This window comes from Netta rufina (genome assembly GCF_964035555.1).
Source record: "Netta rufina genome assembly, chromosome: 4".
NCBI classification, from domain to species: domain Eukaryota; kingdom Metazoa; phylum Chordata; class Aves; order Anseriformes; family Anatidae; genus Netta; species Netta rufina.
The window spans coordinates 57,948,809-58,092,987 of record NC_140127.1 but is presented as its reverse complement, the minus strand read 5'-3'; the positions used below and the strand labels follow the sequence as shown (position 1 = coordinate 58,092,987).

At 41.6% G+C, this 144,179-nt stretch overlaps 2 protein-coding genes across 3 annotated transcripts in view; one reads left to right on the top strand and one right to left on the bottom strand.

Annotated features, from left to right (window-relative positions):
• Window positions 1–67,876: 67,876 nt before the first annotated feature.
• Window positions 67,877–125,973, top strand: RBPJ (recombination signal binding protein for immunoglobulin kappa J region). 2 transcript variants are annotated; one of them, XM_084285496.1, is made up of 11 exons: window positions 67,877–67,924; window positions 97,813–97,851; window positions 101,281–101,376; window positions 110,831–110,996; window positions 112,098–112,272; window positions 113,768–113,905; window positions 114,118–114,230; window positions 116,652–116,792; window positions 120,266–120,421; window positions 121,101–121,204; window positions 121,312–125,973. In XM_084285496.1, the coding sequence occupies exons 1-11, from the start codon at window positions 67,905–67,907 to the stop codon at window positions 121,625–121,627; spliced, it is 1,464 nt and encodes a 487-aa protein (XP_084141622.1). In that variant the 5' UTR covers window positions 67,877–67,904; the 3' UTR covers window positions 121,628–125,973. The 2 variants fall into 2 exon arrangements, with proteins under 2 accessions (XP_084141622.1, XP_084141621.1); XM_084285495.1 differs by lacking the exon at window positions 67,877–67,924 and adding an exon at window positions 91,379–91,500.
• A 15,659-nt stretch (window positions 125,974–141,632) lies between these two features.
• Window positions 141,633–144,179, bottom strand: part of CCKAR (cholecystokinin A receptor) — a gene marked incomplete at both ends in the record, with an annotated part of 6,178 nt that continues 3,631 nt past the window's right edge. The window contains 2 exons of the mRNA XM_084286666.1: window positions 141,633–142,156; window positions 142,817–142,944. Coding sequence (XP_084142792.1) covers window positions 141,633–142,156; window positions 142,817–142,944 — 652 coding nt within the window. The remainder of the gene's footprint in view (window positions 142,157–142,816; window positions 142,945–144,179) is intronic.

Below are 144,179 nucleotides of genomic sequence, written 5' to 3'. Positions count from 1 at the left end.
GTGCCTTCTCCAGTTCATAAACCTGAAACCTAATCAAATACCAAATTTTAATGCTTCTGCCAGAAGAAGGTGACTGCTACAGTCTGGCTTTTTTTTTTTTTTTTTTTTTTTTCTTTCCTGGATAGCTGGAGATGCTTTACAAATGCTGATGTCTCCTGAGTGTAGCCAGACAAAATCATCATCTGGCCAGACAGTAAACAAAACCATTTGTTAAAGGTGAGCACACAACCTAAGCATCAGCTTGGTCTTTTGACTCTAAACAAAGTATACGTGCCTATTTGAATGAAATTCTCTCTGCAAACTGGAGTAAGTTTAAAAATCAGCAGAGTACTTTTAAATGGAAAAATCTGTTTCTCAGGAGCATGTAAGGCAGAACCACTGAAAGTGGCTCTTAAAAAGATTGCACGTGATGGTGGCCAGACTAGCTGCAGGACTCGGTGATGGTCACCCCCTGTTCCTGCAGCTGGGTGGTGGCTGTAACACTGCTGGGTGAAATCAAGGAGAATTGCAAGCACTCAGTATCTGATCAGTCAGTCCCTGACTGGCATAACTCACTCCACAGAGAGGTTGACTTCTGTAAATGGGTAAAAGGATCCCAAAGTGAAGGTTAGTTTCTGACAGATAAGTAGGAATTGAAGGTTACCTGTTCCTTAACAGCCATTAATGCAATGATGATGTGATGGGGAAAACTTTGGTCTGATTTTTTTGCCATGCCCATAGCAATATTCTTTCTTTGTGCAGCGTTTTCCACCCAAGCAAGAATGCTGCTGTAGAAAAAATGATACAGTTGATGAATTATTTTGTTTTAGCTTTCCAGTCAGAAAAGTGAAAGGATATGCATTTGTCATACTTAAATGATGTCACTTTGGGAAAGGAATAATGTTTTTGGACTACAAGATAATTAACGTCTGCTGGCCCTGAGGGTTTGATTAAACTATCAAATACCAAGTGACATCCTTGCCACGTGACACTTCTTTGGAAACCATAAGCACCAGAACAGCATTTCAGTGTATACTTTGGCTAACGTGGAACCACCGCTCCTCCCCAGGGTTGAATTTGTCATGAGTCCTTGGCGGTGAGGAATCTTTGGTCTCTTGAAAAAGGTTCCTTCCTTTTTTTGGAGAGAAATAAGAAGACACAAGCAAGGGACTAATAAATTTTAGGTAGAATTCCTGAAGCAAGGAACTTAAATGGATATGAAAAAATGGTAGTGCTGAAACCTTTTACAATCATCACAAAGAGAGAAACTATTATTTTTTCTGTAGGTGTTTAAAATGCATTAACTAATGCTGCCACCAATGAAGTTCATTAAGTTGAAGGAAAGGCACTGGTAAAGAACAAGGAATACCCATCAGAGACCAAAGGCTTAGGAGATAATAAAGAAAGACAAAAAGAAGGGAGCAAAAGGGGAAAGGAGATACAGGTGATGAAAGAAGCGACACAAATGTGGGAGAAAAGCAGACAAGGTAATTATTAGAAAATTAATTGGGAGATTATTCCAACACACTGGAAATCTGTCAGTCCCACATGTGAGTGTGACCTACTCTGTCAGATAACACTACTTCAGCTTCCACTACTTCACTTCAAAAAGGTCAAATCTGTCCTCATCCTCATTTGTCTTCTGCCACTGTGTCCAAGTTCTTGCAAGTGCTGTGGTTATCAATAAAAACCCGGGCACGCCAGCTTTGACAGGCCAGTGAATACAGCAGGTGAAAATATAGAAAGCTGTTTAAGTATCAGAATGTTGTTGCTGCAATTTCATCATGGGGCTTAAATTGGAATGAATTTTCATTTAAAGATAAAGGGGGAATGCTTATTTTTATATTCAAACTTTTCCCCTCCTGTAAGAGAGAGTACCACAAAATTGTATGATGTCCAGCTTTCTCTAGATACAAAGATGAGCTTTTTTTCCTGCTCTGTAACTGCATGGCTATTAAAGACACCACAGTCATGATGCTTTGTTACTCCCTAAGTGTCCCAATTGGAAGGAAGTTTGTGGAGTAAATGAAACAATAGCCATGAAAATAGTAAAGGAAGGAACATCCCCTAAACTCTACTGAACTTGTTACATTCCACAGAAGGGCGAAGAGAGGGAGAAAAACATAAAAAAAAAAAAAATCAAATTGAAATATTTTGCTGGATTTTGTTTTAAAACTTTCTGTGAAAAGATTCAATCATTTTTTTTTTCAATCCTCAAACTTGTTTTAGATGAAGTTCAGTTTTTTGGATCCAGGACTTGTTCTGGCAGTAATGTTTGGTTGGTGATAGAAAACTTCTGGCTTGGATTCCTCAGACTGCTCCATTCACCTGTGTTAGCCAAAATGCCAGAGAAACAATTCGGGCATGCAGGGCAGTTTCCCTAGAAGAAGTGTTTAAAATGTTGCCCCATCATTCAGAAACCAAAGATCATAATTTATTTCCTTCTTTTTCACATACTGCACCATAATTTGTCTCCAATTTCAGTGGCCTTGAATGAAAATCATTTTGCTGGCATGATGTGGAAAACAGAAAATATGAAATAAAAGGTGTTCAGTCAAAAGCCAGTTAACTGACTGAGTTTATTACAGGATTGTCCCTAATAAGCTCAACCTTCATTTAAATGTTTTATTAAATAATTATATAATTTGACATCTCTTGGTTTGTTTGTTCTAAAGATTTGTGTGTTTCTTAGTTTGCTAGCCTAGAGCAGGGGATTGGAAAATACCAAGCAACCTATCATGCTTTGAGGAAGGAAGTGATTTTTTTTTTTTTTCTGGAGTAAATTTCTATGCTTGATAGAAGATCTCTATATATTATTTCCCCAAGTGAACTTACTTGTGTTGAAAAAGAAACATATAAACTCTTATGGTTTGGGCTAGAGAAATGAACTCACACTGTTAGCACAAAGAACAGCAGTGAACAAGAGCCATCTTTCTTCAGCTCTCCCTGTATTTTATGCCCCTGCGCCAGTCACTTTGCCACCATACTGCATATTTCTCTAGAAACCTTTCATAGTTCTTGGAACAGCTCCCCGATGCAGCAATTTATGGCAGCTCCTGGATGACTTCAGGAAAGAGAATAAAGTTCAAAGTTCCACCATTTTCTGGAGGTAAGAGGAGTATAATAATACTTCCTGAGATTTTATTTTTTTTTCACTAAACAAAAGCTAAAACACAAGACCAGTGTTGACAGAAGAAGTTCCTCTTAAAGCTCCTGCAAGAAGGCTGTGATTGACAGAAGTTTGTTTTTGCTTGGAGTGGAGACTCAGCAGCAGTAGGAGGAAGTGATGACACTGCTTTGGTGGCAGTGATGCGCTGTGACATTCAAAGAACAAGGAGACACTTGTGGCACTTGTGGGAAGAGAAAACAAAAGCTCGCATGAAGAAGCATGGCTTTTTACTTTCTCTTATGACTGATGCCAGATAGGGCTGAATTGTTATGGGGATTTGAAGGAGGAACTTGGATGTAAGACATCAAAGAGAGCAGGGAGGTGTTTATGTACTGGCATGGTAAGCTAGCCCTATTATTGCTGAGCCAGAACGAGTTATCAGGGCACTTCATAAGGAAAAGAGAGCGATCATTTGTTTTTTGGAGACTGATTGCTGTTCACCACTAAGGAGCAAAGGGGATGGCTATTTCCACCTTTGGGTATCTCGTCACAAGGAGAAATGTGTTGACACACAAAGCTTTGCAGAAGTCTCTGTGATCATCTCCAGGCAGCATGTCTGAGATCAATGAATCATTTAAAACTATTATAATTCTTCAAGTGTGAAGGGATTTTATGGAGTACTGATATTTCACTTTTGTACTTTCCCTGTAAAATGTCTGCTTACCTTAGTAAAACTAAGTGTAAGATGTTGTCAATATATTTAAGAGCTCTGAACTTCACCGAGTCAACCAGTTACTTGTTCTACACATACGACAGATCCGAGGTGTATATATGCGTTTGCTTTTGCACTGTTGAAAACATTCCCAGACTTCACAAACAGAAAGAATCACCTGGTCAATAATAGTCTCAGTGGAGAGCAGACAGTGGGACCTGATGCTGCACAGCCTAGTTGCTATTAACTGTTACTGCTGGCAACGGTGTTTGTGGGATTTATAGGTGAATGGCCTACCCATAGCTTTGGGAATTCATTCTTCTCATGCTTTATTAATAAACTGTCTTGCTTTTGCTGAAAGAATTTATAGCAGCATGGATTGTTATTGTTGGTACACTGAAGAGCATGCAGACATTTGAAAAGGACCTGCATCTTTTGCATCTTTTATTAAGTGCCAGAGAAGAGCTGGGGTAGAAGTAAGGCTACAGAGCATACCACATGTGGCTTTTTTTTATTTATTATTATTTTTTGAGGCTTCTTGTGCCCTTTGCCGGAACATTTCCTGCTCAACACTTGAAAGGAAATATTCAGGTCTAAATGGATCTTGTCTCTGAGCAGACTTGGCAATTCCTTTGCTAAATGTTAAGCCATTTTTAGAATATAAAAATAAAGGGGTAGATAGCAGAGTGCTATTAAAACACTATTTGTTTCTTTCCATATACCTTTAAATGTGTGAACCCGAGGATAGAGATATTCACAAAATTCATAGCTTATTTCATTCTGATTGGAAAGGCAAATTACTGAGTCAGTGTTCTCCTGATTTTTTCCTTAGCTGTTGATTATTACTTGATCGTGTTGCTTTTGGAAGCTTTTATTCTTTATTTTACTCTCACAATCTGGAAGTAGCTCTCAGTTTCCAATCTGGTTTCAGACTGCCTTGTTTCTGCTAACTGGTACCTTGCTTTGATTTGTTCCTCAGACTGATGTGTTATGTCGAAGTTCCCCTTGCGTGGCATCTCACCACTGCCCTGGTGTGCCCATATTGTTGGATCAACCACCACAATGGAATATAAGAAATGGTAGAATCGTATTAAGGAAGGACTGAAGGACCTATTCTTTGCTTGATGAAATACTAAATAATATGCTCCAGAAAGAATTTCAGCTGCTTTTTTAAAGATCTGGGGTTCTAGTCAGCCTTGTTCTTCCAGGACTAGGATCATAAGATATCATAAGACCAGATTTTCTGGGTGATTCGAAGTGGTTCATGTCGGTACTTCATTTCTAATCAGTTCGGTTTAGTCTGTCTTACTTTATTGGTGTGTTGCAACAAAGTATGCTGAGTGTTCATCACAGAGCAACCAGAGACCTGGGACGGGGGGTCAGGAAGAACAGATGTGGCTTTATAGATGCAGGTTAGAAGTTCATTCAAGTGGGAGGGGAAATAGCTATGTCTGTCTCAATGGGACGCAGCAAAATAGGAACAGGGAAGCGAGTTATACATGTCTGCAGAATGCCTTGCAACTATAGGATGCCGCTTTATCTGAAGAGTGGCTTTTCTGCTCTTCTGAATTTCCAGAAGGCACAGAAAGCATTAATCTGAAACATGAAACCAGGCCCAAGGTCCTAAGCCACACTAAAATAGCAGCGTTGTTTCATTTTCCAGCTGAGTAATTACTCCTCGGAGCCAGCGAGAAGGAGGGGCTTGGAATGCCACTTGGAAATGACTTCCCCCACACACCTCCACAATTTTTTAAAGAGTTTCCACGCAATGAAGTCAGTGTTTAATTCCAAGGAGCACACAAATGGGGATTAGCGTACAGGATGCAAGAGGAGCATCTCTCCAGAATTGCTGGGGGACTGTTTTGAAGAAAATAGAAGGGAAAGGGGAGATGCCAGTTTAGATTTCACAGTCAGAAATATGGGCACACATACAAGGTCCACTCCAGCTGTTCTGTATTACCAGAATGGCACAAAAATGTCCCATTCAGTCTGGCCCAGATACACAATCTGATAGTCTTGCATTTTTATTCTTAAAATGGTCCATCTTAAAGAGGACAGGGTACTATCCAATACTAGGAGACTTTAAATTTCATGCTATCCACCACAAAACAGAGCAGTATTTAGGACTCTCAGCTTAGTAACCTACATTCATAAACTTGTGCTTCAAATTCTGTTCTGAACCATCTTCTTCCCACAAGAGTTAAAAAAAATAGCCTTCCCTTTCCTTCAACTTTTCCATTTTTTATCTTCCTCTTTTGGTTCCTGTCATTCTGGCTGCCTGGATTTGTGTTTTTCTTCCTTCCTCTTCAATATTGAACTTACCTACTATTTATTGTTACAGAGTTTATTACTATTACCTCTTTATGGGATTGGTATCACTGTCCATCACTACGCTGTGCAAACACTTTCTCAAAAACTGCCCTAAATGCCTATTATATTTCATGTTGTTTCTGGTACATTGCCCATACTCATTCACACAGTGTGGGTAGAGTTCTTTGCAGGGCAGGAAGATATTTGGGGTTTATTGGAGACAAGGGCCATGATGTGGTGGAAGGCTTTGCTGCATTGGGATTGTGTTGTCCCAGAGGATAAAGCAGCTGCAGAGGCTTGTTGATCAGAATTCATTTTCATTTCTACAGTTTAGCCCATTGAATGCTTGAGAAATTAGGAGCAGATTTTCAAACCAGCTTCCAAAGCTTCTGGAAGGCCATATTCATACAGAAGTCTGAGTCAATGGGAAGAGGACAGAGGAAGTCTGTTATAACCTAAAGGTTGTTTAGCTGTAGAAAATGGGGCTGCCTAAGATGGGATCTGACCAAGGGGTGGGTTGATTGTCACTAAGGAGTGAAGAACAAGCTTTCCAGCAGAGCAGAGGAGGGAAGTGATACTCTCTGGCCATCCACACCTAGCAGGCCATCAGTCAATGCCCTGATGTGCAACATGACAGTGATAGCTCAACTCTGAAGGTTTCTGCTATATTTTCAGGCAGGTAAAACCTTTTCCCAATTCTGATGAACACTGACTCAGTCTTGCCGAAGTTCAGTTTGAACCTTGCTTTATCTAAGCAAGACTTCCTGTAAGTGTTCTGCCTTTTCAATAATAGTAATAGCGCTGTAGCTGTTCACACCAAGCGTCTCTTGCAGTGTTATCAGCAACACCTCTGCCACCCTGGAGTATCCACCAGTGAACCTGAGTAGATATTAGAGAAGATGAAGGATTTATGTGACCCTCCAGGTGAAGGCTTGGACAGAAGATGCAGCCATATATCATCCTGCGTTCTGCTTCAAAGATGATATTGCAGGTACCACAGTGCAGGGTCACCTCTTTCTGTATGCAGCATTTCATGGCTTATTACATCCCTGCATATGGCTGTATGTGGAAGGATCAGGGTTTTCTGTGTGTTAGTGGTAGGCTGAGTGGTGATGAGACAGTCTCTATTACATGTCCTGATGCGAACCCTGACTGCGAGGCCTCCAGAAAGCTGGCAGCTGTATGCTGTTGGCACTTTCTGGTTACTGCTTTTTTTTAATAGTTTTGCCCAGGAATGAAATGGTGATTGCAGAGATCTTCAGGGGATAGTGTTTCCTTCCTTAGGAGTGGAAAAGCTGCTTATTTTCCAAGGAGCTTGGTGGGTGAATCTCTCTAACTGAAGTATTGGTTATTTCCACCTTTGGCAGGCAAACTTGTTCTTCACCATTACCAATACTGAAAGCCATAAAACTGTTTTGTAATTTATGGCTCTATTTTTTCCCCACTTTTTGTGAGCTTTGCCATACATATACGGGATGGAATCATCCAGAAGTGACAAAACAGGTAGTAATATCTGTTGAAAGGTGGAACCTCTTTTCTTGTGCACTTGATGTCACCAGTACCATATAGTGATGATTCTTCACAGATTCTGGGGTAATTTCTGTCTGCTTGATTTATTGGTCTAGAGCCATCTCTGACCCATGATGGACTTCCTATCAGAGTGGGCAGTTTGGCATTTACATGTTGCTGACAACTGCCATCAGGTAGTCGGGCTGCTGGTTAAGGCACTAATGAATGAGTATTTCTGTTCTTATAAGGTGAGCAAACATTCCAGAGAGGACTCTCTTTTTAGAAGTAGACCTGTTTGGTGAGAAAGCTTCGAAGCACTGAGACAGCAGTGGTGAAAGGAGGAACTTGGGCTTGATAATGTCCTGATCAAACCAGAAAAGTGGTATGTTGATTTCAATCCATCGGCCACCCCTAAGCATTCTACCCTCTGCATAAGATCTGTAGGGCACGTACCTTGGTCAGTGCCTTCTCTGTTTGACCACTTTCAGTGCAAATCTTACAGGTATTTTTTTTTCCTATGGGACTCCTGTCGTTAGAAGGTTCTGGTGCCAAGTGGCTATGTACATGCAATCCTGCCATCCTCTGTTTTCTAGTTGTTCATTCTGTGATTTGTTCTCACAGAGAGAGTTCTGTTGACTCAAGAAACACAAGAAATTGTGTCCTAGACAAGGCTGGCTAGTCCTTACTCAACACTCAACCTGCCAACATATCTAAGACAACTGTTAGTGTAATAATAATGAATTCATCCTTGCGCTTCATATGCTACAACTTAGCTTTAGGGTGAGGCGGGGCAGGGTGTGTGTGTGCTTTTTGTGTGTTTGTATATGTTTTTTTTTGTTGTTGTTTTTGTTTTTTGGTGTGTGTGTGTTTTGCTTTTTTTATGAGAGCTGTGACTCTAGCTCCAGAATGTCTGAAACTCACTTCTGTTTCTTGTCATTCATAATCAATTCCAGTTTTATCAAATATTTTACAGACTTGTAGCTACACATTTTCTCTTGCATCAGCCAATGGGACTAAAAGATAAATATGCATAATAGGGCCAGAACATCAAGACATGTGTGACACTTTGTTATGCCTGAGAATATTGCAATTTACAGCATCTGAAAGTCCTTGTTCTTTTCTCTTATTGTATCCTCAGCTACTGTTCTATTCAAGTTTAGCCAAAACCATGTTGTTCTTGTTATAGTTCCCACTAACAAAGTACATAGCTTTTCATTTTCTTTCTTGTCCTCATTAATGATAATACAAAATTACAAAGCAAATACAATGAAGAACCTTTAGCCAACTGTCAAGTTCCACAGAAGAATATATGCTTCACGAGCCCCACGTAGACAGCTTATCTAACGCTCAACCAGTTCTTTTATGACCCGTTTTAATCTGCTTGATAAGGTAGTAATGAGAGGCATTTCCCAAATGATGTGAGAAAAATAATGTTTCATGCACCAAGAATCTCCAAGCACTTGTTACTCAATACCCACAGGTAGATGAGTGTGGCCATGCATCTGCCCCTAAAATATGTGTATCTCAGAAAGGAGTCAAATGGTATTCTGGGTCAGCGAAGGGTTGTGAAGACTCCATAGGTGGTCTTTTTTGAATCTTCCAAAAGAAATTCAAGACAAAGTAATTCTTAAGTGTACATCCTCTCTTCCTTTTCCTTCTTCCACCATCTCCTTGTGTGTGTAAGCACGGAATGCTGATAGCACAGCTGCCAGAGATGTTACTGAAGGAATGCCCAGTCCAAACTAGTTTGCTTACCTCCAATGTAGGCTTGTAGGTGTGGGAAAAAAATATGAAAGGAAAATGCCTTCCTGGCTATTCCACTTGACTTTCATTGTGTTTTGGAATGTTTACGTATGGGCATTTTAAATACATAATTATTGTGAGCAATGGAGTCAGAGAGTTGTTCCTGCTTACAGCATAAATCTCTTTGTCACTACTGTGCATATTATCTTCTAAAACTTGACTTAATCTGTGGCTTGGATTTGTGGGAGCTGCTTTTTTTGGCTTTGTTATGTAACTATGCTTACAACTGTGCCAAATCGCCTGCTTGCTTCAATAGGATGATAATTTGTGAGAGCAGGAGGGAGGAGAGAGAAAGGCTGAAGTGCCACGTCTGCTTGGCTTTGCAAATATGGCACCTTATACCCACAAAGCATTTGCAAATGTAAAGGTATCGGTGTAGGTGGAGGTTTTATAGAACACTTTAGAAATTATTTCGTTTCAAAGACTCAGAAATCTTGTGGGATTAAAATCTTCATCAGCATACTGATGTTTAATAAGTTACCAGCTGTCAGCTGAGATGTGGTAAATCCAGTGTGAATGCTTTTAGCCCACGGAAAATGTCAGGCAATTCGACATAGTTTTGCCTGCAGGGAAAGATGGTTAAACTAAGCCATACTACCACGTGCTTGGCCAAATTAAAAGTGTACAGCCAGGTATTTCCTGGGCCTCGGATTATTTATGACAGTTTGACCCATGACTGTGAGTCCTTCTGAACCTTCATGTGCATCCAAATGATCCTCAGAAACTGAAATCTTGAGGGATGTCTAAATATAGCCAATTTTTAATTTAATTCAACTGCTTTGGCACCAGAAAACCTTTTAGAATTTGCTCTGGCCAGGATGCATGGAAAGATTGTTTCTCTATGTAACATTGATTATTTTATGGATTTCCATGCTGTGCTCACTTTGATATAGCAAGCACACAGGAGGTACTCCCTTCCTCACCCCCCCAGTCTTTCCAGTGATCTTCTGGAGAAAGGTTTTAGAGAATAACTCAAGAAAGAGGATCCATGTGCTTGCTTTTTGCTACCTACCATTGACTTCTCTCAAAAACTTGCAGGGGGGATTCCTGAGTTACAAGTGTACAACTCATCCTACACAGTGCATTACTAAGTACAGTAGTGTCTTGCAGAAAGTAAGGTTTGAATATCACTCCTGTGGCTTGAATATATTATAGTGTGAGTTGAACAGGAATTACCATTTAATCACGTATCAACTAACACTTCCCTTTGAAAATTCAACTTCTACTTGATTGCTGTATTTTTAAGGCTAGAAGGGACATTGTGATCACCTATGCTTGTCCTTCCACATGACAGTTTGCAAAATTTTGCACTTCTCAGTTGAAACAAACCTAGGACCCAAGCAAACTCAACACTAAAAGCTTCTAAAAGACTATTTTTAAGAGGAGTCAGTAGGAAACCTCAGGCTGCAACACACTCTAACTTTAGAGGAAAGTAAATTTGATTTAGATCTGAACTTTGTGCCCTGGCCTTGACTCAATTGTTTCCAAGTAAAATTAGTATCTGGCAAAAATACCCCAAACCCCTTGCTTATTGGGTAATATAGTTCATTAGTCATTTAAAGAAGTGTAAAAAGATATACTTGGGAGGCTGCGTTGCTTTGGAAGGATGCAGAGCACCTCAAAGACTCAACAGCCCCTGCCACGGTAAGAAGCGGAGCAGTATTATTTTGAAAAAGCTACTGATTACAAAAAGTTCTGATCAAAACCAAGATACAAATAATCCTGACCTAGTCGATCTTTGCTCAGGCAATGACCCACTTGGAAAAAAAAAAAAAAGTTTGGATTTAACTTCTATTTTTTATTTAATGACTAAGTGTGGACACTAAAGAAGGGAATTGCCTGTTTTTACTAGCTGATTCCCTTTCCTTCCTCCTTGGCTCATGTGTCTCTCTGGTGAGTAATGGGGAGGTTGCTTCTCTGGAACACAAGGGGAAAGTTTCAGTAAATTGCAAAAGCATGTTTGTTACTTGGAAGTCTTTTGGCACATTTTTGAGTAAAGTTCATGGAAACCTTAAAACTATTCTGTAGAGAGACTTAGAGGCTACATTATCAAAAAATAAGCACCTACGCACAGGGACCTGCTTAGGGAGAGTTCATTGCAAGACCAAGACTCTAAGCTGTTGTGCAGTCAAACAGGTGTGCATAAAATACACGGCTGCATCTGCAGATGAGGCAGTTCCCTAACATGGAAACACACAGCTCTTGAATTTGCATGGATATCTCTATAATTTATAAGGGCGAATTAAGTACCCAGTTTTATCTGGGAATTAAATTCTTTCCTTTCTTCTTTCCCTGACCCTTATGCTTCCCTTGTGCATGAGCTGTAAGTTCTCCCTGCAGAGCAATTTAACACTTCCAAAAGGCTTTGCTCTCAGAGACAGCACAATGTGAAGCAAGATTAGGAACACAGTCATGTTGGAGACTGGTATGTTCATACAGAACTCTGATCTCAATAGGACTTCTAGATCCTGCCACCAACAACTTGTATTTTATTTTCTTATTTCATTATAAACATTAGAACTTAGGGATTTGTAGGGAAAACAAACAAATCTGCAAGATGGCAAAGGGGATTTTGAAAGGGAGCACAGGAGAAGATGGATGTTCTCTGGCAGGGTTTGAAATCTAGAAGAATATGCTCACACTAGTCTTTTGGCTGCCTGGATGACATCTGCAGCTGCTCATGTGCTGTTTTATATGTCTGCTTGCTGACTTTAGTAGTCATATTAAAAAAAAAAAAAGAAGGATTTTTCATTCCTTAAAATAATCTTTAAAAATGCCCTTCTGAAAGGTGCTAAATAGGCATGCTGAGACACCTGAGAGATATACATAGTTAAGAAAGCTTTTTTGTGTTTCACTACTGTCTTTCCAACTCAGTCTGAAGAAAATAAATCTAATAGGAAAAGGAAGCTTCGTTTTCCATAGTCCTTTCGGTCTTGGCTTCCCCAACAAGGAAGTCATATTAACATCTTCTCTGATGATGGTGTATGTGATGCAAATGGACCTGTGCTGAGAATGGAACTGGAACAGCACCTTAATTTCATACAACTCATAAAAATAGACATGGGTTATCACTGGCAAAGTTTTAACTGGAAAAGTAGTTCATATGTCAGTACCATTTTCCCAAACTCCTCATAGTTCTTTGAACTTGCTCATTTTTACCTGTCCTGTACACATCTTAGAGAAGTTTGCAGTGTATCCAACCAGCATGTGTCTGCAAATTTACAGTTGACTTAGAAATATCTTGCAAGTATGGCTGTTGTCAGCAGTTTGCTCTACCTGCCTTTGTCCTTTCCTTGCACACTCACATAACCTGCAACATTCTGGGAAGATTTGGAGGTGTGATTTAAATGTCCTTGTTGGGAGTGAATAGGAACAAAAACCACAATCCAGCAAAACAATAAATTACATTAGCAAATGAGAGCCAGAGTGAGAGCTCACATAAGCAATCTATCTGCCTAACATGTGAAACATCAATTTGCTAGAAATGCCCCATACGTGCTGACTATAACTGCCTAACCCTAAAAACATTCATACACATGATTTTAAACAACGATTCATAAGAGTAACAACTCTGACACTGGGTGTTGCCTGAGAATTAATGACCGTCCACGATTAATGGCCCTCAACTGCGTTTGAGCCATCAGCTCCTCCCAGCTAGTCATTAATCCCTACAAGCAGTTCACAAACTCCTGTTGTCCATTTGGTATCGGACAAGCTGAAAATACATTGTCTTCAAACAGTGAAAAGCTTGCAGTAATATAAACATTCAGTAACTCTACTTGCTGCAGGCTTGTGCTGGGGAAATCTTGACGCTGAGTTTGGTCCTACATTATGTCTTTTACATACCTTTTGATTCCCACAATTAATCACTGCACAGCACCATAGGGAAGGAGGCCTTCCATATGCTGCAGTAATGAGAAGCCTCTAAGAAATGTGACTAATAGAGGAAATGTGCAGCTTAAGCTGTGAATTAATAATTTATGTGAATTGCAAGCAGGACTTTGCATATGGTGCATGTATGATTACAGCTGAAGCTGTACATGCAAATAAAAGGCTCTGCAAAGAGTTGCACAGCTTGGGATCCAAATCCATTCAAGACCAGGTAATAACTCTTATGACATGGAAAATGAAGGGCTTGCTCTTGCACAATATATAGTTAATCTGGGGCTGTGACTTTGGTTTTAGAGTGTTATTCTGATCTGAAGAGAGACACCTGCAAAAAATTGCATTCTGATTTCATGAAATCTTCTTCCCAGCTCTGTACTCAGAATCGTACTTGATAAGACAACCTAATCATACCTTGGAGACACAGATCCTGAGCTGAAAGACAGTAATGATGTAGGGTGTGGCAAGACTGGCAATGAAGGTGGGAGTGGGATGGAAGGAGTCAGACAAACACTTCCTTGCTTTAGGACAAGAATGAGTTAAAAGACAGGATTTCCATGTAATGGAAAATATTGTCACTTCACAAATTGCTCTCCTTCAGAATGAAAACAGTCTGAAACTTCCCATGGAATGGAAATTCTGTTGAAATATTCTGTAAAAAATGTGTCACGGTACAAACAGAAGAGCTTCCAATCCATAAAATAAGAGTTTCTGCCTTCACTAGCACACAGCTGTCTATATATAAAATAAAATATGAGAATCAGATAATATAATATTGGAGGCATTGTAAGTCATTACACATCCTGTGAGACAGTACTGCAACACAACTGCATGAGATGTCAGTACTTTTTAAATGAGATGTCAATATTTTTTTAAATTCCCCCAAATAAATGTCTTTTCACAACAGATTTCATTTTAAGATGCTCGTAGGCTGTCTGTTTTTGGTTTCAGGACAAGTTGAAATCTTGTCAAAATCAAGTTATTTTGGCTTTATTTATTTATTTTGTTTAAAGTAAAAAAAAAGAAAAACAACAACAATAAAAACTTTAAAAATCTCTTTAAGACCAGTGCTTTGAAAAGATAAATCCATGTCAGTCTAGCTTGGAGTTGCAGTGCTAGTACCTCATCTGCAGCAGGGCACCCATGCTACTGAGCAGAGTGCTGTGTGTCTGTTTTGAATTGGCTCCCGTTGTGGTGTCCATCATGGTGGTGTCTGCAAGTCTGAGAATGTAAAGCTACTTGCTCTGTGGCCAACCTCTAACTACTAATAAGGGTTAGAGAGAAAGTTTCCTTGGAGGCGGTTCATCCCCTAATTGCTTGCACAGATTTTCTAAGGCTTTTCTCAGATGAAGCTGGCATTAAGTTCTCTCAAAAACAAAGGTTTAGACTACAAGGACAGCAGCAGCTCCTCTGCTTCCACAGCAGTGTCTGTCGATGCCCTGGGGGCACACATTCACGAGCTGGGGGGCACTGGCCAGGGACAGAGCTGTCTGTGGAGGTGTGCTTTAGGAGGGGCTGGCTGCTGGCGAAGGCAAAGCAGAGCATTAGCAGCAGCAGCAGCAAATGTGTGGAGGCAGCAGAAAGGCTCTGCAGCCTGCCCAGGCTGTCAGAGGTCCTGCACCTGGGCTTGCCACCATGCTCCTGGGCCTCGGTGGGCCTGAGGGCAGGACAGGTGGGCTTGGGGCCTCTCCCAAGGGCAGGGTGGGGAGCGAGGGCTCTTCCCTCACTCTCCGTCCTTCCTCTGCTCTTTGCCCTCCCTTCCTATGGCAGAAATAGCCTGACCTCTCCTCCCCAGGGAGGAAAATGCAGTTTTGCCTGCTCTGTTGAGAATCCGTGCCCCTTCCTACGCAGTAATCCGTAATGCCCCTTCCTAAATAATGAGGCTCTGGGAACATGAGTTTCTGAACAGAGGTAGATACGGGCCTAGTACCTGTGAGAGGGAAAATTATTTCAGTGTGAGATTTAACAGCAACCACACCTGTCTGGATTTGGGGAATGGACGGGATATGGCCCAGTATATTGGTTGGCCTGGAGAATGGGCAATGGGCTCCTGTGTTCCAGAGGCCAACTACACCAACAAGGCACAAGCAGAGCAGATCTTTGGGACAGCTAAACAAAAGCCCTGGGCGTGCTAGGTGGCAAGCCTGCTTTAGACTTGTTTCTAATCTTTTACCACACCTATGGTCTGGGGATTTTTTCTTTCTGTGTCACCGGGCTGTTTAGAGTTGGACCTTCTGATCTCGTAGATTCTAGATAAGAAACAATCAAACAAACGAGGCTCCTAACTTTACTCTGGGTTTTGCTACTGTCTTTCATCCCAGAGGGTCAAGGCTTTTCACAAACATTACAAAGAAGTCCTGCAAAGTTGTCATTTCCTGTTTCACAAATGAAGAAACTGAAGGACATGAACATTTGAAGACAAGCCCAAGATAGCAGAGTGGGCATAAGTGTGAGAATACAGAAATTTAGCTCTGGGGTTAGAGTCCTAACCAATGGGCCATAGCGAAATGCTGTAACCACTTCAAGCTGTGATATTAATTAATTGATGTTTGCATATCAGAAATGTTACCATCGTGATACACACTGGGACTAGTATTAGTATTGTAATAGTAACAGTAGCATTATACTTAATTAATAAAAAGGCAGAGCTGTTGAAGTCTGAATGGCAGCCTTTGTACACATTTTGGTAATAGGGTGGTGGCAGTGGTTCAGAGTTGGCAATGTCAGGCCAAGAAAGTGACAAGGAGCTTTCACAAAGATGAGCGCCTGAACTGGCAATGAGAGTACATAAGATAAACAAGAAGAAATCCCTTCGCAGTGAGGGAATGTAATGATTCCCATAAGATCTTTTTAAATACTCACTGAGAGCATAGTTAAATGAAGTATCTGGCAGCAACAATCAGCATGAAGTCATCCACTGTTTATTAACAACAGTGCTAATTAATCTAAAGTCAGATGAATCTAAACAACAACAACAACAACAAAAAACTTGCAATCAATCTTCTGAAGTATTTTGGAGCATCTGGTAGGCTCTCGCTCCTGCAGTATTATCAGTCAGTCTGATCACCAGGCCACAAGTAGTTGTGAGCTCCCCAGCAAGACCAATGTTCTCTATAACAACACATCGATGCTTACAAGGTGACATGTTCGACATGTGATCAATAAATCAAGGCAAATGTGGAACAGGTGCAAAAAGGGTGAAATGGGCTCTTTAAGTCACTGTGTATGGGAAGGAGAGTGGAGGAGGTGTTGGTGGACTGGGATCGCGGCATGAGCCGGGGGCACGACGCCATCCTGACGTAGGCTGTCCATATGACTGAGTCAGAAGTAACTAGAAGCACTAGCGCTGGAAGCTATTTTATTCAGGTTCAACTGGCCTATGCATGGCTCTGCAATAAGGAAGCTGTCTCCATGGCTGGAGAATTTCAGCCTGCAGACTGATTCCCAGTAGAGAAAGGCAGCTCTTAGCTAGGTATTGTAAAAGTGGTGGGGTGGAAAAACTTGGACCTGAAACTACCCAACACTGATGTAGTGTCCATACACATTCCTGGCAGGCCAGTTTTAACCTTCAGTTTTATAAACCTTAAGTGAATGAGATTTTACATTTTTCCCGGGAGCTTATCACAGTCTCTCACATCTCTAACTGAAACCTTTGCTTAGTAGCTTAGAGCCAAATGTACAAATACGGAGGAGCCACTTTGGAGATCTGAGATTTGAAGGTGCAGCAGGCACACAGCACAGGATGCCCACACAGGCGGGCAAATCTGGGACCTTCCTCTGCTGCTGCATGAAATGCTGGTGCTTCGTATGAAAACAAAGTCAATTTGCCAAATTAGTTTCCTAAAATCTTTGAAAGTTCAGAAAAACTGACTTTATCACAGTGAAGTTCACTCAGCCCTGAAATAAGCTCGCTTTGCCTATACAAAAGATCTGAGTGTGTGGAGCTGGAAGGCAAGAGACAGTGTTGTATGTTATACAAAGTTATGACAGATTCTTAGACAAGACTGGTATTGGCCAATGCTTCTTTCTTGGAAAGTAAGGAATAAATACAGTCCTTCATCAACTTGGCCCATTGCAAGAAGAGATTTATTGTAAAATCTCTACTGGCAGGAGTCCAGCAAAGGGCCATGAAGATGATCAAGGGACTGGAACATATGTGGAAAAGCTGAGAGTGCTGGGGCTGTTCAGCATGGAGAAGAGAGGGTGCAGAGGAGATCTTCCCAATGCATATAAGTAGCTGAAGGGAGGGTGCAAAGAAGATGGAGCCAGGCTCTTTTCAGTGGTGCGCAGTATCAGGACAAGAGGCAATGAGTACATGTACACAGACACAGGAGGTTCCTCTGAACATCAGGAAACATTTTCTCACTGTGAGAGTGACTGCGCATGGATTGCCCAGAGAGGCTGTGGAGTTTCTCTCTTTGGAGATTTTCAAAAGCCACCTGGATGTGGTCCTGGATGACGTGTTCTGGGTGAGAGGGGATTGGACCAGATAGCCTCCAGAGGTTCCCTCCCAGTCTCAATTCTTCTGTAATTCTCTGAAAATATTTTTTGTTTGTTTGATGTGCTGTCTTATACTTGTTTATTCAGGCCTTCATTTACCTTAGTAATTGATCGTGCATACGATAAAAACCTCAAATCCCATTGTCATACAATGACACATGCCTTTATATCGCCCTTCAGTTTAAATCAAAACAAAAACAGTGCTCCAAAGGTATTTCAGTAAGCACACTAAGAAGGCTGTTCCAGCAGGGGACATGGGTAGGCAATGTGCTTCTATTGTAAGGAGCAGTGCACAAAATGTTACTACAGCTCTGTGACAAGCAGATGCTTGTCCAGATGGAGGGGAAAAGGAGAAAAAAAAAAAAAAAAAGAAAAGAAAGAAGCTATGCAAGCAGAAAAGACATCTCTTGTGCGGTTATTCAGAACTGAATCAGTCTCTGCTACATGTGGGACTGTAGCCCTGGGGAAACTGTAGAGAGGGGCTAGCATGAAGTGACATAAGGACTTTTTGGCCTGTTTTGAGATGGATCACTTTGAGGATCTCCTTTGTTTTCATTCTGTCATTTTACTGTCACCTAAAGCATTTTGTCAAGTCCAAAGAGTAGCCGTGATTGTTGTAGTTCCATGTCTACTTCCCCTCCCTTTAAATAACTGGTTAGAAGGAGACCTTTAGCAAAGTTACTGCTTCTAGTTGCGTGGCTTTCTCTGTTGCTTCTTTGGCACTGAAAAATCTCTCAGCCTGCCTAAGTGAAATACTTTTATCATGTAGAAAGTGGAAACTCATTTTACCAGAATACTATGTTATTCCTGACAGTGACATGTCTAGACCCATGATGCATAAGCCTACACATTTCTTTTTACTATGAACGAGAATAAGTCTTTTCCCTTTTTTTCTGTATTTTCATTTTCTACAGAATCTACATTTTCTGTCACTGTACATCACTAGAGATGTTACTTCATCAGTTAGACAATATTCTACATAGAGTATTGGATTTGGAAGCTCCTTCTTACTTAGAACAGAGAGGAGCATGAAAATTAAGGACACTGGTGTCACTGATGTATTTTTCCTTCTGTATGCATGCTTCTTTTAAATACGTTGTATAGAAAGCTTACTGCCCTGAAAACCAACAAAAATGGTCCAGAGTCTATTTTTTCAGTGCTATTTTAAACATGTGGTTATGGCTGTCAGAGACACAGTTTCACCATGCACACCCTTCTCCTTTTCCCAGCTTCCTCAAACTGTTCCTCAGTGCTTGAGCAGATTCACTCCACGTGGAGCAATTGTGCAATCTTGCATCATCCTTCACTCTTCGCCTCCATATTTCTCTTACCCTCCATGAAGAGTTGCTCCAATATATTCAAGACCCAACCAGAGACTTGTTTTATAATCATATGCCCTTCAGTAGGCATTGCTATGATCTATTTGCATGTTTTCTACGTATCAAATTAACTCCAGTTTCATTTCTAACATGTATGAATTTCACATTGGAAAAATGTTCAACAATGCTTTTACCACTGGCAAAAATTGTTGCAGGAAACAAAAATTTGTTGTATTCTTTCATCCCATGATTTATAATTAAGCATAAAATAAAAACTAAAAAAAATCCCATTGAAGTGTTGACATAGGTCTGCAGAATTGTAGGCTGAAGTTAGGAATAAATTATGGGTATGAATACAGAGACCTTTCACTGTTAATTTTAATTCATACTAACATTTGTCTACGTGCCATTTTATATTGTTTGTGTCACAACTGTACCTGCTCATTAATACATTTGTTTTAATACACATTCCTGTGGCACAAGGAAATAACTCTATTTAATGGATGAGGAGTTGAGAAACAGAGATTAAGCAATTTATACAAAGTCACACAGGAAACGTGTGGCTAAACCTACATCTCCTAAATGCCAGTGCGGTGGTGCAATTACAGCAGTAGCTCTCTGCCAGAAAAATGAGTTGTGCTAAAGTCCTATATTTGATATTGTAAAAAAAAACTCAAGATGATTATTAATTTTAAACATTCAGAATGATGGAATGCATAGCCCTATATCTAGTAATTATTAATCCAAGTTTATTTAAGTACTTCCAGTCACATTACTACAAATTGCTGCTGCTCAGAGTGCAGGGCTTTGGAGCAAGGTCTACAACTGTTGACATACCATTATGGCAAGAAGTGAACAAATACTATTTATTTTACTTTTCCCCTACTATATGTAATAAAGATATTTCCCTCCTACTAAAGTAAAGTGCAGTCCTATAGGAAACTGCTTAATTAAGAAGTTTAATAAGACAGCCTCTCCTAACTCTAGTCACCAGCTATGGTTAATGTATGCTTTGCAGCTACCCACTTACATGCAGAGTTGAGATTACCTTACCCACAATATCTCCTATTTCTGTAACACTGTTGAATGTTTCAGAAATATGCTGGTAGAACACAGAAGGTGAATGCTGTTAAAAGTTTATTTTTATTCCTTATTTATTCTTTAGGGACAGAATGTGTTGATAAATTTAGCTGTGAATATGTATAGCTGCTCACACAACTTCTCGGATGTAGTGTTTTTCTTTAATACTATGTAAAAGTGTTCATGTAATAAGGACACGGGCTTCTGTGCAATTCTTGTGGGTCCCTTGACTCATGTCCTCTCTGTGGCAACTGGAAGACCATGAGGCACAAGTGCACTGAGTTCACCACATGGCAGTCTCTCTTATGGTTCCTCCAAAACTTCTTGTTCAAGTATTGGTTTCAGCTGTTCCCTTGCTATTTTGCTTATTTGCCCCACCCAAGACCCAGGAGATTGTAGGAGACCCCCCCATCAGTTTCCCCTCTCACAGGCTCAGGAGGAGATACCTGATGGGGATCCCAGGAACAGGAGCCCAGGCTCACTCTCTCATCTGTCATGTCTTTCAGCAGATGCTGCACAGCATCTACCAGCTCCTTGGACCCTTAGAAGGGTTTTCTTTGTGGTGTCTCCTTCCATATTCAAATAGTGTTCTTCATTTCTAACCTGTGACCATGAACTTTATTTTTTTTCTCTCATTTGTTGCCCCCCATCACCCTTTTCTCCCCAGTTTCTGTTTCTTTTGCTCACACACTTTGCCAGGAGACTGTGGGAGAAGGGTGTTCAGCTTTCTTAGAGGCTGGCTAAGGCTCATAACTTCTGGAGGAAAATCCACTAGGAAGAGTGACCAACTCCAGGCGCTCTGGGAAGAGTATTAGAACAGGGCATGCGACCAGCAGTATTTCCCAGATTGCTTTCATGTCTGCCCACTGATGTGTAGCCTTTCTGAGATAGGTTTGGTCCATGTTCCCCTTTGAATTGGATGAATTTACTTTATACTGCTTTCAGGTAAAGACCATTTTGAAGATATTTAGTGGGATATGGATTTGGGTATGGGTAACCTGATTCTGGACAAAAGCATCAGAAAATCTCCTGGAGGGAACCTTTCTAATAAGGAAATGATCACAACAATTTTTCAGAAGTTCTGGCTGTGTTAATAATCACTCAGCTGATATTCTGCATAGTCGGGTGATGGTCCACAAAAATTAGGTTTGAGGTACTTGCACAAACATCCTGGATTAGCTTTCATGCCCAAGGTGAATATTCATACACTTTTTAAAACTTCATTAGTCACTCCAAATAATTTCACATCTAGGAAAAAACACTGAGGAACTCAGCAGTGAGGCATGCAGCACGAGTGACAGTAAGTGGACAGTTTCTTCCTCTGATTCATTAGCTATTTGCTTACAGGATTCTTACCGTGGATACCTGAATATATAGGAAAAAGGGATCAGTGAAAAAAAAAAAAAAAAGAATAAGTGCATAGAAACTTGGGAGGCTTCAAAAGTAAGGCTACAAGTGAAGAGACCTTGTAAGAGAGGTAGTCTGGAAGTATGTGGAACAAATACCAAATGAGCAAGTAATAGTCAGTGCCTGAAGGTTTAACAGCATAATTGCATGGATGTCCAGTGCACTGGACAAGGATGGGGAAAGAGTTTTGGTCCCAGAGCAACTTTTTCGTGCTGTGTCGTTGCTCAGAGGCAGTGCTGGGGGAGTCCCTGAGCCTTCCAAGCTCTGACAGAGAGCTGACTAATAAAGTGTTTGCTACACTAGCACAAGGGAAACGAAACTAGAACTTGCAAACTATCAGATTTGCATTGGAAGCTTTGGTAATAAGAAAAAAAGTGAACAATATCTCCCCGCCGCAACCTATATACTTAAGGAGGTTCTAGAAAAACATGTTGGTAAGATATGATTCAACACTGGGTAATCTGTGAGGGTGTTCCTATCAGTTGTTGATAATTAGCATCAGAAATATGTTCTTATCAGCTATCCAGAAATCCCATCTTCTCTTCCTCCTCATTTGGGTGTGTGTTCATGAGGTTTGACTAACCTTGGTAAATAATGCAAGGTAAAATCATAGTGCTTGATTTCATGACAAGAGGAGGGGAAAAGTTGTGGTTTAGCTTAGTCAGTTTGAAATAAAGTATTACCACAGCTGAAACAGTTTTCAGATGAGGTAAGTAGCCAAGCAAAGGCTGATTAGCTCTTTGTGTGGAGCAAAGTTCTTTCGTCTCCGATCAGCCTACCTCTGCTTGTACAGCAATGTTCGTCTTTCTGTTGTCATGTTGACAGTCCAGAATTTTTCTTCTGAGCAGCCCCATGATATCTTTTGCCTGCAAGATTTCTCCTAAGTACCTAATTTCTTATGATGCTTGGGTACTTCTTCATTTCTTAGACATCTCTGTTGACTCAAAGAGAAGAGAGGTTGAAGCTTGAGTTGCCTTGATGAGAGAGGACCTGACTCTGGAGTAAAACACTTCAGCTGGATTCTGTTAGTGGCCTTGTATAGGTACATACAGATGCTGAAAGAGGAGTGAATTTCTGCTAACATCACAGGGTAGATTTCAGAGCTTCTTCTCCAGTGCAAGTCACTATATTAATGGCAGGGGGCTGGAGACCTGGGCACTGTCTCTCCGAAAAGTTCTTCTCTTGATAGTCACCTAAGGCGTAAGATAGATAGAAAACAATCCCATAGAAATGATCCTGTAGACTAAGTATGAATACTATTAGTACTATTAAAGTGGTTGGATCCATATGAAATCCCTGACTTTTCCACTAAAAATGGAAATTAGGTCAAAGCACAACCCTAGCGATTACTGAAGGACTTACAGTCTGTCTTCTCAGAGTGGCTGGGTCAAACAGATTTTATATTTCATAACAGCAGCAGGACAGGACCTAATCTGGATCTGACCCATAACATTTTTAAATGTTTGCTCTAGAAGTACTGCAAGCAAGGCTGATTAACAGGGCCTATTAGTGGATGAATGTACAAAATGATAAGTGAAGCTGAATTGTATTTACATTTTCCGCTCTAAAAAGTGAGAAAGAAAAAAAAAATAGGGTGGTGGTTGTGGAAAACAATTCAGTATTTATAGAAATTAGCCTTGTGAACAAAAGATGCAGCTATTATTTCAATTGGTGCTATTATTATTGCGGGGGTACATTATTATATTCCTCATTTCCAAATTACTTAGCTTATTCAAACAAATATTTCCAAAATATATCAATTAGATTTGCTCAGTGCATCAATCAGCAGCATTCGAGATGTGCTGACTTCAGTTTTTGTGGTGTCTTCTTTGCAGTATTTTTGCTCTTATAAAAATTGTTTCTGTGGTCCTTTCAGATTTCCAAAGTCGGCTGCATCCAAATTTTTTCTAGCAGTGGACATTTTGGGTAGTTAGGGATAACTATTTCCAAAACCACATTTAATTTATTTATTACCTCATCCCAGAACTTATTTTACCCTAGGGCACAACCAAAACATATGTAACTAATTATCTGGAGAATGTCCACAGCTCCAGTAAGATCCTTCCCCCCCCCCCCCTTTTTTTTTTTAATTCTGCTATTTTTCATTCTTCTTGGTGTCCGTTATGTCCTACAGAAAAAATTCTGTTGGATAAATTCAGCTTTGAGTTCATTTATGTTTCAGAATATTCTGTTTCATCTTCTGCTGTTCAGATAATAACCTAGATCTTGAACCACAAACTTTCTGTCAAGCAACTCAGGGATATGAAAAAAAAAAAAAAAGTCACAAAATGAAGACACCAAGAAGACACCAAGGCCCAGACTTAGACCGTTTAAATTCCATTTGAGTCTCCATGCCTGGTGATTCCTCTTGGCTACAGGCAGCTAAAGGTGCAGGGCCAGCTGGGAGGAAACATTAGGCAAGAAGAAAAAAGTGGAATTTAGCCAATATAAATCACATCTTGGGTCTCTGATTTTGATTAAAAAACAAACCACAAAACCTCTGAATTCTCCAGGAAAGAAAGCTGTCTTGTGAGCCTGAAGTTTGTTTAAATGCAAGTATTTTCACTGTCCTCCTTCCAAAAGAGGGAAAGAATAAATACAAAATACTTATTGAACTTCAGTGAAATCACAGGAGGAAAAAAGCCAGACCGTTCTGATCAGAAATCGTTTTGTTTGAATTTGTGATATTCGGGCAATGAAGTGAGTCCTGATTCTAGGACTGTGGTAAGAAATTTATTTATTTTTAAATAACATAATAAATTTTGCAGAGGCATTCAAGCAGATGGATGCTAACTTTCTCAGATACACAGATTTTCTGTTCTTCATTGCCCTAGAACAGACTCCTCTACCTTGCTCATGGGAGTCAGGAGGGTTGCACATTTAAAGTATGCTGGCCCCACTTCAATGCAGAATAAAGAACCAAACCTGTTCAGTCTAAAAATTAGAAGCAGCTTAATTCTCATGAAGAGGAGTTCCAGATATGCTAATTTATCTTATCAAGGCAGGCTGGTAAATTAGCCTGAAGCGGCCCTCACCAGCCTAAAACTCAGATGTGCATACTGTAGAGAAAGTACTAAGCACTTGCAGGTCTCATTTACATTCCTGAAGACCCGGGAGCTCAACACATTTCATATTCAGGCTCTTGACTAAAGGTAAAATTCTAGCATCAGAGAAATCAATGGTAAAGCTCTCCTGAACTTCAGTAGGGCAAGATTAGGCCTGATTAGGCTAATAAAGGACAGGACAAATATTTCTTCAACACAGGAGCAGTTTCACTCCAGCATTCAGCGTACCTGACAACAGAATATGATTCTACACCTGAAACCTATAAACCTATGTAGATCCTGGTAGCATTGCCACATGGGAGCAAGTTCTCATTGGAAGTGTTTGTTTTTAATGAGGGAATTTAATATCTGCCACTCTACATTTATAAACTCCCCTCATAATTTTTCCATGAGTATGAAAAGGAATAATTTACATTCCTGTTTTTATTTCTTATTTTATTTTGTTTTATTTTGATTAGTCAAATGGCAACATGATGTTTGGTTCCATAAAAGATTTGTGAGTTGGTATGCCCCCAGAAATATTAATCTCCCAGGCACACATTAAAAGCAGGTTTAATGGAAGACATAGAATAAGGATCTGCTCCAGATTTTTAGCCAACTTTCAGGCTCTGTTTCCTATGCTTTGTTACTGTGTTTGTTGGACTTTTTGGGGACAACTGTCTTTGGGAATGTGAACTACACTTGAGAAATTTTATACAGAAACTTAGCCCGCATGCTTTTCCTCTGTGTGTGCGTGTCATTTGTTTTACTTGTTGTCCACTGAAGCTAATGAGCCTATCCACAAGAGTAAACATAAGATAATAAAAATTTCCCCGTTCAGACCCTATTCACTTCTCAAGATGTGTGACCAAATGTCGGACATTCCATTCAGAAGTCCAGATGAGCTCATCTAAGATAACTCACTGTGTTTCCATCTGTTTCAGATTTGAAGAAAACTATTTGGTTGGAAGAAGAAAAATACATTTTGTATCATTTTAATGCTGAACAGATTTAGTGACATACTTGCTTATTTAATCTACAGTATTGGAGAGTCTAATGAACTGAGTAAGATACATATCTTGGCTCCAGTTCTGTTCTAAGATACACCAGAGAAGCTCCATTTGACTTAAATGGAATAGCATCTTTGTTAGAGTGCAAAATGTATTTTGGTGAAAAAAGCGTAAAAGAATGGTATGAGCATAAACATCTCAAACCATTGGAAATTACTTAACAGTTCATCTGTGTCTACATCTTGTGTGTGTGTTTTTTTAGAGGAACAATACTATTTTAGTCAATAAAATAGTCTGTTTTTCTCAAGCGAGGAGCTAAAGCCTGTAACTCCCACTCACAATAGCTGGAGAAATAATAGGTACGTGAATCTTCTCAGCTCCGATGGGAGAGTGGAATCCAGCATTGTGCTGCAGATCACACGCTGCCGTTGTGTGTGCCAGACAGGTTACCTTTGACATAACACAGCCCGGGCCTGTGGGATGCCAAGCACCTCTTACGGAGTTCACGGCCATCTGCTACATTTCAGGAAAATGGGTTTTCTCAGGATGGTCCCAATATGCTTTATTTCTGTTGTACTGAAAGTACAGAGGGATAATTGACATAAAAAATAGGTCTCCCCATAGCCCAACTCTTCTAGAGAAATGTGCAGCTTCTGGTGACCTTGACTGGATAAACTACCAGGTTTCTCACTCCTTTCCCAGTTCATCCCCATCCTTTACTCCTGTCACATGTGACTGGGAGGCCTCCCAGAGAACAGTATTGAGGATCAAATCCAGCTAAAGCTATCCTGTGGTTTGTCTGCAGGGGAAAGGACCATATAGACAAGGCACAAAGGTGGGAAAGAGAAGCGTTAACTTCACCAGGGGTAAGATCCGAATTTTTAGTGGCAATCCCATTTTACCTGGTTTAAAGTAGTTCCAAGTGCACTTGAGGGCACGTTTTCAGCTGTCAGAAGTGGTCAGGCTACTTTGCCAGTTCAGCAACAATAAGACCTCATTTTATCATCTCTGGCTCAAGGTCTGTCTATAGCTCGGTTGTTTGAATTTATTTATTTTTTTTTCCATGCTAAGTGATGCATATGAGACCCTGCAAGTAATACTGCAGAAAAATACAAGAGTTCAGAAAAAAAATGGTAGTCTAATTTTCATTTATGTGTTCCTTTTATCATACAGTTCTGGTTTCTTAAATCTTGTGCTTCCAAGTAGTTTTCCTCCAGTTTTGTCTACAAAGTTGTGGGATAAAAGACTTGGTTCTTAAGCGCTGAGACTGGAGTGCTGTCTTCAGTGAGACTGATGAGAGACAAAAATTTGAGGGCTGCTTCTTCTCAAAAAAATTACACAATGTTGAATTGTGCACAGAACATTATTTGGGCACTCTAAAACATCGGGAGTCTTTTGACAAATCTTTTTGTCAGAAAGGGTCATTTTATTGTAGCAATCAAACCTTGAAGCGTCAGTTCACCAAAACTTGACAAAATAACTTCTCAAGATGAAGAATGGAAGGAAAGAGGGATCAAGCTAAGAGAAGAGCCTTGGCTTTCTCCCAGGTGTGGGAAACCAACTTTCAAGCCCACTGCGATTACTGGAAGCTCTGTACAGCCTGTCTCAACATTTCCTTGGGAAGGAGAGAAAGATTTTCTTTTCTTTCTTTCTAAAGAAAGAAAAACAGAGCTGAAAGCCTTATCAGCCACTCTGAGACCTGGCAATTTTACACTAGTGTTGGGCTGTCAAAGCCAGTGCTCATTTATCTTTCTGGTTGCCGGCTTGCAGCAGTGTTGCAAAAGAAAGTCTAGGACAGCACTAACTAAACAAATGGCAGAAATAGAGAAAGATAAACTAAACTGGAGAAAGAAGAAAAGATACAAGAGAGGCTGAGAACAGGAACCTGAGCCTCACATGCTGGATATCAATCTGAAGTCAACAGAAGCTGGTAGAAATGGGGTTATCTTTTGTATCCTTCCCATTGACTGTCTACCCATGTCATCTATTAGGATTAGGAGAACTAAAGTGTCATAAAGGATCCTCAAGTACCAGCAGTCTCACACAGCGCTTCATTCAGCAAGCCTGTTTTCTCTGAACATCTTTAGTCTTCTTGTCTATAAACTTTATTGACTTTATGTAGTCTTCTAGATAACAGGCAGAGGGAACATTTGCTATCTGGACAGCGATGTGTCTTTGCAGTACATCTTGTATTGTATTAGTTGTGTCGGTCCAGTGACTAGCCATAATTAGTTTCCTTTTAAAAAAATAAGTTATTATTATTTTACAAAGATTTCTTCATCATCTTTTACAAAATCTGATATTGTGTACCATCAGAGAGGGGCACTGAATGTTGATATGCCAGCAATCTTAGGGCTTCTGGTATAGTGGATGGCAAGTTTCTAAAGGTGTATTCTCTCACAGATGTGCCTTGCAAATTAGCTTGAGATCATCTGATAGATATCACTGTGGAAGTGTTACTCTGCTGTGTGCCTGTCTCCATAAAGATTCATAATAATCAGAAGTAATTTAAGGATATATTCCCACAACAGTCTCAGCACAATCAGTTATAAGATCCTCTCCAGTGTTCAAAGAAGTGATCGTGAGGTAGCACTGGGTTCAGCCTGGGCACTGGGAACCTCCTGGGACCTTTGCTAAAAGTCTGCAACTGGCTCCTCAGCCTTCATTTGCTGCCTGGCTAAAAGCATGGGTGCACCAAATCTTGTAGCAATCACTTCTTCCTACTGCCATTTACAAATGGAATAAGAAGCAAGAACATTATGCAAAGAACACTGCAGGGAACACTAAGCAAAAATTGTTCTTTGGTTAGAAAAATGTCATCATCAGATTTCCTCTTTTTGCTTCTGTAAATTGCAACGCTAGCAGAAGGAAGAATGGAGAAGGAGGAAAGCAGGCTTACGGCCAAATTTTCATTAGCCATTACGTGGTAGGCAGAACATAGACTAGAAAGTCTTTTGTTCAGAAGTGATACTTGTCAGAGTTGACTCAAGGTCTTCAAAATTTAATGCTGTGTTTTATTACACTCACCCACTTACACTCTGAAATGGAAATAGCCACCCTCTAATGTGTATGACCTCTTCATGGTGCAAAGGATCACCCTGTGGCAAATGGCACTTCATTATGAAAGGCAGAAAACCAGTGTTTTGTAAGCCACACTTTTTTTTTTTTTAATATAAATTCATCTGGTATTCCTTGTAGTTGATGGAAAAACTACCATAAACAGTGTTCTAAAGAAAGACAAAATAAGGAGATGGATGGAAAAGCCAGTAGTCTTTCACATTTAGTTTTACATACTAGAACTTTGAGTGTTTGTGGTCCTGTGACTCTGAGTCATGTCTGTGTTCTCCGAAATATGTTGGCTTCCCTTCTAGCTCCACTTCTCTGCAACATCCTCTGGTGCAGTTACTCATCTGAAATCACATTTCAAAAATTGTCTCCTCTTTTACTGAGTGCTGCCATGTGTACCATGATGAGTGTGGCTGCAGTGCCATGAGGGGGGCCCTGTGGCTGGAGCTGGATTGTCTGTGGGGCAGCAGGCTGGTCGGGGCAGGGTGCAGGGTGAGGAGGTGCTGTGCACCATGCTGAAGAGGGCTGGTGAGCCCAAGGCTCCCCTACGCACGCAGCTCTATTTGAAAGAGGAATTAGTGTCTACCTTTTAGAGACTGCCGCGTCTTTTTATGCAACTGGCTGGGATGTCTATTTGGTAGCACTAAGAAGAAACAAAAAATCATCTTGCGTGCCTTCAGATTGCTTTTTCTGGGTATCTAATGCAGAACTCTGTTAAAAGAAATTCTAAAAATAAGAACCAACTTTTAATACAGAAAGTCTTGCACCCACAAGAGGATGACTTAAAATAGGAGCTCCACCTAACAGAGGAAGAGTGCTCTATGATTTTGTTACCTTATGCAGTCAGAAGAAGGCATGAAAAAGTGATTAAAGAAAAACAATGAGCCAATTCTCTAAAGCCAAAAGCAGTTCGAGGCATAGTTAATTAGGAACAGAAATTTAACATGAGAATTGTTAATTTAAATCGGGAACTATTCAAGGATCTACTGCTGCTTTTTCCATGCACAGCATAAAGGAAAAGTAAATGGAAACAAGACTAAGTTCCAAGTCAATGTGTAGAGGTGATGAAGGGAAGTGAAAAGAATAGATGGACTGTCACTGCAAGGTACCTTCCTGCCCGTGTATCTCACTGGCTCGATCGCTCACTGCCATAATTCAGCCAGGTGAACTTGTGCCTGCATCGTTTTGCCACCCACTTCTTGTTTTAACCCAATACTGGCACAAGCCAGGGGAACGGCAAACTGGTGCAGTGAGGAAAGGACCCTTGTTTGAGGGGAGAGATCTCTTAAATTAGGTTAACTGCTGATCTTCCCCCACAGTCCCCCCCATTCAGTTTAACCTAACTGAACTAACTATGGTTCAGATAACTCGATAGTAAGAGGCTGCTCATTCACGTACAGATGAGGTAGGTGTTAGCAAGTGAGAAGTGAGAGGTTGTCACCCTGGGTGATAGAAAAAGAAACAGGCCACTAAGAACTGGTGACAAAAGCGGAGTCAGGAAGTAGTGGGGCAGGAGGAAGAACAGGTCAAAAGACCTTTTAGGTGCACCATTTTGGTAAACATTTGACAAGTGCTGAAAAAATGGGAAATTTCCAGAGTGTGATGGGATAGCTAGTGTCATCCACAATGTCAAAAGCTTAAAGCAGGTGACCCAAGGGAGTTTGCTGTTCATTTGAAATAGATTTGAGATGAATTCTTGATAAAGATAATTCAAATTTCCATCAATTAAAAATGTAAGGATAAAGTTATATTTACTTCTAGTTGATGTAGTTTTGTAGTTTCCTTTTAAAAAATGAATTTTCTACTGTGGGTTTTCTTGCAGGATTACATGTGTGCTAGATTGTTGTGTTACAATGTGCTTTCCAATCTGATATCTGTACTGAGGGTAGAATAAGTTTGCAAACAGAGCTAAAAAAATGACACCTGAATGGTTTGGAAGTCTTCTCAACAATTTAAGTATCTTGAGGACTCTCATGAAACACAGAATGAAATGAAGTTGTTTCCCACAGTTAATTTGGATTTTTCAAAGACTCATTACTCAACAGTTTTCCAGAGTTGTCTTTTAGAAACCATACCTCAATAAAATTGATTTTATTTGAACGTTTATGTAAAGACTTGGGAATACTAGGGAAGGGAATGTGGCCAAAGGCTGTCCTGCCTAGGGCTCTCCTCTGGTAGGACTCAGACACAGGAATTTGTCTCATCTGAAACTACCAAGCCCAGCAGACAGAGAAGGAGACCTTGGAGTTTGTTGTCCAAGGAAAACTTAAACCAAGTCAGAACATAAGGCTGAGGGGTTGTTAACTAGCAATTTGTTGATCAGACTCTTGACAGTGAAGTCATATTCAGTGCCACATCAGTAGTCATGAATGCAGACAGTGGCCAGAACTGACTGGTATTATACATGAAGAATTATTTTTCCAGTAGGAAGATGTACATCTTTTGGAAAAAGAAATAATCGTTCTTTAGATTTTCTTCTTAAAAGTGAAAAATGTGTTCTTCCTTTCTGTTCTTTCACCAGTGAAGGTGAAATGGAAGGAGAACACAGGAAAAGAAAACAAACCAGGAAAACGGAACCCAAAAACTAAGGCAGAAGGGACATTATTTTGACATGTTTTCTAAGAAAATATTAACATTTTTTTCCCTGGCTTCAGTGAGTGCACGAAACAGACTTGCTATATTCTGGTGCTTTCTACACCATTCAGATGGCAGCCAAGCGGATGTATGGGTGGGGTGCTTTTTTTTTTTTTTTTTTGCTTGTGGCTTTTTGACAGGATTGTTCGGTCTTCATCTTCTTACTTCCATTAGAACTTAACATAAAGCAAACCTTAGTACTTCCGAGCATTTCCTTAGTAACTAACACTTAGAATAGAAAAATCTCAACATTGGCCTCACTGCTTGCTCTCTGCCCTTCAAAACTCCCCATGATATGGAGGATGCTAAGAAAAGGAAGTGGGATGTGCAGGCACAGTCCAAGTGAGGGATTAGCTCTGTAAAGACCTGAATCCAGGAAAGAGGCTGAGTCAAAGGAAGGTCCAGCAGAGAAGCTGTCTGTCAGCTGCTGCTGTATCCGTGCTGTTGCGAGCACAACTTTTGCTCTTGTCACAACAAAGCTCTAATAACAGTACTATCTAACTTCCACTTTTTGTGTTTTCTTTGGAGAGAAATACTGCCAAAAGGAAATTCTTTTGCCTATGGCCAACTAGTGTTGTTCAAAATTCCTGTGTTGGAAGGGGGTTGCTAAAATCCCATTGGAATCTCCCTTGTGCGATGTTTCTGCACAAACACGGCATGGCACTATGTTAAATCACCACAGCTGAATGATATCTGCTATCCTTGACATAAAGAAAATACATTGATCGTATGGCTCGAATCACAACGGATACAAAAAACTAATAGAGGATATATCTTCTTTAATTGGGAAATCTTTCTGTCCCAGGTACTCAAAAAGTGAAGCTAATTGATGTAAGCGTTTTACATCTGGGCAGACTTAAAAATGCATCAGCACAGAATATTCTGAAGTTGCAGCTTCCTAGGGGAAATTCAATAATTTTTTAGGGCCAAACACCGAAGCCAATAGGATTTTCTTCTGTAGAATCAGAATAAAACAAAACAGCCCCCAACTCTCCCCTTGACTATTGACGACAGGCACCAGAGCTCTGCAAAGGAAAACAGAAAAGGAACACTAATGAATTTTGAAGTGATGTTGCCAAGTTACAATACTGTCTTAATTTAAGTCTCTTCTAAGAATTTTTCCAAGGTATTCACAGGAAATAAATAGCTTATGAAAACAGCAATATAATTTCAGTGGAACCATTGACATACCCAAGAGCCCGAGTCAAAGCTTTTTCATGTAAGCGAAAGACTCCACGGCCATCGGCAGAACAACACGCAGTTTAGCAGTTTGGGGCCAGTTTGGCAAACAGATGTGGGTACAGTTGCTTTTTGTGTCCCTTTATGTGAAGAGGGCTGCCCCATTATAGCCGCTGGGTCCCAGTTCTTTGGGTGTACAATGAGAGCAGTGATAACCTCCTCATGCCTTGCATGTAAAGGGGAAAATGTTAGAAGACAGAAAAGCACGTGGGTGTTTCTTGTAAAGGATACTAGGCCTGCCTACCACCTCGGGACTGCATTTCTGACAATTGTTTGTGAATTATGTCAAGTGGCCATGTGATTTCATAATTTTATCCATAGTCCTGCTTTTATCCTCTCTTCCTCCTCTCAGTCGCATCCATGTCTGGACAGTGCAGCAGTCCAGAGGAGTGGCATGGAAGGGGAGAGACAGTTATCTAGCTGATGCTGGAGCTGTGTGAGTAACAGAAGACTTCAAAAGCAGCAGAAAGCTGGCTGGGTCAGAGGCTTTTCCCTTTTCTGCTGCTGCCATAGCAGAATGTGTGATGGGAGGCACCCTATGTCAGGATCTACCCCGAAACTTAAATGATTCTCCCTTGACCACTGAAGTTTCTATCAGTAGTTCACACTGGCAAAGCCCCCTAAGTGCTCATACAAGATGGAAGGATGCTGTTGAGTCACCTGTTCAATTAGAAGTTAGGATAGGCATAATAACTGTTTTTGTATATAAACAAAGAAATACACTGTCCTGCTAGGCAAGGAGAAAAAAATCTTTCTGAGATTGTCAAAAGTGCAGGCAAAACTCCTCTCTGTATTCCCTCTCCCCTTTTGTGGGTAGGATGTCTCACACATGGTATATGTTCCACATGACTCATTTTCCTTCTCTTACTAAGATCACTTTTAAAGCAAAATTTGAGCACTAAAAGCAAATCTCTGGCATTTTGTATTTAGTAAAAGTAAGTGACTTCTCTAAAATCTGTCTGAATTCCTCTGCAGTGGGTTTGTGAGGGTTATATCACAGATCTGACAGTCATAGTGAAAGAGGAATATAACCTGCTCCATATTCGAACCAGGAAGTCTGCTCTTTTACATAGAGTTAGTGAATTTCAGATGAAAGATCTGAAAAACTTCCCTTTTCCACTTCAAGCTAAAAACAACACAGCCCAACCAAGAACCCTCTCTACTTGGGAGTTACAGAGGGATGGGGATAAAGCCGTAAGACCGTCAGTCCCGGGGCTCAGGAGGTCGAAGCACTGCATGAACATCACATGCTGACACTGTACACTGGGCAAAATGAATGTCTTGCAAGTGCTTATTGTACTATTTAAATGTACTCTTAAACCTTCTGCGCTGTTACTCTGTCTTACTTTGTATTGTCTTTTTTTTTTTTTTGTATTGCTTTTATTCATTGTATTAGCTCTTTTTTTTTTGTATTCCTTTTCCAGAAAGGAGGACTTAATGGAAAACCTGAATTATTAATTAAATTATCTGTGCCTGGTGCTATAAAGAGGCATAACTATGTCAGTTTTCATGCAAGGCTGAAAACTGACATGGTTACATTTTGCCTGCCCTTCATGCCTAGCTTTGAAAGACCTCATATTGGAATATGAGACTTCTGAATCCGTATTTCAAGCTATTTTCTCCCTGAGAGCCATACGGCTAGTTTTAAGCCTTTGAGTGAAGTCTGAATGTCTCTCTGGACATACTTAAATTGTAGGGCATGTACGTGCTGTGGTTGTCTGATTTAAGCACCTGGCTGAGGTGTGTGCTGGCTCCTCCCTGCCCATGAGTCCATCCCCAGAGCTGGTAGGGAGGGAGCAGGCATCTGAATCTCACTGAACTGGGACCTGGGATGTGGCTGCACGGGCTGATGGAGCTTTTGCACAGCTGGGGGACGGAAGTATCATACTTGCTGGCTTTTGATAAGGGTCTCAAAGATTGCTGATAAGCTCATTGATTACTCTCTGCCTCCTAGCAGGAGGGCAGAGCTAAGTGGTGGAGTCAGCACACACAACATCAACGTGAGGAGACAAGCCAGTGAGATGGCCAAGAGCTGCTGCACTGGGCTGTTGCTTCAACAGCTTCTAGAATACCACAGGTCTTGTTTTTTGCCATTCAAGAGTGATCTAAATAAAAAATGGAGAGTACCCAATGATGATCCACAACAATGGTTAAAGAACAGGAGCATGTACAGAGGCAGAATGAAAGAGCTCAAGCTATGAATTAGAGGGACGATAAATTTGGGGAAGAGTCTGCAAGTCATGCTCTTTGAAGAAGAGAAAAAATGTTGATGAGAAATGGCTTTCCAATCTAATGAAAAAAATGTACAACACCGAGTAAATGAGACCAGTGGCCTCCCTTGAAAGCCTAACAGAAAATAAAGTCTTTCCCCACAAAGTCCAGCAGCTCCACTTGGTCCAACTGAGATGGTAGAGGAGGGAGCTGTTGTAATGGCTGTGTCATTGACAGGCTGCCTGGGAGTTGTCAAGAGCTTCTCAAGAAGTGTGGATTGATTTTGGTATTACTGGTAAAGCAGCCTTTTTAACATACATTAAGATTGAGCAAAGAGGGGCAAAAGAAATGAAGACCAAAAAGGGAAACAAATCTCTTTTTGGCCCTTGGAGAAAGAACTTTTTAAAAGTTTGGGGGGATTCAAATGATTGAATATGACAACCTAGGGTTGTAGGCAGAGACACTGAAATTCCATTATACGGCTTGCTCCCACAGATGTCTAACAAATTCTGGTAATAAGGAAATTATTTCTGCTCTCATCGTAATTCAGAATCAGCATTTGAGGTAAAAGAGGATTAGAGCGCTTCAGATCTCTATCCAAACTTACTGTAAAATGCTAAGTATTTTCTGTCACATACTACTTCAAACTGATGACAGATCCTGCCATCAGAAGTAGAATTGATCAGAACTCAGCCATCAGGCTGCAATGTCCCAATGACTGTAGAAGTGCTGGGCTTACAAAAGTGGCAGAATTCTTTCTTGTAAAGGAAAGGAAAAAGGCCACCTAACTTTTAGAAGATTTTTTTCTCCTTTTCTGGAAATTATTAGATTTGGTGATGAAAAACTTATACTGAACTGAGTCTAAACTGGAAAGGTTTTCTGGAATAATGAAGGAATGGAGAATGGAAAAAGCCATCACAACATCTTCAAAGAAACTCTACTGTGGGCACTAGTTAGCCTGTGAGCAGCCCTGTTCATAAATCATTGTACACTTCTTGTGTTAATGGAGGGTAAAGCAGGCTTTCAAACTTATGTTCTCCATATCAAGGAAAACTAAACAAAACCAATTGCAGAATCTTTATTGCCATCTCTCTCTTTGTCTAAACTGACATACACTATCAAATTGTTTCATACTCTAGAGCTACCTGTGTAACTTTATTGAATAGAATAATTGCAATGTACAGCTGGAATATTTTTTGTAAAGTAGTTTTGAACTCTTTAAGGAAAAAGTTGCTCAATTAAAATTACAAAGGCAGCTACCCATACAGTACACAAATTCTTTCTGAAAGGAGATGAATACCATCCTCTGGGTCAAACAACAAGAATTCCTGTTGTAAAGTGGCCTTCCTCATCAGGGCACAACAAAAAAAGTGGAAGAGGCTCTTGTGAGGCAGAGGAACAAAGTAACCCAAATGCAAAAAGGGATAAGTAATTTCAGAATGAATTGGGTGAAGGAGTTTATTTATTTATTTTTAATAGGAAATACTAATGTTATTCACCAAGACTATTGGTAAGATGTTATGTGAAAACTTGTTCAGTCATTTTCAAGAATTCAGACTTAAACATGGGTTATCCAGCAGGCTCCTGGATGACATGTGAAAACCTCTTCCAGAGCAGGCATGAAGGAGCTTGTCTTGTTTATCACAGCAAAAGAAAGGCTGGGATGTTGTGAGATTGCTTTCTGGAAACACATCACAGGGCTAAGCACCATGAAAGGAGAAAGATGGGTGAACTAGAACGTATACAGGAGATGGAAGAGATTGAATGGATGGATGGATGGATGGATGGATGGATGGATGGATGGATGGATGGATGGATGGATAGATAGATAGATAGATAGATAGATAGATAGATAGATAGATAAAGTAGAGGGCCACTATCAAGTTTACACTGATCATTAGGGAGTCATTTAAAATCACCAGAGGTGGTTTTCATGAGGAAGACCTGGGGGAAGGAGAAAAGGATGAGAGATTATGTTAATGCCAATGCCAATATAATTGGTACCTTTGCAGGACTATTTTGTCTGGCTCTGGAGTTCAGCCAGCTCAACCTTCAGCCAGCATGCTGAAAAACAGAGAATACCAAGAGAGGAACCATCAACATCAGCTCAGAGGACAGACATTTTAATTCAAAGTGACTCTTTCCTGTAGCAGCCGTATCATGGGCTGAAATGGTTGGAAGCTGAAATGAGAGAAATTCAAATCAAAACAAGATGAAAATTTTAATTCTGAAGGTAATTGTAGCAATTTGTCAGTTTGAGTTTCCTCTCAATGGAAACTTTGAAATCAAAATGGCACATTTTCCCTCAAAGATATATTTTTGTTCATTCATAGCACTGGCCTTGAATCAGGAACTGATTCATGGAAACCACGTGGCTTGTATTTTGCTGTGTGTCAGCTAGGTTATTCCCATAGTGCCTAAAATCTTGTTGCTATCATTCTACTTATTTACTTCCAAGCTCCTTTTAAATAGCATAGTGTAATTTAAGAATGGTGTAAATCAGACTTAATGGAAATGAGAATGGTGTCCTATGGTTTAGTACTTCTGTGAAACAAAAATACGTTGTTTTATGATATGTCTTTAATCTTTCTTCTTTAATTGTTTTACTTCACACATGGTGATAGCTCACAATAATAGACTATATTTTTGTGCAGCTTCCTTTGCTGAGGAGGCCAGCCTCTAGGTTAACTTCTGGAAGTAACTTTGGAAACTAATTTTCAGGCAGTGCTCCAAGAAAAAGAGGCACATGTTAAGGAACTGACATAACTTTTTAACACCACAACCAGCATATTTCTTCAGGCAAACACAGCCAAAACAAGTTGCCAAAACCAATATTGATCTAGTCCTTCATCCAATCAACAAATGCCATTGTTTATAAGATATAACTTTTCTTAGTAAAAGTTCAAAGCTAAACGCCAAGGATTTTAAAAACTATTAAAATGAGAGGATTTAGGTTTCCAGAAACTCTGGCTTGTTTTCAGCCTCAGCGGGTATTCTAAGCCATTAGAAAACCATCCAAAAAAACTCCTTTATTTTTACATAGAACTTAATGGTGAAATGACAGCAAAGGGAACGTGGGTGCAGGCACACAGGTACGTGTGTATGATATATGTGTACATAAAAAAGTACTTTACAAATCTTGTATCCAAAAATGGCACTTCAGACTTTCTGAATCACTGAAATTCAGTTTGAAACTAGGAAAAGGGAATTATGCAGTATGATCAAATGAAATTTGCAGGATCTCTTGTGTGTTGATAAAACGTCTGCTCTTCTAATCCAGCAAAATAAAAACTGTGTTGTGTTCAAAATTCCATGAGCTTGGGTTTTATAATCATAAATCCATTGTATCACTGCATAGGCATGAGATTTGGTTAACCTTTTCCTTCTTCTGTAACAGAATCAGTCAAATGTTCCTGAATTTTCCATGGTAGTAATGCCATGCAAGCCCAGAAGAAGCAATGCAAATGTTTATCTCCCCTAGATAGAGATTCTCACAATTCCAGTCAAGGATGAGTCTGGGCTTTGTTTAGGAAAGGCACTATAGGAGCTTTAAATAACATGTATTCAGGTAGGCTGTATGGCAAAAAGCCAAGTTTTCAACTTATCTTCAGAAACCTCAATAAATGGAAGCTTTACTTTTAAAAGGGTTGAGCAGTAATCTCAAGTTCCAATTAGCATCATCAGGGTGTTCTTGAAATATTAGAATTGCTTCTAGCTTTGGCAGGACATTTAGGTAATGATGAAGCCTCCTGTTTACACATTGAATGGTAACATTGGGTTTATTTTCATAGCCTTTAAATTCCTGGAGCCAGAGTGTGGCTATCTGATGGTCAAAAGGCTTATATGGTACTCTGAGGCTCCTTTTTCCTGAGATTTAGGATTTTTGCTTTCCTAGCTTGAGGTTAAAGTGGTTGGACACAATTATGAATTTCGATGTTAGCTCCTAAGATAACTCCCTACATGCCTATTTGCTAAGAATCCTGGTTATTTATTGCACTGAGCAGTGTTAATAGTTCCTTCTCCTCACTTTTACTAGCTCAGTAGCCCACAACAGCCTCCCAAGAGTAGTAGCACATCTTCTTTGTGCCTCTGCATGCACAGGACTTAAAGCTCCTGCCCTGTGACACAACAGACAGCAGTGGTTTGGATTCTCCCCTACTGAGTGTGTTACATGGTAGTCCTGGATACAACAGGAGACTGTGCCATTTTTTTTTTTGTTGATGTCTTCTTAAAACTCAGGGGTATTTTTCCGTAAACAGGGATGCCTCCAATTATGGCAAGACAAGTGCAAATTGTTTTAGGTTAACTTAGCTTTTAGAAGTCTTCTCCCTCAAAAATGTGACAGATTATGGAGTCCAGTATCTGATCAGGCTGAATATCAGAAAAGGTTCTGCACCCAGAGGGTGGTCGGGCACTGGGACAGGCTCCCCAGGGCAGTGGTCACAGCATGAGCCTGCCAGAGTTCAAGAAACATTTGTACAATGCCCTCAGAAACACGGTCTGATTTTTGGGTGGTCCTTTGGGGACCCAGGAGGTAGAGTCAATGATCCTTGTTGTTCCCTTCCACATCAGGATATTCTATGGGTCAGTGATTCTATGATCATGAGAATGTAAAATGAAAAACCTAGCATATGGCAGGGTGGGAACTTGGTACAAAAATAGGTATTATTTTGCGGCAGTTCATGGGATTCTTGACTGGACTGGTTGCTGGGGGAGGGTGGGGTGGGGGGACACACAACCTGGTCTTCTGCTAGGGTGAACTATGCCACCATTTAGATGGAGTCGTTTGTGTTGTGGTGAGCTCTCCTCGGAATTTGACATCACCTGGCCTGGGTTTTCCCTACCTGTTCTCATTTGATTCAGGATTTTTTAAAGGGCTCTTGCATAACTGCTTCACTGTGATGAACAATGACTTGAAGATTACATAGGGTTTGGTTATTTGGCATTTTAGGACCAACTGCATCTCTACAGCAAGACCTGAAAAACACACCCTCTTCAGTCTTTGAAAATCTTCCTGAATCTTACTCAAAAGTAGGTGTTCATTTTTTTCTCCTCTCAGATACAAAAAGCCATTCTGGAGTGGACATTCAATGACATATTTTGTTTTCAGGGAGATGTTTAAAAATATTTGAAATCTATTGCCAGTAAATATTCATAATATTCCCTGTGGAAAATCTTGTTCCCAGAAATTGCCATAGGTGACATGGAAGTTCAGGAATGATAAATGTTTCTTTTTGCTGACGATTTCACATTTTCTTCTCGCTGCTGACATTTAGACAAAGTTTTCTGCTGACATTAGAAAAAAAGTTATTTTCCCTGTCCAGACGTTCCTGGCCAAAGCATCACTTTTGTGCTTGCTTTTACATTCTTAAGTTCCCAGTTGTCCTAAACGAATTCTTTTTTATTGATCTAATGATTACTAGGTTCAAATTCTCCCTGATTATTCTTTCATTTTATGCCTTATTTCTGTAGCTGCAGTAAGAAAGCTCAGCTGTTTCATTTGAACGCTTTCAGTAATCTTCCCTTGTGTCGAGCCACACAACAACTTTCACTTGACTTTAGGTTAGTTAATGACAGGTGGCTACACAGGTTCAAACAGAATTTTTCCCATCTGGTTTGCAATCCGAATTAGTGATACTTTCATTCACACACATTCTTGAAAGTGCACCTACACCGTGTGTTTGCACCTTTGTTTATGTGTTGTTTTACAGGAATATGGTTGTGATTTCTTCAGCGATCTTACATTAACAGGCTCCTCTGCTTCTCTGATCCCATCTAGCCTTGTCTGTTCTCTTGAGTTATGGTCCTGGTTTCTCTCTTAACGTCACACATAATTTTCCTTAGCTCTGTACACAGTCAACTCAGGTCAAAACTTAATGCCAATATTGCAGTGGCCACAAATTAATATCTTTTGAAATGCCCTTTCTTTTTAGAACTAACATGCAGTGCAAGCTTGATTAGTTCCAGACATGGAGATTTTTAAATGCTGCTAATTCAAAACTTTTGAATTTACTTTTGTAACACTCAGACAATTAAAAGCAGGCTGGAAAACAATGAAGAAATCTGGGACTTGTTATGACACCATTGTTGTTATAATGGTTCCGGTTGTTTGTATTTTAAAGTGAGAAAATTGAAAGTGATTCTGAACAAAACCAATGCTTGTGAATGCTAGGCTTTAAAACTTAATTTCAATGCCTTTTTCTACCATGAAAAAAAAATCCTAAAGAAAAAAAAAAAAAGGCAAAAATAAGTTCTTGAGTATCATTATCTGGCTGCCCGTCAATAAGTATGCAAGAAGGGCACAAGTCTGCAATAACACAGGAAAGGGAAAGCCAGACACACAGGCCAAATCCTAGCAGATCTGAAAAATTAAACCAGTCTTGTTGCAAAAGCCAAAACACTGGGGAGAGGCAATGAAAACGACCTGCAGAGAAGCCTACTGCACCTTTGTAAGTGGGAAAGATTTGTTCCATCTATCGGTGCCAAGGGAGAGGGAAGAGATGACAGACAGGGTTTTGCAAGAAATGTTTGTGCAGGGCCTTTCGATGCTCTTCTTGTTGTGTATTACTTAAAATGATAGGAACCTGTATATGACTGTTGACAGAAGCTAACCTCTTATGGTGGTAAGAGCAAGAAAAATACTTTGCTTGGGGCTAGGACCTTTATTCCTTAAAGAAAAGCCCCCACACAGACACCTGCTGGTTAGTGATCTGCGGGGTTTGGGATCCTTGGATCAGCACCTGTAACACAGCACTTTGCCCGTGGTGCCAGGTCCCCATTTCCATGCTTCCACTTTTAGAAATTCAGTTGCAGCGTGTAGCAGAGGACTAACTTTGCAGTAAGAGGAACACATTATATTTCCTGTCCTGTTGCTACAAACACTCCCTAATAGCCCTTAGGCTATGATAGAAGGTATAGAAGGTGTAATACGTAAAGAGAGCACACTTGCTAAGAAAATTAAATATTAAAGATGCAGGGAAAATAACAGTCTCCTAATTTTTAGCCACACAGTCTCACAGTGCCACATACCATTCTGTTATAACACACTCTTCTGTTCTACCTTAACACATGCAAAAGAAATCATATTCTACTCCATCTTGTTTGTAGCCTTGAAACTTCAAATATCTGCAGGGTTCAAGACCCTGTTCATGTTGGAGGCTTAGTTGGAGGCAAACTAGAGCTGAAAGCATATACAGGATGTTGTGGGTATATTACAGAAAGAGACTCTTTTCACCACTCACAAAATTCCTTTTAATATAAAAATAATGAGAACTTCTAGCTGAAAAGTAGTCATCCAGACACTTCCTCATTTTGCTTTTCTGTTCATGCCACTCCCAGCGGTGCCCATAAGAATGAAGCAGTGAAAATTAGAGCTGGCTCAGCTTCATGGAAGTACAAAACTTGATGCACTGCATTTCAGTTATAAACTTGACACCTTGCATTAGGTGACAGAGAGGACTACATAAATAACAGGAAGTTTCCTGGTAAAGCAAGAAGCTGTTTTTATTTATTTATTTTTCAGAATCACCACACGGAGCTATGGTAGTTACAGAGCAGTGATGCTTTGCTCTTTTTCTTCTACTCATCTGACCCAGCACAACGGCCACACGGGCTTCCTGGTTTCAAAACACTAGTACCCAAGAATCTAAGCTTCTAAAAATACATCTATTTTAGTTGCAGAAGGCAGATAAAAGGATGCAGTAATGTGTACTACATGTTCAGGCAAATGGCAGCGTTGGAGCCTTCTAAAACTGCACTTAGGCACATCCTTAAGTGACAGCGTAATCCCAAAGTCAGACAGGTACCACTGGGAATGTGCTTTCCTTCTCAACACAATTCTATATTGTTCAGCTGCAGGAGCACAGGAAGTTTAAGAATTAGGAGGCCATGGACTTTTCCTTATGCATCAGCAGTAACTTTTTTTCACAAGCAATTAGGCACTTGTCTGACAGCCTTAAAAGGAGATATTTTACAAAACAACCTGCAAAGAAGAGCATTAAAAATTACAGCTCCTGCCTTCCCAAAGTTATTGATGATTCTAAGCTGGGCAGAGACATTACCAGAGTTGCAGAGAGAGCAAAAATGACTTCTGTGAATTTCCACATCTCGTTTCACCACTGTCCAGTGTCTTTGTTCAGCTTAAAGAAAATGGGGGGAAAAAGTGGAACCTGGCTACAATCCCTTCATGGGATGAACCTTCTCAAATTTTAGTATAAAGAAGATGGATTGTGTTAGCAGAGCTCTATCATTTCATCTCCTAGGGTAACCCTGTGCAATCTGCTCCATTCTGGGAGAGTCTCTCCATTTGAAACTATTATATTTTTATTGGAATTTAAACATGAACATGTAGACTGGAAGTGGCCATACCCCAGAATATCTGAAGTGATGAAATTTTGGCATTTTGAAATTGGTTTATGTGCAAATTAGAGTGTGGGGGGAAAGTCTGTGAAATTTCCTGCTAAGCAGGCAAAGTGGAAAAAAAAAAATTGGAAATCCAAGTATACAAATTTCCAAACTGAAAGGTGCTCTGCAAGGATCAGAGCAGCACTTTTGAGAAAGTCACTGCCAGTCGGGGGTAAGCGGTAGTTCAGTCAACAGGAATCACACCAGCATCTGCCATGGCTTCTAGACTCCAGGCAGACTTGGGGAGCCCGGTGAGCCAGCTGGACGGGGAGCTGGAAACCCTGGGACCCTCGGCCCACGTCAGCCTGAATCAGCAGTGATCCTCTGCAGCCTCTTCCGTGGCAGGACGCCTGGCAAGCAGGCAGGTTTTGGCTTCAGCTGGTGTTGCAAGCTGACTGCTGTAGAGATGGAGGCCAAAATGAAGTCAAAGCCAGGGCTTCCAAGGCTTCCTTGCTTCTGGCTTTAGTAGGATCCCAAAAAACCCCCAGCCCCAGGACCGCTCATGTAGGAGGGCTGCTCTGGAGCTGTGGGCTCTCGGACAGAAACCTTACAGCAACGTGTCTGCAGTCCATTGGGACCGGGAGGGAGTACTTCAGGTTTGACAAATGTGTAGAAAAAAAATATTTATTTGTTTATTTGGAAATAAATACTAACTGACTAGCTGACCTCTGAACCAATGTTTCCATCCTGGCTGCAGGGATGTGAAGTATAAGAAGAAAGTAGAAATGACTCAGACAGAACAAAGATTGTATCAAAATTTCACAGAGTTGGTAAACTCCATAATATCCTAAGAGACATTTGTTTTCATGCCATCGATCCAATTTCTTTTAACTCTACAAAATAATTTTTTTCTTTTCGTCTTGATTATCTCACTGAGGCCAAGACTGGGATTTTCTTTCTAAGAACTGGGTCAGAGCTAACTATGCATCCTGTGTCACCTGGAAGTGAACTAGTGGAAGGACAAGAGAGTAAGAACTTGCCAGTAACAGAAATGTCCCTGGGTCATTTTGCCACTGATGCTACTACCACTATAATTCATTTTTTCAATGTCATTGTTTGAAGGATGCAATGACAGCAGGTCTGCACTTTGACCTGGGAAGGGAATATAACCCGCAGTATGATTGTACTCCTGAACCTAAACTGCAGAGTAAGGTGGCACACCACACACCTTTATCCTTACCTGCAAAGGGTAAAACTGTATATCAAAAACATTAAGAAATATCACATTGAAATAAAGTGATTCCGTGATTTAAGACCCGGATCAATAAATCCGTATAAATAGAAAACAGGTGCCAAAACTGCATTCTTGTGGGGCTTGGCTGAAGGCTAACCCAATACTCTTAAGCAACCAGTATCAGTTTCTCTGAAGATACAATACTTGGGAACTTCCAATTTTGTACTTCTGTAAGAGGGAGAAATGTCTTCAGCAAACTGTTTGATCAGCCTGTGAAGCAGGAGTGATGCTTCTGGAGGCTCTCCCTAGCTGGTTGTGTAGCAGTGGAGGCAGATGCAAAGAAATTCCTGAATGTGGCCTCCATACGTTTATTGACTCATCTTCATTCCTTTTGTTCTGCACATGAACAAATATGAAACACTGCCCTTACTGCTTAGCAGAACAACTAACTGGTAGGCAAGAGGAAGTTCACATGCCTTCATAGTTCCTTTTTTGTTCCCTTTCCACAAGATGCATCACTTAAACACAGACCGAGCTCACTGTTTGATGCAGTGCTCTTTGACATGAACAGCACACTCTCTCCCTGTCTCCCCATGTGCCTACAAAACACAGTTGGTGAGAAAAATACTGTGGCTGCTTCTTACTGATTACTGTACATTTTTGTGATAAAGTGGTTTGAGAGAGTATCACGATGAACTCCAGCTGACTGCTTTCAACCCAGCAATGTTCCACACAGCCAGGCACTAACCCTTGAAGCATTTCCTTCTTTCCTTCAGCTCTGCAGTGGGGAACGCTGACTGGTTATCTGTACATCCTGAGTGCTTCTCTGTACTTCTTTAAAGCAAGACAAAGAGGCATTCAATAGGAATTCACTTGCATTATATAGTTTCTACTCCTGTTTTTGCCATTATCACATATCAGCTCTGGTTTTGTTCCCCAGCCAAGTTCTTCTCATATTTTCCAGATCATTCAAGTGCCTGCATCCAGTGCCCTGACAAGGTTTAATGAACAAGTCACTATTACTCTGTAAGCAAGCAATTATTTTTGATTCATCTCCTTTCAGGTCTGTAAGGGAAACAGTGAATTAAAGAAACTAATGGAAACAAGTTTTTGCTGCCACTGCCATGTGCTGGCTGTGAGCCAAACTGTGCCTAACATCTGCAGGAGTCATGAGCATGAAATGAAGGTGGGCGAAGGCTTTTCTGTAAAATGATTAACTGTGTTGGTCCACTTTTACTCTGCTCATGGAAAGAAGTCAGACAGTTCTTGCAGAAGAGCTAAACTCAAAAATATTCCTACTCAGCCCGCAACAGGGAACCAGGATTTCCTCAGCCACAGTTAACTCATCCAACGTTTCCCTCCTTCTCCCAAACATAAGAAGTTCACTGACAAGGGTGTGTTTGGGAGTCTGGCACAGATAATTGTTGCCATCTGAAGTAGCTCACATCAGGATTAGGTCTTGATGAAGATTGGGGCACCTAAGTCTATTTATTTCAAGGCTATCTTCTTTTACACTTTCATTGGCCTGGAGTACCTCCAGATATGAAATTGCTGCGTGCCAATGTCCTATCCCTGTCAACCTTCAGGAGAAAACGTCTTTGTCCTTTTGGCAAGAAAAAAAACCAAACAGCAGAAACTGGTAGTTTCCCAACAAGTTCCGACTGAATAACATCTTTTCTTTTTTCTTTTTTTGGTTCCCTTCTCAGATAAAGCTTTTGTCATCTCTCTGACATCTCAGCCTACAAGCATTGCTTTGTTTTCCCTGTATCAACAGCTCTTGGTCTTGCACTGGTGTATTGAAGCACGTGATCTAACAGCCAGTATCTCCGAAATGAAATACCCAGTTGCCTCGGAGAGCAGAGGGAAGTAACATGCACTGTAACCTGTAGGCAGCTCCAGTGTCTAATAGGTGCTCTTGGGTCTTCTCTTATCTCGGGATGACAGAGTAGAACTAGGATCCCAAGTCTCCTGAGTGTGTCTGAGTTAAATGCCAAAAGCAAATAGCATGATATCTTTCTCCATGTCAGCAGCTTCTGAGAAGACTAAGATTGTTTGTTTTCTTCTTTATTTTTCTCTTCTGGTTAGAAAATTGCCTTAAAATAACTAGTCTTTTCAAAAGGGGCCTTTTTTGTTTGTTTGTTTTGTTTTCATGTCAGTAAAATATCTATACTTGATGGGAGTGAGTAGAATTTAACAGAAACCCTGCAGTGCCCCTGTCTTTAATGGTTTTATAACTGAAAGTGGAATAAAAGTCACTTTTTTACATTCTTACGATGCCAGGAGATAATCCTTGTGTTTTGGATCTGGAATCCAACACCATAACAGAACATGAAGTGAATTTATCACTGTCCTGCTTCTACAGTATTACAACCACCACTTCTGCAGCATTACAACCACCATCCCTGTGCTCCTGATGACTAAGATGTCAAAAGAAATGCTGATGCATCTTCTCATACGGTATTCCTGTTAGAGCTCCTTGTCACTGTGATTACTTGCATTTGAGTTTCTTTTCCTTCTCATTTTTTTTTTCTCTCTCTCTCTTTTTTTTTATTTTCTCTCTAGCTGATGCTAACACAAATGTCTAATATTTATGCTGATGGTGAAGTTTAAATCTGAGTTTTGCTTATGTTGCATTTCTTCAGGCAAGTTTTTATTAGAAAATGAGTCAGCATTTTCAAAAATTACAGTCTTGATCCTCAAATGCTTAACTTTATGGGAATAGTTTTATACCTAAAGCCAAAGACTTCTGAAGCTTGAGCCTGGATTAGCAGGGATTACAGCACCTGAGATACTGATGTGAGTTTGCAACTTTGATTTCACCCTAACAAAGTCTCCTGTATTGTCTGTACATGTGAATGAGCTGATAACAGACGGGCTGATACAACACAAATTTAAACACGTTTCTGTTGTCTGACACAATTTGAGTTGGACTTTCATTAAAACTGAATTAGTATATTCTCTCTAATATTTTAATTTCAGAAGAGTACAGTGAGGGCTGGCTGAGCTGGGCAAGGAAATGTTCCCTCTGCTACAGGCAAATATGAAATGCAGGCAGCTGGATTCTGAGTCCTCCAGCACGCGTCTTTTCTAGCCCTCTTGCAGAGCCTGACCTGAAGATGAGAAACATGCCTAAGTCCTAAGCTTTATCGCATTCTTCCTTCTTATTTTGGCATTCATTTCTATTTGCATTACAAGTCTGTGATTTCATTATCATTAAGAGGCCTTTATCACACAGAACTGTGATCACAGCTCCAAGCAGCATTGCTTGTGTTGAGCTTGTATAAACCACCATATCTTACCGCACCTCTTGGCAAGCCGTGCCTTCCACTTTCTGCCTGGAAGTACCTCACGGTATCGCCTGCTTCGGGTCTGAGGGCAGGAGTCAGTGCAAGTATTCCTCTGCACTGACTGTAATGGAGGAAAAATAACAGTGCAGCGACTTTCTAGGAAGGGTTTTGTGTTGTTTTTTGTATTTTTGTTTTTTTAAATGAAAACAGAACCTATTGACTGGAAATGATCCGATTGTGATTCTAGACATTGCCAGGTCTCTTGGCAGTGTCAGCTGCCAGCTTTCCTTTCCTGTTTCTTTTTTTTTTTTTTTTTTTTTTCCCCCCCTCTGATAACCTATGTAAACAATCAGTAGTACACATCAGAAGGTTTTTCTTAGGCTTACGTAGGACCTGCAGCATAAAGCACACACACGAGACGGGATGGCGAAATCTATTCCATCAAGAGATATGGCTTGTTCTGTCATAGGGTAAATTCACATTTGTATGATGGTAAAACAGCATGATGGTAATGGAATGATTTGCAGTTCGGGGAAAGAGATGCTGAGGCCAGGGTCAGATTACAGCAAGCCTCTGCCCAAGGCACAGCGTGACATGAAGCTTGCGTGGTTCTGGCTTTTCACGGCCATCCTACAGTTCATTCCCATTTCCCATCACAGGCTGACGGAGGCAAAGAGGCCTTAGCAATTACTCCAAAAGCCAAGGTTTTAGTGGGTTTAGTTTAACAGGGTCTTCACATTTTTCTTGTCTTGGCACAGAGTCACTTCATAAGGTTGTCAGTGAGCCCTGAGCTACTGAACATCTCTCTTTGAACCTCATGATGCCGATCAGCGTTACTCACAGCTATTGTTCTGGACTGCACACTCAGGCACCCGTATGGGCATAAATATTTCTTCAGAGGGACTTATTTTGAAATGGAAACTGAGACCATGATAAAATCAAATAATCTTCAGGATGTCTTGGTCCAAAACTATTCAAAGAACTGATACATATACTGCCAGGTAGCTCTTTTCACCTTCTCATCTTAAATCCTCCATCACTTCTACACACACTCTTAACTTGGTTGTAGTACTTTGAAGTCTTTGTGCTTGCCAGACTATCTATTTGGAGCAGGGAAGAAATGTGATATGAAAAGACGGAATTGACTGCAGAACCTAATGGTGAAAAACAGAAAATAAAAAGAAAAAAAAGGTAAAAATACAGGCAAGAGGAGACTCCAAATCTTTTCCTTCTAAAATGAAATCTCAGGAGTCAGAGGACAGTGAAACTTAGGGCCACGAGCTGGCTATTTAGGCCTTCCACACTGGAAGCTCTGGTCTGACGGGGTCCATGACAATCCTGGAACTTTCTGGGTTTGATCACTGAAGGATGTCACTGACTTTGGAGAGTGTGAAAAAACAACACATTGTATTGCATTTTTTGTTTTCTCATCCAATGTCCATAACTTAATTATGTTTATCAGAGTAATTTGTTTAATTACCATTCTTTCTGTCTTTGAAAGAGGTACCTTTAGCATGCTTAGACAGTGAGTGGAGCATGTGCCAGCTGTGGAGCACGAACCTCGGCACAATAACACACGAACCAGGTGCACGCGCTGAGCTCTGCTCTATGGGGACAGCGACAGGACCCAAGGGAACGGCATGGAGCTGGGACAGGGGAGGGTCAGGCTGGGGGTTAGGGAAAGGTTCTGCACCCAGAGGGTGGTCGGGCACTGGGACAGGCTCCCCAGGGCAGTTGTCATGGCACCAAGCCAGTCAAAGTTAAAAGGACACTTGGAGAACACTCTTAGAAATACTGTCTGATTTTTGAGTGGTCCTGTGTGGAGCCAGGAGTTGGACTTGATGATCCTCGTGGGTCCCTTCCAACTCAGGATATTCTGATTCACATCAAAAATAAAAAGGTCATAAATGTAACTGGTTTCTTAGAGACACTGACCTGGTGAATATCCTTGATATTAAAGGAATTACAAATGATACTCTCAAATGAACCCCTGGCTCAAGCAGCTAATCCTTCATTATCTTGGGCATTATTTACACAGAAGTGAACAATAGCATTTTGACTCAGACGGAAGTTCATTAGTATCCAGATAATTCTCACTTGCTGAGTTATTAAGCAGAAAAATAGGTTGCATTACTGAATGTCATTTTCCAGCATATTTGACACCGTGAGGTCAGTCAGACTGCAAGGTGAGGAAATGGCAAAGTGATAAGTCACAAGACACAGACAAAATGTACTTTCCCTAAACTGAGAAAGCAGTGTGTAAGTCCTCCACTACTTCATCCTCCCTACAGCTCAGTATTGTAGGCTGGAAAGCAGAGGCATAAAGAAAAGGCTTGAGAACCTAAAAGCACCTAAAAGGTGTTCTTCTGTCTGAGGAGCTTTGGAAACACTTCACCCACTAGCTGCAGAGCACACCTACTTTGCATCTGACAGTAGGCGGCAGGTCCCCATGTAAAGGTTTTGCCCACACAGCCATGCTGCCCCATATTTAAGTCCACCTTTTCCTGTCCACTCTATCTTTGTAGGGAATTGTAAAGCCAAATTATCCATGTGTACACCTTCACTCCTATTTTAAAACCTAGCAAGTGGTAAGGCTTGTACTGTTTGTTCTCAATGGCCTGCTCTGCTCGATAAGGTAAGCACAAGGAAAAGTCACTAAAAGCTGGGCTGTTTTCATTTCATTTCTTCAGACTGACTCATACTCTCCAATCCCTTGTCCTCAGGGAAGATACAAGGAAATGATGTAATTCTTTTTTTTTTTCTTCTTCTTTTTTTCATGCTTTGGACTTTTTCTTTTGGCATCAACTGCACTGGGCCTGTTTTCTAATGAATCTGTATGGATTATGCTACAGTAAAAGCCTGCCCGTCCGTCTCTATGTACTCACCTGCAGTAGGGTGCATAATGCTTGAGGATAAGAAGCACTGATTTCAATGACTTATCAGGGCACCCATTAACAATTGCTCAGGGTTTCTGCAAGCTTTCTTTAGAGATAAAATTTAGAACGACTGACATTTCTTTGAGACATGGAGTTGTTGCTAAGTCCTGCAACACCAAATGCATTGCAGACCAGACGTGGAAGGGAAGATATTTTACATTTTTGTGCTACATTGAGAGAAGAAAATCCTAGGGGATGTTCAAAATCTGGATGCAGTTTTTATGAACAGGTCATGATCTTTCATCAGACTAAACTGAGATCTTCTATCTGGACACTCCTGTGGACCACTTCCAGTACAGATTAAAAACTAAATCTGAGGCTATCTGTATTGTCTGACTATGAGAAAAGTTCTGGTTCTTAAAAAATGAGGTGGCATGCTTTACAACAGTGTCTTCTGATCAGGAAACAAATTCACTTTTGTTGTTCTAGGACTAGAACAAGAAAGAGAGAGGAGGTGTGCTGAGGTAGAGAAAGTTCAGAAGGTGGAAAATGTGGCGTTGAGTCCTCTCAGGCTCAGAAAGGAGCCGAGTATGGGTGTCTCTGTAAGTTTCCTAAACGAGAATGACATTTCAAGGCAGAAGTGCAAAACGACATTCCAGAAGCAGGATTTAATTAGCATGTGGCCTGCCAGGAGTTTGGAGCCACAACAGCCTGACAACATCTTAGCTCCCCAGGAAGCAGCATCTCAGAGCTCTCTGGGCAAATTTCGCCTCTGGTCTGGGGATAGGAAAATTCCAGTTTGGGACACTATTCTCCAAATTTTATTGGCAGGAAACTGGACCAAATTGGACGTTTCACAAAAATGGATGGCAGCAATTCCTACTTCTATCTTTTACAAGGAAAAAATCTCTCCTGCTGCTGTCACTTGTATGAAACTTGGCCCTTCTGGCAGCCCAGGTGTGGTTGCACTGAAGCTGGTGTTATCAGCTGGGCCTCGATGGCAGTGAGCAGCAGGTTAACAAATGCAGCTCTGAACATGTGCAAATGCAAACCCATGGGTTCCAAAAGAGCGTCTGGGTTAAAATAACATAGCTGTTATTGAGCTCAGGCACCTCCATGGCAGCTGAGCATTTTTGCCTGGATTTACCACAGTGCCCATGGATTTAGAAGCCATCATTCCCTTTTGCAGCCAGCAAAGTGACCTTGAAGGCAGGAAGGCAGGCTGGGAGTATAATCAGCAGTGTAAATGTGGGTGCCCTCTACTAATAGAAGCTGAGGTGGAGCTCTAACAACACCTCCTTTGAACATTAGGGCAGAATTGCTATTTTAAGTGACCAAATCCCTTTATGGATCAGACCCCAGTGAAAGAAATTCAAGAGTATTACAGCTGAGCCAATAGAGCACAATACTTGAGGAATTCTCTTTTTTAGCAGTCAAGTGCTTTTACACCATTCACTTTCTATTGGCTTTCCGGAAATGTACTCCTGAAAATGTGCCTGATCATTACTTGAGAGCAAATGCAAAAATCATATACACAATAATTAAGAGAAACTAGATTTTATGCTTGTAAAAGCAGCCATGCTAGAAATTTGCCTGAGTTACGGCAATCCAAAAAGGGAACAGAAATTACACAGATGAATGTGGCTGCTCAAAATCAAAACATTCAGTGCAAAAAGACAGCAGTAGTAAACAAAATTTGCATCAACGTTTTAAGAGTAAAGTAATAAGGATTCCTTTAAATAAGATAGAATTTGAAAAGGTAAATTAATGTGTTAATCACTTGCTTGTGCTTTTTGAAGCATTAATATTCCTTTTCTTGGGTGGGAAACCTAGAATAGTAACAACCTGAGAGACATGAAAATCATTGACAAAGTCAGAAGAGAGACATGAAAATCATTGACAAAGACAGAATTAGCATTTGGGAGTTCTGACTTCCGATCTCATGAGCAATATGTTGATGTAGTAGATCGTGTCTGCATTTCTAATGTTTCTTTCAATAAACCCTGGTAGAGAGCAATAAGAACAAATGAAAGTTGATTACTTTTTTTTTAGACCAGATCTGATACAATCAAGATTTTGACTGATACTTGGGGATAACTTTTTCCTTGACAAGTTTAGAAAGAGAAGACTTTGCCTTTCATGGAGCTCTAAAATGCATAGCTTGCTTTTCAAGATTAAGTATCAAACCAAGTGAGTTGGAACGCAAATGCTCTGTTTTGTTGAGACCCTGACATATATTTATGTGCTGTACTCATTGCTCAAAATATAAGCAAAAACAGAAGTTCATGATAAAAGCAAAGATGAATCAGAAAGGTTGATCTTGGCAGAAAAATCAGACTTAATGCTGGTGAGTTTTAAATACCAGGTACTTAACTGTCCCAAGTACCACATTTTAAGTTACTAGATCCGTGTCCTTTTCCACACAGACTGCCTGAATTACAGTAACAGGGAAAGCTGGTTAGCTAGGGGAAGTGATCAGTATTATTGTCTTTTTTTTTTTTTTTTTTTTTTTTTCCAGAAGAGAAGGGATTTACTCACTTATTTTAATATCCGGTATTTGAGTGAATGAATTTTCAAGTACATTGCCCTAAATGAAACTTACATGATTCTAGGCTTTTTTTTTTTTTTCACCCTTTCTGCATTCTCATGAAGTTCTGCATGGAGCAGTGCTGCCTTTGATCACAGACAGTAAGTCTCTTTTCCTGATTTGGCAAAAACATCACTTTCTCTTTTTTGGAGGTTTGGAGTAATGCTTCCTCAATTTACATTGCAGTTATTTCATCACACAGCTTGGAAAACAGTTTTTCATTTTGCTTATGTGGGGACCACAGTTATTATCACTTGATAAAATAAAATCTACTCTTCTGAGTTGCATGTAAAGTACATATGTAAGAATTTATCCACTTGCGGAGTGATTCAGTGTAGTTGGCTTTTGTCTTGCACCATTAAACACAGAGAACTTACTTACTAGAGGTTGCTGGCTAGAAACATATACAAGGAGGTATACCAGCATTATCATGCAAAATTATTGGGTTTATGTACAACAGAAAAATATGCAGTATCTTCCCCAAACCACAGATATATACATAGTTATATGTACATTAGCATTTGGGTTCAGAGTAGTAGTGCAGTTTTGACAGAAATCCCTCATCACCCCCATTTTTTGCTCACTGGTTCAATTCACAGAGCAGCTCAGGCTCCCTTCAGAGGCAGCCAACCCTGCAGCTCTGCCTGGTGCATGGGAAATGTACCCCAAACTCCAGTGGGGATGTAAGAGCCCAAACCAGCCAGTGGGCCTTTGGACAGCTTTAAACCACTTGTATGGTGAGAACAGCCAGCCCGAGGGATCGAGTCAAAGGTAGCCTGAAGTTCAAACCCTCAAGGTGCTAGTAACAAACATGCTGATTCTCGGCACTAACTACATCAGTACGGTGATCTGCTATGATGAATTACTCATTGATATAGACAAAGCCATGAGACATAATCAAAAAAGAAAATAAATCCCAAGAATCATAACATAGGTTTTTGCACAATATTTTAAGACTTCTCTCTGTATATTTGTTTTTCTGCAGCCCTTGCTATCACCTCTTCCTACATCATAAAAGGTACAGCTAAAGTTTTACAGCTGAAGGAAGATACCTTTACTTTAAATAAACTTACAGTTCAGATGGGAAACTCCTGAAATGCTAAATTCAAAACTATGATATTAATTTTGTTCTATTACACATAACCTGAGCAGATGACATAACAAAGTAAACACTATCCCACTCTTAAGCTAATACCCAATGCAGCATTTCTGATGATGGACACATGGTGATGGTCTAATTTTACAACTGCTAAAGCATCTGAAAGTTGTTTCAAAATTATGACACACCAACTTGCTAGCAAAAATTGCATTAAAAAAAAAAAAAAGTCAGTTTAATTCCCAAGCAATATTCTCTTTTGCATGTCTACCAAGTTATTCCTAACTTCTTGCAGATACTTAGAGTGGAACTGTTGGTGCTGAAGACCCTGTGTTCACTCTCGTTTTTGTTTCATGGATTTTACTTTAAAGCAGCTAGAGCTGGACCCATGGACTGAAAGGCCATGACCAATGTGGGGACATCCTGGGAGATCCTTCCAGTTTAGTTGCTTCGTAACAAAATTCAGTTCTTGTGCTCTCAGCCTATTCTTCCTTCTAGACAAGCACAGCAAATAGGGTCAGCTGGGAGATTACCAAAACACTACTGCACATGCTTCCTCTGAGCTCCTGGGTGCCCCTCTTATGTGTCCCACGACACAGCCAGGCACAGCGTGATAAAAATCCAGCCACACAGCTTTGATTTGAGCTATTAGTGGCACCCCGATTTTTACACTGCCATATATTCTCTCTGCAGATTTAATGAAGTACAAAGGAAAGGAGAAATGGCTTTGTTTTGGGTAGCTTTGTTTTCTCCCCCAGTTATTCTGAGCAACAGAAAGACACGCCAGCCTCCTGACTTGCAGAGCTCCTACCTACTTCTCTCTGAAACTAAGGATGAGGATGTGAACCCCTGTTTGCAGTGCCTCTATAAGTCTGTTAGGGGACCTGACGCCTTCCAGCTTGTCTGTATTTCACAGCAACATTTGTGAAAATGGGGGACTAAAATAACCCTGTCTCTGTCTCACAGGGGCGGTGAGATCAACATTAGTAAAGTAATAATTAGTTTTCTCAATTCTTGCCATCTCAGATATATATTCTTTGATAAAGCATGTTAAGTGTCAAATGTGACAATTATGATCTATTTTTGCCACCACTTTCGCAGATTAGCATATTTTTCTTTCGATTTTCTCCCCCCTCCCTTTAGCTTGCTCCCCCATTCCCATTTAATTCTCCCTCCTCCCTCTCTTTCCCCCCTTTCTTGTTTTGTCTCTCCCAGGTTCTTTCATTGTCACATTGTGCCCGTTCAAATGCAGCACACATTTTGTCAATGGAGCCTCTGTAGTGGCTGGAAACCGAGAAGACCCTGTCCTGCAGACTGCCAGGCAGCAGGGGACCAGAGTTTTCTCAGTTTCCAGCTGCTTTTGAAGCAGCACTGATTGGTTTCCCTCGCTGCTGCAGAAAAGGCTGGCACACGGGAGCAACAAATTCAGCATGTCCTTCTGGCCTATTTTCAACAGATCCGCCAGTGCCAGAACAGAGACTGGGAGCAATTTGATGCTGCCTGCTCAGCTATCCCTCTCTCCTTACCGAAGCAACAGCCTCTCCCTTTGCCTTTCTACCCCCTTTTCTCATGTTTTTTTTCCTCCTCTCCATCTACAGTTTCGCTCTGCCACATCTCTCTGCAGCTCACTTCTCCAGCTACAGTTTCTCTAGGACCTTACAGATGATGTTTTTCTCTTGTGCTGCTCCTGCAGCAGCATTTAGGCAGCTGATGAACCGGCTGGGTTGTGCAGCTCTGTGAGGTCGTGCGCAGCCATTAACACAGCCGCAGTGGCTTAAAAGGTGCAAGTGAAATGGAGTAATGTCAGCTTCTTTTGTAATCAGCATAAAGGACAAAACAAAAGTTTACTAAGTTGATTAAAGCAAGACAACCCTTTCAATAGTCCTTTTCAGAGGATTTCTATAACTACGAAAAGTAAAACTATAAACAATGGGGGGAAATATATTTAAATATTAAAAGCCTTGAATATATTTTTCTCCCTCCTGAAGTTTTAAGAATCCCCGATATGCTGGGGAACTCCCTGTATTATAAGCTTTGGAAATACTGCTGCAAAGACTTATTCAATCCGTCAAATTCAAGAGGCTAAAATACAATGCTCTAAGTGGGGAGAGCAAGCAGTGAGAAGGGATGGAGGACAAAAGCACCAGAAGTCCACAGTAATTGTATGTATGCCCTAGGCCTGCTGCAAATCACTAAAATATTGCTTCGTAAAGCTACGTAATTATATTTCGTGAATCCATTATTTCCTAATGGTCATTTATCCAGCCATTAGGCATTGGAAGTTTCTTGCAGACAGTAATGCAGAGGCAATTCAGGGACAAGATTTGGAAGAAGATAAGTTAGCAGATTTGTAAGTGAGTTCAAGGCAGATATATAAGAAACACTATCTAAGTGGGTTGGGAGCAAAAATCAGGCCAAGGCTCCACCAGGCAGTAAATCCAAAGTTACAGGAGTTAATCCCAGATCAAAAATGTCAGCATCTCTTGGTGCAATGCACTTAACTGGTACAGCTTGCAGCACTGGATTAAATTTGTTCAAAAAGGTAAAAAGTTGCCCCTGTGCACTTCAGGTTTGATTAAGCATCGCCTTTTCTCCCATAGCTGTCACTGAGGCTGCATAACGTATAAAGCTGGCATAAACACTGCATTATGTGCCCTGGCTAACTCAGCAGGCACCTCTTCGTGCCTGATCTGGATTGAGTTTACACTGCCCTGCGCTCTAGCAACTCACAGAACTGGTCTTTATAAAAACACTACCTGCAGCCTCGAAGATAAAGGATTACGTTGGTGAAATAAAGAGGCAACATAAAATAAAAAAAATGTTATTTTGGCCTAGATATTCCCAATGGCTTGTTTCCTAGTTAGCTACCTAAACAAAAAGTTTGCAAGCTCTGGATGCTGCATGGTTTCAGCATTTGACACCTAAGCTGTAGCACCTAACTGCGTTCCCACCAGATCAGGCCCTATATAAATTAATTTCATCTAGGCAATTAAGAATAAACTGAACCTTCTTGTTCACACAATGACAGTTTTACGAAATAGAAGTTGAAAATATGGCTCATGCAGGGCACCGTGTCTTTTTCATATGCCACAGTATGGTGGAGGAGGAAGGAGTATTTCACCAGCTTCCTCATCAAAGAGCACAGTTTAGCAGGAACTTGCCATAAATAAGAGCACCAATGTGATCGTTCAATTGTTTGTTTGGTGAAAGCTTTATTTTTTTATATTAAAAGTTATTTCATTAGGTCAGAGGGTATCCATTCTTGTGGTTTCTCAATCTCAGTGCTGTGATTTAAAAAACCCTTCTTTTTGTTCTGATCCCACCCCGAGGACTGCCTCGCTGCAGTGCAAACTAGCGCGGTTCAGCTCAGTGCTGAAGAGCTCGGGGTAAGTGCCCTCAAATTACAAACACACAGCCGAGCCCCGTGGCGTTTTCCAAGGGAACAGAGCGAACGCTGCACCACGTTCCCCTGCGGGCTCCAGAACCAGCTCTGCTGCTCCGGCAGCGGGGTGTCCTGGTGCCAGGGAGGCCGAGGAGGTGGGGTTGGAAGGCGTGTGGGTGCAGCTACCTGGAGGTCCCCGGCCCCGCGTTGTTTCAGGCAGGGTGAGTGCATCCAAGAGTGCTTTCAAATGTGACATGCACCCAAGAGGCTTAATGAAATAATGCCCAGAGTGGAGCTTAGTAAAATACGAAAACAACTGAGGAGAGGACCTAACGAGATCGGGTTTGCTTGTGCCAAAACCACTAATTATCAGATGAAATGTCAAAGATTATGTATGTGGTAGCGCTGTGACAGATACTGCAGCTATGTGAGGCAGAGTACAGCAGTCCTTAGCGAATTCTCACTCGTACAGCATGGTTTCTAGTTATTTGGCAGTAAGCCTCACTTAACAAATACTCTGGATCTAGCTCCACCTGCCCTCTTCACAGCTTTCCAGGGCTGCTGCTGCCCATGCCTCTTACCCTATGCTGGCACTGTTGCCTGCTTTAATACTACTGACGCTGAGACCAAAATGGCTGAATACTGCTGAGTTTGTCACAAGCAATGCAGGCATCTTAGCTCCAAGCTCCATTGCTCCACCACTTCCATTTTGATCCAGTGCAGGGACATCGGACTCGGCCCTGCAGCAAACCAGCCCAGGCTGAGGAGAGGAGCTGGGCTTTACTTCTGGGCCTCTGCACTGAGTCTCAGCATGCAGCAAGGAGCCCCACGTCCCCTCCCAGGAGCCACAGGCTCAGGAAAACACTGAGAGAGGGGCCGGCAGGATCCTACAGTTCCAGTTGGTGTGTGACACTGGTATTACCGGAGCAGCCCTTTTTAGCAGAAGAAATGAGTTACTCACTAGCTGTTGCTCGGGCTGAAGAGATGCTAAAACTCCTCGTTTGGTTTCAGCATCAGAGTGTAGCGGCCCCGTTTCGAGGAGCTGCCCGGTTTACCCCAGCTCAGGGCTCTCTGCACCTTGCCCCAGCACGTGGCATAACCCCGGTGAAAGATGTGGGCAGAGGCGAGTTGGGGAAGGTGGGGGTGATCATCCGGCCACTGTTACAGAATAATATATCCAAGTGCTTAACGTTTACTGTCAAAGCCTTCCCCATTCACCTATCTTTTACACAGGACTTTGTAAAAAGGGAAAGGGGAAATGTGGAGAGCCAGGCGCCCTTTTAGAGCTGCTACGTCAATTACAGACACAATGATCCCCGGGTCTGAGCTTATTGGTGACAGTTTTTCTTCACTTCAATTTGTGTTACGGCCTGAAATCACAAAGCTGTGATCCCCGAGAACCCCCTTTGTAATGCAGAGCAACTTTCGTTGTGCCCCTTTGTTCCGAATGTGACGGAGCATTGTGGTGCCTGTGTCCGGGGAGCAGGTTCGCTTTATTGTTCTTGTAAATATGTACTGCTGGGCGCAGCGCCGGGGAAGGCATTGAGTTTGTGCATGACTGACGCCGACCCGGACAACTGCTCTGACCCCCAGCAGATGGTGGTGCAGGGACTGCAATGATCTGGAAGTAATAGCATGTGCCAGTTCTTTTTGTTCGGAACAGACAGCCAGACCCTGCGTTTCCCTCCCCTGTGCAGCAACAGCTGTATATACAGTACAAGCTGGCAAAACCCTAACTGTCGCTGGGGTGTTCCTCCCCTGCCATTAATCGTAAAACCTTGGGCGCTGGGGCTCCATCAAGATTAAGCGCTGCAGGAGCACCACATGGCTCTCCCCAACGTTCATAACATCGTGCGCATCGGGGCATAATTCAGCGGCTATCCTAGGGAGAAAAAAAAAAAAAAAAAAAAAAAGGAATAATAGTTAAAAACATCCACCACCCCCAGTATTGGACTTGGTAGTGGTGGATTTCCTGTTTTTTTAACCTCTACCCGGAAAAAGCCAGGGGACAGGAGTCAATATGCACTGAGATTTTTAACTTTCAGACTACAATGCTATAGCTTTATTCAGTTTTCATTGTTGTTTTTATTTATCAGGAATCAAAATAAGTGTTTGTTTTGAAAAAAAAAAAAAAAGGTATAAAATGGGTGAAAGTCCACAAGTGATGTTTTTTTCCAAGGCCAGGGGAGATTTATTGCCTCAGAATGATAGCAGGGCAGTTGGCATTTGTTTTTCTAAGTGAGAGGCCAGATTTTTTATAATTTATTGTATGTGGGACATCTCACCAGAGGTCAAAAATGACAAGTAAGAATAACAGCTTGTTCAAAATGGGAGTTAATAATCACTCACTGTATGTTTGGTCTGTTGTTCCGATGGCCATAAAATTGTCCCGACAATCCGGTAGGGAATTTCCTTGGGGTAGAAAGCAGAGAGAGAATAACTGCTCCCTGCCACTCCTCTCTCAGACCAAGCCAAGACGGCTATCAGAGAAAGGGTCTGGAACACAGCTGCTCTCTAAATATTGTATTTCTGGCTGCGCTAATGCTTCTGCGAGGCTTTCAGCAGGCAGGTCACAGACAGGCAGACTCGCAGTGCTTGAAATGAGGTACAAAAGTACAACAGAAGTACTGGGAAAGAAATGGATTTCTTTTTCCAGAAAACGTCCTCACAGTCTATTCCCCGTACTGTAGCAAAATAAACATCTCTGGAAGGTTTCACACAAAAAAACATAAGCCTACGAGCCTGTGTCCTAGCTGTCAGGCCAGTCCTCTGAGATAACAGACGTTTTATGCTGTTTAATTCAAGGCGATCTCCCTCATTCTGTGTGAGCAAAACCTCTTCTGGGTTCTCCTGGTTTGCAGCATCGTGACATAGCTGTCGGGTTACACTCAGCCTCTGCTGCTGGGCTCTTGGCCGGGATGTCTATTTCCCATTGCCTCTCAGTAGAAATTTCATCCTAGATTCGAGGAAAGACCTGGTAAAGTTTGCTGAAATCAGCCTCGGTTTGGACAAAACACCCTTTTCTGAAGAGAAACCAATGGTAGAAAATTCCTGTTCACCTCCAGTGCAAAACCTCCTGTGCATAAATTGATGAATTGTGCTGCGTCTGGCAAAATAAGGATAAAAAAACTTTTTCGCAGGTCAAAACTGGGAAAGGAGAATACATAGCTGAAAGGCATACAAGGTAAAGGAAATTCAGAAGTGAAAACTTTTCTGTGTGAATCTGTAGCTCTGATCTTGAAGGCTAAGTACCTGGAAAGCTGCTTGAGAACAACAGCATCTCTTGTTCATCACCTATTGGGCTTGGGTTAAGGAAAAATTGTTTGAATTTCTCTTTACGCGACTTTTAAGGAAAAATATTGTTTGGTCTGAATTTCTTCCAGTTTCCTGATCTTGTTCCTAGTCAAACTGCCCCAAATGACAAACACTTAGGCAGAAGTAGCTTTACTTTCTTGACTAATCCCATTAGCTTTAATGAGTCTAATCGCGTGAGTAAAATTATGCATGTGCATAGCTCTTGGCAAGGTCAGTGCCAGTAATGAGCAGAAAAACAAACTGATAATGAAGCCATGAGTAATAAGAACGGCCGTCTAGCTGGATTTCTAGAAACTTATGTAGCTACAACAGTAAGAACAAAATACCCTTGGTTATGATCAAAGAAGTGATAGCGACTTCTGAACCAAGACTGCCAATAAATAGCATTCAGAAATTCTTTAAATAGCATCAATGGCATGGCTGCAGTTACCTCCTAGCAGCCGTAAGCTCATTACCTTGCTTCTGACTTATCTGTTCATCCATTCAGTTATACAAAGCTCATCAATATGATATCCAAGCACTAATGAACTTTAGCATTAAAAGGTCACTTTTAATCCACTAAAAGGAAAAAAAAGAAATGAAAAGGTTATCTTATTCACAAGTGTCAGCCACCCTGGATCTGCGCAATGAAATGTTCTCAGGCAATTTGTACGGAGTTTATTTTCATCACTTACTCCCAGAAACAGGCTGGGGAGGAGAGGGGATTACAGAGAAAGGGCTACAGCACAGCAGAGAATCAGACTGGTGTTCTGGGGGAGACTGGCATGGAAGTTAGACTATGTTCACAACAGCTAAAATTTGTGTGACTGTTCTTGACAAAAGAAATCATCTAAATGGATCCAAGATAGCAGTACAACAAGAGAATTATTTTTTTAGGATTACATGTTCTTTGACCACATGTTTAGAATACTTTAAAAATCTTCTCCTTCAGGAATGTATAACGTCCTCAATGTTTTAAATAAAGAAATAGACCAAAACCAAGTATTATCTTCATAGCCCAAGGCATTCTCCATAAGCCACCAAACATGCAAAATGAATTTAGCTTCTTCATACGGGACTAGCATAAGGCTTAGCTGCTGCTAAATTCTCAAAATAGCATGTATGCGGTACCTAGCTTTGCACTCTGTAAAGCAATTTATTTCCTAACTCTTTTCTCTAGCCATCGCAAGGAAAATTCCTGCGTGCACATGTTTGTATGGAGGATTACAGGTTAAGGATTTCTGCCTAAATTTCCTCCCGTTCTACATAGCATGTGGTTATGACTGGGACCCAGACTTCCCTAGTACATAGTAAAAAAGGCTGGATTATAATGTTAAATAGGTTTCCAGTAGTAGTTTTATCAAGGCGTTACGTGCAGTTTGTGGTTTTATTTCAGAGTAGGCTGCTGAGCTCTTATTTTAATACCATTTTATGGTCAGTCTGAAATTCACATAAGCACTAAATACAGGAGAAAAACGTGTGTAATCAAGAGTCTGGGTTTCTTTCGTGTTTTGTCAAATTAATGAGTTTTCACTCTTTAGGGGCTTTTCCACAAACACATTTTATTTGCAGGTAAAGGTGAGGCTTGTCAGAATACATTTTCTCAGAGAGCCTCATGAATGGGAGAGGTGACTGTCTGAAAAAATCCTCTCTCAGTCACTGAACTGCAGGCTTGGGTGTGAGCGTGCCCCTGTCAGCGTAGCCAGTACACTAAAATATACATCACGAAAACATCAGAACTGAGACAGTGCCTCTGGTTAAGTACTTCTGCGCAGACATCTGTTTCCACATCGGTTCAGACCCGTAGCATTGCAAACTCAATTTGTATTTATATATGAACAAAATCGATAAAACATCTGGAGCTGTGTCATAACCTTTAAATCTTCCTTTTTGTTTTGTTTGTAATAATTCATGGTCTAACTGACTAGTTCAGGCTTTCCTGTCCTCTTGATTTCAGAGGGATGCAATTAATTTACCTTTGTCGCACTCCCCTGGAACGCCAAAGGGCCGTACACAAAAGGAACAAGATGTTCCCCGGCGTGTTTTGGAAGTGCGGAAGAGCCTTTTGCTGTGGTTTATCCTGCCGTGCTCCTTTGCAGCAACCACTTGGTAATCCTGTGTGCCACGGCTGAATCCCAGAACTGGCTGGGTGGGTGTGTGTGCTTACCCGAGGCACCAGCTCGCAGCAGCACAAAGGTGGGGCCCTACGGATCTCACCTTGGCCAGCGCCTGTGGTCGTGAACACCCAAGTGTGAGAGCCGAAGGCAGCTGGGAATGCTGCCGGGCAGCGGGCAGGTACTGGCAGGATGCCCTCGCATTCACAGGCTCACCTGCAGCAGGTATCTGCAGGGCAGCCCGAAGAGCAGGAGGCTGAGGGCACCACAGCAGGAGCTGTGGCCCAGGGTGATAACCGGGTGCCACAAAATCTGTCGGACGGGCACCCTGCATGTGTGGAGAGGAGAGCTGCTCAGAGATGGGCAGCTGTTGCTCTGAAAGGAGGCACACAGATATGCAGGGTGGTTTACAGGCAATTGGAGTAAAACTTCACCCAATGGAAAGTAACTGGAGGTACTTTTCTATGGTGGGGTGAGGCATGAAATTTAATTCAATACAAAACGTGTCTTCAGAGGGTGTTGTAGAAAAAATACTTTAAAATAAAAGGTTTCAGAAGCCAGTCATCAAACCCTTCACACTGTTAACCTACATAACCACATGATGTTATTACTGTTAACCTCATCTTCCCTCCCCCTCTTCCTTCCTATTGTTTGTTATACTCACTTTTTGCATCTCGCCTTTAGATTCTAGAAGTGCTCGGTGGAGGGACTGTACTTGCTTGCAAGGCACTCTCGAGAGGCACAAGCCCGACCGTAGCTTTCAGGAGCTACTGTGCCAAGGCACACTTATGCCCTAGCTGGCATTAAGATGCGGATCACGATTTTTCCTTGTGCTGCTGAGGTTATGACACACAAGCGAGAACTATTTAACAATGCTCCCGTTTAAGATCACTAACTGCCCTCCTCTTTATCCTTATCACCCTCAGGACAGTGTTGCAAATCCTCAGTGCTACGCTGAACAATAGCTCCCGTTTCGAACAGCAGAGGCACTTCTGCCATCCAGTTGTCCAGCTAGCGGTTAGGGCGATCACTTTAGCTGGCACATGCACAGAAGTTCAGATGTAAGATATGCTCTGTGGGCAACTGCCTGTTTATTTTCTTTCCTAGACACGCGGTTAAACCACACTGTACATCCTGTGCTTATAAAATTCCAGAAGGGTTATATCATAGCATGTACTACTCGAATGTGTGATTTACATTACCAGATACAAACTGCAGCATCTAGAGATAAACCTGTTACTTACAATGAACTGCAGATTCAGATAGCTGCGTGAATCTACTACCTGTGATGTTTTTAAGGTCAGTATGCTTTATAAATAGCGAGGATTTTACAGGATATGCTATGAGTTATTTCTTCTGAGAAGCGAGGCTCGGCTGGGAAGGGGACTCAGTGCTGAGCACGTAACAGATATGGGGTGCTTCTGCAGAAATGGGGGCAGTCCCTAAGAGATTTGCAGTCCCCTGAATTGTCTCCAGGCCAGCTAGATGTGGGGCAGTGGCCGAGCAGGAGGGCAGGCAGCAGTGCTAGCTAGTGCCGTGCCCGAAGGAAAGAGCTCCAGGGCAGCACCGAGCCAGGGTTGAGACGGAGAAAGTTTGCTCCGGACCGGTCGAGCAGGCTGTTGAAATCTTGAGGCCTCTTAGTACAGCTTGCACCCAGCGCTCCCCGATCCCGCCTGCCCTCCGCTCCAGAGCTGGGCTGTTTGTGCAAGGTGACTCCTTAAATGCCACCTGACAGGCAAAACGAAGTGCAAAAAGACCACCGAGAGGGGCTGATCCCTGTCTTTTCTTTCCACCCTGAGTCCTGAGGGGATGAGGGGACTGTATGAATCCCCAGATGAAGCTGTAGGTGCCTGCACAGAGCTCAGACCTGGGACAGAGCACTGACAGCCCTATGGACCCGGCCCTGTCCACACCTCTACATGCCAGTGAACCAAAAAAAGGATGAGGCGGCCCTGTCCCAGGGTTTACAAAACAAGAGTAACAGCCATTTCCTTCTTTAACCTTCCCTTTCCAAAGGCAGCTAACAACAGCAGGTACCCACAGGGCAAAGCCGCCTCCTGGAAAGAGAGCCCCCGTGTCCATGGCACCTCCGAGCTGAGTGTCCCCACATCCTTGTGGAAGCCAGGGGCTCCATTCAGAGCTGTGCCACTGAATTCAGCACGGCTTGAATCACTTTCTGTTGGAAAGGCCGACTGCTGATTTGCATAGCAAATAAATACAAAAATGTAAATAGTGCAAACTTTGTAGTTAAATTTGTTCCCCTGCCTCAGCTCTGGAGGTGTTTACCTTCATTACAGAACAGAAAGGAGGGCCTGGCTCACTGAGGTATGAGATGCTTTCAGTTTCCACTAAAGGCCACTGAAATTGCACACACTCTACCACATGAAATAAGAACCTTTAGCAGTGAGGATAAAATTCAATGCATGCACAATAGTAAAAAACAAACAAACAACAAACAAACAAAAAAACACCTCTGTGGCTTTATTGTCTTTCCTTCCACCTCAAGATATTCACATAATTTCAGGCTATTGTTTTTGATGTGAACCGTATTCCTGGCCTTTTGCACTACATATTGTTTATAACTGAAAAGGAAAAAAAATAATGTTTGTTTGTTTTATAATCACTCTGTCAGTGATGGAAAGGACTACAATCATTTCTGTAACTATTCTTCGAAATAATATACCTGCTCCAGTATCCAATTAATTTGATTATTATTCTTTGTCAAATATTAAGAGTCTAGACATGGCATATTATCGTGTGCTGTATTTTTAGATCTTCCAGTTCAATTCAAAACACAGCAAAAGAGGGGCCCCAGAAAATGACCATCTAGAGACAGGCCATGGCAAATATCCAGGAACCATTCTTAACGGAACGGAGCTAGCATGAGCTGAGATCATTCTTTAGCCTTGGAGGGAAAAAAAAAAAAAAAAGAGAGAAGATGTTTTTAGGAAGAGATTTCCAAAGGGATTATGAGTTGCTCTTCACAAACAATACAGAGGATTTCCAGTATGCATCGTGCTTTTGACAAGAGCTGCGCCTTCTCGGCTCCTTCGTGGAGCCAATCAACGTCATTTCGTAACTCCTTTCAGAAGGGGAAATCACGATGGGGAAAAGTGCTTTTGATAATAGCAAACAATAGCTGTTTGTGCAGTGAGCAGGATTACAGTAAACCTGGTGGCCAAACGATCTCTTAGAGCATGCCTTTATACATCTGACGCATCCCTTGAATTAGTACGAGTGTACTTAGGGAAGACATCATACTAATGGTGTTACCGAGGATGTTCTCGCTTTTCCTACCTTGGGAAACAGCAGAGGTATGGAGGTGAAGTAATGAAAATGATGCACTTTTTGGAGTCTCGGGGGATCTTTAAATCTATGTTGAACATGTATGTGAAGTTAAATTGGTATGCTAAAGGTACGAAGAGGTTGAATGGGTAGGATAGAATCCAGGACAGAAAGGGATTAATTTTCAGACAGTCCTCTAATGGACTTGAAATGGTCACGTTGTTAAATGGATCCAAGATTAGGCTCCTCTCATTATGTCAATGTGCTGGAGCACAGCCAGGTCCTTTCTTTTTGTGGATACCTTCTCGTTACAGCATCCACACCGAGACTTCTGAGAGTACAAGAGTCGCTTTATTGGTCTGGGTCTTAGCAGACCCCAAACTTACCTGCTAAACAAATAAACCTTGCCCGGAGGGGTTGTGGATGCCCCATCCCTGGAGGTGTTGGAGGCCAGGCTGGGTGAGACCCTGAGCAACCCGACCTAGTGGGAGCTGTCCCTGACCATGGCAGGGGGCTGCGGCTGGATCGTTGAGGTCCCTTCCAACCCAGGCCATTTTATGATTCTATTTTCTTATGATTTTTGGTTGGAGAAGGCACCAGAATTAAGAAAGCAAGGTTTTCATTACATTTTATTATTCAAAAATGTGATTTTATGTAAGAAATGGGATCGGTCCTTGGCGCACCCACCCCTCTGAACCCCGACCTCCAACCCCTCGTTTGTGAAAGATTTTATTTTCTGGTTGGTTTCTGGGCTCTGCGTGAGGCGATTTTTAAACCGAGCAGAAGGGAACGAAGGCACATACGGTGTGCGCTCCCAGATGGAGCTTTGTAGGGCGATTTTACGGACTTTGAGGCGGCAGTGGGCAGCCCGCACCGCCGAGGTGCCGGCCCCGGGGCCCCCCCGGCCGCCCCCAGCCCCTCAGCGCCCTCAGGGCCGGCCGAGCCCCAACATGGCGCCGGGACCCCGCGGGGCCCTGCCGCGGGCTCGAGGCGCGGCGCGCGCCGCCCGCCCTCACCCGGCACACGGCGGGCGGGCCCACAGCGCCTCCCGCGGGAGGGGGGGGATCGGGGTATGGGGGTGGCGAGGAGGAGGCGGCCGCCAGCCCCCCCCCCCCCGCCTGCCGCCGCTAATGGTCAGCTCTGCCAGGTGTGCTGGCAGCGCCCCCCCCTCCTGCTGCCCCGCGTGGTTTGCTCCCCGGGGGCGGGCAGTGCCGCTGCCGTGTGTCCCCCCCCCGCTGTCCCCGCGTTGGTTCGTTCCGCCGGGCAGCCAGACGCACGAGCGGGCAGAGAGGGAATCCCCCAGCGGCCAAGTCTCGCGAGACTCCCCTCTCTCCCCTCTCCCCAGCGCCGCGCGCTCTCGCGAGACCTCGCCGGTTCCCACGCCGGGGCTGTTGTGTCTGAGGGGAGAGCCCGGGCGCTGTGCGTGTGTCTCCCGCGCTCTGCGCATGCTCGACGCCGTCCCGGGGAGGGGAGGCGCGAGGGGAGCGGGAGGAGGAGGAGGAGGAGGAGGAGGAGGAGGGGAGGGAGGGGGGGGTGTGTGTGGAGGCAGCTCTCGCGAGAGTAGGAGTTTTGGCGAGAGTTTGTGGAAGATGGCGCCTGTTGTGACAGGGTAAGTGCGGGGGGACGGCGGCGCCGCGCCGGGAGCGCCGCGCTCCGGGGGATCCCCGCCCGCCGCCCGCCCGGGCCCCGGCCCCGCCGCCGCCTCGGGGAGCCCGGGGGCGACCTCCGGGGGCCGTGCGGGCGGGTCCCGGCCAGCCGAGCCCCCGCCGGCGGGGTCCCCCCCGGCTGGGCGCAGCGCTCTGAGGGGCGCGGGGCGCGGGGCAGGGCCCGCGGGGCTCCCCCCGGGCTCCCTGAGGCGGCCCGGCCCTGCCCCCCCCCCTCCCGGCTCCGCCGCCTGAGGGGCTCCGGGCTCGGGGCTCGTCCCCGCGGGGTCGCCTGGGCCCGGCCGTGCCCCCCGGGGTGCGGGCAGGCTGCGGGTGCTGCCGGCCGGGCAGCCCCTGTGTGGGGGCACGGGGCCGAGCCGCCCCTCCTCGCCTCCCCTCCGCCGCTCCCCGGGCTCTGCTGGGCGCCCTCAGCTCCTAACCCCGCACGGCCAAGGGCAGCGGGCTCCCCGCCCCGCTCCGCCGCCGTGTGTCGCGATAGGCGATAGCTGCCGACACTTGTAGCCATGCTCTGGGGGAGCTGATCGCGGCTGCCCCGCTGCTCCGTGTGTCCCTGTAACCAGCGGCACCCCCGGAGCCTCCTGCAGCCCGTGGGTAGCAGCAGGCACACGGCTGGCACGCAGCGTCCCATCGCCCCTGCGGGGTTACGCGGAGTGTTGCTGCCCCTGCCACATCTTGGGCTCTCCTGCCTGCCGTAAGGGCCGTGCCCTGAATTTTGGAGCACGCTGGACGCGTGTAACCTCCTATCTGCCAAGGGAAGGGACAGCAGGAGAAGAGCGGGCCCTGCCTGCGCTCCACCTGGTTGTTCCGAGTGACATTGTGAGCGGTGAAAGCACCGCCGAGCCCGTCCAAAAAGTGGACCTTATTTTGTGGCTTCACACTGCGCCTGTGACCTTCTGTCTTCCCCGTGGGATTACATTGTCTCCAGCATGGGCTGTGTGGTTAGGGAGCGCAACAGCCTGCTTGGGGGTGGGGTGGAGTTGGTGGTGGATGCTTTTGTTCTCGTGGAGAAGGTAGCATTATGGTATTTTGTTGTTTTGGTTGGCGGCAGCAGTGTTTCCAATTCCTCGCTCTTGTCTGTCAAAAACTATATCGAAGCTCGTGCCTGATTTCTCTCCTGATAAAGGCATCTTGCGGCTCGTACACATTTTCCCAATTAAATGTTCTTTGGTGAAGCTGGTCGTATTTGTTATGGTTCCTGCAGTGTGCTATTTTAGAGGTTACAGTTGAAAGAAGAAACGCTTTTAAAGTTTGCTGCAAGTGGTACTCTGTGTCCTAGTTAGCAACTAAGCTTTTCCACGTTTCTGTTAGTTTACTCATCTGAATATTTGGGCTCCATTTCCTTCTGTTTATTGATTATTACAGGTTGGTCAGAAATGTTCTCGTGTCTGTGACGTTACAGTCAACCTTCGTGGAAATACGTTAAAATGCCGAGAATGACAAACTCTGCATTCTTTTTTTTTTTTTTTTAATGGGCGATCAAATTAAAAAAGCATTTTAACAAGAATACAAAACACTATGTATAGTTTTGGATTTTAACCCTGGAGTTACTGTTCAAAACTTCTAAGTTGAGTAATTCTCTGAAAAAGTTGTCTCATTTTCTTATTGTTCATTGCTTTTTACATTGATAAAAAGAAGTATGTTAAGATTGGCTGATGTTGTAGCTAGATTGTATCGAGGAGCTTGGGGTCTTTACGTAGGAGCAGTTTTTGGGCTACAGCTGTGGTGCTGCGCTGTTTGTGTACGTTAGCACACTCGACGCGACTTGATGATACTCCAGTAACTGACTTTTTTTTTTTTTCCAAACAGTCAGTAAAAATGGTTTTTCTTTCTCGGCTGTTCTGCAAAAGCTGGGTAGTGAACAGGGGAAAAAAAATGCTTGAAATTAAAAAGCTGTAAGTGGAGTCTGTAGTGCCCAAACACTGCCTGGTGTTTGAGTGGCGTGCCTTTCTTACGGGTGCTCAAGCTTTTGAGATAAAGCATATGTTTTTTCCGTAGCCAGTGTAGGCTGCGTGTGAAAACACAGCTTTTCCTGTGAAAGCTGCACGCCTAAGCCTAAGTTATGGTTTGTGCAGTGCTGGGTGGAATAGTAAGAACTTACTGGAGTAATTGTGGGGGGGAGTCAGGGTACGATACCAGTTTATTACCTGCAGCACGTTGCATGCTTTGTGCATCATGAGGAACGCTTCGATCCAAACAGCTGGTGTGTACGGGATGGCTGAAAGCCCACGGTATCAGACCTGGGTCTAGTAAGGTACGCAGAAACGGTGGGGCAGTTACTGAAAATGAACTATTTGGAAGGCGATTTTAACCGAAGCAGATCATTTATGGCTGCAATAATAGGATAGTGCTTGGGGGTTTTGTGGAGCGTTTTTGGCTTGTGAGCAGTTCCAGGAAACTCATTGTTTTAACGTGGCAAAATTAAGGAAAATGTTAACTAGAGTTGCCTGTTTTGGGTGCAAAGCACTTCTTTTATAGTATCAGTAGCTATTTAAACATATCTTTAGGCCTTGATTAGCTTGAAAATGGCTGTGGTAAGCCTAATGCAACAGTGTGACAATCTCTGCTCTTCAGAACTTATTTTTAAGTCATTTTAAATTGACTTAAAAAGTGGAGTGGTGTCTTCTGTGGCTCACTGTGTAATCTGGGACAACCCGCTCTGTAAAATGCTAAAAAAATAAAGCAAGAAGCCATCGCCAAAAACCTTTGCAAAGATTTCTGTACTGGCAAGCAAGTAATAAATTTAGAAATGGTAGATAAAAACGGTAAATGCTAGCCATAAGTACTTGATTACAAGTGAAAGCCTTTGTAATAGCAGTAAGCAAGACAGTGCTTGGGTTATTTTTCAAGCAGCTTTCAGATAAACCCTGAAAAAAAGACAATAACAACGGCACAGGCTTCTCCTGGGGACAGCGTTTTGCAGAGGCTCCATAGACAAGTGTTTTAGTAACACACTTCTAAATAGCAGGCTGTTAGGTGCCTGAATTAGTCACCTCGAAGTTGGGTGGTGAAGAGGTGTTTCCTGAACACCGAACGACCGAAGGGTGAGGGAAGACGCCGCAGATCTGTGGTGGCACAGGAGAATGCTCAGCACCAGGTGGAAACGTGTCAGGGTGCTCGCTGAAAGCTGCCCCCTCTGCGTCCCGATCAGTGGTGTGAGGAGGGGACTCAGCAGCACGGGTCTGGAAGCAGAGGGCGAAGCGGGTGCTGCTGGGGACGTGGGAGGGGAGGAGGACTCGTGCGACCTGATGTTGGTCTGAAAAAGCAATCTGGAGAGGAAGGTTCAGAGTAAATAAAGCAGGGTCAGCTCTGCGTTTTGGAAGATGAAGAAGGCTGCTTTGGTAGCTGGGATGTGCGCTGGTGTGGTCACAGGATAAAATGTAACCTACTGAAGGCATATCTTAGCGACGTGGGTCTCAAAACTTATAGGTCTGAGGATGTATAGAGAGCCATGGTTTGAGGGCTGATGCTTTAGGAGTCCCAAAAGGCAGCGACTTGCAGCGGTGGAAAGGAGGCTGGAGCAGTGGCAGGGCCCGTACGGCCGTGTTTTGTCTGGGCTGGGGCTGAGCTGATAGCGAGGCATCTGGATGGACAGGCTGGAGGCGCCAGGCGAGGCGTTAGCTCGGGCAAACATCGCAGATACGGCGTAGAAAGTGTGTTTGTGATTTGTTAGCAGGCAGCGGCTTCGTGTGGTACTGGGTGAGGTGGAGGGGAATGGGAAGGGATGCGAGACAGAGGGCTGCTGCGGAGCTCATAAACCACCAGAGGTGAATGGGGATGCTCCTCCAGAAGGATGTGCTGAAAGGAAAAAAGAGAATGATAAGGGCTGAGTCACGAGAGGAACCACGCCAAGGGAATCAGGGAGAATATTTCCGGTGAAGAAGCGCTGCCGATAGTCCGGGTGATTGGCAGGGCTGGCGAGATAAGAGCTGCACCTGGATCCGGAGCGGTGGCTGCAGGAGGTGTTCCTGAGAGCAGCGTCCGTGGAGCTCCAGGGCTGGAGGATGGATTGTGTGGACTGCAGGAGCAGGATCCGAGGAATGGGATCTTCGGGCTACAGTTTTTACTGTTGCTGGAGGTTTAAGCATAGTGCTTATTAAGATTTGAGTAATAGCATAACCGTGGCTATTGTGCTGTGTGCGCGCACATGATGAGGGCTGAAGGTTGTTGGGAGAAACTCGTTTACAATCAAATGAGGGGATGGTTTTGTGTGACTAACATTTAAATCACGATCAAGGGGCATGTCAGCGTCTTCGTTCTGGCTATTGGGAAATCTCTGTGAGCACTGTGTTCCTGAGAGAGTCTTCTGAGATGCCAACAAATGCTCTTCTAACCATTTGTAGGCTTGGTAGGAGCGATTTTATGACTTTAAGCTCCGATTAGGATTTTGCTCCCATTGTTTATTCGTTCTTTTAAGTAGCTCTTAGTCATTTCGGACTTACTGTAGTTGATGTATCAAGGAAGCTTTGAAAATCATCTTTGTAGAGCTTGATTTCTCTAGAAATAGGCTGTAGTCTGTCTTAATAGGCGTAACATGTTTTGGCTTTTTAAATCGGTACTTAAAAGGCGGAATCCTTTACCAGTATCTCTGTGCAGAGAGAGCTCTGATTCTCTACTATGAATTACACAAACGATTTGTGAGTGGGAGAGAACACTCTTTCTTTCCTCTGACTTGCTACATTCTACTTTGCAGCAGTAATTCATTCTAGTTTTTTATCGTTATTAGGACCTCAAACGATTTCTACATTTAAAAAGAGCGCACAAAGAAGCCGAAGTAGCCTGCAGCAGCAAGGGCTTGTGAAGGCTTTCTGAAAGACCTCCTGCACCTTCATGTGCACGGGCTTGGAAAAAAGCTTTTAGGAACTCATTATTGGAGTTACTTAAAAGAGTACAGTTACGGTATAAAGAGTATAGTTAAGGTGGGTGCACTACATAGCTATTCTGTGGGGTTTTCTTTGGTAAAATTGAGCAGAGAAAGTGTAGTTTTAGATGTGTAAAGTACACGCTTAACACAAACAAGTATGGGATCTTATGCAATACATGTGAACGTCTGTGGGGAATGGAGGACGTAGTTGATGCCACATATGAGCTTCACATGTGGAGAGCAAATCGTGTCAGCAGAATTCTCAAGTTTGGGGCCATCCTTTCTCTGCTGATCAATCTGAGTGCTTTGGCTGTTAATTGCAAGCACATTATTAGCTGACCTGCATGGCACTGCGATGTGCTGAATCACTGCCTCCCAAGAGCATTTCCCAGGGAGGGCGTACTTCTAAGTGCTTTTTGTTTTATTTTTAGTTTACATTATTGTGCTATTAAAAGAAGAAAAAAAGCAACTGAAGCATCTGCCTGCATTTAAAGGGTTGCTTATTTTTTCCTGAGTGCTTAGATAAAGAGGGGGAAAAGGTAAACATCACTAGCTGGATTGTGGGATGAAATTAATTCTGTGTGCACAACTGGGAATGCCTTTTAAGTCTGTTATTTCAAGGCAAATTTACAATTATAGATGCAAAATGGTGTTTCTGAACTTACTGAGGTTTCATTTTCATGTAAAATGCTTATGATCTAATATCGTACATCTGTCATGTTTGTCTTGAACATAATTGCAGAAAGAACTAAGTAAGATCATGTGAGGCAAGGAAGTAATACGGTGTTACGGTCATTCCTTTCCAGCATACAAGCTCAGAAGAGGAAACAGCTGATAAATTTCAAGAGAAAATTTTATTAATAGAAAGTAGCAATTTCCATATCATTATATCCTTACTGAGTCGTGGAAAAGTAAACGTGAGGCACGGAGTTTGACATTATCTCATTTCCTGGGGTTCTGCTTGTGTTGTGGTGCTTTTTACTCATAAATCGCGCACGCGAGAGTGTGTGTGTGTGTGTTTTGTGGTTGCTACCTTTTTTTTAACATGTGAAGTACCCTTCCCAACCTGAAGAAACTTTCTTCGCCTGTCTGTGTGTGACATCACAGGCCACTTTTTTGGGGCCAGGATATAGTAAGCAATTTAAAATGATCTCGTTTGCTGAAAAAATGCTCCGTACTCTTCTGCTGCGGTGGTTAACCAGCCAGCGATACACATCTTCGTGCCTGTAAACGCGTAAACTACGTGTTGGTGGCGGTAAACTCTGTTACCAAGAAGGGAGAGGAGATAGGGGTTTCAGTATGCACCATGTGAGAAATCTCTTGATTAAGACTGAGTTTCTACATCTTTACAACACGCGGAGGCTGTAGCTTTGCAAGGATAAGCGTTTTCATTTCCAGTTTCATTTTTTTTCTATTTTTTGAAAAGTTTGATTTATCTATAACACTTTACCACTAGTTATATCGGTGTTTTACTGTTCCAGTAACTCAGGTGGTTCAGTGACTGACATGATGCTACAACATGATTTATTCTTTCTAAAGTGATCTGAAAATTTCGGTCTGCAGCATGTATCTACAGTTAGCTTGTCGAGCTCTTTTTTTGAACGCGTCTTTGTACGTAAGTCCTTGAAAACTTTCCTGTTGAATTTAAGTATGCATTTCTGTAATGAACACTTTAAAGTTATTGCTGCTTTACTTGGAAAACATGAAGGAATCAAGGTGGTTGTATGGAAGGATAGCTTTCCTCCTTTTCGTTGCAACTGTACGACTGACTTGCATGAAGGGGCATTTAATCAGTGTGTCCAAAATCCAGAGCACGTGTGGTGAAAGGCAACGAGCTGCGTTGGCAAGTGATCCTTTCTGACTGCTCCATGCGAGATCACACCTGTTACTTCATTTAATTGTTCTACTCCTGGTAGCGAGGTTCAAGAGTACATATTGCAACGGGTCAGCGTTAATCTAATTATTTATAGTTACTTGAGTAGCAACACAAATATTTAATTCTATTTAATTTTCCATTATGAGCACAGAAAAACGTGGGCATCTTTCAGTATGTGCCAGACAACAGTCTTTCTGCTGCTGTTCTTGATAAGATTGCTCGGTCTGTAGAACATTTCATCTGTGCTTTTTTATAACTTGTACTTGTGGCGTATTTCCAGTGTGTGGTGCTTTGGGAGATTACCAGGAAGCCTGGTATCAGAAGGAAACTTGATCAGGCAGCCATGAAATTCAGAATTCTCTAAGCCTGACAGAGGGAATTGAATTGTGTAAATTACTGGTCCCTAATTTTTGCCGGGCCATAGTAACAGCGCAGAGTAAAAAATACTCTCTAGGCAATATCCTGCTTTCCTTTCCCTGGCAGCTCTTATTTTAACTCTGTAATTCAATTTTGGCTGGGAGCAGTGGCAGAGGATCTTGCAGGCAGCGTTGCTTTCGCAAGCTGTAGATTAGGAACTGCCTGTGTAGAAAATAAGGTTAAACTTGTTTGCTCAGCAGAACAATTTGTGAAACGAAGCTTTTATCAGGTTTTGGTACAGTAGGGGGAGTCTCTGCGATGGGCTGCTGCCGTCCCTGCTGTTTTGGTACGAGGGGACCTTCACACAGGAGGTCTGGGCAATCCGAGGTGCTTGTGCTTGTTCTCAGCTCGTGCTGTTGAAGAAGGGATCTAGGGCCTGGCATAAGAGAAAAAATAATAATTTAAATTGGTTATCTTATTGTTGTTGTTCCAGCCGTCTGTGGAAAAACCCGTCGTGTCCTGAACACGACAAAACACGTGCAAAAAGCCAGTGACTTGCCAAGGTCAGACGCAGGGTCGGTGGAGAGCTGGAAGCTCAGTCAGTGTCTCCCGGCCCCCTTCTCCTTGCCCTGGGGGGCTGTGCCCTGATGGGTTCGCTGCGTTTCAGCAGGTGGCATCGTGTCTTCCTCCCTCCTGGGTCACAGAGCGAAAGACATCACACTTCTTAGGCATTCAACCTGCCTGACAAACGGATGTGGTAATGAAGATGAAGTGTGGCCGTGGCTGTAATCAATGTGTCTTGGTAAGGGTGGGGGATGCTGGAACAGAAAGGTGCTGCTCTGACATAGCTGGGCCATATGGGGCACGACCAGTGGGTAAAGGCAAAGAAAGAGTGGTGCTCTGGTGGGCTGGAGCCATGCCTTCAAGCTCCAGAAGAAATTATTCTCTATAGGTATTTATTTTTAAAATTCGAAGTCCTTTCCTGCTTTCCAACTCAGCCAGCCAATGCTGGCTTCAGTAGCGAGTGTAAGAATTCAGCAAAGAAAAAGTTGTATTGAAAGCCTGGTATTATGCTGCGTGTGTGTGTGTTTCTTTTCACGCTCTTTTAGTTTTGTAGTAGATATACAGTGATGACTAGTAAAATCCTTAATAATGTAATATCTTCCAGAAGTGAAGGGGATATAGCAAAACTATTCTGGATGTGTCTTTTGTGTCCAAGTATTTTTCTGGCCAACCTTTTTTCTTTTGCTGTTCAGTGCTCCTTTGCCAGCACTGAGTCCTGGGGTGTTTTTATTTTCCTTTTTGCATTCCAATTTACTTTTTTTAAAGATTGCCGAGTTGGTGTTGGTTTTGTTTTGTTTACATGTGCATTACAAACCTTCCGTCAATAAACTGTGCTGAGCAGTCAGTCAAACGAAGCATTTGGGATCAGGCTTCCTCTTTGGAAGAGGCTGGTGGCACGTGGCACGTTGTGACAAGCTGTGTCAGTCAGCACAGATGATGCAAAATGAATCCTCCTGGTGATGTAAAAGCGAGGTTTTGAGAGATGGTTGGATAAGCGCTGAACTTACACGGGTGGCTGTTAGTTCCAGTATTAAACGTTTTGCTGCTGGGTGTGGAGGTGAACGTGATGGTTTATTGGTAAGTGTGATAGATGAATACTGTATAGATGAAGAAAAGAGGGAGCTCTCCAACTCTGGAATGTATTTTGATTGTAAAGCTCATCAGAAATAGGAAAATTAAAGCACAAAGACTTATTTTCCTATGTTTTAATTATACCAGTGTTGGCCAAGTTAGTGTTCAGTTTTGATAACACAGTAAATAAAACCTGTGTTTGCAGTGCTTATGTTTTGGTAGTAACGCTCTCAAAATACTGAGAACTGCGTTAAAACAAACACGAGAACTGCACTAAAACAAACGTCACAACTTTCCGTATTTTTATTTGCAATGGGCAAAATACCTGTGTTTCACAATAGCTCACAGACAAAACAAAGGAATGGTTACGAAACGATGCCTTAAAAAAGGGCTCGTTGGGAAGTTTTGCTGACAGCAAACTTGCTGAAGTGGTAAGTCATGCTTCGGATGGCAGCAAAGGAAAAATGGATCGGGAGCTTACAGCCACGTCCAAGTGCTACAGGCTGCTAGAGAGCAGAAGACAACTCTTTTTGTTGGATCCCTTGAGCTGGAAGGAAAATTGTTCTTCCTTCTGACTGGCTGCTGCATTGACATGGAGCTTTTGAGACAGCAGGAGACAAAAGCTGACCTCAGAAGATGTGCTGAAGGTGCCTGGTGAGATGGAGTTTGAAGCCAATGTGAGTGTTCATTGAATCTAGGCTGAATCTTCACATGGGAATAAAATGTACAAGAAAACTCTCCAGACATACCCTGAGGATTTCCTGTGTTCATTTGGATACTTTTTGGATGAATTATTTTTTTAATACCACTCAGTACTGTACAAACAAAAAAAATGTTTCTCTGCTGTTTCACCTTACTGCTGTACGGCACTTCAAGTTAGCAGGAGACTGGTTTGACTCATCAGTTTGCACAGTCCTGAAGGTCATGTTGCATCAGTTCACATTTGGAAGTTTATCTTTTTCAGTTAGTTCTCAAAAAAAAAAAAAAACAGACCAAAATTTTCCAGAAGTTATTAGGCAGCGATGAGTATTACATCTGGAGAGATAAGAGACTTCTTCACTTACTAGAAGTCTTCCTATGTGCTTCTGATACGCAGGGTTCAAGTTGTGGACGTGGTTGTTTCATGTACTTTCTTAATACAGATTTTACTGCTTACACCTGTGATACCATTTCTGTTTTTGGTATTTTCCTGTGTATTGTCCTGATTTCAGGTTTTTTCCTTCAGTAACAACAGTGTTTTCCCTAAGATGAGAGTTACTATCCTAGCAGCATCCCACTTGCTGTCCCAGCTAGTACTTTCTCCTGTTTGTTTTGAAATTAGTTGAAGAATATTTATAGGCACTGCTTGGCATTCCTTTCCTCGAATTTGAATTCAGACTCAGTCAATGTTTCCTCTTGTTTTATATATGAAGTATTGAGATTTTTTTAAATTATTTTTACCTAGTTACTTTCAGACTTGTTCTTCCCTGAGTTTTGTGACCAGATCTCAACTAATTTTGCTCCTACATATCCCTTTTTATGGATCATCGCACCATAATATTTTTTATCTCCCCATTTGTTTCTGTGAAGTTTCTGTATAAGCCCTGTTCTCTCTGCTCCTGGGCAGTTTACGTCCAGTTGCCTTTGTTCAGAGCAGAACTTCCAGAGGATTTCTAACTGTGCTGTTCCCTGCTCTGGATCCATCCCAGTCTTTATTTCCCCCCAGCTTCTGTTATTACTGGCCCTGTAAGACAGTGGGGAAGTCACTTACTGTTTAACCAATATGATATGCTAACAACTGCCTGCTTTAAGTCAAGTCCAAACCCTGTTCCTTGCTTTTGGGAATGGCGAGCTTGGCCAGATTGGTGTCCTCCATCATGAGAAAAGGCGTCTCTAATGAGTGCTGGTACGCTGCTCGTCTCCCAGCTGAGGTGCCCATTGCCATCGTTCACAGAGCTTGAGAGAATCAGGGAGAAAACAGATTCAAGAATCTGAAATACCTTATGTAGCAAGAGGCAAAATATGGATACGGAGCAATGAGGAGCTGTATAAAAATAAAATAAGCTGTAAAGGAAAAGCAACAAAAGTTAATGATGTGAAGGCGGGGAGTAGAAGTAGTGGAGGATTGCTTTATTTCAGAGTTATTTCTTTTCACTACCCTCCTGTCTTTTGGCATATTGCAGTCCTCTTCCCCATGTTCAAAGTGTTTAGGAAGCTGTTACTGCTTTATTCTCCTGCTCCTCCAAGGATGGATAAAATATAACTGAATGACTGGAGAGTTGCCGCAATCAGTTTCTAGCGGCATTGTAGGACATGCATTGAAAGGTGGGAAGGAATGGGACACCTTGTTCTTACTAATATGATGTATTTCTAAAGCCACAGAGCTGGGAGAAAGGACTGCTTCTGAAATGCTGAAAGTAAACAAAGTAAAACTGAGATCGGGTTTGGAAAGCTAAATTCTGTAGCTAAGCAGTGCCCAAAATGCGGGTGCGTGCATGCGGATAAGCTTCAGTTCAGGTCGTTTGTTATACAGCTTTGTTACAGAACTTGAGTTAATATTTACTGTACACAACATCTCTCCTAATTTAGGATAGCTTAAAAGTGTATGTGTAATTTTCTCAATAAAATTGCATCTTTCTTTTTGCCTGGTTCGCTGGTTCAGTACATTAGTTTTGCTTTTCCTAATACCTTTTCAGAACCTTACAGAAACTGTATTCATGCAGAGTGTTTTAATACAGGTTAAAAACCAACAGTTCAATTGAAATATTTATCTTCAACATTTGTTCTGATCAGAGGAGGAATCGTCAGTAGCTTGTAGATTTTGTGGTGCACGTGTCACGAACTTGCCTACTGCTGCTCCGTCACAAAATCCACTCATTTTTGAGGCTAACATCACGATGTCACTGCAGGTGGGGTGCAGCAATGGGCCCTGACTTCTCAGCATTGAGCCTTCTGCCTGTTTACTCTCTGGCTAAGCAGCTCATGTAGCCCTTTGGCTTAAAGCAATCCTCCCCCCCGTTTATGTGGCAAGAGAATTCAAATAGGGATGTCCTGCGGACAGCAGAAGGGAATAGTGGTTCTGACCAGCGAGCCTCGATGTGTGCAACCTTTCTCCTTCGCTAAAAGGAACCTTTGAAAATTCCGTCTTGCAACACTGGATCCTAATTGCAGAAACAGGAAGCAAGCGCTTAAGCTTTGTCCCAGATCTCCATCGCTCCTTGTGACTGTGGCCTCTTCCTTTTTTCAGCTGCCTTCTTAATTTCTGCCTTGGAAGCCAAAAGTAACTTCACGCTGCTCTCCGAAGAGTTGAGTCATTTATCAGTTTCTCCTTTGCCAAATATCTGTAATGGAATCCACTGAACTTTCTTGGGCCTGAGGCCATTCGGTGCATTGTCCACTTGCTGTTTGCCTTTCCGTCTCGTTCCTCTCGGATCTGTGCTGTACGGCGCCTGCAGTTAGCGGTAGCTGTTAGAAACATCTTGAGGACGCGGAGATCAAAGTGCCCCTGCTCTTGGCATGGTCTCGTTCCTGTAAGGAGCCTGTACTCATCTCTAGCATCTGCACACTTCATCTGGAGGGTGGTGTACGGGTTCGGCACACGCGTAGCAGTGGCCCTAGTTTACCTGAAATGCTGGGCTGTGTTCACTATTCAGCCCCAAAACAACTGGGGTGACTGCAGCTCACAGGCCCTATCTGTTCCTTCTGGTGCGAAGGCAAATGTCTTACTGAGTTCCCAAAGCTTAGAACCACCTGGGGCTGTACTGCATGGGACCAAAGCACAACTGCCGGCACCCTCAGAAGCTCTTTCTTTATTTAAATCAGCTTTCTGAAAAGCAGCGACGTGGCCAGCGGAGCTTCCTTGTGCTTTCCCTTTTGGTTGCAGAAGGGCTCGTGTTATCACGCGGCACTGGACGGCTGGCTGAGCCCAGGGAGTATCTGTGGCTTCCGAGCTGTGCGGTTTGCAGGCTTTTAAAGTGTCACTCTACTCTGACACTGCCTTTCCTGGCGTGTCAGAACTGTCTTTTAGAGCTGGGGTAGGGTGACCTTTCAGGGCTGGTCATGCTGATAACGCCCCGGTGCCTCGGGATTCTCCTGCGCATCCCGCGTAGCCCTGTGTTGTAGCAGAAACCTCCCTCGGTCTCTTCTCTGCCCCACTGGCCTCCAAACACATCCTTTGCTGTCTACAGCATGCTTGGACCATGTGAGGCGACAGTTATTAATAAAGGCTGCGTTCATTCCTGGCATCAGCATTGGGTCCAGAAATCCCCCGAACTGAAAATAGTCATAGACAGGGAGGACGTTTCAGGGTGAGTACAGTCAGGCTTCTCTGCTTCTTGCCTTCCTCCAGCTGTCCATGAAGCCTGCTGCTGGAGACCAGCACATGGCTTGCTGGACCCTGGGCTGTACCAAAGCAGTGTAACCCATACATCCCCCAGCAGTGGGAGCAGAAGGCTCTCAATGTCAGTGTCAGCTCTGCCCTTCTTCCTCCTCACTGCCTCTCCTGCTTTGCAGCAGCAAAAAGGGGACCGAGGGTAGCAGAGGGACAGTGCTCAGGGCTGGGGAAGGGGCTGAGCTGTGCAAGGACGAGGTGGGTGGTGATGCACATGTGTCTGCGGGGGCTTTCTGCTCTTCTTTTCACTCCTGCTTCTCTTGAATTCCCTACTGCTTCCCACATGGGTTGTCTGAAGACATTCTGGAGGTGGGAAAATCAGACTTTGCTATCTCAGTTTTTGCCTCGCTCTTTTTTATTAAGGTATGGAAACACTGAAGCCTTGCGACTTGACTGTTTTACATATGTTCTTGGGTTTAGCTGTAGGGAAGTTGGTCTTTCTCCTCCCCCCCAAGGGAGTTTCCTGTGTGTATGGAAAAAATACAAAACAGAAGTGAAAGATACCTCAGACTTCCAAACCTGCAGCTCGCATTTCACTTCTCCCACTGCCCTCCTCGTCACAGAAACAGTCCTGCAGTTCTTCCTCTGTCTCCACAGCAGCACCATCTATTTAAAGAGTCGGGCACTGTCCTAGCTGACATGGTGGGTAACTGGGCGCGCAGTTGCAACAACCTGTGAACCACTGGGGAAATAAAAAGTTTAAATTAACACTGAAATACTTTTCTGGTGTTTATCTTCAAATTGCCAGGATTTCAGCTTTCTTCAGGCTAGTAAACATAACAATTTCATACCTGTTCCAAGAGGTTTATGATCATAAATTTAATATTCAACTCATGGTTCTTGTTTAAAAGTCTACTTAGGGCAGCGTCCCTAAAATTGTGTGCAACTCAGCGGTTAAGTTACATTTCATGATTTATTGCTGCTGTTAGCATTTGGGAGACCCTCTTATAATATGACTTTACAACTAACTGTTGCTTTCATATTTCTTATGCCTGACTGAGCAGTGTGTAGATAACAAATTTAAGACTTCCACGATGAAACACCGATAGAGCATTCTGCATGCACGAATGCTGTGCTGACAATATTCAGAGTTTCCCATATCTCTGTAAGATAATTCAAGCACTTCAGAATTGATGTTTCAGTGTTCTCCATTTGTTTTGACTACATTTGCATACGCTATTGTCAAGGAACAGGGTGGGGTTTTTTGTCCTCAAGTTGTTCTGCAAACAGCAGGACTAATGAACTTACGCTTCCTCTTGTATGGCGAGGAAAGCTTACGGGGCGACACCATCACCTCCTTCATCCCTCGTGGGCAGAGCGTGGCTTGTGGCATGGCGATGTGTTTGTGCTCTGACCAGCTGGGAAGCAGTTCGTGATTTCCAAGCTCTGGGCGTCTTTTCCAATGACATCATTAGTTTGGAAACATCTCTCCAGCCTCCAGTTCTCATCAAACTCAGAGCAACTCAGTTCTTCTCCACTCTTTAAACTTGGTCAGGCCTGAATTAGGGCTTCCGAAGTTACTGTGAGGATGGATAATCAGATTCATACATGAGGTTCGTTTTTTTTTAGTAAGCTGGGAAATATGCAAGGCTATTAGCAGTTAGTAGGCTAATAAGCATGCTCTGTGGACATGTTAGCATGGCCCTGTTTTCCAGCATGCATTAATGGCTTGGAAGAAGGCAGAGTGCTGTCAGACTGCTGGATTCTGAGCCCTAACTTCCTATATAGGTCATCTCACGATTTTGCTTAGAAGGAGACATTTCTGTTCGTTTATCCTGGCTGCACAAGCGTCCGCATACCCGAATTCAGGAATTTGGCTTCTCTATCTGATTTCTGACCTTTAATTATTGCATTTGTCTGTGATTAGCATTTTTCTTGGCGAGCCCGGGCGGCCCCGTTTGAGGCAGCAGTAGGCAGAGTTGCCGAGAGGAAACCTCGCCGCGGATGAGCGCGGTCCACGCTCCGCACGCTTGGCAATCCCTTGTTGGCTACCATCGTTAAACCAGGCAAGGTACAAGCGAGACAGCAGTAGCCTCTAACTAAAATGTCTTCTTAAACCGGGTTGTTTAGCACTTGCCTGCAGTTTTGACAATTTACTTTCCCTTCTGGCCTGACCGCACTTGAAAGGATGAGACAATGTTTTGAAAAGAGGTTGGGTTCGGAGCTCAGCAGTTGGGAGCCTTCGCAGCGCTGCTTAGGCACGCTTATCGTGCAGTCTGATCCTCGCACACAAATTTGTGCCAGCACAAGCATTATTCTGGGAAACCAGGCTTGGAGCAGGCTTGGGATCGGGCAGAATCCAAGTGCTGCTGGGTACAGCTTCCTCCTGCCCTCTGAGTCCTTGAACTGCTTAGAGTACCTAGCTCGAGTAAAATCGGCGTCAAAAATGCTCTTGTTTTCGAGTTGGCTTCATAGTTTATAATGTACCTCATTAAGATGCAGGGAGAAGTTTTAGCAGTAATTTGCATCTGTGTGGAGTTTAAACTTGACAAACCTGAAAGGCAAGCCTGCCTGAATTAAGTATGATTCACACAATTTCCATTTAAAAAAATGGACAATAATAACTGCTTTGCATTTTGTGCTCTGCAGATTCTTTTTCTTATGAAAAATACCCTGTGAAAGCTACTTTGGCACAAGAGGAACACGGATCATTGTGTACGAGAACTGCAATGCTATAAGACCAGAAGGAAGGATAATAAGGTGTTAGCCCGCTGACATCCCGGCCACACAACCTAAACTTTTCAGATGGTTCTTGTAAATGGACTGCGATAGGGAGTAAAACCATAGTTCTGGAGTGTCAGCTTAATTGTCCTCTTCAGGGATCACCGATCCGTTTGCAGTAACAGTTATAAAAAGTATTATTGGGGTCGATGATAAGGCATTGCAGAGATCATATTTCTCAAGCTTGGTTAAAAAATCCATTATGAAATTAATAATAGCAGTAACTGAAAGGCATTTCTAGCTTACATTATTGAAACAAATAACGTTTTTTGTTATACGTGCCCTATTTTCTTTTTTTTCTTTCAAAAGTCAACTATTTGTTAAATGGGAATCTGAATTTGTGTCTTTTCTTTGTGGGAACGCTTAATTAGTAGCTGAAGTATAAATGAAGGACTAGTTACGTGGCTTTAAAGGGGTAAGGACACCCTGCTTGTATAAAACGCTCCCCGCTTGTAGAGAGCTAGCGCAGCCACAGGGAGAGCTTGCTGCTGAAGAACGGCCTCCAAGTGATTTAGCTGTCCTCGAAAGTGAAAAAGAGCCTCTAATTCTCCCTCTTCTCTGGGATGTGTTTATTGCTGCTGCTTTTATATTCATGGGGTGATGTATTCACAAGCTTAATTACAAAACAATATACTTGAGATCGATTAATTCTAGGATAGTGACAGCTCCTTGTGCAACTGCAGCCGGCTGATGTTGATGTAACCACATAATTCCTGGGTGATGCAACAAGAAAACGTCTGAAATCTAGGAAAACCTGTAATTTTGTAAAACAGGTTGGTGCCAAATAGGGTTTAGTTAAAAAGTGCGTGTATTCCCAGATTTTATGTCATCGCTTGCATCTACCAAGGAGGCTGAGTTTATTTGACCATTTGGAGAACGCTGCGTGCAGGAAAACCTGCTTCTGAGCTGATACCTGTGCTCTGATTAAAGGCTGACAATTGTTTTACAGATCTAGAAGCAGGGGATGAGACACAGTTGCAGAGAAGTAAGCTTACATAAGTGTAGTAATTTTCTTTTAATTAATAGGAGGAGCTGCTTCCATGGCGCTTTTTGAAGAATTGCTGTGGTGGGGAAGTTGGAGGGGGGAAGGGAGTGAAGGGAGAGGACACAAAAAGTAAGAATAGTGTTTAAAAGAAATAAAAGATTTTAAAACATAAGAAGTTGACTCAACTGATAGAGCTGCTGGAGGAAGGAGATGCTAGGGTATGGTCCCTGTTTCCCCCAGGTGTTGTTTAGAAGTATGAAAATACAGTAAAGATTTTTTAAAGGGCTCTTGAAACTTATCCTTTGGTGGGCTGAGCGTTGCGTATTTTATCACAGTCAGCTTACAGGTCCTGAAACAAGATAAATTCAGTAAATGGAACGTGTAAATCATTTTTATTACATAATGTAAAGCACAATACAAATGGGTCAGAAGGGAAGATGGATGCACCAGCTTTCTGACAGCACACTGTCGACCTCTCAGCGCTCGTGTTGGCCGCATGGTGGTTGGCACTACTGCAGCACAATTCGCTTTCCTGATGCTTCTCCGTCTCCCTCCTGCCCGGAGGTGTTTGGGCTGGGTCATTGGTTTTAGCCAGCTTGTGGGGCGTTGTGACTGGCACCAGGTTGGGCGAGGAAGCCCCAGGGTTGTGTGGTGGCAGCAGGGCCATCGGCTGCCGTGAAGCCACAGCCCACGTGGCTGGGACACGGCTCCGTATCCGCTCACCCTGACCTGGCACCGAGGTGGGAGAGGCCTTCTGGTGTCAGTGACTGGCGCTGTCACAGCCAGGCTTTGTCAGAGTTGGCCCTCTTAAACCTTAGAGATAGTTGCAGCACATTGAGCTGGCATTTTGTTCCGACTGCAGCTGGGCCAACAGTCCGCTGCTATTCTAAGGTAAACTCTACTGAGAGTGTTGGCCTACCAACAGGGGCTCTGAAGTATAATTAAGACATTTTTCGAGTAATTTTCCTTATGCAAGAGGATTAATTTTCTTTCCTGATTTTTTTTTTAACGAGTGATTTGAGTCAGTAAATATATATATAGATAGCATATATATATTTTTAACTTTATAAGTAACAGAATTCTCTTGTGCTTTTTCTTCCATACAGTTCTTTTCTCTGAGAGTTACAGGCTTGCTAGAAGGAAAAACAGATTCAAGGGAAAAAAAAAAATCAAGCATAGCTGCTGCTTCTGTGTAATCTCTTTTGGTTTCTGTTGGCTTGTGGAGGTGGCTGACCAGCTGTCTGCAGCCAAAAGGCGCTGTGTCCCCGGCTCTCTCCTGCTTAGACTGGGCTGAACTGGCGCTCAGAGAGGCTCTGGGAGCTGCAGGTGGTGCGGCTGGGGAGGCTGCAGTGGGGCTGCCCCTGGAGACACAGCCCCTGGGAGCCAGCTAGGTGTGTTCTTGTTGTTGTGCCTAGGAAGCAGCCGCTGAAATAACAAAGCTCTTTTGCTTGTTGTGGCTGTAGGGTAAGGAAAGGCACACCGGAGAATTATCGCCTGTTACCCTCATAGAACAGCAGTCAGAAATTTGGGGCTGACCAGTGACTGTCCCTGTCAGGAACCTGTTGTGTCCTTAAAAGCTGTTCAGAAGAAGTACGGATTTGCCTTTATGGTTAGTGAGGTTAGGCTGGCTTTTTGAGGATCTTCCTCCTTTGTAAGTTCAATATGGCTCTTTACCACTTCCTTGCAAATCATTCACAATTTCTGCTTCTACCGTGTATTTTTGGCATTACAGCGAACGGTGGCGATTCAGAGAAAACCAGGAACCTTTAGGTTTTGTGCTTTTTTCACTATTCTTTTTTGCAAGCTGCCCTGTGCACAGATGAATGCTCATCTCCCAGCTAAGGATGGAAGGTCTGAAGAGGGGAAACCGTTCTCTGAACACTGCAGGCGTTCAGACATTGAAACCCAGGTCGTGCAAAGCCTCAGGTACTGTAGTGTAGAGGAGGGCTCCTATACTGACAGAAACATAGCCTAAAAAGTGTCGTGACCTTTGTCAAGTAATGAGGCATCAGAAGCAACATTTAGTAACGTTGATTCCTTATGCATGTAATGAAAAAAACTTGCTTTAGACTAAACCTTAATTGCAGTTATGGGAAGGTAGTGGTCATAAAAAGCTTTGCTTTATTACTCAATAGCTGTGTTTTCACAATATTTAGAAAGCTAATATCATAAAAGGCAATGGAGCCACTTGTTTTTTTTTTTTTTTTTTTTTTTAAAGGCCAGGTGATAACTTGAATTACAGTTTAGTAGGGGAGATAAAATCACTTTCCTAAGAAATAAAAACCAAGTTCATTGGTGAAATATCTATTCACAGGTGATGCGCAAGGTGAAGTCCAGGGGGAAATTTATGGGGCTAGAGGGAGAAGAAGCATCCTAGGAAGCGTACGCTCAGCAAGGGGGCTGTCACTGAAAGCTGTGAATGTGGGACCTTGCATGTGGAACCACGCTTCAGACTATTTTCATGCCTTAGCAGTTTACCATTATTTTAGTGGCTAATTTTGTGAACTATGTGCATTTATTTTCCTTTTTCTTATCAGTCGCTTTTTTTGAGTGGATGAAGATAACATTAACGAGTCTTATATTGCTCATTCCCCATGCGCTTACAATAGCTGAGCCAAGTTATATTGTGTTTTAGGGATGGAGATTCTGTTGGCATGCTGATTTTTTGAGCTGATAACCCTTCCAGCTGCTAAGGTGTGTGCTAATCTGCAGTTTCCAGTGAATTTCTGAGCCAATATTTTTATGGATTCAGTCAAAAAGAATTAGTAGCCTGTGAATTTAAAGGAATCTTTATAAATATAGTCATTTTTGATGATGATTCTTACATTCTGCACCATCCTACCATTTCATTGGCGTGCTTTAAGTTGATTATTATCAGTTATCGCTTTGAGGAGTTATTTGGTGTACTTGAGATTTTTGAGTTATTGTAGCTTCTTGCAAACAGGTACCTAAAGCAAAAATCAAAGCAGGGAAAATACATCTACAGAAAAAGTTTCAGTCACTTTCTTGTCCTAAAATAGGCTGACATTACTGATCTGCTTGCCAGATTGTTGTGGCACAGCTGTGTGGGTCCTGTCTGCAGTAAACTGATGTCTGTTTCGGACCAAACCTTACATTTTTAGAATCATGCGAACCAACACTGATTTACTGGATGGAGTTCTTTCTCCAAGTGTGTATGACCAGTATAAACCAGTGACTTCGTTTACTTCTGTAGGCTGTTTGAAAGTCAGCCTGTTTGCTGATAGCAGTGTGAGCTGTCGACTGCAGTTGTGGTGCTCTGATTTCCTTTATCTGGGGAATGGAAAAGAGAGAGGACAATAACGAAAGCAATGTGGGAGGATGAAAGCAGGTCAGAAAAGGGAGAGGGAGTTCCTAATTGAACCAGGGACTTCCAGTGAGAGGGCGTGACTAACCGAACCGGAGCCTTTTCTATTGTATTTATGTCAGCATTATTTGAGATGGTGCCAGAAGTGTACGTAGCGCTGTACAGTAGGAGGCTTGCTTCAAACACAGAACATGTTCCCGGGGCTGGAGGGCTCTGCGAGCACAGGCCGGAGCAGTGCAGGATCATGCAGTACAGAGAAGTGATCGTGCGTGGCTGCTGGCATTCGCCCTGGAGCAGGTGGGTCTTTTTTTTTTTTTCTTTTCCTTGAAGAGAGGGAACACTTTGTGTGTTGATCAACAGAGCGTCCTGGTTTTGTGACTTCAGGGCTGCTCCCTACTGCCAAAGGGCCAGAGTGCAGTTGGACTGCCTATCGTCCACTCGTTCCAGTGAGGAAAGGACTTCAGGAGCAGCAGGAATGCATTGTTCACATCCCTTAAATGTCCTCAGTTGGTGGGGCTTTAATTTCATCTCCTTTTGCAGGATGGATAGGAAAGAGAGGGTACGTTGGGTCAGTAGTATTTCAAAGCAGGTTATCTGAGGTTGGCTGTTTGTATGTTATGCGTGGATGTGAAAGCCATGGTTTCTTTTACAAGTAGGTTAAACTCCTAATCTTCAGGACAAAGTCTTTATGGCAACGTTTGTTATGGCAGACGGCTGATCAGGATCAGGGCCTAAGTGCTGTGGGCAGGCAAAACCGAGAGCGAGCCGAGGGCCGGGTGCGATTCTGCGGCTGCGTGCGCTGCTCTTCATTCGCACAAGGAGGGAGACAGATGTCACTTCAGCAGCTGCCATACCTCACGTGTGTGATGCTGTCGAAGGAGTAAGAGCTCCTGACACGCATCATTTATCTGTGGCTTAGTTAGATGCGTCTTACTACATGAATCCAAGTACATTCATTGCAAGAAAGAGCACTTAAGATGCACACACAGCTGTGAAGTAATGGATCTGTATAACCGTTGGTGTCTGATGCACCTTTCACAGACCTGAACACCAGCCATGGCAGTATTTTTCCCGAGGAAGTAGCACAGCAACATCTGTGGTTCTGCGAAGTCAGAGGAGATATTAGAAGACCATAAAATGTTTAGGGTGCGAGTAGCCTGAGGATTTGTGAACTCCTTTCTCGGAGATGCTGCACAGATAAAGAAGCCACAGGAGTTAGGAACGCTCCCGGTGCGGGTTGGGTCGTATTTGGCTGCATGGCTTTCAGTTGTGGCAAACTGCAGAGATCAGGGGAGGGCAAAGAAAAGACACGTGTGGGATGTTGGGGTGGCTGAGCCTGGGGAAAGGAACTCTGCTCCGAATTTGTGAATGGTTCAGGATGCGTGGAGTCATGGGCTGAAGAGGGGCTGCAAGAAGAATTTTCATCATTTCTCTTTTGACAATATAATTTTATTTGTTTTGGTTCTTTCTTGCTAGTTTTTGCTTCTAATGTGGTGTTTGTTTAGCACTGGGTGTTACTGGGAGTACAACCTTCTCCTTTTCCCTTAGTGATCTCACCTGTGCGTAGTGAGCCCATTTTTGTCTTAAAGAAGATAAAATTTTCCTTCCGGGGACCTTTGTTTAGCCATTTGTATTTTCATTCATTCACTACCTTAATCCATGTGAAAGTTAAGTGTGAAATGTTCTATTTGAGCACAAATGTGTGTGTGAACCCTCCAGAGCATTATTTTTTGAGTTGTATTCGCCACTGGCGATTCGTAACAATACCGTATTTCCAGCCTCATTACAAATAGTCAGAGGGGGATGAGGTGGACTTAGAAAATCAAATACATAGGCAAACATATTAAAAATGGTGTGAATCAACAGATATTATTAGTCTGTGAAACACATACTAAATATAGAAGAAACTACTGTGTGAAGTTGGGTAGTCAAGCTCGTGCAGGATCACAGATGGCCGTTTTGTTTCCTAGTGGGAAATGGGATATTGTTTCCTAGTGGGAGATGAGCTTTTCTCTTGGGAGTTGTGTTCCAACACGCTTGTGAGAAAATATGGTTGTGTAGGTGAACGTGCAGAAATATTGGCAGTATTTGCATCTTGCCTTCAGAGAAGTATGTGCACCAGAAAATACATTTACATGAAGAAAAAAATCCTGTGCTTTAAAACCTCTGTGTGCTGGTTTTCTTATAATGTAGGTGCAATTTATGTTATTGGAAGTAGAAAATGTAGGAATCTGCAAATGTGGAAATATGTAAAAACAAGATGAGGCTGATCTAGAGTAGGTGTCTTGCCATGTAGATTGCAGTGTACTGCTTAACACGTATGAAGTGTTTTTAACTGACAGGCAACGAAGGGATGGCTCCTGAGGTCTTTTAAGTACGTCCTAGATGTTGATGCTGTTGTATATAGATGCTAAGATAATTTTAAGCAAGTTTGAAGGCTGAGTATGAACTTTCCTCTATGCTTCTTCAGTACCTCCCTAATTTCTCTGTGATAAGCACATGGAAGCAAATGGGAAGAAATTCTTCTATAGGAAGAAATTCTCTACCTTGAGAGTGGTGAGGCCCTGGCACAGGCTGCCCAGAGAAGCTGTGGATGCCCCAGCCCTGGGGGTGCTCAAGGCCAGGCTGGACGGGGCTTTGGGCAGCCTGGGCTGGTGGGAGGTGTCCCTGCCCATGGCAGGGGTAGGAACAGGGTGGCCTTCGAGGTCCCTCCCAACCCAAACAGTTTGAGGATTCTCTGAAGTCAGAAAGGGTTAGCAGCTGAAAGGGGGGGTTAAAAAAAAAATAAACTAATGTTTCAGTTAACTGCTGAAAATTGATACTTCTATATTAATCTTCCATACAGACTTTAAACGTAAAACTGACTGAAAGCCTAGCATTTCACTTCCCCAGCTCTAAGGTAACCTCAGCGAGCTCAGTAAGCCTCGAAATAGCACTGTGCTGTGAACGATCCTGGCGAACCTGTACACAGCTTTTAATAGGCTTGCGATAACTGACCACACAGCCACTTGAAATGAATTCGGTGCAGATTATTTTTGTTTGTTGGGGGAGAAGCAGTAGGCCCCGTTACGACTAGCCGCCCTGTGCTGAAGACTAAACTTACATTTCAAAGATTTTCTGCCTTTCCAGATACGTTGGAGTTGTTGATTTTGAGGGAAAACTGTAAAAAATGCCTGCAAATTCCTTGTCTTATTTCTTCTTTCTTTCTTTAAAAGGCTTTTGTCTCGTTGTGCAGCCCCAGACTCCTCACGTCCCTTCACAGATGTACGTGGCTGTGCTGCCGGAGCTGGTTGCATCTGAGAGCAGCCTGCTTTCAGAACGGGGATCAAGGGAAGGACAGAAGTTTTCGTTTAGCACACTCCCAACCACAGCGTACCTGTAGTGGCTGAAATGTTAGTATTTCTTCACTCCCCACCCTGTCACAATGAATGGCTTTCGGGATACCACCTACTCCCCAGAAATCAGGGGTGTAGAGCTGTTGGCACGTAACTTCAGCCTCTCATCAGGCTTCATTGTCACTTCATGTCGTTGGAGAGCAGAGGTTGGAATTTGTTCTTTCTTTCTGACTGGGGCAGTGTATTCTGAAACGTCTCCGGAGATGCTATAGAAATCTGAAGATCTTTTCATTAGATTCCTCCTATTTCAAGCATTGTTTCCCGCAGACCTCCTCTGAGGAAGTAAAACTTTCTGTAGTCGCTCTATTCTGTATTTAATTTAGTGTTCTTAATCATCTCTATCCCCTAATAAGTACACTGTGCGTGTCTCAAAGCCCATTCGTCTGACAGCTTTGTTTAAGGCAAGTGGGACTCACCACTTCATCAGGCTGCGGGCCTTGTGCTGTCCTGGATCAGTGACTGCCGTATTTTATGGCTGACAACATCGGGAGGTTTCTGCTTCAGGAGAAGGAGCCGGAACTCTTGCATTAAACAGCCATGGGATAACTTTTTTCCAGGAACGTTTCCTTCTGAGCAGTATTCTTCCCCTGCAGAAAGCACACGCTTTCCCTTCAGTGACCCTATTTACTGGGTCTGGCTGGGGTGGGGTTAATGTGCTTCCTAGCAGCTGGTTTGGTGCTGTGTTTGGGGTTTGTGACCAAAGCACTGCTGCTAACACTCCCCCGTGCTTTAGGTGTTGCTGACCAGGGTTTGCCCAGCATTGAGGCCTTTCTGCCTCGCAGTGAGTGCACTGGGGGCTCGTGAGAGGCCAGGAGGGAGCACGAGCAGGCAGATGACCCGGACTAACCCAAGACATGTTCCTTACCATAAACGGTTGTCCTCAGCAGTAAATAGGAGAGGGCTTAGGGAGGTTGGCAGTCTTTTTTGGGGGAACTGCCTGGGCATTAATCCACCCGTGGGAGGTGGCGAGTGATTGCCTCGCATTGCTTGTTTTCCTTCTGTCTTCTTCCACTTCTTCATTTATTAAACATTTTTTTTAATCCAGAGCCAGAAGTTTTCTTGCTTTTTATTCTTCCTTTCCTCTTCCCCCATCCCACTGGGAGTGGGGGGAAGTGAGCCAGCAGCTGTGTGGTGCTTAGCTGCCTGCTGGGGCTAACCCACAACACCAAGAACATCCCTTCCTGCTTGTGTAAGGCAAAAAGAGCTGCTTACACAGATACCAACACGTAGATATCTGCTGTACATTTTGGGATTCTTCAGGCTAAGTCAAGTACTTCGCTTTTACTTTTAATCAAGCTTTTCTGGTGCCTCACTTCCCATCATGTACTTCTCCAGCCCATTCTTCTCAGCTAGCCAGTTCTAGTCTGCCCCTCATGTCTTCCAACTCCTGCTCTTCCTGATACTCCCTGTGTGCTGGCCTCACCAGCATACTCTTTCCACTCAGCTGTTACTCCTACTGTCTTCAAATTCGACAGCTCCCCTTTGCTTTGTGCCTCTCAGGAGACCCCTATTTACAGTCAGATCCATGATACTCATGCTACACGCCAAAAGGCCAAGGGAAGACAGAATTCTGAAGGCAAATTGCTGAAGTTTGCCTCTACTGGATGGTTGCGGAAATATTTTTTTAAGGCTAACGAGCTCAGTAAATAAAGGTGAATGGGCGTTCTCGGGGACTGTGAAAGGGTTGTTCCTGGCTAAAGGCCAGTGCCGGAAGAATGTGAAGTTCATATTCCAGGCATGAGGATGCTACAGCAGTTGAGCGACCACCAAGTTTCAGTCGAAGTTGCGGATGGGACAGCCTGGGATTTCTTTTTTATAGTTCTTGCAAATGCAAAACTGCCTTGGTTTTAATTTATTTTTTCCTTCCAAAGTTTACTTGAAACACAGAGTCATTGGGGAAAAAAATATTCAGCCAGAACACTTAAGTTTAGCAACAGAAAGTAAGATTGTGTAGCAGAAACAAGTTGGGTACTGCTAGTAGATGCTTACAGTAACTGATAAATTTTTGTTGTGCTCTTATGTAGATGCTGGCAAGGATGGAACTTCCCACTCTCACAGTGGTAGGAAACTGTGGTATAATGTGTATGGTATCTGAGTGAGGCATTCCTGATAGGGTTTGGCATTCAGATGTTTTCTGAAAACATTTAAGAATTACCACTGTTGTTGTGTCATGTTTACCTAACCTGAGAATATTAAAAAATTGAGTAGGAGCAGTTAGTGTTCTTACAAGGTTTGTGTTAGCACAGTGTTCATTTCCAGGGTTACTTGAGAGGCAGGTACAGCGTGCGAAGAGCTAGAAGGAATACGTCTTCTTCCCATTCCATGAACAGAGAAAAAGAAGTTTGAATAAAAATCTGAATGGCAAACTGGGGCTTGCTAAATGGAAAGGATGGATTTGAAAAGAAGAGTGATTTGGGACACGATGTGCGAGCAGAGTTATTTCTACAGTGCGGAACACGCAAGTGAAATTAATTTATGCAAGGTATCAGAGGACAAGTAAAATACGTCAAGTAATAGGATACAAAGTGGTGGTTGGAGAAAACACAGGACTGGGAAAAGAATTATTGGAACCGCCACAACTGTCTGCAGCAGCAAGTGGTCCTGGTGAGCCTAGCGCTCGCGCTGCTGTTTGCAGTGCAGTGTGTTAGTGAAGCACAGTTTGCACTGAATCAGTTTTGTGAATTGAAATGTACACCTGAAGCAGTGCTTAGTCTTGGAGAGTTGTAAAAAATAAGGAAATGAGAGGGCATGCAGATATAATTATATACAATTTCTTATTAGGACTTCAAATTATATATATTTAGCTTATTTTATAACCACTAGAGGAAATGGTCTGTGATACATTTTGTTTCCTGTACATTTTTTAATGCATCAATCTGCATATTTTCAAGATGTATACAAAGAGGAGTAAGAGAAATGCTGAATACAGAAAGAAATCTCAGAGCAGAGAAATCCAGGAAAAGCCTACGTGAGAGAAATATTGCAAGCTCTGTCAGGTAATGCTGACAAAACTGAACTGGCTTATATTTCAACATGCCAAATAGCTTGAAATTACTGCAATCATAGCTTATACACTGTCTGTCATTTAACACAAAACTGTAAATGTTTCTTGCACTTCCAGAGTGTCAGTCTTGGCATCACAAACATTAAGCAGCCTTGTACACGGCAGTTACTGGTGGTCCTTGTACGTCGCCTTGCGTTGCTGATACAGGTATCGACAGCAAATTGAAAACATATGGAAAGAGCAAACCAAATGAACCAGTAAATGCAATACACGTGCTACTTCTAGTTTTCCTGTCTTTTTTTTGTGTATCTTGAGGTTTGCAATGTGACTGAAAGTTTGGTGCCCTGGGTGCAACAGCTGCTGTGGAATAGTCGGGCTCCCGGGGGCACAGACACTGGGCCGTGCCTGCTGGCCGTCAGCAGCAGATGACCAAGGAAAGAATCAAAGACAGCTCCAAATGCTGACTGATTTTTATTGCTGGTAGATCACGGTTTAGGGTTTCCTGAGAACAAGGTTGTGAAAAAAATAGGTCATTAGGTTTAATAGAAACTAACAGGGTTCTGTACCAGACTTTCATATAAGCTTTTAAGTCCTTTTTTCAGCCTCCACAGCATCCTCTAGCAGTATGTGTCACAGCTTAGTCTAAAAAATCAAATGTTGGTAGAGCAACGAAAAGTCTTTTTTTTTGAATGAAATTTGGAGATGACAGATGCATTTCCTAATTCCTGTTTGTGAGAAATAGAGGATAACCATCTTCTTTTCACGTCCTGCATACCTTTTCTTGCAGGTGGTTGCATCCGTTTGTCACTGTTCTCTCGGGGTTTCTCTCTCACTAAAGCCTGAGGAGTTTGAGCCTATTGAGAACTATCGTTTGTAGGTCAGGGCTTAAGAGTTGTAAGCTCTCAAGAACATTCATGGGATTCTTGAAAAGATGCTGAGGTGGTGCCGGGAGGTGCTGATCACTGACAGCAAGGATGAGGTGTGCAAACACCGGTCTTTGGTCAAGTTCTCTGCTCTCTGGGGACAGCAACAGGACCCGAGGGAATGGTGTGGAGCTGGGACAGGGGAGGGTCAGGTTGAAGGTTAGGGAAAGGTTTTGCACCCGGAGGGTGCTCGGACGCTGGGACAGGCTGCCCAGGGCAGTGGTTGTGGCACTGAGCCTGCTTGAGCTCAAAAACATTTGGACAATGCTGTCAGACACATGGGCTGATTTTGGGGAGGTCCTGTACAGAGCCAGGAGTTGGACTCCATGATCCTTCTGGGTCCCTTCCAACTCAGGAGATTCTGTGATTCTGTAAGATGACGTTACTGGAGAAGCAATAGCTGTATTTAATTAGCGTGTCAAAAATTGGACTTAGTAAATGTGAGTCTGTAACTTCCTCCTGTTTTACCTTGCCTCGCGTGTAACATCATCTCTGCAGAAGGCTCGTGTTGCTACAGGTTGCATTTGTGTGTGTTCCCAAGTGGATTCCAGCGAAGCCGTGAGCTTTCTTGTGGATGGCAGGGGCTGGGGAAGGCTGCCAGGAGGTGCAGGGAGGTGCTGCGCAGCGTCAAGTGACCTGAGTTCAATTTCTGAGTCAGGGGCTCTGTGAGGGGATGCTGCACATCTCCAGAATGACTTCAAGCTTTCACGAGGCCTGTAAAGCTTCCACTCTGCCTTGGACCCCAGCCAAGGGGATGGGTTTTGTTTCCTTGAGTCGTTTCACCTGTTCCATGCCTTGCTCGTGCAGCTTTACCTGCTGCGCCCAGAGGTAGCACCAGCAGATGCTGCCTTGGAGAAGAGGCGGGTTGGGCTGGGAGTGCTGTGGGCTGCGTGGTTCCTGCTGTGCTCGTGGCCTCCTCTTGGGCTGCATCTGTTGGCCAAGCAGATGTCGTGCGTGTAACGCTTCCTGTCCTCCAAATGGGCACCTCTTCATTCTTCTCTTCGTAAATTAAAAGGTGCGGAGGGGGTGAAACAAAGAATGTGAATGACCTGAGCTGCGCATTTACGCTTTGCACATCTGGAGCGGTACCGAAATGAAATCGAAACGCGGCGAGTAATTCCCCAAGCTGAGCAGCCCCGGGCAGCCTGGCTGCACAAATGGTTCGGTGATGCCACCAGGAATTCCCCCGGCGGGTCCTCGTTGTCCTGGGGAGCCTCCACGGCTGCTGTAGGGAAATATTCGGGGCGGGTTTCTCCTTCATCTGGGAAGTGTGAAGGGAAAGATATGCCCGCTTAGCGAGGGGCTTGGCAAGGCGCAGTGATAGTTATGAGCACTGACAGCAGCAGCGCTCTCTCTTGTGCCTCGGTTTATTTTTAGATAGAAAAGTGTTAAGCTAAGCCTGTTAGATGTTTGTCTTCGAGCTGATAAGTGCCTTTTTTTTCCCCTTTTTTTTTGTCCTCATTTTATTTTGCGGTTGTACTTCCGTACCAGGTTGAGCAGATGTACATCGCTGTGTACAGCCATCCTTTTTTGCTCAGGTCTTCTACTTGACGATTTTGGTTTAATCTGAGGCTGATTTTTATTACTAAAAGTGTTACTGCCTTGTGTAAACTCATTTTCTTACGTTAGTTAAGGCTCGTGTAAGGGGCGTACAGTCTCTCAAGAGCAAGCGAAAGCACTGGAGGAAATGCAGCTGTCTCAAAACACTTTGACTAAACAACATTCGGTGTATACCAGGCTATTTCTGGCTCGTGCTTCGCTACAATTCACAAGAGATTTCTCCTATAATTCTGTACCAGCACTATGAAGTATGTTGTCATCCTTTTTGCGCCGTAAAGAGAAACAGATTTTTGAGAAATTATCCCAGTGGGGAGAAGTCGCTGTGATTTGTTAGCGCAGAGCTAAGTCTCTTAATTTCTGGGGGTAATAACTGCTTTTTCTTGGCACTTCTGGGCAATGCAGAGAGCTTCTGGTTATCTACGTAGTTGTGATACCGTAAATTTTCAAAAGTAATTTGGGGAAAAAGTAGACGTGGCTCTGACAGAAAAGACAATGAAAAGGAGTGAGTCGCTGGAGGCATTTTTTAAAAGTGTCAAGTAAATGAAAGACTTGTTTAGTGTTAAAATAACTAGTGTAAATGAAATACTTTGTAGATATTCAGCAAAGAAAGCTATCTAGTCTTCTAAATAACAAATGTCTCTGCTATTGTGGGAGGAGCTGTTGCAAGATGAATGGCATTGTAATAGGAATCAAGCTAGGAAATGCAAAGACAGTATCCCATCTTCCAGTACATTTTCAGAAACTGTAAAATTGGGGTAGTATTTAATTTTGGATTATGTCTAGACATTTTTGTTTTAAATTAACAACTTCTTCTTTTTTCAGGAAATTTGGAGAGCGACCTCAACCGAAACGGCTTACCAGGTAAGCATTAAAGAAATTCTATTTTGGGGAATATTCAGAAGTTTCCTTTTTCATCCCCAGAAGGATTTCCACATTTAAAAAGTGTGAATTGCTAATCCTTGAATTTTAAACATCAAAGCTTTTTTAAAAATGTGATTATTGTATGCATTTAGCAGTCAGAAGAATCTGAACAGCCAGTGGCTTGTTTGTTTTTAGTATGCTATTCAAAATGCCTTTTTATAAATCCCACTGACTTCAGATGTCCATTATTGTAGGTTATTCAGTAGGGTGTGAATCTGCTTAGTTTTAGATAACCACAGGTAAGCCAGATGTCTTTTATTTTAAAAGTGACTTGTGAAGTCATAAAACAGCATTCTTTCCTGGCAAAATGCAGCTGTTAACGTTAGTGCTGTCACACTGCAGGTAAGAGCAGAATTCATGTGGTGCTGTCAAGGAGCAGTCTTACCCAATTTTTGGTGAAGCCTAAGCAGTCAGCGATGACATGAAATAGCACCATCGAGGCAATTCGTTCTGGAAAGTGTTTCATGTGACTGTGGAGTACTCTGCCTCAACTGCTTCTGGGCTCTCTAGGAAAGAATTTATGCTAGAAGCTGTCAACATTTTTCAAACTAGTAACACAGTCAGTGCAAATATTTATTTTTCTCTGCCTCCATCAAAAGCCTCTACTGTGTTAAAATCCTCTGAAGTATACAAGATCTGCAATTTTTCACAGTTTTGTGTGATGTTCTTGCTGTATAAAGACATGGAAACCCAGCATTACTCTGGCCTACTTCTATTTTGAATGAAACTGTGTAAAGCATGGAGGGAAAAGTGTCTGCGTTTTGTGTTGGGGATATCAGTCTTGTTGCATTTCTGGTTAGGTTCAGGTTAGTTTGTCTTTAACTTCATTTCAATGCAAAATTGATCAAATTGGTCTATACTGACTTAAAAGTTGTATTTGAATAAACGTTGCTGTTCCCTGTTGACCTACCTATTTTTAGGGATATTTAAAGGTACTGTTTGAAGTCATGAACTGCTCTTCATCTTGAGCAGTAACACGTGTTAGTATCAGCCTAAAGTTAGTGCTAGAGTTTACCTTCCGTGACTTAAAACCAACAAATTTAATGACTATTTAGTCATGTCTTTTAACTATGATATCACTTAAATATAGTGACTCTAAATTTCATGTGCAGGATTTCAGCTATTAGATGTGTCAGGTGCTTTTTACTGTGATTATAGAGTAGGCATCTGGGAACTGCTAGCCATCCTCCAAGGCAAGAGCTTGGAAACCTCAGCTATATGAGGGGCTAGAAGGAAGCAACCAAACTGCTTTTCTCTGAAGAGAGAGGGAGGGGAAGTCTCACATTTTTAGGAGTATAAATTGTTTATGTAATGCTTTAAAAAAAAAAAAAGTTAAGGGCATTTAATTTGGTTTTGGTAAAATTAATTCTGCTTTTTTTGTACAGTCCTGTTTGCCTCATAATCTATTCATCCTCATGCAAGTGTAACAAGATATTTTTTTCAGATGTGCTTCTTAGGAAATGCTGAAACTTCTTTTTTCTTTGCTCTGCAAGTTCCTTGACAATGAAAATACTTACTGCTTTGTTCATCCTGTGCTAGTTGTTCTTGTAATAAGGTGTAAACTTCAATAGTATTACCTTTGTGGAGAGGTTTGAGATTTAGTAATGAATAATGCCATGTAAGGATTGCAGTGCTTACACGTTTTCTGTATCAGTAGGAGGAGTTGTAGGGGAACATTCCTCGTTCTCCTAGGAGCTCAGGTCATATACGTCTGCTGTAGCAACTGACCAGTTGAAAAAGTAGAATTTCTTCCGGACACAAAGCTACACAAACATTAGGTAGCACTTAGCATTTTAGTGACTGAGTTGCTGGGTTTTGGGGTGTTTTTTTTAATGGTAGTCAAGCCAGAAGTTTTTGAATATATCAGATGCTCTAAATTTAGTATGTCAGTACTTTTGATAGAATATTTCAAATTGTCAGATAAAGTTTTTAACCCACTTAAATGCAGCTGGTCTATTATAATGTGTAAGAATATTTGCTCAGTGAAATGTGTCTTGTGGCTTAAGATATATTTGTAAACAACGATTGCAAATAAAGTGTTTATGCAGTTTGAGACAGTTCTGACAATTTGTATTGTCATGGATAAGCATCAGTTTTACCAGTGTCGAAAGTAAATAGATCAAGTTAATTCAGCTAAAACAATAATTTGACTTGTCTCTGCTCTTACATGCTGCTGTCTTACACAGGCATGGCAAATGCATGAATTTAAAACACGTCATTAGCAAAGCTGGATTATTGTCATTTCCCCCTGCCTCCACCCCATCGACTTGCTTTCCTTTATGAAACTGTATGTGGGGGATTTCTTTTGGAAAAGGTGTCGCCGACAAAATTTTGCTTTTGTCTTCCGTATTTTTTCACTGGAAATGTTTTTACAGAGAAGCCAAGATGTCAGTTTATTTTGGTGTCACAGGTCTGTCTAAAGGGAGTTCAACAGTTCAGTGCAGTTCATAAAAAATTCCTCTTCTGTAAGGTTTCATCTCTTTATATAACTTCCTGTTAAATTCATAATTTGTTTGTATGGTCGATGACTTTGAAGATGAGTGCATTGGTGGGCATTCAACCTGCAAAAGCTCCTCCAGGGACTTAAAAATGTTCTGTCAGCACTTTGACACAGCTAAACCCTAGGGTGTTGAATTTGGCATGCTGCTTAATGAGCAGTTAGATTATTATACAGAGGAATGATAGGGTGTATTGTTCTCTTATTTCTCTCAAGGAATGGCTGTTGGTGTGTCTGAGGTAATTACAGCTTTTATGACTTCTGTCATTACAGTGATGATGAATGATAGAAAAATCTATTATTTTTTTTTTGGCCTGATTGTATGCAGGAAATAAAGATTTCTCTAGAAAACTAGATCAAACAATAAAGATTTTTTTTTTCTTATCTTCATAACCAAAAGAAAACTAACAGAAACATGACAAAAGTATTGATTCAGTTAATAGCTTAAATGAAATTTCTGAACAATTTGTTGCTATCATGAGAAACTGTACTGGTTAAAGAGACAATATTGAATTGGGTTCTAATTGAATATTTGGATTGAATTTTACAAAGTCAGATTTTGAATGTGTTATAGTGATAGGCATTGAGATGATTTCATATCGCAAACATCCTTTTTTGTGGACAATGCAGTAGTAGCTGTAAATGACCACAAACCACTGATGCACTGCTAGCTTGATACCAAATAGTTTGTTGTTTTTGCTGTGCAGTTGTCATAGCAAACAAAACAAGTTATCTTCACCCTATCAATGTACTAACGGTTGTTGTTTTCAATTTCATTTGTATTTTTTTGTCCTAAAGCGGCCTTTGGATTATTGTAACTATAAGCAAAACCAAAAGAACTTTCAAAACTTATTCTGTCTTTTAATTTTTAGGGAAGCAATGCGAAATTACCTAAAGGAGCGAGGTGATCAAACAGTGCTAATACTCCATGCAAAAGTTGCCCAGAAATCATACGGAAATGAAAAAAGGTAAGTCTCTTTTCCTTGCTGACTTCCTTCCACAGCTTCCAGCTAGGGACGCTGTCGTGTGTGGTCTGGTGTGTAATACATTGCAGAATCCCTTAGATTGTGCTATAGCCTGGAGAAGCTTAAATAAATTCAAAGGTGTCCGTATAAAACATACAAATGTGCAAACCTGTGGCATTTGACATAGTGATGCCTGTTCTTGCCAACAGGTTCTCTCTCTGTGGGTGAATTTTTTCTTCCATTGGACTGAAATGGCTTCATTAATAACATGATGTTCAAGGAGGTTCTTCTTTGTTCGTCTTGCTATCCAAAAGGGAGAACCAAAGACTGGGTGAAAGGCTGGATGCTTTGCTTTACATCCTGTCCCATCCTATCCCAGCATAATGCAGCTGCTTCTCTAGTCTTCTGCTAGTTGGATTTCTTAGTTATGGGTACTGCCTTGAAGAGCAGAAAGAACACATCATAATAATCAGAGGCGTAATACAACCTTTTTTTTTTTTCAGATTAGCTTAATGATGACCTCAGTTTATTGACTAACTTTCAATCAAATATGTAAAAAAAAAAAAAAAAAAAAAAGTCTAGATGTTTTCACCATTATTAATAGTTTAGTCTTTTATAGTAAATTAAAACATCTAATATGCGTAACTGTAAACTTGGCATTTTAAGCCTGGAGTAAAGAAGGTGATTATTGGTGACTATTTGTGGAGAAGTTTTGTCCCGAGTAATTTCAAATTGGTATGAGAGAAATTGCTAGCCTCGTGGTTGTGATAAACATTCTCTTACAAAAATCAATACAGTACAATTAATTTTCAGTAATAGGTAGGGGACAGACCCTACAGGAAGATGTGAGGATGAATGCTTTTTATGCAAAGGTGAATTTCCTGTAGTCTTCTCTGTATGATGCTTTTTTTTTTGCATGAGTGGTAGAAGCAAGTAGGGTGATTCTTGATATATAGATTCTAGTCCTCTTAGGATGAAATAGAGTCATCTTTGATTATAAATGTTACTTTCCTACCTTGAATTTCACTAAAATAAATAGTGCTGTGTTCAATTAGGAATTTTCAGATCCTTTGGATTTGTAATGTTTCTTCACCACAGAAGAGCACGTTCTGCAAGTTAATGGGTTTGAAGTTTCAACCTTTTTCCCCCATGGTTATGGAATCCATCATTGCTTTTTACGGCTTTCTGAGATTGGAGATTTTAACTCGTTTTCCTAGGCAAATGTTAATGAACAGGAATATAGATATACAGTAGAATTAAGCCTATGAAGTTCTCTGTTCAATACTACCAATCTAAAACATGTTCCCTGATGTTTGTGGGTCATGGAGGTGCAAACTGTTCTTTAGTATTCTGTGCCTGGGTAATTCTCCTCCAAGATGTGTCCTCTTCCCTGATAGTCAGTGTCTCAAATCTTTTCTTTAGGGCAGTTCTGCAGTTTTTGGTTCAGCAGCTCCACTTGCTTACTTATTCTGAGTGCTTTTTAGATCTTTCTGAGGTTCTTGATGAGAATCAAATGGGCACTCAGGGCAGGAGGAAGGGCACAAAAGCAGGCAAGTGTGCTGTGGCTCTACCGTGTATTTATCTACACAGCCCTCTGCTGCTCACTGCCCTGCAAAAGAGCTGTAATGCAAGGCCTTACCAGCAGTGAATAACCCTTTGCAGCAAATCTAACAGCCAAAGATTAACCACGGCAATATAGATACCTCAGTTTGTTTTCCTCCCAGATTTTGTTGTCATTCAAGAGTTGCATAGTGGAGGCTCATTGCAGAGGAATTAAGCGCGTTAGTCCCAGAGAAATGAGGTGCGTGCCAGCAGATATGAAAGCAAATCTCGAAACAGCTCGGTTGTAACTTCAGTCGGTTTCTTCTCCTGGGGCCAGAGCAGTTCTCGTGAAAGCAGGAACATTCTGCAAACCTGCCCTGTGTCTCATTAGGTTGGAGAACAAATTGCATCAGAAGGAGGGAGAAAATAAGAAGATAATGTACGCTGTTTTGATTATTGAATGTTCCAGTACTGTCTAGAAAACTTAAGTGTTATGAAGAACACAGGGCAGAGCTTTGGATTATCTGCTAACAGTTTCTGGGAGCTCCAACGTGCTTTTCATAGCATTGCTGTAAATTCCTGTTGCCTTGAATATGTGCATATGCCTCGTTTGGTGCTGTGAAAGTCACTTTGGCACATACATTGCCTAAACTCTCGAGTACTGGTAGCACTCTGTAAATTAGTAATTCGTTTCTCACTGCTTGAAATGATTGCAAAGTAGCATTAGGCATTCTTCTACCACCTGGATTTTGTGGGGTGCAGTGTAGTTGCCTAACTCAGCACTGCCATAGCTGTTCCTGAAAGGTATCTCAGTTTCCCTGCTTAAAAATGGGAGCGTGTCAGTGGTGTGCAGGATTTCGGAGCTCTGCAAAAGAAGGCTGGGAATTAAAAGAGTTGGATGCTTGTTATAAAATAATATGATGGTGACAAGAAGAGAGGGAATGGGCTAAAGTTGCGCCAGAAGTGTTTTAGGTTGGATGTTAGGAAGAACTTCTTTACCGAAAGGGTTGTTAGACACTGGAACACGCTGCCCAGGGAAGTGGTGGAGTCACCATCCCTGGAGGTCTTTAAAAGACGTTTAGATGCAGAGCTTAGGGATATGGTTTAGTGGAGGATGTGTTAGTGTTAGGTCAGAGGTTGGACTCGGTGATCTTGGAGGTCTCTTCCAACCTAGACGATTCTGTGATCTGATTGCCACTCTGGTACAGGGATGAAATAGGTGTTTGGAATACATGCCAATGATTCATTTTTCAGTTAAAACCCCTTTTATGTTACTAACCCACTTTTTAGACTATTTCTGGTACTGTTCTGCTACCTCCCAGGCTGTGAGCACCAGCAATGATGTCCTGTTGTTATCTGGATTGTCAGCATAACCAAAAATTCTAGTTATTAAATCCTTGTATCCTTGTGTGCCCCCAAGGTACTTTGTGCAACAGAATGATTAATTAGCTTCTTTATTTTATTTTATTGAGTTTTTAAATTGCTTCTGGTTTGTTCCTAGCAGAAAGTGCCCTTTTTGTCTTTTGTATTGTTGGACTGAGGAGAAATTAGTGACATTTTAAGGCTACTTTATGCAACTAGTTAATCAAGTTTTCATCCTTTTTAATAGTAAATACCATTTCTAAAGAGAGTTGTTTTCTGTACATCATTATAGACCTATCTCATACCTGTTTTTACTGACAAATGCCATGTGTTCCACAGGACTTCAGTATGGCATGGCTTTAACTGGTTAGGTTTTGATCCATAAAGATTAAGGTATATTGCAGTGTTTGGGAAAAAAAAAAAAAGGAAGATATTTATCATTACTAAACTTTGCATGGCATAATTAAAAGTCCGGTGGAATAACTGCCTTTTTCTGTTTTGATGAGGTTTAGGAGATGGTGAAATGCTCTGTTGAAAGCATGTCTCTCATGATGTGGTCTGGTTTTAGTGTCCTCACAGAAGGACAACTCCAGGTTGCTTCCACATAGGTGGAGACTTTCTGCATTAGCTTGAGTGTTCCTGATACTCGTCCCGAAATAATGGTGTGCTAATGAAGGGAGGCTTCTTTCTTTGAGTGGACGTTTTTTATTAGCCTTGCTCTTTCTGGAATTCCTGTTGTTCAGTTTAACGAAGAAGTCGGGAGGTTATAAGCCTGGTGCTGGCCTTGAGCTGAATTACTTTCTGCCTGATGTTTCCTGCTGGTTGGCCATCGTCTTTCAAAGGCATTCAGCTGACAGAGGTTCAGGTGATGCCGAGTCGTAGTGAGTGTGGGTGTACAGCTTGTGCTTGTCGTGTCCCTTCCCTCCTGCCCATGCTTGCTATTCACTGAGCTTTCTCTCTTCAGAGGCCGGTCCTTCTTAGCACAAGGGCCGCAGTTTGAACAGTGTGAACATTCAACACTTGCAAGGACTCGAGTGTTTTGGATACCAAGATGATGTTTGTCAGCGGCTGAGGGCCAGGCTGGTGCCTGTGGGCTACACGCTGTTCCAGTTTCAACACTATCACTGCTGATTAGCCTGCGAATGTTCGAGCTGCATCTTGTTGTACCGCTGTTGGTGAAGGACCTCCTGTAATTCCTGCTCAAATACTGCGCTGTGTTTATTGCTGAGAGCGTAGCCTTTTCTAGGGCTTACCTCATGGCTCCACTTCTTTATCCTCAGCACTCTAGCACCTCATTGTTTTGCATTCATTTCGTGTTGTGTTGTGTTCTTTAGTGGATGTTGTCAGGCCATCCAGCTCCTAAGGAGAGAAGACTGCCGGGTGTTTGCATACTCAGAGCAGTGTGGGCAATTGCCAGCCTCCTGCCCTGACCCAACTGACCAGCTGGTACAAAGGAAAAACTTCCCTGCTAGTGGCACCCCAGAGTTAAAGAAAACATGGTAGACACCTCTAAAATCTCCTTAAGGCACTGACTTCCAAAAGATGAACAGAGGGGCGGATGACTTGGATATATGAAAAAGCAAACCTTAGGGAACAGAGCCCTGGGGTTTAAAAGAACATAGAGTGCATCACAGCTAGGTAGCAATGTCTTAACCTGCTCTGATTTTACTTTCTGCCCCTTCCCCTCTTGGCAGGTTCAGTAAGGGTAGCTTCTCTACTCAAAGTACCATATTTCTCTGCATTGATTGGCTTTGGTTGGCTGAAGGGGCGGAGGGAATATTGCCCTCTCCTTGGGTGACTGTGAGTAAAAACAATATTGCAGGTTCTGCCAAAGACGACTCTATTCCTCTTTCGATTGTTGCAGTCAAGACTCAGAAACCACTGGAAATTATCTTGTTCTTCCCTTGAAGTCGTCTGGAATAAAGGGGAGCTCCCTCAGACACCTCAGCTTGGTGCTCTTGCCGTGAAAAAACATTCGGTTTCCAGTCTGGTGGGCTGGATGTGTCAGAAGCAATGAGTAACAGCTTGCTTCTGTTTCCTGTACTGCATTTCTAAGCTCGTAGCCTTAATATAGTTGGTAGTGCTACGTCCTTCCCTTCCCTTGGGTGAAATGAAATTATACTGAAAGAAGGCAAATAGTGGAGGCCTTCTGATTTTTGCAGATTGATCCTCTCTCTGATCTTTCCGGGCTAACATCAGTCCCAATGTTAGCTTAGTCTAAAAGTGCCTTTTTGGTTACACCAGTCACAAATCCGTGGAAGATGCATGAGGGGGCATCAGAGAGAAGGCAGCCTCTGCTTGAGAAACCAGGTGTCCACAGGGAATCTGTTCTCAACTGCATCTTGTGGGGATAGGTTGCTGAAAGTACTTTGTGTATTTAACCTGGTATCCCAAAACATTGTCCTGGTTTAGCCAGTCACCCTGCCTTAAATCAACAAATAGGAGGTACTGAATCTTCACCTTGCCATGAGGCTTTAACAGGCGTGGAGTGGGTTTTGTCCGATGAAGCTGTTCCTGGCTGCTACACTTCCAGTAAAGAACGAGCCTAAAGAGCTGATCAGATCTCATGTGGTTTCCAGATCAAGTTGTTAGGTGTTAACCTCGTGGAGGAATGCCCTTTTTTGTTCTACTGTGCATGCAACAAAGAATTACCAGTCCATCCGTGGCACAGAGAAGAGGTATTAAGAGAACATGTCATAAATCCAGAGAGGAAATCGTGTCCTCTGTGGTTTTCCACTGTTACTTCTGTACTGAAAATCCTGACCAAGCTCAGAAGAACCAGAGGTAGCTGCCTTTTCCCCCAGCACCTCTCATTTTCTTTTTGCTATAGGTCAGATTAATACTTCAGAATAATTTTTGCCTCCCACTCAGTCTTACTTTAGCTTGTGGTTAAAGAAAAAAGAGGTCGGCCCTGTAAGTCAAAGGTTGCTGAAGGAGGAGCAGTTTCATTTGTTCCACCAAGCATTGTCCTGCCGTTTTCCCCATCAGTAACACTGGAAATTACCTAAATTAACTAATTCTGGGGAGGCGATTTGCTTTGTCGTTTTTTTCCATTTCACAGTTACATGAAAGCCAGCCTCTCATAAATGTTTACATTCCTATTTACATGGGGCATGGTTTGTTAAGGAAAGATGCTTCCTAGCACTTAGTTTAGACGTATCAGACACATTCTTTAATACTCTGCGAAAATTAGAAATAGGAGGATACTTGTGCCTTTTATTCACACTTCTGCATAGAAAATTGGTAGTTAACCTTTTCTATATGTGGGTTCCTGGGGTTTTAAAGCAGAAGTGAAAAGCCCCCGTGCTGTCCTTGTCTGTATCTGATGGCTGACACATAAGAAACCCCACTGAAATCATGGTCACCCACTCTTTCCTCTCGTTTTGTAGGTTTAACCTAACTTAAAATGGTCTAAGTTAAAGGTTTATTTCTTTGTTCAGTAATCCAAAGTTTTCCAGTGTTCTTCTCAGTTTCAATTCAGAAAGAGCTGTAATTGTTGTGGCTTGTTTTCTCTTCATCAGTGGGTTAAAGCTTCTTTCTTACAGGTCTTTATTGCCACCTAGCGGCCGTAGTCATGTAAAGGACTTGGGTTAGAATAAAGCTGAAATGTGAATAGATAGGAAAAAAGTTTGGGATTTTTTTCAGGTGTTTTGACCAGTAATACAAACAAAAAGACTACACGAGGAAGAAAAGCAAATGTGTGATGCTTTCTTGATGGTGTTATACCTGTTTGTAATACAGAGCTTGGGACTTCTCCTTCTCCTTTCCTTCCCACCCACATACATGTCTGTGTGTATGGATACATTTCTTTAAATATAATCCTAAATGTCTGCAGACAGAATTTTCTCGGTGTAATGTTAAAGGTGTTATATCTTGCTTTATTTTTTGGGTGATCCTCAGAATAGATTTTTAACAACAGCTATTGTATTTGCATCTAGAGCTGGGAATATAAGGAGTATAAATTAGGTTGTTCTGCAGAAAGCAAACGCCTTGCACTTCAATACTTTTCTGTGACTTTAACCATTATCATTGAACATGGTTGAGGTAATGACATACTGACATATTTGTCATTACAAACATAAGGTATTTTAAGGTCATCTCTCCTTTAAGGTAGAGAAGCAATTGAGGGAAATGAGGTCACGTAATCTGCGCTGATCTGATTTTTGAAATAAATGCAATTGAAAAGTAGGAAATGTATTACTGGTTTTGAGGAGAAAACTTTGCAGTAGGAAGGGAAGGGGATTAGTGTCTGAGATACTCATGGTGATCTTAAATACTCCCTGCTGCATCATTCAGCATCTTCACAAAGAAAGCTGGAACAGATGTCAGGTAGCAAAAGATAGTAAGCAAAAGGCATATAATAAGCCAAAAGGTGGTATATATGGTGTGTGCTGTCACAGAAGAGTTATTTATTACTGCTTGCTCTTTCTATTTGAAATCAAATTCTTCAAAATTCAGAACTTCTCTGCTTAGAGCAGTAAAGTTTGACTAATGCATTCTAATGTCGGATAACTATAAATTTCAGCTTTTTCATTGAAGGCTGGGCTAGTGGAAGTATTCTCTTGTGTCACTATTATGAAGCTGTTAAATAGTTTTGAGGCAGTTTATTGCATAGTTTTTCAAGTTGACGATTCATCAGGAAACATCTGCTTTGCAAATTGGCAAGTTTCTACCTGTTGTGTTAATGTTCTGAATGTTTGACTGGAAGAAAAAAAAATCCTTGTCTTCATCTGACCCATAATTACCCTCCAAAATGAAATGTGCATAGTTAATACTGATGCAATAAGCATAAGGAAAAATGGTCATTGTTAACTTTGAACACTTCACTTCTACGAGTGGCTTTCCATTAGCTCCCAATTCCATATTCATCAAGATTTCTGTCCTTCAAAACAGTGAAGGCAATAAAAGGAGCAAAAAAACGTTATGCTATGTCGCTGCTGAAGTGGATTATCATAATGGAGGGAATAGATCATTTAGTTCTGTTGGTTTTGAATCAAAAAAGCAAACTGTATGAGCAGGTCCACAAATAAGTTTCATGGGTGTTTCAAACATGCAAATATTTTGGCCTCCTATATGAATCTACCTTTTACAAATTGCCTTTTGTAGGCAGTCCTTTTTTTTAAAGCAGAGTGTGTGTTGTGCTTTGAAAGATTTTCCTAGATATTTGAGCTGTATGGTGTATTGGTATATCACCAGTTTTGATGTGTTTGCAAAAGAGCGAGACGTTTAAGTGAAAATTTGTGACTATGAATTTATTTGGCAAGATAAGCTTTTAAAAGCTGGCTTTTTATGTGTATTTTTTTGTTGTTGTTGTTTGTTTCTCTAATAAGAAATGTAAGTTAATTGTATGCCTTAACTGAAATAGTTACAAATCTTTACGTTTAGTTGTATGGGTTCTTACTATTTACATTTTTATTATATTATTAGTAATGAAGGATTTTGGTTTCTTCTATTTAGAAGTCTATTACTTAAAATAATTTTATTGCCGTTAATAGTGCTGAATAGTTGAAGTGATGAAGTATATTAAGCTTGATTTCATACTAAAGCTGACTTGCACTAATTAAGGTTAGCATAGTAGTTAAGAAAAATTGTCCATGAACTTGGTTGTTCCAGGCCACATTTTCAAAAAATTGCACCTACCTACAGGAATAAAGTAGGAGTCCTCTTTGGATTTCAAAAGTGCCAAATTAAGTACTATATTCCAATTTGAATTAGAATAATTAGAAACTTTCTCAGTCATCCCTTCCCTTCATGCCTCTTTAGCCTCCTCCATAGCTAGCATATACTAGTAGTTCTGCTGCTTTTTCAACTTTGATCTTAACTAAGTGATGATAAAAACACTGCAGCTGTTGGCTAAATTCAACCCAAAAGCAAATAGGATTTGCCTTTTAAAATTTTGCAGAAACTTCAAGACTAATACATGATATTGTAACAGTGCAATTATTTTTCAACTTAATGCTTTAAATAGCATTTAAACTGACATAGCATTTAGTCAGTGCTGCTAAAGAGTAAATCTTGTTTTTTATGATTACTGATGAAGATGTAAAATCACCTAAAAGAGATTTATGCTTGGATAAAATAAACTCCCTCCTTTGCTAATGATGAAACCCAAGATGTTTAGGAATTGTAATCACCAATTGTTCATTAAATTAATTTCTGGAACAGTCCTGTGTGTCTTAATCATGTTAATCATCTACAAAAGCAAAACACTGTCATCACTTTTAAGGCCTTTCCTCTTTCTTTAAGAGTATTTCCCCTTTGTAAAGGTTAAAAGTGTTTTCATTTTATAGAGATACTATTAGCTGTCATTGAACTGAAAATATGCTTGGTGACAGTACATCTAATGCTAATTTTCCTTGCTTTTTCTCTTTTTTTTGATTTGCATTCTAGGAAATCTTCAATGCAAATGAAGGACATGTGTGTATAAACTGTAATGCAAAGTGTAAATTGATTGAGAAAGCTTTGGGCCTATGTCAGTTTGTGTCTCAATGTTTGTTGTTTGTTTTTTTCTTAAAAAGTGGGTGTAATGTTATAATTCATTTTTCATTTTCAGGTTCTTTTGTCCCCCTCCATGCGTGTATCTTATGGGCAGTGGATGGAAGAAAAAAAAAGAGCAAATGGAACGGGATGGTTGTACTGAGCAAGAGTCACAACCCTGCGCCTTCATTGGGATAGGAAACAGCGACCAAGAAATGCAGCAGCTGAACTTGGAAGGAAAGGTAGAAGTGTCATAAAACATTCAGATTACCACAAAGGATGTTAACTCCATGGTGCATCTTTCAAGGAATGCAGTGGTTTATTGTAACTCTCATTACACTGCAGCAGATATTGCATAAGTGGTTTAAAAAACACCTCAAAAATATAGGACAGCTCAGTCAGTGGACTTGGTTCATGGGATCATAGCAAGGTACTAACTTTACATTTTTAGGTTGTTGATTCAGGATGAGGGAACTGCTACTCTTTATTTTGCTGCCATGGAAGCCAGTGAATAGGTGACCACAATTAGATGGATGATTTGGGTCTGAACAGATTCTTTAAACTGGTCTGAAATCTGGCTGGTTGCTTCCACGAGCAGTTACTAACTCAAGGAGGTTTTGCAAAATACATACCATGTGTACCTTGTAGCTTAAAGACATGATTTCACAGAATTCCACTGAAGATGTTGCAGCTTTAAAGTTTGTAGTATAATTTCTCAGAAATGTGTTTGTTATGCCAAGATAGACACTGTTTTGTGTGGTTTCTGAGTACTCAGTTCTTAAAATGAAGGATAACAAAAGTTCTTCTTGAGATTTTTCAGCTCCTGCTGTCACCTAGTTCAGGCGTGTAGCTATTAGTAACTTTCCATTTGCTTCAAAACCCAATCCTCTCTGATCTTTTCAAGAAGAGCTTGTTTCAATGCATTTATTTGCCCAAGCAGCTTCTTGTGCATGTCTGCTGTACTGCCTTTATAGCTCTACCTGAATGTAATTTTTAGTAGTGCTGTCACCCACTCAGATGTGGCTTTGATACAGTGATAGGCTCTAATCATCTGCTTTCTAGCCTTAGTAAAGGTATTTAGAAAGAAATTAAAGTACTGAAGTCAGGTGCTAAGCTTCACAAAGCTAAACAGTAGTTCTTAAAAAATGTCCATATGGAAGTGTTCCATATGAATTAGGAAAAAAAATCAAGCGTTGTCAGTAGGGGGAAGAGATGGAGAAAGCAATTTCTGATCTGCTTTAGAAAATAATATGTCGGTTTCCAGTTTTGTTCACAATGATGTATATAGCTTCTTGAACTGGGCTAATCTGAAAAAAGAAACAACAGTATGTTTTTACCTACAGAATTATTGCACTGCCAAAACGTTATACATATCAGATTCAGACAAGAGAAAGCACTTCATGTTATCCGTAAAAATGTTCTATGGCAATAGCGATGACATCGGTGTGTTCCTCAGTAAACGAATCAAAGTCATCTCCAAGCCTTCTAAAAAGAAACAGTCACTGAAAAATGCAGACTGTAAGTATTCCACAGTTCTTTTCTTTATGTAGCAATTCATTTTGCCTCCTACTCATTTTTTGTGTGTTCTGAGATTTTGACTACAACATAAAATACAACAAAAATTTGAATGTTTTTTCTAATTTACTTTAGAACTGTACATGAATATATTTTGAAGTGTTCCAATATAGATTATAGTGTTGGGTTTTATGCAGTCACAATTGCTTAGTAAATATTAAAGGTCCACCCAAAAACTTTATTCTGAGGAGGAAATCCTTGTAAGCAAATGCATAAAGAATGCTCTATCTCAGCTTCCTAAGCTGTTGAATCCCTTAAGCTGCCTTGATCTGGTGCTTAGGATATTTTGACCAGTAGCAAAGAGGTAACTTTCATATCATGGTAGAGTGACACACATTACCCACACTGCGCCTCTTCATGTCACAGCCACCTTCTTCCTGTCTCATGCCATTTCATATTGTTTTTACTTCTAATATATTTTGCATGATCACTTTTAAGTAATTGGTTAAGAAATCTGTATGGTGATATTTCACCCAGATTTACTTGCTTACCATGATTTTTAACTAAAGATATCTCTGGTGCTAATGTACAATTGGGAGCATTTTTACTTTTTCTCCAAAGTTTTTTGGCTGCATTCCACTGGAGCACCTCAAGAGATGCCGTGTTGGTTTTTTTTGTTTGTTTTTCTCTCTCTCTTCACTAGTGCTTTAAAAGGCTCTTCCATCTGTGTTGGGCTGGAACCCATTCACCTATGGAATGTGGATCTCGGGGCGCTAGCTTGCCACATGACTAAAGGCGGTCTGGTGCTGTGCAGTTCACGCCCGTGGGCTCAGAGTATGCACTGTTGACTTTGTATTCAGACAGATAGTGTTGATGGACAGTGAATACGAACCAAGCATCCTTCAGTAGTAAATATGAACCAAGTAAAAGAAATGTGCCTGTTTTCACGACAAAATGATAGTTGCTGAATTTTTTTAGGGGAGCAGACTTTGCCTTTCTCCCTATTGAGTGATAAGTAAGTTCAGATCTGAGAATTTCAGGTTGCATGGTTACAATTTTACATACTTGTATCTGTCTTCCTTTGAATTGATTGTCATTTGTAAGAATAGATTTTTTTATACTTCAAATGTGATGATCACTGAAAGTAATTTAAGTACTTCTCAAGGGTAAGCTAGAGCTTCTGCTCAAATAATCAATTGTTTGAAAGCTGTGAACAGAATAAAAAAAAATCATCTGGCAAGCACTGGCCAATTTGGCCAAGTGGCATAATTCTGTGATCTAGCATGCCTTTGGAGAACAGCCCCTGTGTGTTTCCCACTTGTAATTTTGTGACTAGTTTTGGTCTGTCACAAATATTTTGTAATCTAACTACTACGTGAGAGTTATTTCTTGATTTCCACTATTTATTAGTTATTTATTGTATTTGTGACTTTTTCTTACTTTTCTTTGTACTAGCAAAGTAATTTTATAATCTGAAGTCTGTATGTATTCCTTGCAGTATGTATTGCATCAGGGACAAAAGTGGCACTATTTAATAGACTTCGATCCCAAACAGTTAGCACCCGATATTTGCACGTAGAAGGCGGTAATTTCCATGCCAGTTCACAACAGTGGGGAGCATTTTACATTCACCTCTGTAAGTAAAAATAAAGGAATATATATTTTTAACTTCCCTCCCTCCATCCCCACAAAAAAAGTCCTGCATTTTTCTTCCTTATTAATTGCCCAAGCTCAGATTTGTTTTGTTACTGAGTGTGTATTTGATGTAATAGTGTGATATTAAATTTTCCTCTTATCAAGAAAAACATTTATTAAAACAAATAATGTGGAACTTCCTGTTTCGTGCAGTGGATGATGATGAATCAGAAGGAGAAGAATTCACAGTGAGAGACGGCTACATTCATTATGGGCAGACTGTCAAACTTGTATGCTCAGTTACTGGCATGGCACTCCCAAGACTGGTACAGTTTAATTTCTCCAGTGCTATAATTAATTTGTAGATGGTTAGTTAGTGTAATTGCATAGTTGGTTTTGCATTGTTTACAATTCTGGCTTTATATCTTTCCTTTTAGTAATATGTGCTTTATATGGAAAATGGCATTCATTTTAATAAAAGCATATTTTATCTTTATATCTGTGTATTAATTCTATAAGTAAAGAACAGCTTGTAAATTAAGCGCAGGGAATTTGAATTCAAAATTCAAACCTACCGAAGTAGGTTAATCTGCAAGCTGTCCTTAAGAAAATACAAGTCTATTTTAAAAACAGTAATGTAGGTCACAGTCTAGGAAAATACTTTCAATATCGAATAGATGAGTAAAAACTTTATAACCTGTAGGATGATGCATTTGTTGAGTTCAGCACAGATTTTAAAATATTCTACTGATTAGAAACTAAAAGCAAACCAAAACCAAGTATGTACTTCTAAGGCTACATCATTATACCAGCATCTTGCAAAAACATTTTGGTCATTTACTAATGCTGTATTAAATATGTAACATTGGAACTACAACTAGAATGATTAAAAGAAATGAGAAACTTTCAACCATTTGTCACAGATAGAAAATTAGTTCTAAGAACTTAAGATTTGAGAACCAAGAAATCTTTTATTGATGGATACGTTGTTTATAAATAAATTTATAAATAAAAAATATATAAATAATATATAAATAAAATAATATATATATATTATATAATATAAAAATAATATATATATATATATGTTAAAAATATATAAATAATAAATAAAAGTAATGTTGTTTATAAATAAATTTAAATAGAATTGCATTTTTTTCTCCTATTTCCTGCACCTAACGCCATCCCAAGTGGAATTTTTGACTAATACTAACCATGCTTCCTATGAGATCTTCTGTGAAGTTGTGGTTTGTCAGAGAGTTATGAATTTCGTACAAGATTTTGCTAATTCCACTTTTAATTAGAAATGTTTTTTTTTTAAATATTCCAATATAAAACCAACCTTCTCTGCAGGTGTTTTTTTTACCCCCCTTCCCAGTGGTATCTTACCACTTAGACAAACAATACCAATACAAGTGGTATCTTACCACTTAGACAATATTAGGACAAAATTTCTCATTATAGTCAAACTCAGCTAAAAAATAAGACTGCTTGTATTAAGTGCTATAAAATTATAATATAAATATATCTCAAAAACAAAACAAAACAAAACAAACAACAAACAAACAAAAAAACAAACAAAAAAACCACGTCATGTTATTTGACACAAAAATCCAGACTTGTTTACTACTGGTCTGGTTCAGCACGTGAAAGTCAGTAAGAGGGATCTCATTTTATTTGTGGGCATCCTGTTAATGTTTTCTTCCTGCCTAAAATAGATGCCATCATTTATGAATCCAAAAACCTTATTTGTAGGTAGAAATAGATTTGCAGATTAAAACAAATCAGGCTGAAGGTTTCTGTTATGTTTGCTATTGAAAGCATTACAAATGTTGTCTTACCAGAGTCATTTGAAGGTGATGCAATTTCAAGGTAACTTGCAGACATTGCGTAAGTGGATGTGAGGAACCTTGAAGAAACAAGTTAACCTTGAAAATTATGTTGCTAATAATGCCATTTATTACCATTAGAAATCCCAGAGGACATGGCTGGCTTTCTAATTGTTGGTTTAGAAATTTCCAAGCACTATGGCTGCTGCTTCTGCTGATGTTGCATGACATGAAGTATTAGACTTTTTTTCTAGAAGTTGAGTTAAAATTCTGAGCTATACGTTTTCACTGTCTGTAAGGGAATAACTTAATTTTTATAAATATAACAGATCTCAATTAAATTAGCATGTATTTTTGCACAGACCTGCCAGCTTGTAAGGAATGATTGTTTTTTGCAGTTTCCTTTCAGTGATATTTAATGACCAGCTGTTAAGATATACTATGATAGTTGTGTTTCCAAAACTGTACTTAAGGACATCTCAATACTTTTAAAGTAAATCCTTATTTTGAGCTGTTTTGGTTCATTAGCCAGTCTTCCATAATGTTCTTGATGCTATTGATGGTGGAAGCATGTGCTTCTGCAGACTGTTAATACCTGACCTATTGTTCTTTTGTATCAAGAAATGGAACAAAAGTAGATTTTGCTCAAGCCTGCACTTGTTTTTTGCTGTAAGAGTGGGGAAAAATGTAAAATATTTATGCATGCAACACATTGAAGCAGTAGTACTGAGTGTCACTTCAATACTGTATCCTGCAAAAGCATTAGGAATTATGAATCTGATGTTGGTATTAAAACAGGCAGCATGGAAACTTGAAAAATACAACCTTTCACTTCTTTTACTAATAGTACATATGTAATTGTCAAAGTAATGAAGTACAGAGATTGTCCTAAACATATATGTACAATTTCATTCACAGATAATTCGAAAAGTAGATAAACAAACAGCGTTATTGGATGCAGATGATCCAGTATCGCAGCTCCATAAGTGTGCGTTTTACCTTAAAGACACTGAGAGAATGTATTTGTGCCTTTCCCAGGAGAGAATAATCCAGTTTCAAGTGAGTTTTTTAAACCTGTTTGAATAGATGAGAAGCATGGTTGCAGACTTTTCCCAAATATTCCCCAAATATGTATGAATGCCAGTTTCGCAGTTGGTTTTGAATGAATCTAGTATTTTGTTTTGAAAAGACAGAGGATGGAAAGCACCACATTTTATCTTTCTCTTTCCAAAATGTTTTTTTTCTTTCCCTATAACCTCTTCCATGCCTGTCTAGACAATGAATTTCTGTTTTTCTTCAGTGGAAGAAATGGAAACATAGTTAGAATACTGTGACTTAACAAGTTGACGTGCTAGTGGAGTTGCACCATTTATTTGTCTGCCCGCTTCTAGCTTACAGCAAATAGGACATAATAGAGTTCATCACAGTCATATCTCATGATATACTTAGCAGTGTTGCACTGTCTTGCTCTTGGCTAAGAGCATAAACACATAGACAGTTAAGGCAGTTGATCGTGGTAATTTGTAAAGCCATAGAAATTTGATTTGTCCCTAAGGAATGTAGCCATCTCTGTCTTCAATAATGTTTCTCCAGCAGGTGGAAAAAATATATACCTAATGAGCTACTTTAACAGGAACAAACCCCAAGGAATAGCTGTAAAAAGAAAAAAAAAAAAAAAAGTGTGCAATTGTTCTGACAGCTCGCATAATATGCTAACAAACTGGGTTTAGTCTCATGTATGTTAGCATGCTTTTAGCAGACTTTCAGCGTGGCAATTCCCATTAGAATAACAAGACTGCCATCATGCCATCAAGTTTAAGTCCATCTGAGTATTGCAACATACTCTCTTTAAAAATCCAGGGCAGCTCAAATAGCAAAGGGGGGAGTAAAGAGATAATGTTGTGCCTCAGGAAGATCGCCACAAGACTCAGGAATTTCTTAGGAGAAGAGCTCTGGCATCCAGAGTAAGAAAGGTAGAAGCAGGAAAGTGGAAAGTGAACTTTTTAAAGATTTCCCTTAATTTAAGGGAAGGGACCAGAAAGACTGGTAAAGGCTCAATTGAATTCTATCCTATGTGACCAGTGGAAAGAATATGAGGTGCTTTGTTCATATTTTCAGGAAACATTCACAAGTGGCCACATATGTTGGTTCTTCCCCCAGTGGATAGCAGAGATAATATATCTATTAAAGTACTTTCTCATAAAGCAGAGTGGGTCTTTGTCAGGAAGAAGAGAAAGCAACGAAACAGGAATTGCAGTGACTTGGAATCAGCCTTGCTGTTTGATCTTTCTCAAACTACCCTGAGGGAAGGGCTGAATGAAGAAGCAACAACAGCTTCTGTGACAGCTGCCTCACTTCAATATCCTGGAAATGCCCAGGGGACTGCGGGGACATCCTAACACTCTACAGTTTATGCAACACTTGCAGAGCCCAGTCTGATAAGAGTTCTAAATTTTCCATGAGAGTAGAGCTGAGGTAAAAGGACAACCCACTCTTGCGATTTTTTTAGAGGAGTAGGTACCTGCTTTTTTTATTTGTTTAATAACATCTGTTAACTTGCACATCAGGCTGTTACCACTCTTTGGTAACTGAAATCAAGACAGAAGATAAACTCTTTCTGCCAGTGGCAGGAGAGACTACTTTATCCTGTTTTACCTCTTTCTTCCTTTGGACCAGAAGACCAAGATCAGTGAAAAAGGCATGTGTGGCATCTTTCACCTGCTGAGTATTGACTGCTGAATACAGTTCCTATAGCAAGAGTCTAGCCAGTCTGTGGTCACTGTGGGGAAAAAAACAAACACGCTTTAGGGTGACAGCTGTCATCAGTATAGAGAAACTAAAGGCTTAAAGCAGAAGGGCTATAGAAAGCTAGCAGTTCAGCATGAACCTACAAAAAAAAAGGATTAAGGGCTACATCCCTGACTCTGCCTTTCAAAATCATTTTGTGGATGTTTAGTCCATCTCTTTGATTCCTTTTGACTTGTGTTTACCAGTCCTTGGAGAATTCTCTCCTTTATTAATGTTGCACAGTTCTTTGTTTCCCATCCTGTCTCCATGTGAACCCAGACAATTCGTGAGATACTAAGCATAGCTTTGAAGCATTTAAACCTTCTGGTGCCACCTGTTGAAAAAGTTAGGAAAGTTTAGGAGATGAAAGTTTAGGAAACGAAAGTTTAGGGGAAAACACACACAAAAAGAGCCTGAGGGTTCAAATTGCCATACTTGAAAATGACAAAGACAAATGTTTCTCTTGTAGAGTAGTCTTCTGAGGATTTCTGTGACAGGAGGAGTAACATGTTCCTGAAATGATTCTTCAACATAGCAAGGTTCTCACAACAAATTCCGTGGCATTTTTCTCCCGTTTTTTGAGTCAGGTCTGAAGGGACAAGTCAAGGATGCTGTACAGGCTCATTCATTTTTGATATCCTTGTTTTATTTGTTATGGGTTGAAGCATGTTAGTCCATTCTTGCCTATGGGAGTTGTAGTCTACCTGCATGGAAAATGTCTTGTCAAAACAGTATAATAGTTTCTCTTTCGAAGTTGGGCTAGTAATTTAGAAACATCATATATTTCTGATAAAAAAAATCATTTGAGTCTTGAGCTGGGAAAGATCTGTATTTCTACCCTCGCTGCAGGCTTTTCTTGAAAGCTATTTTCAGTGTTTTTTAACCTGATCGTATCAGAATGAAGAGTCCACCCAAACTCAGCTTTGATCTCGACTTCCGTTCATCTGAACTGGGCAATTTGTGCTAGTTTATCTAATCTGTGGCGCTTATCTATGTTCTGAAGAGTAAAGTTGATGGTTATATACCTAGATGCACTTAAAGCTTTATGGAAGCGAACAGAATTTAGGTATTAAACTTAAAATTTCTCAGTCCATCTTTTTTTTCCATGTTAAACCTATGCACTATTGGTTGCTAGATAATGGCATTGTTTGGAGAGGCTGCTGCTGCCATAACAAAGTAGCATGACATAACCATTTGCAAGGTTGTCATTGCAGCTTCTCCCACGTCTCTGCACAAACACTGAAATACAAGCTTATTTTTTCCTTCATTTTGTGGGTGAACAACTTAAAATAAAAAATAAAAATAAAAAAAAAGTCTTGGCAATTGGCCAGGTAACATTCATGAAATGAAAAGTATTCCACGTCAGTCTGGCTGTTTTGGTCATTTTGTCATTAACACAAGGTCCTACTAAAATACACACTTCATTTGTTGTAGGTTTTGTTAATGGCTATTGAATAATGTTAAAACTTGAGAAGCTGAACTAAAATGAAACCTATTAAATAAATCCAACTCAAGAAGGTTGGAGATGTGGCTATATTATAGGTGAGAATTAAAATGTTCTCAGAAGTTTGCTTTTCTGCTAGGTTTGTTGAACTGTATGTGACGATTTCCCTAGTGCGTTTTGTTAGAGGAAAAACAGGAAAACGTGTTATTGAACTGATAGCCAGTGTTACCGACTGAGATACTTTTTAGCTCTATGATTGTCAAACAATTTTACAGATCAGTTTTCAAACTTTCTTTCTAAGGCCACTCCATGCCCAAAAGAACCAAATAAAGAAATGATTAATGACGGAGCTTCTTGGACAATCATTAGCACAGATAAAGCAGAGTACACATTTTATGAGGGGATGGGACCGGTCCATGCTCCAGTGACACCTGTGCCTGTTGTAGAAAGTCTTCAAGTAAGTGATTTATGTATTTACTTATTTTTATAAGGTCTTTCATGTGAGATTATTTCTGTCATACTGATTTCACCTTCATAGCACCTTTGGAGGCTACTGTAGGAAAACATTCATGCTAGCTTTATAAGTGGTAAAACTGCTTTATGTTGCAATAATTTTTCTCAGTTACATTTCAGAATACGTGAGCATATCCATCACAGGAATAATATTAATACTCTTCTGTACATTAAGGATTTTAGTTTTTAAAATCCTATGATGGTGATATCCTTAGGTCTTTTGTTTATTTAGAAATTGATTTTGACTCTTAACACCATTATTTATGCATCAAATAGAGGCAGACTGAAACCTTATTAAGAAATGAGCCACCCACTGTTGAAAAACGTGGTTTCCTAGCATGTTCTCAGAAAGATTCTTTTTTCTTTGTTTTCAAAGCCTTTATCACTTTTTTATTTTAAATGGTCATTATCCCTTCAGGATATCAAATTATTTGGCAGTATCTCTTTAGATGAGTTTACTTTACAATTCAGTTGCATAGGTCTGTTTATTTCAGCTTCATCCAGCTAATAGAAACAAGATTGTTTATAGTTCTTGCATATACTGTGAATTTTTTTTTTAGGGTCTTCTTGTCTTTGTTAATGTTTTTTGTGGGCTTTTTCTTTTCTGCTCACCCCCAATCCAGTTGAACGGTGGCGGGGATGTAGCAATGTTGGAACTTACAGGACAGAACTTCACTCCAAATTTACGTGTCTGGTTTGGGGATGTGGAAGCTGAAACCATGTACAGGTACTGTATTTCCTGCTGCTTTTGTAGTGGCTACATTTTACTGGATGCTTTCCATCGTGTATACTCATTAGGTGTTGTTATACCCTAATGACTCTCCTGTTTTTCAGATGTGCAGAGAGCATGCTATGCGTTGTTCCAGATATTTCTGCATTTCGAGAGGGATGGAGGTGGGTCCGTCAACCAGTCCAAGTTCCAGTAACTTTGGTCCGTAACGATGGCATAATTTACTCCACCAGCCTTACCTTCACATACACACCGGAACCAGGGCCACGACCGCACTGCAGTGCTGCTGGAGCAATCCTCAGAGCCAACTCTAGCCTCATGGCTTCCAGTGAAACAACTGCAAACAGCGAGGGAAGTTACACGAATGTCAGCACAAATCCAACCAACGTCACATCATCTACGGCAACTGTAGTTTCCTAACTACCGTTGTTTGTTTGGACTTTAACTGACTTTTAAGTGCTACATTCAAGAGAACTGAACAATTTTTGTGGTTTCATGGGAAAACACCTTTCCATTTTAGGTGATATTATTTTGAACCTTGTTACCTGCAAGTGCTGATCTTAATATAGAAGCCACAATAAAAAAAAATAGATCCGAAACATAAGAACTTTATTGAAAATCTATTTTTCAGCTGTTTTTTTTTAATGGGCAAGAAATAAAAATGTGGCTGGGATACATGTTGAGCAAACTAGAAAACATGAACACAACATAGTTTTTATGGACCAAGGAACTTGTATAAGCTTTAGTATAAAAGGTACATTTTCACCATACCTTTTTTGTATCACAACATATAGTACACTTTTGTTACCAAATAGTTTATATTTTTTTTCCTCTGAGCTTTTGCTCTGAAGTATATTCAGGTTCCAAGCCTGACCATGCTTGTATAATCTAATTACCATACTCTTCCAGTTTTAAAAAAAAATATATATTTTTGGTCTGTGGCTGGAACTGTTCCTTTTTTTAAACTGAAGTCTTGTGACTTTTTATGAACTGAAATTGTTTTTATTTCAGCAAGTAGAACCTTGTAAAGGCCAGCATATTTTTTTTAAGATTATATGAAGTCTGTGCAAAAGCTTTAAAAAATGCCTCTGCCTTGCCTGCAATACATGCAATGTATGTTAACTTTAGTGCTCTGTTTTCAGTCATTGTTAATAGTTATTTCTGTTTTCCTTTTTTAAAATATGTATTTATAGTGATAATTCTTGAGGTTCTAACATTACGTGAGTTTTTTTAGTGGCATCTGAAGCAGTCATGTTAATGATTGTTCGTGTCACAGGCATACGTTGGTGTTTTTGAAGGGTTGTTACTGGGTTACTCCCCCTCTCCTTTCACAGTCATTGCATCCGAAAATGTTTCAGGATCTGTTCAGGTTTTTCTAATCTTGTACATAATTTGTATTAAGTGTAAGTTAAATGTTTTATTTCAAAAGTGGAATGTTCCCGATAACTTCATTTGGCAGCATGTCTTCTGTCTTGTTGGCATGTAACTAAAATATCATGAGAAGTGTGTACTGCAAATGGGATTGGTAGGTGATGCCCTTCATCGCTGAGAATCGCAAAAAGCATGTTTTTCATCATACTGTTCCGTAAATTAGGCCAGACTTCAGTGTACCACTTGTATCAAGAACGTGCTTTCATTGTGAAGTGATCATCCCATAATAACTAGAAGTAAATTTTATTACTTGGAAATGGGCAAATAGAAAATCGCAAAAGCACTATGAAGATGTCAACTCCTCCCATCTTTGTTTCCTGTGGGTTTCTCTTTCCCTGCCAACAGCTTGTGCAACGTTCAAGTCTTCTCTCCATCATAAATCTAAGGCTCATTTGCACTTTGACTTTGTTGGTTGTTGTGTTTGTTTTTCATTTTGACTTTGCCATGTTTTATCCCTCCTTGTAGACCTGCCTGTTTCATTTGTATTTGAAAATATATTCCAGTAGTTCATTTGTAGTCACAGAACTAGGCATAGACTCATAGGGCAAGTTTTGATAGTGTGATCTTCCTCTTTAAAGCCAAAATACAACTGTTATGGTGTGTTCAGCCTTTTCTGTACCCTGAAGCATGAGCCACAACTACTGTGTAAATGTGAACCTGTGGCTTCCTACAGTGCATTGCTTTCAAGCTTACCTGTTGACCATTTTCACAGAGTTTTTATGTCTGACCACTTACTCCAGTTCCAACACCCACACCATTTTAAAGCATTGTCTGCACCATGTGTGTGTACTCCGACGCTCCATTCTACTCGTTTGCTTCAGTGCTCTGTTGTACATGTGAAAATGATGTGGTTAAAGGAAGAAATCTGTTGTAAAACGTATTTAGCTAAATAGTTTAAATCAGTGCCACTGTCCTTTTAAAACGTGCTTGTATTCTACCACAGGCCTTCATATTTGCTCTTCTGTGTTACGAAACTTATTCCCATGACATAGTCACAATGCTGGTTCTTAGCACTAGTGAATACTGCCTCACCTCATCTCTGTTCAGTGACCAAGGGCAGAATTCATTGTGGCCTTATCTCTGTTTTAAACTGTTTACTGGCATTTACTTGCAAATCTGTTTACTTGTGTATGTGCTATAAAACTTCATGTTAATCGTTTTGTGACAGGAATCATTTCAGCATTTTTGTTCAAAGCACATAAGTATCTTACAGTACTGCTTAAATCAAGAGCCACAGATTTTCATCATTAATCAGAATGAAAATACATGATACATGTATCGGATTTAGGAGGCTATTCAAGAACAAACCATGATATACACACAGTAGGCAAACCATAACAAGCCTTTTAACCTTCAGAGAATATTTTAGATAGCTTTTCAGAACTTGACACCTGCTTTTATACTCATTATTTAAAAATTTTTACATATAAATGCAATACTTTTTTATATTCAGTTTCTTTATTTGCAATAATTTCGCCCAATAGATATATTATAATACTCCTTGACTTGTAAAGAACCTGATGTCTTAGCCTAATTTCTGCTGTTCTACACACTACAGCCTCGTGGGTGAAAAACAGATTATTGAGTTGTGCTTACAAGACTATTTTATACCCCATTTTTCCCTCGGGCTTGTGGCTCCGTTGTTGCCAGTAGTTATTTTGTAGTACAGAAATGGTCTTCCAAGTCCTTACTGTTGTTCAGATGTCCAGTTGTTCAGATATGTTATCTTCCTGAACCTTTTCCTGTGGGGTGTTATTGTTACATTTATTGGCCTTGTGAGCTGTTAACCAATTTTCATGATATTAACAATATCTCAGCATTTTGATAAATCTACTTTTAGAGTGTTTCGATATGAAACAGTTATAACTGTTCAAGTCTAGCTGTTAAGTCTGCTGTTAATTCTGTATACATAGAAATTGAGTCTGTGTTCAGAACGTTGTTATAGTTCCAACCGTAGGATGCAAAAGCAAATTAAGTGCTCAAATTTAGCTCTGCCTTTTCTTGTTTTCTTTTGTTTGGAACTGCATTTCAGAATTCAACACTAGCATAGTCTTTAATAACCTGCTGCTGATGTTTTTCCCTAATTATGTGCCCTGAGGGCATCCCACAACTGTGTTAATAATGATATTCTGTACTTCTTTTCATTGCACAGACTTGTAAGATCAGAATGGTTACCTGAAAAGACATGAACTCCTGGCATAAATCTGTGAATTCCCCATAGACAAAATATTAATGCCAAGTGAAACAAAAGTCTATTGAAAGTAAGCTACCCACTTGTAGATTAAAAGTCTCCATAGAGGTGTCCATCTTGAAACTAGATGCTCTTCAATTATTAACCATATTATTTACTTTCTTTCAAAAGCAGCTGTGTTTATGAGTACTGAACAAATGTGTATACTTTCCTGTGCCAGACTTTTGACTTTGTTTTCAAGCACTGTACTGTGGGATTGAGTGGCAGCTTTGTTAGAAAAGAAGTATCTTAGGGTTTCTACTTAACCCTTTTAGGACTGAACAATTTCTTCCCCTTAGAAGCTGTAAGATAAACGAACAGTTCTGACCTTGTAAGCATTCTGTCTGTGTTCAACACTGCATTTGCCCCATACAGAGGTGCTATGCTAATGTCTTTTTTTAAAAATCCTGTAGCATGTGTATACATTCAGTCTTAAAAGGGTTATTTTTACAAACTGTGCACCTGTAAAGTTTCTTAGCAATAAGGTAGGAAAATGAGCAAGTTTATACCATAATTTTGTAGAATTAATTGCTCAGTTCCATATTTCATCAAGAAAAACCCTGCAATATGGGCAGTTTTGAGGATTAAATAAAAGTGAAATGTAAACCACATAAAAGTGTTTTTTTGTCAAGTGTACTGTGTGTGTGTATATGTGCATATAATATCAGGCTTCATTTTTTTTCTACAAGGCTAAAGATAAAATGCCATGTTACTGTTGATGTGACAAACATAACATCTGTACGATGATATATCATAAAAGTAGTTATGACTTGATCAGGTGTTGAACCTTGCCACGTTTTTGTGGGCTCTTTTCAATGTTAACCAAGGAATATGTTTGTTTCGGATGTTGGTTTTTTTTTTTGGTTGGTTGTTTTCTTTGCGCATGAACAGTGAGGTCATCTGTGGAACCAGAACAACACAAAAGAAGACCAAGCCCAGGAGTGGAAAAGTCATCACTAGTTGTGAGGCCATGCACGCTGGACTCCACTTACACGGGATATGGAATGTGCACCCAAAAAGCTGGTTTTCCAAACTAAATCTGTTTCATTATGGCTTGTACAATTGCTGGAGTTAGATAAGAAACTGTTTTTTTTTTTTCCAATAATGTAACAAAAAAGGTTCACTTTTTGATATTATTTATTAAATAAGAAAAAAATGAACTGTGTTTGTTTAACTTCAGCAGCTTTATTATTGCATCTAGTGTTCACCTGATCTGTTTTCATCCTTTTCTTACTTGCAGACTGCCCGATACTTATTTGTTAATGTGTGGAAATGCAGCAAGCTGGTTTGGTTTTTGTTTTGAGAAGATACTCTAGAAGGGTTACAAGGAATAACTAGAAAATACATTTTCCTTTAGCTTCCAAGCACATGATGGTTTAACAAAGCTTCTGAGACTTAGAAGGGAAGTGGGCACAACAGTGAGGGAACTTGGAATGGCAGAAACTTTCTGTTGTACTACCACTGGTTTTGTATTAGACTAGTAGAAAAACTACTAGTTAAATTGCTAGACTGCAAAGGGGCCATACGTGATTGTTAAGATGAGGAGAGAACAAGAAAAATGGATTTGAGAACATAAGTAGATCCTTTTGACTATAAAGAAACATTATGGATGCTTTTCTGAAACATCTGCGCAGGTAAATGCAATTCTTTAAGGCACAAAATGGGCAGAAATCCGGTCTGTTTGAAATAGGGGCAGTATGGGCAGATTACCTTTCAAAATTATTTTAAAACCCTTGCAGTTCAGTGCTGGAATGATAAACTGACTTTTCTGGAAGACAAGAAATTAGATCTCTTCTGAGGTTTTGGTGAAGAGGACAATAGCTTGCTAAACTTCAACATTGGCATAATTGGAAGAAATGGTGTGGGATGGTGCTCGTTTTAGATTAATAAGTACAGATTTAAAAATGTGTTCATCTGAACCTTGGCGATTAGCTATGTAGGTAGTGTCAGTAGTACATCTTGTTAAAATCCAGGTTCGAGGTTTAAAAAGAGAATACCATGAAATTATTTGGCTAGAGGCAAGGATTCACGTGGAGGTTTATCTGGAATACGGCATTTCAAAGTTACAGGCCTGGGACAGGTAGGATCACCAAGCTGGGATGGGTAGTGTACCTCTCACAGTGCCCTGTTTAGATTGGTGGTGTGCCTTTCTGAGGAAGGTTAAAAGACAAACCAAAAAACCTTTATATGCTCAATTAGTGTGCCGGTAAAGAATATTTCTTTCTGCTATCCAGTAGTGCGTGCTTAGCATGAGGCCAGAAGCTTGAGAAGGTACACATTATTTACTGTAAAATATTTTTGGTTTTAATATTAATTATGATAAAATCGGTTGAAGCCTTGCTTCTGTGTAGAAGAAAAATCGTGAGCTGCCTTCACACTCTGAAACAGAGGCGATGGTGTTCTGAGTTTGATGTCTTTCAGCTTCAGCATCTCTTGTTCTATGTGGAAAAGGATGGTTAAAAATTTGCTGTATTCTTCTCCGTTCACTATTGCCTTTGTATTTTAGTCTCACTTCTGTTGTTTTTCCAGATCCTTAATTAGTTTGCAGTTCTTCTCAGAAGGTGCAACTTTTGCTGCATAATTTAGGAGAAATGAGTCAGTGATGAAAGTGAGGTGAACTGTGGCTTTGGAGGTTGTCTGCCATCTCTCTGCTCTTTCTACTGCTGTGCTACAAGGAGGAAGAAATGTTAATTTGTTTTTTAAGCTGCTTGTAGGTATATTGAATGGAAATGAGATGTGCTCTTAATGATTTGCAGGATCTGAAGGTGATGCATGATTTGGATCCGTATAAGGGTGCTGCCTGTGAATCTTCCCTTGAATTTAGAAGTTCTTTGCTTATCATTCTCCATCTTTTAATTGTGTTTGCTGTCATAGTGCCCTCTCATCTATGTTCATTAAAACCTTACGTTTTCTCTCCTTTTAACTAAAATATTTCTGTTCCATTGGGTGGTTTGTCCACTGGGAAATTGCCGATTTCTGCCTCTACGAATCCCCCCTGCTGTGTTCCACGGGAATGGTGGGACCTTGTGTCATTCCAGCTCCTTCCCCACCTTCCTCCCTCACTTGCTTTCTAGTGTAGCTTCTCATGAGTCACTTGGCGTGAGGCCTTCATCATATAAACGATGGCAGCTGCATTCATTCGTGTGTTGCTGTGTCAATGCATTAAAACTTCTACAATAAGCTGCAATCGATCCACTGGCCACCCTTAAAGAAGGAGGGGCTTTGTTAAACCCAGCCGTGCAGACCCTGTCATCAGGGTCTCAAGAACTTCATAGTTCTACTTGAATAATTTCAACACCTGTATTAGGGATGGAAGCACAGACCTACACCTACTGTGCTTTCTGTCAGGGGGTTGTCTGCTTTAACAGCCAGCTGGCCACAAAGATAGGGTTGGATCTATTGGATCTTGAAATCTGTGTTTAATTCTGTTTGGAGCCCAGTGACTTTTCGCTTTAGTGGGTTGATGCGTTTGAGAGTTTCTTCTTAGTTTTGATATAATTGTATGTGATCTGTTCAGAGCTAATCCAGCCGAGGTAGCTGTGCCCTGGAATGGCAAGTGCTAAAAAGATCCTGGCATCCTCATTGGTGTGCTCACGGCACATGGCAAATACAACAGAAATGGCTTCAACTCTGTTTTTGTTCATTTGTTTGCTTTCCAAATAACTTTTCATGATACTTAGGTGTGTGTGTAGTTGCAGAGTTCAGTTCAGCATGAACTCTATTTTTTTACCTGCATAAATGTGTCCCGTGCAACACATAAAAATCCCCCAAAACATAAATGGTTCATTTGTTAGCATGTTAGCGGCCTCTGTCACCTATCATCCCCAGTATTTTGTTACTATAACATCTTAAATGCTGTCTTTTTCCTATAGTTGTACTTTTTCTGTTTGTTCTCAACTAGGCGTGCTTCAAATCCCATTTTGGCTCTCTCACTGCCAGCAATTTGTCTTTGTAGAGCCTGGGAGAGGGTGGGTAGACGATTCATGGTGACTGAATTTGTTGCCTCAAAGAACATGATTGGGGGATGTCAAAAATGTGTGAGAGAGACTCAGGAACATTATTGTGTTTGATTTTTTTATTATTAGGGTAGGAAGTTGATTTTTTTTTTTTTTTATTAATGTGTTCATCTTGCTTCTAACAAGTTGTTTCTATCTTTTGCTTTTGAAAGCAAGTATTTTCAAGAAGGATTTGTAACATATTAACAGTCCTGTTGAATTTTTTTTGCGAGATTGAAAAAATGCATTGTGATTAAGTACAGGTGCTACAGTCTGGCAGCCTGCCTTAGTACAAAGCAGAATGCCATATGAAACCATTTTATAACAAATCCTGAAAAAATATTAAATCTTGTTTTGACAAAGGAGGCAACTTGATCAAGTAGGACTTTGGTTTATCCTTTTTCCAAATGAATGCCTTCTTTCTGTGCCGTGCAGCTGAGTGGTAACACATTTCCGAGTAGTGTTCCAGGCTGATTAAATAATTTCTGAGGGGCCTGACATGGGCTAACCTCCGTGTGGCCGTGTATCTGCTCCGACCATCATCCCTTTGCCACTCATACCGCTTTCACTGCGTGCCTGGCTTCGAGGAGCCATCTGGAGTTTGGGCTCTGCCTGAAGTGATGAGCTCAGTGCGTGAGGCTGGTGTTGGGGTCGACTTGCCAATTTTGCACATTCGGAAGTTTCAGACACTTAAACCAATTTTTGTCAAGCAGTTCTACCTTAGAGGGGTAATAGATTTGTAAATCAAACAGCATGGTCTGAAAAAATGATTTATTCTTTATTTAACAAACAGGTAAGGGTGATAAGGACAATCTGTTTCCTTATTTTGGGAGGAAAAATCCAATAGGTGAGTGTTTAAGCTTTCAAATACATATGCACTTCCTGACAACTGGCTCAGTTCTCAAGTTAAGAACAATTTTGTGCTATTCAGAGCAAAAATGTGGTGGGACTTTTAGTGTTGTTTTGCATTTCTGTCTTCAGATACCTTGATCTTCATCCGAGCTGTCCTAAAGAAAATGGGTTCAATCTTAAAAGTTATGATCCGGGTGTCTTTATGTCCTGGTCTTCTTTGAAATATTGAGCTTGTGATGACAAATTTTGATAAAATTATACTTTTGTACAACTTTTCACTGTCAGCTTATAGGTAAACTGATAGAAAACAACAACTACCAATAGAAATGTGTTAAATTAGAAAACAAAACAAAAATATCCTTTTCTTAGTTAGAATGGCAAAGCAGTAGGTTAGACTGGCTTAGTACCTGTATGTGATTATTTTCACAGCAAGAATAAAGTTTAAGCATTTCAGCAGTCATAGCTTTTAAAAATTGTATGTCAATATTATCTCTTTGCAGCTGGTTCCTCCAGGTTTCCTCTTGAGGAAAGTTAGGAAATAAGGGTAGCATTGTGCCTTTCATCTGCTGGGATCTGAGAAAAGTTTATGAATCTGTTCCACCTTATGTTACAATCTAACTTCTCTTTCACTTGCCCTTTCATCCTGTTTTATCAAGCAATTTCTTTGCAGCTAGTCGTATTCAAGCGAACAGCAACAACATCAATGTTTATCCTGTTTTTCAATTAATACATCATTTATGTATCTACAAAAGTGTTCCTCTTTTTAAAATGTCTAACTGCTGGTCAGCTTGTGAAATGTGCTCTGTAAAAGTATGACGAGTTCAGTCCAAATCATTTTCCATGAGCCTGGTGCAGAAAATTCAGAGTCCCAATGCAATTATTGTCGTCCTGACGCAAAGGACTTAAGGACATTTGGCCAGGCCCCACGTGTGGGCTGAAGCAATGAGTTTAGACCTCAGTGAAACGTAAGTGGTGGCGAGTTATTACGTAAGAAGGAAGGAGAGAGGTAGCAGCAGATGGGAACACAAGTTTTTAAGCCAGATTGCTGGAAATTTCAGGGCTGATAGGAGTTATATGAGTCATAAGGGACCGAGTGTAGTGGATGCAGCCATTAAAATCTGCGACTTACCTCTCATACAGGCAAGGACAGTACTTTGGCTTTTTTTTCCCCCTCCACTGGCCAGCAATGATGTTGGTTCAAACAGATGAGTGATGACAAATGAAACCCCTCTGCCAGTATCAGCTAAGGTGTCAGCTTGACACTCAGAGTTTACAAAACACTTTATTTTAAAGCCAAATAGTGAAAAATATGGGAAAATAAAATAGTTTATCAGATAGTGATAATAATTGGTAATAACAATGTAATAAGCTGTTGGACACTAGCAGGATTAACAAACCATTGTTCTCTAGCAGTTCATTAATTGTCATGTGTAAAGACTAAAGAAGCTCAGGTATAAAATATCAAATGATATACCAGGTGGGTACTGGGAAAACTCAGGCATGTGCCATCCAAGTTGAGATCATCTTCAGTTTACCTAATCTTAACCAATTTGATGTGCTTTACTGTGCCCCATACAGCAAGTAAAAATATGTGGAATTGGGTTGAAAAAGAATCAGGTCTGCTTGACATACTTTGTATGAGAAGTTGGGATGCAAGTCCAGCTCTTGTATCCCACTGAAGTACAATAATTGTTGCTGTGGGGATTTATCATCCAAAACAAAACAAAACAAAAAACAAACAAACAAACAAACAAAAACCATCTATTCCTGCTTTTTTCAATTTAATAACAGTTCGTAGGCATTGATTAAAACCTTGGACCAGCAAGGTTGTAAAGTCTGTGTTCCAGGTTCCATCTCTGGAACAGAGCAAATTGAGTTTTAAGTCCTTTTTCTAAAGCGGGATCAGGAATAACCTGATTCTCTCTCCTTTTAAACCACAAATTCTGTTTTGGACTGGAGAAGCTTTTTCCCTTGGGGGAAAATCTCCATCAAAAATTTTTTGATTAGGTGGTTAAATAGGAAACTTCCCAATGAACTCTCATTTCACCTAACTTCCCAGCTGAAGTTGGCTTGTAAAGTGCTCCTGCACTTCAAACTGTAGCTGCTGCCCAGAAGAACCCCCCTGGCTGCTGTTTGATCAAGAATATGTCGATAGCATGCTGGTTTTCTACCTGCTATCTTTGTAAGACCAGCTGAGATGGTCTTACTTGAATGGAGAGATGCAGGATTCTCAGTTTAGAGGCAGAGCTAAAATTTAAATGAATTAAGGAACCGAGGGAAGAAATGTTTTCTTGTAGATAATACAAACCCTCCAGCACCTTACTGCAACACTAAAGCTGTTCTATCTGCTGTAAATAACCTGGAAAAATAGAGCCCTGCATCTCCCCATTCAAAGCTCAGCTCAAGGCTGAGGCCACTCTCTACTTTGGTGGCCTCCTGCTCCTTTCATCGATGGGTGTTTGGGGTCAGAATTAGAAGTCCCACGGGACACGCCTGAGCAGGGCTCTGGACTGATGCCTTTCTGACCAGTGTGAACAAACACTTGGAAGTTAATACGCAATCTCCTGTCAGACACCCAGAGAGGAGACAAAATTTGCTTTATCGTGACGTCCTTACCCAGACCAAGCTCTTGCTGACGACAACAGAACCTGCAGATGTCAGCCCCAGATGGTTTGTAGCAGCTGCTGTTTGGGCACATGCAGGACTAGATGGGACTGATCCCAGGCAGGACTTGAAGCAGACCTAGCTCTTGAAGCATGCAAGGTTTCCAAGTCAACAGCACCACCTCAAGTATACTGCACTTCTACTTAGAATATTTCTTGCAAGATTTATCCATTTCTGAAGATTTCTGTTGCAGGTACAAACTCTCTCATCTACTCACCCAGGCCAAAGGACAGTTAAATGTCTGCATTTTCAACTAATTCCCTCGTATTTAAGTGCAGATACAATTTATTTACTAGTTCAGTGGTCTGAAAGTGCTGCTTCTACTACATCAGATGCCAAAAATTTTAATCCAGTCTTGCTCTGCTGGCTACAAACCTCTGCCTCCCTTTCGTATATTAATATATATGCTATCATATATATCAAATGTGCTATCAAATGTGTTGTGGTGGGTGGAAGTAAATCTGTCTCCCCTTATTCATAGTGCTGTTGGTAGGTGACTGCAGGAGAGGTAGATGAATTGTCACGTGTCACTTCACACCATGGAGAGACCTGAAGGGCCAAAATGCCAGGAAACAAATGTGCAAAATGTTCCAATGTTTTAGAAAGGTAGCTTGTCAGAAAGGGCATGGAAATCCTGAAATGTTAGTAAAATGGGCCTTAGAGTTTGATGAGGTTCACCAAAATGCATCAGGAGCTTTAATTTTCTGGAAATATCCAGGAAAAAATTGCTGAGAGCAGTTTTGTGAGAGAGCTGTGGGTGAGAGCATTAGATCTGATGCACTGCACATGGGAAAAAAAAAATAAAAATCCAAAACCAGAGGTTGGTTATAAGAGGGCAAAGAGTTCATGTTAAAGGTGTGAAACAAAGCCAAGGGACCTCAAGCCAGATATGAAACTTTGCAGTTAAAAAAAAAAAAAAAAAAAAAAAAAAGTGTTTCTAAATAAGCCAAAATGTATCCTTTACAGGTCCAGTTCCTTTTTCAAAGCCCTTCTGCCTGCTATCTAAGATAGCTGATCACACAGGTGGAGAGATCCCACAGACACAGGAAAGCACTCAAAAGCACTTGCACAAATATGTTCCTCCGGAGAGGACCAAGGACAAATGTAAGTAAATAATAATTCTTGGCTCTGCAGCAGAGTCTGAAGTTGCACAGATGGCTGCCTTTGAGCCCAGAGGCATATGGAAATAATATCAAAGTCCCTCAGTTTGTTTTATGTAGTAGTAGATTAGAAAACATTATTCAAACTAAATTTGGAGGAAGTGCAGACGCAACATGAATCAGTTATAAAATTGCATTTTGGTAAGTTTATATTAATTTAAAAACATGCTGCTCTTGGTGGAGTTAGCAGAGTAATTGAATGTACCCGGCACTGTAGTCTAAGCAAACAAGTGGATTTGGAAATTATTATCTAGCGAAGCCAACTGGTAGCAAGGAGACGTACAACAGACTGTCAGTCGGCAGCACGGGGACACGGCAGCACCGCGGAGAAAGGGAACTTCAGGAAAAAGCTGGAGGTCGGGCAGGAGGAGGAACACCTATCCCCTCCTCGCTGAGAGTGCCTTCTTTTTAAGCTCACTTACAGGGTGCCAGTGACCAGGCTGCTTCAGTTACTGCTGGCCAATAAATGTGAGCACCACAGGGTTCTTCTGGCTGTTTCTTTGGTGGTTTTTCTATTTTATTTTATTTTATTTTATTTTATTTTATTTTATTTTATTTTATTTTATTTTATTTTATTTTATTTTATTTTATTTTATTTTTTGGTGGGTTTTCTTTTTTGGTAGCAGGAGTGAGGTCCATGTGAGATGGGAGATGCACTATGAATGCACGGTGTTTGAGCTCTAGGTATTAGGGACAGAGTAACACTTTATTTTATTTTATTTTAGTAACACGGCACTTTATTTTCTAAGACCATCAGCTAGGCTAGAACACAGCAACACTGAGACAATATCACTTAAATTCCTTAAAGGAGATGTGCCTGACTGGCACAGTAGCAATAAGGCACGCTGTGCTTGCTGGTGGTGCTGCACCTGGCCCCCGGCCTGGGGCATCTGGCTTGCTGGCTCTCTCCTTCTGTCAGCCAGTCGCTGTCTTCTCAAATCTCCCTTTTTATCATTGCTGCAGATGAGTGCTTTCAGCTCCGGCACGCACGTTGTAGCCCCTGGGGTTGGAGCCTCGTGTATCTCGGTTCCAGCACACAGCAGAAAAAGTCTGCCCAGGTTTCAATAAATATTTGACAAACCGGTGCAGCAGAGAAGTTATGGGGCATGTCAGCAAACACTGGGTGTCTCGTGAAGAACCCTGCCTTTCAGTAAATGGTCTCTGAATTTCCACCTGCTTTTACTGTCCACTGCTTGCAAAAAGCAAATAAATACATACAAAAGGGGAAAAGAAATGCTTGAAAAATACCAGGGAATACAGAGTTCTGCCTGACAGTCTCCCCTGGCCTGTATTGTTTTGCTTCAGCTGGTTGACACTATTTAAACAGGTTTCTTTTCTGAGTAAACACAAGGGCACTGAGTCTGTTTTCTGGATCCTTTTCCTAGATCTGCAACCCCAGTAAGGACTGTGATACTAGACGAGCTTTCTTCTTGCTAAAAACCCAGTGTGAAAACCCCTTTTAATAGCTGAAAATTTGCTACTGATTTTCCTGCAGATTCCTTCCAGCCCTGACCCTCTCTGCGAGCCCAGAGCCCTGTCTGTGGTGGCAGTGGGTTTCTCAGCTCCCTTGGTGCCCCCTTGGATCAGTGGTGCATTACAGCAGACCTAGCACACATGAAGGCTGAAAGGGAAAGGGGGGAAGGCTGCTGTCCTTGTGCCCTGTCATAACGACATTAAGTCAGTCGTGGTAAACATGAACACAGGGCTGTGGGCTGAATTTTGAGCCAGGTTCAGAGAAAGGAAGCAGCTCAGGTTGTTCCCCACCTACCTTCAGCTTAGCAGCGACACGCTGAAGAGGTCAGGTGTGGGAAGTCCCACGGCAGGTTTGTGGGCTCCTAAGAAGGCTAACAGTATTTTTGGCTGCATTAGGCAAAGTATCACCAGCAGGTCAGGAGAGGTGATCCTGCCGCTCTACTCAGCACTGCTGAGACCGCACCTGGAGTGCTGGGTCCAGCTCTGGGCCCCAGCACAAAAGGGACGTGGAAAGCATCCAGCAGAGGGCCACCCAGTTGATCAAGGGACCTGAGCACCTCTCCTGTGAGGAGAGGCTGAGAGAGCTGGGTCTGCTGAGCCTGGAGAAGAGGAAGCTCAGCGGGGATCTCATATACTGATATATATCATATACTGATATATATCATGTACTGATATACCTGAAGGGAGGGTGCAAAGAGGACAGAGACAGCCTCTTTTCAGTGGTGCCCAGTGCCAGGACAAGAGGCAATGGGCACAAGCTGTCAGACAGGAGGCTCCCTCTGAGCACCAGGCAGCACTCCTGTGCTGTGCGGGTGACGGAGCCCTGGCACAGGCTGCCCAGAGGCTGTGGGGCCTCCTTCCTGGAGACCTTCAGAGGTCGCCTGGATGTGGGCCTGGGCAGCCTGCGCTGGGTGGCCCTGCGTGAGCAGGGGTTGGGGCAGGTGGACCCAGAGGCCCTGCCAGCCCCAACCATGCTGCAAGTCCACCTTTCTGTATGAGCAAACACAGTGTTCCCAGCTGGCAGAGTTCTGCCCTGGGTATTGTCATCACCTGGGGTGATGTTCATTGCAGTGTCCCTGTGGTGTCAGCTCAGTGTGTCATCCTTTGCTTGGCCGTGAGCTAGGCCTCTCAGCAGTCACTGAATAGTCTCAGAACAAGGACTGGAGACACCGTGCATTTTTTAAAACATTCTGGCTCTGTAAACAAGCTAGTAACATGAGCAGCCCCTCACCTTTCCTATGGTTCGGGGTTCCTGGCTGCCCATCACGCTTTTTTCGTAACCCCAATATTTGGAGGATGTGCACAGGAGCTATGCAGGGCTCCATTCACCATTTCAAATCAAACTCAGCATAAGTGGCATTTCTTCATTCTTGCAGGAGATTTTTAAAAACAATTAATAACTGCCAAAATAGCAGGAAAACGATTAAATAGTGTTTGCCCTGTAGGTGATGATTCCTACTTGATGTTTGCTACCTGCTGATGATAATGAAGATGATTTCTTCTCATCTCTCAGTACAGCGGGCAACTGGCACCTCACCAGCTCGAAATTGGTGCTTTTCTTACACAACTGGGGGCATGAGACAAAGAAAACTTTTTGTGCCATAATTATCTCTAGAGATAAATAACTCCAAGCAGGGATGATTTGCCATTAGGAAAGCAAAGTAGGAACTTTACAATTCAAGAACATTTCCTTCACATTTTTCTTCTTTGGTAGGTACCTAAGGTAGCCTAACAAGCACTGCAGGAGGAAAAATAAAAATGTAGTGCTAGAAATGGGCCTTTTAATAAACCACTTTAAGGCACAGGTTACTATGACATGGAAGCTGCTGGGGATGTGGAGGGGCCAGGGAAGGATTGTGCATAAAAAGCTGGAGCTGTTTAACAGAAATGAATAACACATACAGAAAGACTGAGAGGAAGACCATGGTCAGAGGGTAAGCAAATTGCTGATGTATAGGTCAGCAATGTGACATAAGGAGTTACACTGCTGACACATTAGGAGAGTGTGATTTCATTGGTCTGTGTCATATTTTAAATGAGAGAGATTTTTTTAAAAGGTAGTAACTTCTTAATACTCTTACTTCTTAATACTACCATCCTGTCTGTGATGCTGAAATCAAAAGGTGCTGTAACTAAAAGGCTCTCTTTTCATATAATCCTTACTCAAAGCCATTCATTTTGATCTTTCTGTCTCCTCTAGAGAACAGGCATGTTTTGCCATCAGGAACCATAAGTTTAGCTCACCACCCATTCAATTTAGACAGAGGAAAAAAAAAAATAAAATAAAAGCCATATTTACCGAAGTCCTGAGAAGTAGAAGAGGAAGTAAGTCTAGTTCTGAAGTCTGCAGACACTCTTTGTGCACCTTGATTTGTACAAGAAAGCATCAGTTGTGGAAAAACAGGTATCTGAGAAAATAAAGGGGATGAGTAGCTATTAAAATTCTCTCAGCACCTGAACAAATATTTGCAAGAGGAATGCTTCATGAAGAAAAGCATTAAAAACTGCATTCACCATAGCAGTCATGAGGTTGCAAGAGGGCCTGATCATAGTCAGCAGATGTCTGCCACATTCTTCTCTGCATACACACAGTGAGGGTACATTTGATGGCACAGCAGCTTACATTCAGACCACTGGCACACAGTGGTTCATCTACATCTTCCTGGTATCCTCTAACCATGAGGTCCCATGAAAGGCAGCGATCTGCAGGTCTGCCTTCTGGCCAAGTGCATGTGTGAGTGTGAGTTGTGCAAGCTCCTGCTTTTAAGGGAAATAGTGTCAAATGCTGCTAGAATCCATATGAATATCTGTCTATTTGCCTGGTCCTGCCTGAAATAACCTATTCCAAGCTGCAAAACGGCTGTGATAAGCTGTGGTGCATGACTGTGGGCTGTGCTCTTGCAGGCTCTGGGGCAGCAGGGATGGAGAAGCAGGTGGCACCACGATTCCCAAAAGCATTGGAAGAGGGGCCACAACTGGTGTGACAGGGATGTAAGTCTCCAGTGGCTGCACCTTGATACCTGTATGTTGGTTTTAATTCAGAGCATATGGGACCTTTATTTGACCTGGGCAACAGTGAAATATACTCATAATTTTCCCCCCACTAAGTGCTGTATTTTTAGGCACCTGCATTTTTATATCCACATTATTACAGAGGTTGCAAGAATAATGACAGAAGTAGCAAAGGAGGATTTGGACGTTATTTTAGTGTCACATTTTTGTTTATGAACTAGGATGTGCTGCTGTGGGAGCATGCAGGGAGCTGGCATTCAAGAGAGACAACGTGGGAGCACACATAGGGTGTGGGAAGTGGCTGCAGGACGGCTGCACAGGGACTCCGCAGTTGTGGGAGGGAGAAGTGCTCAGCACGATGTGCTTCGGGAGTCAGTCAGCCTGAGGCGAGGGGAGAAACGAAGCCGAGAGTGCTTTCTGGGAAAATAAATCTGGGGGAAATAAACCTGTCAAAGCAGTTGGTGGGGGAAAGTAACCTCAAGACTGTGAAAGGTACAGAAAAAAAAATATATATATAAAAAAAAAAAGGTGACATGCAGCTGGAAGAGATGACAGAAAGACAAAAGAATGAGAAAAACAGGGAGAAAGGGGAAGAAGAGAAAGGCTTAAGAGATTTGTGGGCATTCTACATGTGAAATATATTGTTTGAATCTTTGCTTTCCAATTTGTGTGCCACATCTGGGTAGGAGCTTGCCTTTTGATGCCTTTGCTGCCAATTGTCAAAGTAAGGTGTTAGGATAGGATTTTTCCCTCCAAACTCTAGAAACTAATGATACAAAAAAAAGGAGACTCCATGGTTTCTTTTAGTTTGCCACCTATCTATTCCATTTATACTTTCTGTTGAACTATCTGAATTAAAGAAACTGGGAGGACTCCATGATTCTCCAGCAAAGAAATGACACCTTTCAGAGCCAGGGAAAATGCCACAAAGATGCACGCACATTGCAAAAGGGCTGAAGTCTCTTCTGTCATGAGACCAGGCAGATGACAAAATGGCTGGATTGCAATATTTTAGTTAGAAACTTGATTCCCGCTCCTTGCTAGAATCTGGCTTTGGGAGCTAGGTCAAAGAGCTAATACAAAAAAAGTGCACAGGGGGCAACTGAGGGGAAGGACGATAAGTGCACAGAGCCAGCCTTGTGCAAAAGGAAACGTGTCCTTTCTGGCAAGCTTCTGACCCTTCCCTGGCTGCCTTCTGACCGTCACTCCATCGGGACCTTCTTCTCCTACCTGCCTCTGTCATCACCTCCAAATTGTGTTCCCTGACAGTGACGAGTGGGGCATCCATCAGGGAGCCTTCTCCTCTCAGCCCCAGGTGCTGGAGGCTGCAGGGGACCCATGGTCTGATTAAGGCATTGCCAAAAATGGCTTTTGCCTCTCATCCGAAACCACTGTCCTCGGACTGAGTCAGTGGGAGTGGGTGAGTGGTGAGTGGTGCACGTACTGTTCAACAGGCTCTAAAGGTACTGGGAAAATTACTCCTGCAAAAAAGAAACTGCTTTTTAAAGTGGATACGGAAGCGTGAAGGAGGCTGTCTGCGTATACAGCACACAGTCAGCAACAGTCACGTCCAGCATATCGCTAAAATGTGATTTTTTTCTTATGTAAGTAACTTTTAAAACTATGTCCTATAATAAAGCCAGAAATTCAAATGGTATAAAACATTTTTTAAATATTTTTTTTTTCTCCTCTTGTGGTTCCACATAAATCCAAAAGCAGCTGCGTTTTTTCCCTCAGTTTCAACAGGCAGGACAGGTTGGTAGAGGGTTTCATCCCGCAGCCTTAGGTGAAGTAAACTTTTCATTTCATTTCATTGTTACCAACTAAATCCCATAATTTAATTCAGTGGTTCGCAAAAGGTCAGAGAGATGTCGGTAGTCTCAGCACAGTTCCAAGAACAGCACTGTTTTATTAACATGACAGGCAGAACATTGTTTCTATGGATTTTGCATAAATACTGTTTAGAATTTTATTTTAATTTCCTGTCTGTGGGCAAGCTGGATGCAAAAAAAAACACCCTAATAGCTAAAGTTGTGCACTAAGTTATATGGGTGAGCCACTTTGGCCAATAACTGCAGAACGTGTCTCTGGGTGCTTGGAACTCAAACTACATTTCCAATTTAAAATCATCCTGTAAAGAGATCAGATTTTTCTGATTAAAACCTTGACAGTGGTTATATTTAATACCCACATCTACATTCCTTGCAGTGCTTAAATTTAATCTCTGTCTAATAACAAATTTACTTAAATGATATTGACTCAGCCAGAAGATTGAAGCATCTCTGATGGAATATTTTCACAAAACAAAACAAATTATATAACTTTTCCTGCCTACCCCCATAGAGCAAAGTGCATTATCTGAACACCCACACTCACCCATACAGCACACAGTAAAGAGACTGAGCTCCTTGCTCAATAAAACAGCAATAACTACATCATTCAAAGATTTTTCTTTGCTGAGTCTGTTTACATATATGTCTAGTTGGGGAAATTAGTTCCAAAGTTTAGGAAGAAAGCACACTTTATGATGAAGTCTTTCAGCCTGTGCTCATTTATTGTGCTGTTTCTGCTTTTCTACACCTCGTGGCTTTCATTTTCATGTGTGCAGTAAGTACTGAGATAGGAGTAACTGCAAATATATTTGCGAAATGTGTTATTACCATGGGCATCGCTCCAGGTCTTCAGCCCCATGTCTTTTGTAGAAGCATCTCTTTGCCTGTATCCCTCTGCTTCCCAGTGTGATAATTTCCATATCAGCCTTTGGGGTCCATCTCAGATCCTGCCCCTTGCATGCATGGGTGCTTGCAGCCACAGGGAAGAAAGCTGCTTCTTTGTGCTTGTTTTTTTTTTTTTTTTTATTTTATTTTTTTTATTTTATTTATTTACTCATTTAAACAGAAAATACATGAAATGATCTAAATTTATCATAGGTTATTGCGAAGCGAAGAATGCATTCCATCCACACTTAAAGTCATCAATATTTATTTTCATTTTATTTTTAAAAAAGGATGCAATTATTTTACATAAAAGCATTATTTTCACATGGACAAGCCCATTCTCCCCACAACGAAATTCTTTTAATTGACTGTGACACCAGAATGATCTCAACACGTATTTGTTCAGCTGAAACAATGTGAAAAAATATACTACAAATGTAACTGAAAGAGTTTGATTATAAGGCAGAGATATTGAAGTAAACACTGTAATACATGTATTTATGTTTGAGGAGAATCCACTAGCATCTTGGAAATTTTAAGAGATACTCAGAACTGCAGCTGAAAACGGAGCTAAACTGTTGATGTTAAGGACGCCAGGTTTTTTTACAGGAGAACTTATGACAAATAAATTTATGACCACCTTTTAAGGCTTTGTATAAAGTCCCTTATCTTCAAAGAACCCTCTTTCTCCTTTGAACTTTTGAAAGGAAAGTGATATAAAGCTCGGAGAGGGATAGCATTCATTTCAATTCTCACCACATTTACTGTCAGCTGAAGTGTTTCAGTACCTCAGGACTAAATCATGTTCAGCTGATGCCACAGTCACTTTCCCACACCAGACAATAACCACCTGAATTTCTGCAGGGCACTTGCAGCCTCTTCTGATGCAGCTCAGGGGGGTGCAGATATGTTCATGTGTGTGTAAGAATATTTGGAGAGCGAAGCCCGCGTTGTCTTCCCCTCCTCTTCATCGCCAACATCTTTTATTGCAGGAGGCTTTTGCTTAGCACAGCAGGTGAAAGTGGCCAGAAAGCCCGTGCGGAAACGCTTGTTCATGAAGCAATATATGATAGGGTTCACGCAGGCAGAGGTGTAGGACAACAAGTGAATAAATGAGATGGGAGCTCCCGAGAGATGCAGGTCTGCTGAGGTGGTGTCAAAGGCGCGCCAGGCATTCACACTGAAGATGGGAGTCCAGCAAAGGAAAAACAAAATCACTATCACCATCAGCATGCGGATGACGAGTTTCTTGGCCATCAAGTTGGCAGAAGAGCTGCTGCTTCTCACCCTGTCTATTTTGCTGTTGCTCAGAACAGAGAGCTGTTGCAACGGCACTTTCCTTTTCCTTTTGGATTTTTGCAGGTAGCATCCGTCCCCGTCCTCATATTTGGCGCTGCTGGTACTTATTTTCCTTTCTGTACACACAAAGTAGCACTTAATTAGATGGCAGAACATTTCTGAACAATGTTTCAAAATACAAAAAGAAGGGCGGAATCCAAGTCTAAATAAATAACTTATGGCTGAACAACTGCTTCAAAGAAAGCACTGTCCTAATTCTGCATCAGTCAGCTATTGGCTGCTCTGTGTCCTCTATCCCCCAATATTCTCACATCTTAAATCTACACAGATTGATGCAAAAGAAGTGAGAACACTGTTTGCTCAAGTATGTACTCAAGATAGTTTTCAAGTTTCTATGCTTCTACCTTCATTTGTCTTTTTTTTTTTTCTTTTTATGGTATTTATTGACAGAACTGGTCTTACTCCATAGCCAGAAAACAAAACAAAACAAAACAAAACAAAACAAACAAACAAACAAAACTTGATGTTTCTTTAACAATTAGGAATTTAAAGCATCCCACCTGGTGTTTTTGCAAGCAAGCCACAGGTGAAGAATTATTGGCTAGAGAGTAATGGAATCATTTCAATCAACAAATAAATGCATCTGACAGCTTCATGACCATAACTATATACAACTATAACAATATTTGCAAGTAGAAATTTTTCCTTATATTAGCCTCAAGTTAACTGCTCACATTAAGGTCTAACTTTAAGAAATAACCTAAATGTGTTGTTACCTCTTGAAGATTTTCTCTGGCTGGCATCAAATTTTATTCCTCTGTAGAGTTCCAAAGAAATTAAGCCATATGCAACCATCATTATAATCCCAGGTATAAGAAAGAGTATGAGTAGCAGGAAAGTGTACCTGAGGAATCAAGAGACAGGCAGTGACCAGGGAATAGTGCAAACCACAAAATAAATAAATAAATAAATAAATATTTTTTTCTGAGAATCTTGGGAGGGGGATTTCAAGATTTTGCTGACTTTTTTTCATGCTGATATGAGGTTTCATTTTGACAGCCCTGGAAATCAGAAGCTTTCAACTTCTCCTCCTCCCTGTTCCACCAGAAAAGCACAGCAGGAGCAAGGCTCTCATGGCTGCAAAACACCCAGCGTCCTGTCTCCCACGGCCCCGGGGACGTGGGTGCCTCAGAGGAGGCAGACGGGCCCTCTGCCCATGGGGCTCCCTGATGTAACCAGACCAGTGCTGGATGCCCTGCTGCTCTGAATGGTGTAAAATCTGCCTTGCTGAAGCCACCTGAGTAGCTACTGACCCTCGAAGGAGCCCCTGCTTCTGGCTGTCACTACCAGAGTGAGGTTTGGCTTGTGCAAGCCTCCTGGCACACACAGGAGGAATGGAGCAGCCACTGCTGGGACTCACACCCCTGGGGCCTTGCAGAGCCCCTTCTGTACAGGGAGCACCTCTTGCTCAGTTGCACATCAGTGTCTGACTTCATCAAAGGCAGCTTCTGTAATGTGAGTGCTGGTTGGGGAAATCATTCTGTTTAAATATCTCAAGAGTCAGCATCTATCCTGCTTGCTGAGGCCATGGTGTGAACTCATTCATGCACCTGAGAGTCTGCAAGGGTGCTGTGCAGAAGAGAATTTTGCCTGGCAAACTTTCTCCCCACCTGCGCTCACACTGGCAAATTCCTGAGACTACCAAAAACTTAAATGCAGCTTTACTGTGTTTGGGGTACACCATGCTGAAGTGGTGCGTACTGTAATCTTGTTCGCAGTTCCAACTGACCGTCAGGAGCCAAGAAAAAATAAATAAATCTTACTTCTCAGTGCCAGTTAAAGAGTTCAGTCATCGTGCAAGGACACAATGTCTAAATAATACCACTGCTTGATAGTGCTACTATTTACTCTCTCTGCCTGGAGAGGTAGGAGCTGGGGCACTGTCTCCCCCCTCACTTTTCTGTCCCTGTTCCCTACAAGTGACCAAAAGGCTGAGTTCTCAAGAAGGGTGTTTGCAGACTCTCCAAGTTTTCATGCTCTACCTCTCTGCTTCAGAGGACCCTCAGACAAACAAAATAATGCCCAAGGCAGCACACTGAAGGGCGCTTGTATGTGTTTTTTTCTAAGATTAATCATGGA

Coding starts and splice junctions, on each gene's coding strand:
- RBPJ (XM_084285496.1), top strand. CDS start 67,905: ATGGCGCCTGTTGTGACAGG. Junction 110,997..112,097: donor AGCTGAACTTGGAAGGAAAG/GTAGAAGTGTCA, acceptor TTTTACCTACAG/AATTATTGCACTGCCAAAAC. Junction 112,273..113,767: donor GTCACTGAAAAATGCAGACT/GTAAGTATTCCA, acceptor TATTCCTTGCAG/TATGTATTGCATCAGGGACA.